Here is a 144179-nt window from a genome sequence, read left to right as displayed (position 1 = left end):
GTTGTTTGATAGATCTCAACTTTCCTAAAAGTTCATTGTGGAATGGACTGTGATCCCTGAGATCAAAATAACTAGGCATTGGTGCACTTTTGCCGTATCATAGCCTGCCTACTGAATCTTCAGAATGGGCAGAAAAAACAAGATTTGATGCATAATGGGGAAAACCTTCTTAGTTTCTCCAACTTTTCCCTAGCAGTGCAGGAGACAAGAAGGGCCTCCGGGAAGATAAAAATGAAGCTCCAACAACTGAATCTGTCATGATATATCCAGCGGGGTTGAAAGATTAAGTTGAAGATATGGTGCATATTTCAAAGACTCCCCCACTACCTAGGAAGCATGCGGACATTAATGGAGTCCATGGGCCTTGGCACAATATTGGGATACCACACCAGGAGTTAGTGACAAGAATTGTGTACTCTTTATGCAATATTTTCTTTCATGTAAGGCATCTGTTTCTGGAAGAGTAGGTTCTGTTATTCTAAGACTGGGGGAAGGAGTACAAGACACTTGGTCATAGAAGACAATGTTCCTTCCATTCAGTAGTGCTCTTTCTGTTGGATACTTTCTCTAACCACATATCCTTCACCTTTTGACTACTCTCCAGGCATCAGACTGGATCCAGAAATTATCAAGCAGCATCCCTTGTAGAGTCATGAGTTTCACACCAAAGTTGTTTTGCTCCAGAAGTCATGTGCGAGCCGCCTAAGCACCACCAACCCATACAGACATCAGCTGCCTTCTAGGCTGGCTATTCCCCTAGATGTAAAGGCCACCAGAAGATCGGACCACACCAGTGTGCATTTCTCTAGTTTGGGACCAGTTTATACAGAAAAGAATCTGACTCACAGAACAGGGCGGTGGAAGGGCCAGTGAAGAAGCTGCAGTTCGCTGGAGTATCCACCAGAGAGAGTGCTACTGAAGATAAGTAACTTGTTCTTCCGTTTGGTACTTTTAACTGCAGAATCCTCATCTTTTCAGTAGATACCAAGGCAGTACCTCCAAGGTGGTGGATTTGTGAACAGATTCAGGTCACAAAGTCTTGCATGACCAAGCAGGCAAAGTCACCTTCACACCAGACCTGGCTGTCCAGCCAGTACTGCTTCGTGAACATAAGAATTGATGCCCATGTAGCAGCCTGACAAATACCCAGGTCAGGTACCCTGCTTCTTAGAGCATACAAGATTTTAATGAGCAAAACAATCAAGTGAGAAATTGCCCTCTTATGCACGGCTCGGACCTGCCCTTTTTTGGTTGAGCAAATGTAACAAAGCTATTGTCTACACAATGTTCCCTGGTGCCATCAATTTAAGCGCTTTTTAGGAATCCATACAATGGAGTCACTCCTTCTCAGAGGGATGGGGTGGAGAGGAGGATCAGGTCCTCAAGACTAGCTTGCCTAGAAAGAATGTTGTGTACAGCTGGTTGAAAAAGCTTGTTGCTATTCACGTGCTGCACGTATGTTATGGCGAGAAGGAAAATCTTTAGTGAGAAGCCACAATGGACAGCTGTGCAGTCATTCATAGGGAATATACATTAGGAAAGTGAGTACATGTTCCACCAATGCATGATGAAAGATGTGGAAGGAAACAGATGCTGTAAAAAATAAAAAATAAAACACAAAAGTAAATGATTTATTTTTTTATTTTTTAAATAATGATTATTTTATTTGAGAGTCAATTGATGGTACGGAACTAGTTTGGCAACCATAAAAAGCTGAAAGAGCCAACAAATAACCTTTAACTGTGCCCAAAGCAAGTACTTGATTGGCCAGAGACAACACAGAGTAATATTTCAGATAGTTTGGCTTGAAGTGGGTCAATCTGCAGAGTACCGTACAAAACCACAAACTAGTTCAAACAGCAGGCCTATACAGATTTCTTGGATAGCTAGTAGGCATCATTTCTTTGGGAGGGAGGTCAAATGAAGTCTGCTGCTGCTGCTGCTAAACCTCCAATCATGGAGATGAAGATTGCGCAGGTCCACTGCTGCGACAGAAGATCCTTCTTGCCAGCCTGATCAGAGGACAGATGCTCGTGCCCAGGAGTTATGGGTACCACACTGTCCTTGCCAACTCTGAAAGCACTAAGGTGACTTGGGGCCGATCATTCAAGATCTTCTTCAGATCTTGGAACAGGAACACGGTGGAAAGGCGTTTAGGAGTCCCAGGCTCCAATCTAGGTGGAATGAGTCTTCGAGAGATAGAAGTCTAGGAAACACAAAAATGTTGACATTGTGCATTCTCGGCAAGGCAAAAAAGATTGAGCCAAGGTTCCCCCATTCACGGAAGATACCTTAAGCCACCTCCAGTGTCGCTGCCATTGATGATCTGCTAAGCATCCATGGCCAGGTTTGTCTGCCAAAAGTTCAAAGATCCTGCCAGGTGGTGTGCCACCAAGAAGATCCCCCTGCGTGATCCAGCCACTTCTGGAAATGTAGTGCCTCCTGGCAGAGCTCCCAACTACACCCCACCCAGTCTGTTGTAGTACTACATGGCAAAGGTGTTGTCCATGAGCACCTGCACCAGCCTCCCTTTAATGGGTGGCAGGCTTTCAACACACCCAAGTGGATGACTTGTAACTCCAGTAGATTTAGGTAGAGCCAAGCCTCCTTTGGAGGCAGATGCCTCTGATCACCTTACTTCCCCAGATGGCCTTCCCCAGCTTTAAAGCAATGCATCAGTCAATACCAGTAGCTCCAGTTGGGGAAAAGAGGCTGCCCCTCACAATTTCTATCCAACAGTCACCATTAGTGGTTGTATGCAGTGTCCTCCAAACTCTGGCCTTGGTCAGAGAGATCCAGTCGCGGCTCGCAATTCAATTCTCGCAGGTGGCGAGGGGCTTGGGGAGGGGGAGGGAAAGGGAAAGGGAGAGGGTGATGGGTTATTGCACGGGGGGTGTAGAATAAAAATAAAACTTACCTGAGCCTCTGCTCCTGGGCCGGGCCAGAACAGGAACAGGCATGCTCCCGCCCCTCTTGTAGCCAATCACAATGCTGCAATGGCAGCGTTGTGATTGGTGCGGAGTCCCGGACAGTGCCCAGCCGGGCAGCTGTAGGGAGGCCATTTTCATGGCGAAAATGTAGAGTGCGCATGACTTCTTTGGTCAGCCCCAGGGCCGACCAAAGCAGTCAGGGTACTCAGAGTGGTGCAAGCCACTCCTGCCCGACCCGCCCGCCCCCAACCAGGCATATCCCTGCCTTCTGCTTTCTCGCAGCGCAAGAAGCAGAAAATAAAAATGGTATTTAAAGGAAAATGCTACTTCCTTACTTATGCATCTGTTCTTGGCATGTAGATCTGCAGAGTTGTATACTTTTGCATAGATCACCATCTTGTTTTGGGCTTGGATGCTTGCAACTTGTGGTTTGTCTTAGAAGAAGTCTTTTGTAGTCACAAGATAGGAGACTCCTCCTTTGGACGATAGTGCGCATGGGCATCGACTCCATCTTCAGATTGTTTTGGCCATGAAGGGAAATGATGGAGTTAGAAAGAAATAGAAGAGATGTCCATGTAAGTTCATCTAATTAAGATAATACCGTAATTATCTGAACAGAGACAGGTCCCGGGGAGGCGGGTGGGCGTGTACAACTCTGTAGCTCTACATGCGAAGAACAGATGCATACTGGTAAGTTGCATTTTCCGTTTGAGGCATATGAGCTGCAGATTGTACACTTTTGCATAGACTGTATAGCAGTGTCTCTCCTAGCGGTGGTCACCTGGATCTGCTGCAGTGGTTTGAAAAAGCGTCTTAAGAACAGCCTGGCCTACAGAAGCCTGTTGCTTTGCCTGCATATCAACACAATAGTGTTTGGTGAAGGTGTGTGGTGTAGACCATGTTGCTACTTTACAGATGTCATCTAAGGGAATGATCCCCAAGAATGCCATGGAGACCCCTAGTTTGCGTGTTGAATGCGCTCTAGGGGGAATTATTAATGTGCGTTTAGCCTTTTGGTAGCATATTTAATGCATTTGACTATCCACCTAGCAATCCCAGCTTTAGAGATGGGGTTTCCTTTATGAGGTGGTGAGAAAGCTACAAACAGCTATTTTGCCTTTCTAAATGTTTTAGTCCAGTCAATATAATAAAGAAGGGCTCTTTTGACGTCAAGTGTGTGAAGAGCGCTTTCTGCTACCGAATCTGGGTTTTGGAAAAACACTGGTAACTCTGATTGGTTAAGATGGAAAGCAGAGATTACTTTGGGAAGGAATTTTGGGTTTGTTCTGAGAACTACCTTGTTACGATGTATTTGTAAGAATGGTTCTTGTATGGTTAACGCCTAGATCTCACTTACTCTCCTGAGAGGTGATTGCCACTAGGAAAGCTACTTTCCATGTAAGGAACTGCAATCCACATTTGTGCAGAGGTTCAAATGGTGGACCCATGAGCCAAGTAAGGACAATGTTTAAGTTCCACACCGGAGAGGGTGGTACTCTGAGAGGAATTACTCTTTTAAGGCCTTCCAAAAAATATTTAATTGAAGGTACTCTTAACAGGGACAAGTGTTGTCTGTTCTATAAGTAAGAGGCAAGAGCTGCTAGATGTAATCTTATGGATGAATATGATAGATTACATGTTTGTAAATGCAGCAAGTATCAAATGATGTCCTGGATTGAAGCATCCAGTGGGTCAATTTTGTTATTGTAGCAAATAACGAATCTTTTCCATTTTGCTGCGTAACAGGCTCTAGTAGTAGGGCATTTAGCTTCTTTAATGATGTTCATACAGTCCGGTGGAAGGTTAAGGTAACCAAACTCTAGGACTTCAGGAGCCAGATTACAAGATTCAGTTGACCTGGATGGGGGTGTCTTATGTCTCCATGGTTCTGCGTTAGTAGTTTCAGGGAGAGACGCAGTTTTTGGTGTGGAACCACAGAGTTCTAGAAGTGTGGTGAACCACAGTTCCCGTGCCCATGTGGGAGCAACAAGGATCATTTTGAGAGACTGTTGCTTGAGCTTGCGTATTACTAGCAGAATGATTGGGAGTGGTGGAAAAGCATACGCAAATCTGCCTGACCAGTTCATCCATATCGCATTGCCCTTTGACGATGGGTGTGGAAACCTGGCAGCGAAGGTTGGCATTTTGCGTTTGTGTGTGGCGAACAGATCTATGTCTGGGTGGCCCCACATTTGGAAAAATGGTTGAAGAACCTGTGGATGAAGTTCCCATTCGTGAATTTGTTCTGTCTGACAACTGAGTAGATCTGCAATCCGATTGTGCACTCCTGGAAGATGTTCCGCTAGGAGATGTACGTTTTGCGGGATGGCCCATCGCCATATGTGTTGCGCTAGTTGAGAAAGCTGCAACGAGTGTGTTCCTCCTTGTTTTTGTATGTAATACATTGCGGTCATGTTGTCCGTTCAGACTAGGACAGTTTTGTTGAGATGTGGTTGGAATGATTTTAGCGCCAGGAATATTGCTAGTAATTCTAGGTGATTGATGTGGAGCACTTTGTGTTGAGTGGTCCATCTGCCCTGGACTGTGTGGTTTAGGAGGTGAACTCCCCAGCTGGTGAGGGATGTGTCCGATGTTAGTACTATCTGCAGAACTGGCTCTAGGAACGGCCGCCCTTTGGATAGGTTTTGTGTGTTCTACCACTGCAGAGAGCGAGGTGTGCGGCTGTCCACCAACACTAGATCTGTAAGTTGACCTTGAGCCTGGTTCCACTGACGTGCTAAGCACTCTTGTAAAAGGCGCATCTGGAGTCTTGCTTGAAGGACACTGAGAACGCAAGAGATCATCATTCCTAGCTGCATAAACACTCAAGCTGGAAGGGAGTGGTGTGGTTGAAACCTTTTGATGAGGGTTTGTATACTGGCTATTATGGCTGGATTGGGGTATGCCAGAGCTTTGAAAGTGTTTGTGGCCCCTAGAAACTGATGTATGTAGGAGGGCTGCAGGTGGGATTTGGTGTAGTTTATTGTGAACCCCAAATTGTGTAGTAGCTAAATTGTTTGGTAGGTGTGCTGTACACACTGCCTGTGTGACTTGGCTTTTATTAGCCAGTCGTCCAGGTACAGGAACACATGAATGTGTTGTCTTCTCAAGTGCGCGGCTACTACCGCCAGACACTTTGTGAAGACCCTGGGTGCTGTAGTTACCCCCAAATGGCAGGATCTTGAACGGATAGGGTTGGCCGTCCACTGTGAACCTTAGATATTTTCTGGGAGCAGGGAATATGGAAGTAGGGATCCTTGAGATCTAATGGGGCAAGGAAGTCGCCTTGTTGAAGCAATGGAAGGACTTGCTGAAGAGTGATCATGTGAAAATGATCTGACTGAATGTAGAAATTTAGGGGTCTGAGGTCCAATATTGGTCTGAGGGAGCCGTCCTTTTTGGGGATTAGAAAGTATAGCGAGTACACCCCTGTTCCTTGATGCTCTAGGGGAACTGGTTCCATTGCGTGTTTTTGAAGCATGGAGAGAACCTCGCATTTGAGAAGCGTTAGATGTTCGGTGGACATGGGACACTGTGTGGATGGTATGTTGGGGGGTTGTAGCAGTAAGTTCCAGGCAGTAACCATACTGGATAATTTGTCTCACCCACCCGACTGTGGTGATTGAGTTCCACACAGGTAGAAACTGTGATAGTCTTCCCCCGACTAGAGTGGAATAGTCTGGGGGAAGTGGAAGGAAGTCACTGTTTTGTGGTGGGGGAGTTGCGAGTGTTAGACCCGCATCCTCTCCCTCGGTTGCTATTGCCTCTGTAATTTCCTCTAGAATAACCTCTGTTAGGGGAGGTGTGGGTGGGATTTTTCTAATTAGAAGAGGCGTTGTCAGTGCCAATGGATTTTGAGGCGCCCCTATAAAAGGAGCGATGAAAAGGAACCTCTGGTAGCGGTTGTCTGTAGAGCCCCCATGGATTCGGCGGTTTGTGTCCTTTTTCATCTTTTCTAAAGATGTGTCCACAGTGGGTCCAAACAAGTGTTCCTGATCTATGGGTTGATTGAGGATGGTAGACTGCACTTCCTGCTTAAAACCAGAGATGTGTAACCATGCATGTCTACGCAGTAACACTGGATGCTGTATCTGCTGCATCAGGTGCACACTGAGGTAGTAATTAACTTTCCCTCTAGTATAATGTCATTTGCCTAGGTTTTATGCACATCTGGCAGGTATTGAATGAATTTTTCGAGCTCATCATAGTGAGCCCTGTTGTAGCTTGCTAGTAACGCTTGTGAATTGGCAATACGCCAAAGATTTGCTGCTTGAGCTGCAACCCTTTTGCCTGATGTATCGAGTAACTTAAGACTCCTTGTCCGGTGGAGGGGCCTCCCCTGTGGTTTGCGGGCATTTGCTATAACCAAAGAATCCAGAGGGAGCTGGCCTTTAATGTAAGTTGGGTCACTTAGAGCTGGCTTATACTTTCTCTATTCTAGGGTTAATAACCTTAGCCCTAACTGGGCCTTTGAAAATGTCAGGTACATGTTTGATTATTCCTTTCAGCATAGGGAGTGTGTCTGTTGAATTTTGAGGCTGAGCAAAAGTCTACAGTAAAAAGTCCTCCTGGCGGTCTGAATGTAGTTGGACCCCATGGTATTGTGCAGCTCTATTATTTGCGCAAATCCTATACTATCATCTGGGAGGGGTATGAATCTGTCTGGAGCCCATCTGGGACATTGTAATCGTCCCAAGGGTCCCTAGGTGTGATATTGTGGACATCATCATCAGTATCAAGTGGTGCGTGTGTGTCGTCATCGTCACCTCCCATGTCATCATCGTCCCCTTGTGGTGAAAAAGCAGGCACTGGAGAGTGTGCTGGAGAAGGTACAGTGTTTAAAGGCTGTGAAAGTGGAGAGAAAGGCCTCCTAGTTGAGGTGGAAGAGTCTTTCTTCTTGGAGGGTATATCAGGTGTCCGACTTACTTTTCTTAGGTGGAATAGATGTGACCTATCCAGTAATGGGGTCAATTTGAAGTGTTCCTTGTTTAGGATCTGGTGTATCTAGATGAAAAAGTTCTTTGGATCCACTGTTTGTTTTCAGTGCCAAAGACTTCGGCTCCGAGTGGTGTTTGTATCTCCTTTAGCCACGGTGGAGTTTGACCCTGACGGCTTAGCCTGTATCTTGGGTTCTGAAGGTTTTTGCTTTGGCGCAGACGAGTGGACCTTGGGTTTCGGTGCCGAAGATTCTGTCGTGGGCGGGATTTAGGCTTATGCTTAGGTGCAGACGATGTTTGTGGGTACCATGTTGTGGCTGGCTCGATCCCGAGCTGCCTGAAGGCTTTGAATGCTTCGGAGCCGGGCCCGGAGGCGGGGCTTCTGAAGACTTCTCGGTGCGGACCTGAACCCGAAGGTGAGGGTGTGACCGAGCCTTTTGTTGTTTCGGGGCGTCGACGTCCGTACTCGCGCTCCGTTGACCTGGAGTAATCATCCTGTCATCTGATTCCGATTAGTCTGCTTCGGAGATGGTGGCATGTTCGTCTCCTGTGTCTGGATCATCAGAGCCTGCCTCGAAGATGTTCTCCGGCGCCGAAACGGTTGACCTGGACATTTTGTGTCGTTGGGCCCAGCGATCAGGTATAGTCTTCTTGGACCTCTAAAGAGTCACAGGCCTGGCAGTGTTGACACCTGTGTTCTAGCGAGAGACAAAGGTTGCAGACCTCATGGAGATCTGTGTGTGGGAATTTAGCCCCACACTTGCATTTTTTGAATGGAGTCCTTTCCATAAGCTGGTTGATGGTGCCGATTGGCCCAAAGGCCCACATCGCCGACCGGACTCGAGAGTGTCTTTGAAACCGGATGCACGTGGAGAGAGATTCGCGATCGAGACAATACAGTCGAGCGGTGGGAATTTTTTTGCGCATCGAAGGGGAATCGAACAACGTCGACCCGGAGCGCAGCAAATTACATCCGAACCCGATGGCGGAAAAAACAATCGGAGGATGGAGTTGATGCCCATGTGCACTATCATCCAAAGGAGGAGTCACCTATCTCGTGAGTACAAAAGACTTCTTCCAAGACAAACGAGGTGCAAGCACCCGAGCCCAACACTAGATGGCAATCTATGCAAAAGTGTACAATCTGCAGCTCATAAGCCTCGAACATACCATTTTATTTTCTGCTTCTCACACTGCGAGAAAGCAGTGAGGCGGCGCTCCTACGCCCTAATGGAAGAGCCACCCCTGGAGAGATCCCCCCCTAATGCTGTGCCCAATGAGACTTTAGATCCCACTGTAGAGCCTGCATATGCCACATGTCCTGCTTCAGCAGGATGCAGGTGGCTAGGAGCCCCAGTCATCCTCATGAGGAGGAGGACTCCAGGACAGAGGCTCAAACATCGACAAAATGGCCTGAATATCCTAGACTCTGCTCTGGGTGGAAGGCACAAAAGTGCACCATTTTCAAAGTAGCTCTGAAAAATGGGTGCACCTGTTAGGGAATAATTTGTGACTTTGGCACATTGATAGTAAACCCCAATGATGCTAGAAGGTTTGCATTGGTCTGGAGGTGGGTGACTACTGCCTGGAGCAAGCTTGCCTTCAGCAGCAATTTGTCTAGGTAGGGGAAAGGCTGTTACTCCCAACCCCTGAACTCCAAAGATGCACCAAAACCACCTCCATTCCTTTTGTGAAAACCCAAAGAGCAGTGGTAAGGTGAAGGGGAGCACAGCAAACGGAAAACGTTCCAGGCCCACTGTGAACCAGAGGTAACACCTGTAGGACGGATGTGGAAATAAGTGCCCTGCAGGTCGAATGCTACCGTCTAGACTCAAGGGTAGAGGGCAGAGAAGACTTGGGCCAGGGTGAACATCTTGAACTGGCCCTTCCAAGAAAAAGACCAGCGAAACCAGTGAATGAGATAAAGGCCTCCATCCTGCTTTGGCACCAGAAAGTAGCAGGGGTAACAGCCAGTGCACACTTCTGACACTGACCATCTCTACAGCTCCTTGGGCCAGAAGGGCCTGCACTTCCTGCTGGAACAAGGATAGATGGCACGCCATCAACATTACAGATGGTGAAGCAAGGTGTGTTGCAAATAAATGGGAGGGCATAACCCCGATGGTCGATTTGTAGATCCAACTTGGGGCACGCAATTGGTACGGACCTTGGGAGATTCCAAATAGCTTATGAGAGGGAAGGTCTGATGTCTTCAGGGACAGCAGGTACTACCAGGGCCACAGAGTCCTAGAGAGCATGGTAACAGTGGCCCAGTAGGTTAAGTTGCTAAGTAAAGGGCAATGAAAAAGGAAGAAAAAAATGCGATTACCAAAGCCCTCAATGCACTTATATTTCCGATCGGGCAGAGTAGCAGAGAATGCATTTAGGTTGACCCTACTGCTGGATGCCTGCACCAAAAGCTTTCTGCTAAATTTTAAAAAGCTAGATTGGCAATTTGCTAAACGTTCAGAGCAAGGCTTTACCAATGCCTCCCAGTAGCGTATCCACAAAGGGGGGAATCTTTCCTGACTTGCTGCTAATTGTGTGTGTGTGTGGGGGGGGGGGGCATGAGGGAAGTGAGTGGATTTTAGCGCTGTTTGAGGAAATATGGATGTTTTTAAAGTACTGCTTTCAAATACCCGATCGCACTTTTTGGAAATGCTGAGACGGTATTTAGCTTTTTTGCTTTCCTCTATAAAATTAGTGGTGGAAGCACCATTGGTGGCGTGCCAAAGGTAAGTCCATCTGCATCTGTTCACGCCCGAACGAAGCCATGGGCCAGGAGTCCTGCCTGGTCTTTCATTAGTAAGTTATTCTTCTACTCAATCAGCATTACAAGGAAACTTTAGAGAAAGTTTCCTTCATTCCATCAATGTTTACACAGGAGAAACAACCTATAAAAAACTGCTGTCAGGTATACAAGATGCAAAAAACCCCCCAAAAAAACAACAACAAAAAAAAAAACATTCCCGACTAAGTTTGTTGGTGAATGTTTTTAATTACTTGCAGATCACTCCTGGCTCACAAGCTAGAACTTTTTGCACTTATGGAGGACAAGAAACCAGATTCCGGTGTCCTGACAGAAACCGGACTCCATGGGGAGTATGGGCCGCACCATGTTCAGATTTTTGCCCCAGGAGATACTCCATTACACGCAAACACTGCGAGAAAAAAGTAAGACTAGCAATCACGAATTTAGCTGGTTTACCGAACCTGCACATATTTTAGATTGTGAAAGCGTGATCTTTGCAATTAGCTTCTCCTACACACACCGAAGTTCTCTGGGCTATTGTTGTATAGACAACGCCTATCCCCCCCTCAAACCCCCGCCTGGCCCATGTGGTAAATGTCATCACTTTCTCTCCGGTAGTAGCTGCACATATGGCTAGCACTAGAGAAAACTTCTCCATTCTAGGAGATTTCAATCTTCATCTGGAGGAGCTAGCAAACGCTCAGGCCTTTTACAGGATATGAAGGCAATTCCATTACTACGAAGGGTGTCAGGGCTCCCCGACGAGAAGGGTCACTTACTCAATCCGGGCTTCTCTACAGACAATATGCTAAAGGTTCTTGAACCTCTTCCCATTACTTGGTTGGATCACTTTTTGATCCTACTTATTTTGGACTCCTGGCAGTAATTTATAAATGCTAAACCAAACCGTCAGAAAAACAGTGTCTGGTCGAAACTGCCTATGGATGCCTGGAAACATGCACTTAAGTCCACTCGGCAATTTCTAGGGTCTGACCCCCAACCCAAGTAGACAATAGGATCTCCCATTGGTTAGAGTCCTCACTTGATTCAGTGATCCTGGGAAAAAATTCACATTAGAAAAGCTACAGACAAATCTGCACCCAGGAACACTCCACGCCTTCGGAAACTCAAGCAAGTGTGTAAAAAAGACAAAACGATCTAGAGAAGATTGTGGGGAGATATCTAAACAGAAATATCAGGACACCATCAGAATCTCAAGCCAAAATTATTTTTAAAGCTCAAGCTGGATACTTTGAGGAGAAAATTAATGGCGCCTCCAATTCTCCACACAAAAGGTTTTGAGTCGTGAAAACCCTTCTAGAGCCTTGCTCAAATGGCCCAGCTTTGGAAGCCTTTCCTGTAGAATGCAATGACCTGGTAAAAAAAAATGAGAAAAATTAAGACCATCTATGCCATGTTTCAATAAGTCACTCACTCTTGACATCGGTAACTCCAAGAGAAACAGGACAGTCACCAATCTATTCAAGCAGACAGCTTTTCCCTACTTGACTTTAGACAGCCCCTCAGATATTTTAAGCAAAATTAAAAATCGGACTATCCATAGGAGCTGGCTCACCCTTTTAGCCAGAGTAGCAGAGGAGATTCTTCCCTCCCTGCTTGAATTGGCTAATCTCTCCTTAACTAAAGGTTTGTGCACGGCAGTGCGGAAACATGCCCAAGGTAAAAGCACTTCTGAAAAAGCACAATCTTGATCCTCGTGAGTTACGGAATTATTGTCCTACTTCTCTCCTGCCCAGGATAAGTAAAATATTTGAAAGACAGGTCAAGCTTCAGCTCTCTGAATTGTTAGAGAAACACAACATTTTACATGCTGCGCTGACTGGATTTCATCCCTATTACGGGACAGAGGCTGCTCTCCTGGCAGTTGTAGAAGAAGTCAAAAGGTTTTTAAATCAGAGAGGTTTGGCATCAATCATCCTCAAAGATCTCAACTACGCTTTGACACTATAAGCTAGAACATTCTCACAGATAGAATACAGAATGCTGGAATTGCATGTACTGCATTGGCTCAAATCTTTTTTGAAAGACAGGACCTTTCAGATTCTGTACATCAGACAATCTCCCCCTTAAACGTGGAGTACCCAGGGCTCCTTGTTGAGCCCTGCTCTTTTCAATTTATATATTAAACTTCTGATGAGAATGTCCTCCCCATTGGGAACTCAATAATATATGTGAACGATACTACACTGGTCTTTTCACTAACTCAAATCCCTGTATCCCCTTCACTTGGCCCCTGCCTAGAGATAGTTCCCAAGTGGATGGAAAGCTTGTTTCAAACTAAAAGACAAAACAGAGCTTATGATCCTGGGCAACAATTTGAATCCCTCTTCTGACTTGGGTTGGCCAAGCAGCTTAGGTCCTCCTCCGTCCCCAAAATCAGCTATAAAAAGTTTAGGTATATGGTTGGAGAAACATCTAACTTGACTCAAGCTGTAAAATTAGCTGCCACTTGTTATGGCATGTTGACAGTGTTACGCAAAATGCTCCCCCTTCTTCCCTCCATCTCAAAAGGGTTGGTGGTCCAGGTACTAATCCTCACATATATGTATTGAGAGGGTAGCTGTTCCTAAAGAGGGTAGTGTGTGCTCTCAAAGTGTAGACAGATCGGGTAGAAAGTGGGGAATTTCTCCTTTTGTATATAGTGCCCTCACACACCCTTAGGAGTGTCTTGCTTCATCATAGGGCGTTGCTCCTCGTGGGGGTGGCGCTGCAGTCCCCCACGGGCCCCGCGAGAGGGCTCTTTGTCGGAGATCTTTTATTCGGAGACGCCGCAGTTGTGCATGGAGGTGTGTGGGCCTATCTACAAAGTGGTGTGTTTAAAAATTAATTGATAGAGTATTTGACCTTTATTCGCAACTCTACCTAGTAATGGTTAAAATGGTGATCCTGGAGCTCCTCTTGGAAAAGAAATAAAGAGGGCAGATGTGATGATAACTGCTGCTCTCAGGAGAGTGCATGTGAGTCCTAATAAAAGTTGGTCAACATGTTTCGCGCTTAAAAGTGGGTCCTTAAGGGATCCCGGTGCGCTTCGTCAGGACCGATCTATAGGTGAATAAAACAATAGTGAGTGAAGGGGACAGGTTTTGGGTTTGTGTGTTATAAAACCTGTGATACCTCAATAGTAGGTAAATGCAGCGTCCTCGCGCTGATAGGTAGTCCTTCTTGTATGGATAACCTTTACCCAACCTGAAAGAAAATACACAAAGAAAGGGGCACACATGGATAGGGAAGAGAGAAAAATATAAATAACAAGCTCTGGTAAACAGGATCTGTTGTGATCGCACTGTGACCCAGCACGAGCAGAAAAGTGAAAAAACATGCTTCAGAATTGATTGCATGCAGGTACAGGTAACTAGTGTTGGAGCCGTATTCAACAACATGCTTGAGACCGCTATGGTGGGATGTGAGTAATATTTGGATTATTAACACTACTCGTGTGCCACCGTTGAGTCTTCAACAACCTGTGTGAAAGGACTAAAAGTTCATGGCAAGAACTTGGAGTGTTAAAGATCGTGAGTTTCTTTTCCAAGTATAGAGCTACATGGTTAAGCCTACCCTGGAAGTATAGGGACTGGGCTCCATCAGCAGCGCGGAGTAGGCAAAAAGAGAAACTGGATAAGGAAAAGCAAGGAATGTCATCGGTGTCGATAAACTGTCATCGCAAACCGTGCGTTTAAGCTCACCTCGTTGGAATCGAGTAAATACTCACGGGTGCTCTTTCGCCAAGGGTGAAGTGACCTACCCCTCCTCCGAACAACGCTGGGATGGACGGAGGAAGTTGCGAAGCCCTGTTTTAAAGCCCCTTAATTGGTGGTTGTTAGTTCCGGGTGGGGGTGGTCCCGGGACTCTGAGTGGTGACGTCATGACGTAGCGTCATGCGTTGTCTGGGTGATTCTGGGTTCCGCCACACCTCATTGGTCGTTGTGTGATTTGTCAGTCCTGGTAACCATGGGGATTTATACGTAACGTGAGCTATTTGGTTGTTATAGAAACCGGGGGTGTGTGTCTGGCCGGGGGATATGGTTGAATACGTCACGGGACTTCAAAGTTCCCGGCCGATGAGAGAGACTAAGTAGATTTAGTACGGTGTCTTGTTAAGACACGGGAAAGTTCGTTATTACGCCATGTAAATATGGAAACAGAGTGGTGTGGAATCCTCTGATATGAGCCGTGATGCAGGTAATAACGGATTTGTTATCTGTTGTTCCCGGCAGATGGGAAAGACTAAGTAGATTATGTACGGTGTCTTCTTTAGACACGGGAAAGTTCGTTATTACGCCATGTAAATATGGAAACAGAGTGGTGTGGAATCCTCTGATATGAGCCGTGATGGAAGTGATAACGGACTTGTTATCTGTTGTTTCTAGAAAAGGTGCTGGGAGTGATCACACCATGATTAGTGTCTAGGAGGATCGTAAGTGTCTTTATAGTATGAACAGTTTCTTAGGGAATGGATCCTTCTAAGTAGAGCGGACTAAAAGTGTCATATGAGCTCAACCCATGGAATTTCATCATTCAAGCCCCTGGTGTCACATCCCAATCTGTGGACCCATCGTTGCTCCTGTCTGAACAAAGTTCGTTTCGTCCAGTTGGGATTGGAGACAATGATGGTCCATCTTAAGCTATTCGCTGTGTGTTCCTGTTCTGCAAAATGTGTCAACAGTTTGGTGTTGGTCTTACCTCGTCTAATGGTACTCTTGTGTTCCCCTATACGAATCTTAGCTGCTCTTGTGGTCATACCCACATATCTCATGTTGCAAGGACAGACGATGGTGTAGACACAGTTGGTTGTGTTGCAATTTGTGTGTTTTGTTTGGCGCCAAGGAGTCTCGAGGCCCAAATCGATTTCTTTCGAAACCATGGTCTCAGAACATGCGGAACAGGAGCCACACGGATAGTGGCCTGTTACCGGTGGTAAAGACCAGAGTGTATTTTGTGGTGTGGTTTGTGGTTTTGGCCTAGTGTGAACCAGGTGGTCTCTCAAGTTCTGCGTTCGTCTAAAAGCAAACAAAGGTGGTGGGCCAGGGTCAAATGATCCTGAATTCAGTATACACCAATGTTTCTTGATGGCCTTCCGTACACTGTTGGAACTCGGTGTGAAGGTTGTTACACACGTCATGGTGTCTAATGCGGGTTTGTCTTTTATTTCAAGAAGAGATTCCCTGGGGCTGTTCCTGGCTCGCTTATGGGCTTGGCGAATGATGTTTTTAGGATATTGTCGTTGAGCCAGATTGTTACTGAGAAGATCAGACTGTATTTCAAATTCCTTCTTGGTGTCACAATTCCTACGCAGACGTAAGAATTGGCCAACTGGGAGGTTATTTCTGAGTGCTCTAGGGTGATGACTGTCATAGACCAGGAGATTGTTCCTGTCTGTCGGCTTTTTGTAGTTGGTCGTGTGTAGGCAACCATCCTCCAATGATATAAGGAGATCTAGAAAGGGAATTTTCTGGCGTGATCTTGTGCTGGTAAATTTCAGGTAAGGATTGAGAGTGTTAACCCAATTGCAGAATTCCATGCATTGTTCTTCAGTCCCTCGCCAGAATAAAATGACATCGTCAATATAACGGCGCCATAAAAGAATGTGTTCTTTAAAGGGGTTATTCTCTCCTAGAATGTGTTGTCCCTCAAAATGAGCCATGTAAAGACATGCCAGACTCGGCGCGAATGTGCTTCCCATGCTCGTGCCTTGTATCTGGTGAAATAGTTGGGTTTTGAAGGCAAAGAAATTTTCTTTCAGAGCGAGGGAAGCACATTCGCAAATGAATGGAATGGGGGTAATGTAAGGCCAGGGGTTAATGTTCCTGAGGGTGTCCTCTAATACTTCCAACGTGGCATCCTGTGGTATGTTCGTGTAGAGGGCTTCAACGTCCATTGTTACTAGGAAGTCTATTTCGTCTGCATTTGGAAAGAGATCGATGAGATTGAGGACCTCTGTGGTGTCCCTTAAGTAGGTGGGGGTCTTACTCACAAGGGGACGTAGATAGAAGTCGCAGAATTTGCTTAGGGGTTCTAGAACAGAATTAATGCCAGAGACGATCGGGCGGCCCGGAGGGGGGGTAACCCCCTTGTGTATCTTGGGAAGGGTGTAGAAGTACGGGATCCGAGGGTCGTCTGTCATGAGAAAATTGGCTTCCTGTTGTGAGATCCAGCCTTCAGTGGAAGCTTCACAGACCATGCTCTTAATCCTGGTCAAAAGACGCCTCGTGGGATCCTCTGTGATTACTTCGTAGTATGTGGTATTGGCCAGTTGGCGGGTGCATTCTCTATCGTAGATCTCATGGTCTTGGATGACAATTGCTCCACCCTTGTCCGCCGGTTTTATTATGATATCTCGATCTTCGGTGATGGCTCGAAGTGTAGTCCTTTCTTCCTTTGAAAGATTATCGTACGGTCGCTTTGGATTCAGTGCTCCAATATCTTTTAGGACCGCTTGTTCGTAGGTGAGGACCTCAAGGGGTGTCATAGCGGTAGTGGGTGTAAACTTTGAAGGTTTTTTCAGACCGGTCTCCGTGGGAGGGTTGTCCGGTTTACCTTGGAAGAAGGCCTTTAGTCTAAGCTTTCTGAAGAACTGATGAAGTTCTTGATGGAGTCTAAAGGGATCTTCTCTAGGTGTGGGGACAAATCCCAACCCCTTTTCCAGGAGTGTGATCTCTTTGTCTGTTAGTAGTCTTGATGAAAGGTTCACCACTAAGGTCTCTGACCTCTGGTCTGGCTCCGTAGCGTCATTGGTTCCTGGTCTTGCCATTGTACCTTCTTGTAACTTCCTCTTCTTCTGCCTCTTCCTTTGCCCCTCCCTCTGTTGTGAAAAGGTGGGTTCGGGAATTGTTGGAAATGAGTCGGCAGAATATGATGATTAGGAGGTATATGCCACATGGGTGGTGGTCCCATCCATTGTCCTGGGTAGCCTGGTGGTTGGAAAGATGGATGAGAGAATTGAGGTGGTATCGGAGGATTCTGGAACAAGGGAGGGCGTGTTGGTTGTGATGTTCCTCTAGTATATTGATTATATCGTTGCCCATCATGGCTTGAGTCGCTGCCAAATGAACCGGTTCTACTAGATCGCGTGCTGCTCCCTTCATCAGAAGTTGTGTCATAGTTCTGAAAGATATACTCCTCGTTTGTATAGGGGTAAACCTTCTCTTTGTTGAACCTTTTCAGGTCTTTTTGGAACTTAGTGATCTTCTGCTTGGTTAGGAAGTCTTTATGTTCATTCATTTCTTCATTTATTTCCGCTAGTCTTGATTTGAATGAAGTGATAGAGACTCCTGTTTTTAGGCCATTCTCTGCTATGGTGATTTGAATAAGTAGTTCATCCGAGAGGCGTTTCGCCGTGTTAATTATTAACACGAGCCAGTCCCGTGTGCACTTCCATGCGATTTGGGACCATTCCCTGCGGAATGTTAAGTCTTCAAGGAAGATTCTCGGAGATAACGTAACTAGGAGGCCATTAGGTGCTACATTAGCCCTCAGATATTCTGTCATCATCAATCCATGTAGAGCTGTCTTAATTTGTAATTTCCTAAGTGATGTTAGTGATTTCCAGTCGTCTGCTTTACTGCCTGTTGCTGCGCTGCCATCTTCTCCTAGTAGTGAGGGTGCCCGCAGTATTTCTGCTACCGTGGCGTCATCAAAGCTGAGACCAACGGTATCCATCTTGATATGGATGTTGGTTATTTATATATGCAGGCTACCTAGGTGGTATGACTGAGGAGAGGTCAGAAATGGTTGTTTGGGATAGGAAAGAGGAGGTAAAGATAACTAGGTCCCACGGCTAACTGCCGTACTTTAAATTATGCTACAAGAAGAGGGGGGGACCGGGAGCGTAATTAGAGAAAGGTCCAGTACCCGTGCTCCCTCAGAATCACGTATATGTATTGAGAGGGTAGCTGTTCCTAAAGAGGGTAGTGTGTGCTCTCAAAGTGTAGACAGATCGGGTAGAAAGTGGGGAATTTCTCTTTTTGTATATAGTGCCCTCACACACCCTTTCGAGTGTCTTGCTTCATCATAGGGCGTTGCTCCTTGTGGGGGTGGCGCTGCAGTCCCCCACGGGCCCCGCGAGAGGGCTCTTTGTCGGAGATCTTTTATTCGGAGACGCCGCAGTTGTGCATGGAGGTGTGTGGGCCTATCTACAAAGTGGTGAGTGGTGTGTTTAAAAATTAATTGATAGAGTATTTGACCTTTATTCGCAACTCTACCTAGTAATGGTTAAAATGGTGATCCTGGAGCTCCTCTTGGAAAAGAAATAAAGAGGGCAGATGTGATGATAACTGCTGCTCTCAGGAGAGTGCATGTGAGTCCTAATAAAAGTTGGTCAACATGTTTCGCGCTTAAAAGTGGGTCCTTAAGGGATCCCGGTGCGCTTCGTCAGGACCGATCTATAGGTGAATAAAACAATAGTGAGTGAAGGGGACAGGTTTTGGGTTTGTGTGTTATAAAACCTGTGATACCTCAATAGTAGGTAAATGCAGCGTCCTCGCGCTGATAGGTAGTCCTTCTTGTATGGATAACCTTTACCCAACCTGAAAGAAAATACACAAAGAAAGGGGCACACATGGATAGGGAAGAGAGAAAAATATAAATAACAAGCTCTGGTAAACAGGATCTGTTGTGATCGCACTGTGACCCAGCACGAGCAGAAAAGTGAAAAAACATGCTTCAGAATTGATTGCATGCAGGTACAGGTAACTAGTGTTGGAGCCGTATTCAACAACATGCTTGAGACCGCTATGGTGGGATGTGAGTAATATTTGGATTATTAACACTACTCGTGTGCCACCGTTGAGTCTTCAACAACCTGTGTGAAAGGACTAAATAAAGTTCATGGCAAGAACTTGGAGTGTTAAAGATCGTGAGTTTCTTTTCCAAGTATAGAGCTACATGGTTAAGCCTACCCTGGAAGTATAGGGACTGGGCTCCATCAGCAGCGCGGAGTAGGCAAAAAGAGAAACTGGATAAGGAAAAGCAAGGAATGTCATCGGTGTCGATAAACTGTCATCGCAAACAGTGCGTTTAAGCTCACCTCGTTGGAATCGAGTAAATACTCACGGGTGCTCTTTCGCCAAGGGTGAAGTGACCTACCCCTCCTCCGAACAACGCTGGGATGGACGGAGGAAGTTGCGAAGCCCTGTTTTAAAGCCCCTTAATTGGTGGTTGTTAGTTCCGGGTGGGGGTGGTCCCGGGACTCTGAGTGGTGACGTCATGACGTAGCGTCATGCGTTGTCTGGGTGATTCTGGGTTCCGCCACACCTCATTGGTCGTTGTGTGATTTGTCAGTCCTGGTAACCATGGGGATTTATACGTAACGTGAGCTATTTGGTTGTTATAGAAACCGGGGGTGTGTGTCTGGCCGGGGGATATGGTTGCATACGTCACGGGACTTCAAAGTTCCCGGCCGACAGTGTTACGCAAAATGCTCCCCCTTCTTCCCTCCATCTCAAAAGGGTTGGTGGTCCAGGTACTAATCCTCACATGCCTGAACTGCAGCAACTCACTGTATCTGGAAGCACCCAAAGCCACATTAAAGAAATTGCAAGTAGTCCAAAACTCTGCTGCTCGGATATTGTACAACATATGGAGACACCAATCTGCCCGGCAAGCCTTAAATCTCCTTCTTTGGCTCCCTGTGGTTGAGAGGATTAGATTGAAGTTACTATGCATTTCCCATAGGGCTCCGAGTGACAAAGGGCTGGTAATATATTGCTCCTAGTTATCCTTTTACATACCAGGGAGATCGCTGCACTCATCTAATGCCTTTCTTCAAAGACCCATCATCAATTGCCTACCCCCATTCTCTTCGATCTCTCTGAAAGGAACTTCCTTTTCGTCAAGCATCAAAAACATGGCTTTTCCAAAATGAGTCACTACAATTCCCTCTCAATACTCTGTGGCACACGATCAGCATTGTGATGCCTCCAGGTAGCTATGCGCTATACAAGCTCTGTAGGGATAGAATTAAAAAGTGAGAAGAGGCGCTGTGAGCCCGGTCTGGCTGAAGGACCTCAGTCAATAACTTTGAGGGAACCAGTAGAGTGTCAAATATATGCAGCGTGGCTTAACAGAACTGTTCTTTAAAGACCGTGGCAGTTCTGAAAAGTCAGGTTGTGTCAAGACTAGTTCTAGAATCTGCTTAAGCAGATGCAGTTCAGAAGCAAGACTGGGAAGCAAGTTTAGCCAACACATCTTTTTGGGAGTTTGAGAGTGGCAGTAAGGGGCCAAATACCACTTGGATATAGTGTTTCCTTTACACTTACTGGAAGACATCAAGAGACAATGATATCCTGCAGATCCGATTCAGGAAAGGGAGCAGGAATGAAACCTTCCTTTGGACCTTGACCGACATGAAATCTTCTGGTGTTTGGTGACGTATGGCCTTATGGTTTTATCTGGGTACACTCATTGCAGGTGCTGGAGTAGTGTCCACGTCCCAAGCACGAACGAGATAACTGATGGGGATCTATCACAGACATCTGTTTGCGCCAGTCGTACAAGGGTTAAAACCCTGCAGTTTTGGGAGATACCATTTACCCTTGCACACTGAACTTAACCCCATTTTTGTAAGAAAAGAATCTCGTCAAAAACGAGGAGCAAATCCCGATTCACGTCTGGTAATGCAGAAAGAAAGGAACTGGAGTCAGAGCAGCGATGCTGGTGTGGAGCTGCATGAAGCCACCTTCGGTGAGTAGGGGCACTGCTTGAAATTCCCAAATCTGTTCTGACACTTAGGGAGCGTTCAAAGGAAAGGAATCTGCAGTTAGAAGTATCCATCAGAAGGATTAAGTTTACTGTCAGTAACCAAACCCTCCCGTCCATGCTCCTGTCTTCAAAAGATTGAATTAATGGCCTGCCTCCATTGACCCGAGGGCTGTTGGCTCAGCGGACTTCAAGAGACACCTTTACATTGCAGTCTTCTAGTCAATCCTTTCATATATCATGGGGGCAGGGTTGGAGGGTTGTGAAGTGGAAATTTAGGTGCACTGGTTTGGTTGCCACCATGCTGCTACAGCAGGTATGGCCAGTAGTGCTGGCTGCCCTGTGCATTATTCATTTTCTCATGGTTCTCTTTTACAAGGCTACTTTGGATTGTATATGAATGGTAATGACAAAAGTTTGTTTTGTGGATTGAGGATGTCCAAGTGTGCGGGTAGGAATGCCAGGATAGGGAATCTGGGTTGGTTATTTGCCTGTAGAACCCATTGCAGGGCAGCAGTTTGCCTGTGGAAATTTGTACAATCTAAGGCAAATATCCGGTATGACTATTCTATGACCCTAAACGATTCAAGCTCGCCGATTCAATTAATTACTTGAAACATTAGGGGTTGAATGATGGACGAAAGACAAGAGGATTGTTGGCGTACCTGAACAGTAACAGAGAAAACTCCTTTCACACAAAAAAAAAGTCCTGTCCCAGAATTTCAATTTTCATGAAAACGGAGTGCGCATAGCTACTTTGCTCCACATATAAAGCATTCATGTGGGAGGTGGGGAGAAATTCGCCATCCAAACCTGCAGGGGGATAACATTTCCCCATGTGCAGATGATCAGAGATGGGGAGAGGCAGTATAGTAGAATACAGTGCACTACAGGCAGGCTTCTGATTAACTTTGTTAACATCCACTCAACCCTCCGTTCCTCCAAGAAGTATTTATTGCATGATCATGCCTAAATTCACACATGCCTATAAAGGCAAGAGTCTTTTTACACCATGCTGTACCCAAGGCTCGATAGGCCTAATATAGTAGACTGGTGCAAAACCTGTAGTGCATATAATCGAACGACAAAGTCTTATTGATCTATTGTGCCAACATGACAAACACTAAAGACTTCACCTTTAGTACATTACGTGTCTCAAACTTACTACTGTTTTTTGTCAACTCATGATGTATGCACATCAATGAGGAAGGCAGCCCTCTTTTCACAGCACTGTCCAACCACTACCCAGCAATGATACCCATGACTACACCAGCCCAATCTAAGACGCATTGTACATGGTGACAAATATTTGAGGCCCTATTAAATGCTGTTTTTAAGATGGAGAATGGTTGAATATTCTTGGTATAATCAGTACACCTTTTCTAACCCAGTGAGGCAAAAAGGTGCACGTAAGAGGCATTTCTATTACCAAACGAACAATTTCTGAAGTCAACCTGGTCACATATCACTATGCTAGAGGGCTCTTCATAAGTTGGAAAACTAATATTGCCAAGGTCAGTTACATAAACTCAGCAAAACACTGTTAAGAGTTATGAGACAATACCGACTGGGAGGTTAAATATCTCAGGAAATATGCCTTAGTGAGAGTAGAAGGAAAGAGTGAACGTTTGACCTGAACGTTGGCCGGACTGTTGCAGCCAGCAGGAGCTTCAAAAGACAAAGTGAGTACCAGACCAGTGTGTGAACGCTCAATATGCCCAGTGTGTAGTGCAATTTTTTATACTTCTAAGCGGGCTACAATCAAGAGCTTCTACAGCTAGCAATTAACTACTGGAGTTATAGTGTAAATATAGTCTGGTTAAAGGACACACATATGGAGAAAGTATTAAGCGTCAGGAATGTCCCCCACTGCCCCTAGTTTTTGTGTTCACTCTGGAATACTCATTACGAGTGCCATTCCAGGAGGGAATTGCTGTGCCAAAGACAGAGGATTCTCCTCTCATTGTAAGCAAATGATTTGTAGAATTTCTGGGACCAGGTGTTAAGTCTCTCTACTGATACATAGGATGTGTATTCATACTGTGGTGATCTCTCAGGTGCCGAAGTGAATGGAAATAAGTGATTTTTTCACAGAATTTGAAGGCTGCGCAAGGTGCGCTTGATTTTACTTTTCACTGGAAGAAATAGCCTGTTTGATATTTTGTATGTGATATTTTGGCATGCTGCTTGGGTAATCATGGAGGAAAGCTATGGTGGAACAATTAGGGTGTTGGTGATGCAGGTACATTTTTGAAATTCTCCGACCAGGAACCTAACTCTTGAAGATAAGGGTCCTTTCTAAACTTTATTCTATTTTCGACTCTCCCTCTTTTTACTTTTTTTAAAGTAGGTCTTTATGATTCTGATAACATTTATGTTGACACTTGACTGGGCGAACAAACGCCTATATGTTAGTGAGTAGTGCTGATCATGTCTTATAGCTGGGGGAGGCGGGGGGGGGGGGGGGGGGTTCGCCATAACTTTGGGCTGTATTTTTATGCAGCTCAAGTGCACACCAGTACTTATTGGTACAACCTATTCTATGCCTACCACACTTTGTCGTGGAGACTCACATAGCGTATCCTTGAGATGTTAACCAATCAACAATACAAGTGTTCTGAAGATATCAATTTGGTGCATGTACTAACCAAGCATGGTATCAACTAGTGACCAACGTGTGCCAAGATTCCCTCCAGTCCAGAATGTGTCTATTAAATCTGAGCCCAACACTAGATAACGTCTAGGTTTGAACTTCAGCAAATGAAAGCTATCCATGTAGAGGGGTGTTTGCTAAATTTACAAGGAACATTTCTCACCTAAACATATTTCTATATTTCCACATGAACCCCAGATACTTCTACCCAGAGGACTGGCATTTAGTGTCTCACATTCATAAAACCTCATTGGGCATGAGGATAGTCTAGAGTGCAGGCTAGACTCACCACTGACAGAGGATCAGTGGCTTACTGCTGCACACAAGCACAGGAACGATTTTTAAACAGGAAACAAAGATAAATTCATAGAATATCCCTGAAAAGATTGTAGAACATATCAATCAACACATTATGTACACATTGTCATTCTGAGGTGGATCTTATGTACCTAGCTAGGTGGTGGCAAACCCTGCAGGAAATACTTTATGAAGGGTATTCAATTTCCAAAGCGAAGGCACACTACAGAGCAGTTGTTAGCCAAGACCAGCAACGTGGTGTGACAGACGCCTTCCCTCATCGGTCATTGTGTACAGTAGATTGCAATTACATTACTGCCACATAATATTCAGTTCTGTCCTCTCTACCACCCAGTTTATGAACCAGAGGTATTTGGAAGCCACAGAAGGCCTACTTGGCAATGAGAGAAAATCTAACTAAAGAATAACTTGTTAATCTGTTGATACGGAGAATGGGATGACTAGAATAGCAGCATACGATCAGATCATTCACAACTTCTCTCATCGGTTCTTTGTTCAGCATGTACGTTTAGATAGGGGCCACTCCATGCCAATCTGTAAGAATGATTACCAACTATAGAGCTATCGCTGTATTTATATAAGAGCCTGTGGCCCAGAGTTAGTCTGTAAAAACTTGCAGCATTGTTTAAAAGGCAAAAAAAACGCACCTCCCAGTTGAGAATTACTCACTCTTTATGCAGATTCCCATATTCGAAAAATACTTTTAAAACCATCTAGCGGCGCACCTGGTCACCTACTTTTTGGGGACATTTGGACAGTCGACCTAGGAATGCATTCCACCCATTGCTAAACATTGGCTTCGTTTGTAGCACTCGTTTGCTTACATTCTATTAGCTGGTTTTATTTATTTTAGGCTGTCCAGCTTGAGTTCGTCCATCCCGTGGAGCATAACCTGTTGACTGAATTCTTCCAAAGAGCTTGCTTTCTGTAAACAAGCCTTTTACATTTTTTTCTAATCTTTTCACATTTGCAGTGCATTCAAAGATGGCGGTCAAATGTCAGGCTCGGTCTTCTGAAGGAGCTCGGTGTTTACTTCTATGACTTCATAGTTAGGCGCTTTGACAATCTGGGGAGAGTGACGAGAGATGGCTTTTTTTCTCTTTTTCATTTGCCCTCCCTGCCTCGACGCTACTTCTAATGGTCTTCAAATTAATTTTTGTTCCTAAAGGCTTTTTTTCTATCACATAACAAAATGTAAATGTCTAAGTGAACTGTGCAAATATTTCAAAATATGTAAAGATTAGGTAAGCACAAATGAAACACTTTTCTAATTCTCAAGTGTGCTGGAAACAAATATTCGAAGCTTCTTTTTAATATGTCAAATTTATTAATTGTTATAGCTATATTACTATAAATGTTTGATCATTGTGTACTGTCAATCTTCCATTTTGCTATTTATTTTTTGTTAAGATGTTGTGCTTTTATGGGTATTAAGTTGCCCGAATAAAGTCTATGAACTGAATATTTGAATGTGAAAAATAAATCAATACACTAGGTGAAGACATTTCTACACATCGTTTGTGTGCTGTATAGTTTTATCAATAAACCTGTAGGTCTGTGCACATGCATAGATCATTTCAATTGAAAATGTGTTGTCTGTAATGGCACTACCACACCATGCATACTCAACTCTGACACCAAGTCCCTCCACTATATGCCCCTCCACACCACTCAACTCTACGACACTCCTTCACACTACTCTATGCCCCTCTATGCCATTCCACGTTACGACACTACTCCATGGCACTCTAAAACCCTCCGCTCTGTGACCCTTGCTCTACCACACTAATTTTTAGCCATGCTGAACAGCAGCCCATGCTGGTGCACAATATGTCTGAAACACATTGGCAAAGCCAATAGCTCTTGCATAGGTGAGACCCATCGGCTTGGCCAATTCTTGCTAGGTTGCTAATTGAGTCTAGGTGAACTCCAATAACCAGCTGGAATAGATTTGGCTTTGCATTCCAGAATAGGCTTCAAAATGGGTAGTAAACCTAGAAGCATTCCCTCCGACTGGAAGATGATCAGAGTTTTTAAAGAAAGTTGTGCTCTGGCTGGCCCAGACTTACCATAAAGGACTCCCTCCTCCCCCACGAAAATAAGATAAACACTTTAATCTTCTAACCAGGTGATTTAATTCAACTGGCCTAAGAAAAATGCACAGCAGGTCAGAGGCACTTAACAGTTAAAGGAGCCTGCCTCGGCTGGCTTTCAATGGCCTAGGAATATCTTTACACAACGCAAGAGCTATGCGACTGACGAACAGCAAAAGGCTATGCTGCCCAGCAGAGAAGCTGCCCCCCACTGTTTCCCAAACTGGCAGCATCCCACACCCAAAGGTAGTTTACATCTCAGGTTTTAAGACTCATTGAAGGAAAAAGTGTTTTTCCCATTTCACTTCAGCGTCGGGATAACGTCCCGCTGTTTGCCTTGATTCTGGAACACTATTAACTGTCTCCAAGCCTTGCAATCTAGATAATGTGTGTTTACAGCCACAGGTGGCTCCCGACCTTAAAAATACCTGATCACAGTCATTAGTAGTCAGGACGTTGGGTGAAGCGGATGCTACAGAAAATCAATAATTTTGGCTGCAAGTTCTCAAATATGAGCCATGAAGTGTGGTACTCTTGGCTGCACTTGCTGCAAGAGCCTTTTCCGCCCAGAATCCACCCTCCTTCAGTGATCAAGAGACCTGTTAGATGTTTAACAGACCACCTCTTCCTGGATGTAGTGCACCAGTCAGAAAACCTGGGATAAAGACTTTCCAAAGGAGTACTTCTCTGGCTCAACATTACTGAGATTTAATACACAAAATGAGTCAGGCAATTTAGCATCTGCTGAAATCAACAAAATCAGTTTCTGTGGCTTCAAATTAAGAAGGCGATAGGCGGAACGAGATCTTTGCAACTTAATGGAACTTAAACTTACTGAAAAATACAAATACATTAGCTGGAATCTGTATGCGTTCAAATCTTTTGTGCATGAAGTGCATTTCCAGGACTGCAGTTCTGAAAGAAAACAGCAAAGAAAAAAAAGCACCAATTCATGTAACGTTCTACTTGCGTAAGACTTCGGCTTTACATATGACAATATGAATAACTGAAACAAGAGCATAACTTAAATTGAGAACATTTTAATTAAGACATGTGCCTGGCTAATATACCATAATAAATGTTATTTGGAATCAACAATAAAGTGCTGCAATACACTCATTACCTGAATATTTCTCATTTCTATTCTTTCACTTACGTTTTATCAAGTCAAAAAGAGCCCTTTCTGTCACAACAGCAAAGCTATTGTGCATACACTGAAAATGATACCTATAAAGCAAGATGTACATGACAGAGCCTAGATTTTTTTCTGATTAGCGGACAGAAAAAATGGATATAATGCATGCAGATCTTCCAAATTAATTCAAAACTGAAAGGATGGCACGGTCACAATGTTTGATGTCATAGTTATGACCAGTTACTGCGATACACAATTAGATTAATTCTAGTCTGGCAAAGCACCAGGACACCGACATGCTCTGTTCTGCTCCTAGTAAAAATAATATTGGGTAATGGCTTTTGGATTTCTGTGTTTTTATTGTAAATTGTGCGACTACATTTCAAATTGAGCAAACTCTAGAACATCTCATCACACTCTGAACTGCGTCAGCACAAGCGGAAGGACTGGTTTTCAATAAAAGTACCCTTCGTTTTGCTGCAGAATGCATTCTAAGGACTCAAATTTCAGGAGGGTGAAAGTAGTATTGTAACCAATAACAGACACTTTTCCCAGATTTAGTGCGCCATGTCAAAAATTTCGTATAACTCAATACTGTGAAACTGAAGTCTTCCCAGAAAACAAAAGCTCCAACAAAAAAAACAACAAAAACAGTGTTTCAGTTGAAGTGGTCTAAGCTGCTGCATAGAAATATGTTGCCACACAACAGTCATGTCTGAGCCAGTGCATAGAGAAGTTAAAGCACTTATGGTAATTGCAACATCAACACTTCATAAAGCACGTACATTTGAGCAGTGGTCCATTTAAACAAAATTTGGGGTTAAAATATACGAGCGGGGGAAGAAAGAAACGGCCCAACTATACTTAAAAAAATATATATAAATCTACAGACCAGCGAGGTGTGTAGTTTGAACCGGAAAAAAAGAAAAAAACTCAAAAAAAAAAAAAAAAAACACACAACCACCCACAATTGTAGCATAAACGTGCCTTTGGCAAGACAAATTAAAGAGCTGGAATAGGGCATAACATTTCTGAGCAATACACATAACAAAATTTTGAATGTGGCATGGTCACATTAAATATTGGGCAGCAGAGTATGCAAACTGATGCAAAGTATGTCAGAGCCAATGTGTGCATGAGGCAAACTGAACAAACGCTGGTGTATCTGATCAATAGTGCTTGAGAAGGAAACAGTCAGCCACCAACTTATACTCTCCAGGCAGCCATCATCTATGAAGCAAAACAAAGTCCTCCAGTTTTTCGGGGATCTCTTCCTTATAAAATATATTGTGTTTGACTATCACACGGGCAGCAAGACACTGTAGTGTGGTATGATTAATGGGCTGAATTAAATTCTTTGCTATCTCCTTTTCGTCTAGCAAATCACTTGCAGTTTGATTTTGAGAGTTTGTGGAGTCAAAATGCGAACCAGACTTGATGAGGAGATTCATGATGTCTGGATGGTTGTTAAGGGCAGCAATATGAAGAGGGCTGTTATCATCGGCGTCTCTAACATTCACATCTGCCCCACATTCAACTAAAATAGCGGCCACTTGTAGAGAGGGGAATTTACAAACAGGATAGCGCCCCACGCATGTGGTGTTCTTGTCAACTGCAAGATGAAGGGGACTGAAGTCATTCTTTCCTCTTGGATGCAGCTTAAGAAACCTGTAGATGTTCTGTTTTTTTATATGGTCCTGTTCTGGGCTGCATGGGACTTTTTCCAGCAAACAGATTAAGTGCAAAATTATAGAGAGAGCTTTGTTTAACTGTATTTGGTCTGGGGGGCAATGAGTTTGCTTGACAGCCCGATCTATTTCGAGGACACTTTTACACAGTATTCCCATAAGGTCGTCAAACGTAACAGTAGTACCCAGTAGGCCCTTTGCCCTGTCCTGTAACATGAAAGAAAAGAGTTCAGCAAAAGACAGCAAACTACTGGCAGTCATGGGGCTCAAGGGATCCAAGTTATTTTGTTGCATATCCAAAGCGTATTTCCAAAGGTTAATACATCTCTTGAAATTCCCAGAGTCTGCGTAGACAGCACCTCTGTATCTTATGTAGTATGATGTATCTGGATGGGAGGGGCCAAGAATACGCTCTCTGATCAACAGGGCCTGCATCCGCATTTCATCAGGGTCTGCAATAAGGTTGTCCAACTCTTCCTCAGTATTTACTTCCTTTGCATAATCGTAAGCCATTACTAAGGTTTGTGGCGTAGGTTTACAGATGATGTTAGTCCTATCACTATACCTCATTTCCATTGCTCTTTTCCAATACTTTAAAGCCCCCAGGAGGTCACGTTTCTTGTCCACAAAGGTAGCCCCTAACAGCTCTAAGGCATTGATACGCTCGATAGTGCTGGTCTTTGGGTGTTGTGTCAGGAAATCCACAATGTTTGTATGACCAGTGACGCTAGCAGAGAGAAGTGGTGTCATGCTGTAACCATCTTTTTCCATTTTCGCTCCATATTTGAGAAGCATCTTCATGATGTCCAAACTTCCAGATTCCGCACAGTCATGCAGGGCAGTGTTACCTAAAAAAAAAAAAAAGCACAATTAGGATACTAAAGGTCAACTCGTGTGAATAAATCAGACAATCATGTTTTAAAAAAATACAAATTATGCAACACTTATTTTATTAGGTTTATTTTGTTTTAAGGATTGGGAGTATAGAACTAATATCAACATTAAGCTTACAGTGTGAAACAATACTTAGCTAAAATATTAGAAAGAGGTACGACAAAAACACAAATACAAGCCTTGCATGTACAAAGGTCATGGACAAAATCTCAGCACCACTCAAAAAAACACCCACAAAGGCCCGATCACTGGGTTCGCTTTACATTAACAGTGACAGACAATGCTGAAAGTAATCGGGACTAAATTAACTCCCCTCTCTAATTTACTACCAAGAGGCATTTCCTACAACAGCTACAACTTGCATTGCCAATTCAATGTGCCGCACCATTCATGAAAAATGTTTTACTTGCTAAACAGCACAAGTAAGTCAAAACGGTATAGACTTTGGTCTAACAAACCAGATTTGGCCTGTAAGACAGCCTTTGTGAAGTAGATCACTGGGAATGCTCAGCACGATTCAATGAAATCTGTTCCAAGGTACATACTGGTACAAGGAATACCCTGATAAAGCTGTGGGTGCACTGGTTAGACATATCAATTAATGATTTGGGTGGGGTGACTGCTTGCAGAATATTGTTGCCAATACAGCTTTTAGAGAGCCAGTAATAATAAGACAGAATATAAATTTCTAAGATACTTGCACAGATATTTAACTGTGATTTTTTTTTAAATCTAGCTTTAGAGGAAGTGCCAGAAAAGGACGTCAATAACTGACGGACTTCTATCAGTATCATTACTGTAATGTATTGTATGTTTAAAAAAAAATAATAATAATAATCTAAATTTAAAATACAATTGACATTTTTGGTCACCAACATTTAAAAAGTCTAGGACTTTGCTTTGAGCATTTCATTAATTTCAGCAGACTATATTATTTTTTCAAGCAAAAGTGAGCGTATCTTGATGTCAGACATAACCACTTAAACATATTTCACGCAAAATACTGCCCTTTTTAACATCAAGAGAATATAAGTAATTAGCCTAATATGACAAAAAGTGGTTAAGTGGGGTGGCCTGCATCATAAAGTCACCGTCAATATACCAAATTCAACTTAATGGATATTTGATGGATAAAAGGAAGAATACAAACTCTACAATGTGGGTCAGACTTGGCCAGAGGCAGCAACACATGCTTGTTTTTATTTTTATTTTTAAAGAAACCTTTATTTGACTTCAAGGAGTTACAGACATGGGCCTACAACCCTTTGGGCCGGCCGCTAATTAGCATGAGACGTATCATTCACCGTTCTACAGATTGGTCAATCCGAGGAGCCCGTCAGTCCATCATCGCTCCCAGTGAAGGCAAAAGCAATAGTTGAGTGACAATATTAAATACGGTTTCAGTTTTCAATTTTAAAACGAAGAAACATTACGCACAGCAAGGCAATAGGCATTGTAAATGTCAGGACGCGCTCCCCGGGGTAGGGAATCAACGACCAGCGGCAGAGAGGGGAGGGGGGGGGCCCGGGAACAGAGGAACAATCAAACTGTAACTCACTCGTAACCTAACAGACGAGGAATGTTCAGCTTCGGGGACATAGGGACATCTAATACAACAGCCAGAGGAGGGGCACAGATGTCTCCGCGATAAGCGTTCCACGGACCCCATACCCCAGTCCATTTTCTCGGCTTGCCTCTCGCTACATACACCGTCTTTTCTCTAAACATGCACCAATCCATATTCTCCTTCCACACCGAGACAGTGGGCGGCCTCTGGGAACCCCATAACTGGGCAATGTTACGGTTAGCCACCATATTTCCCAGAGTCGCCCACCGCGTCTGCGCCACATTATAATCGTTTGGCTCCCACACATTCAGCAGGCATCTCCTAGCTTCTGGAAGCAGAGCAATGTGAGTGACTTCTTCCATTACCGCATGCACTCGATGCCAAAAGAGCGCCACCTCAGGGCATTCCCATATAACGTGAAGGAAAGTACCCAGCGAACCACAGCCACGCTTATACATCCCATCCACGGAAAAACCCATGCGCATCAGGCGGGGACCAGTGACATACACTCTATGGAGTATCTTTAGTTGTACGAACCGAAGGCGGGCCGGAATTGCCACCTCCCGCAGGGAGGCTATTGCCGAGACCCAGTCCTCATCATCTAATTCCAAACCGTCAGCCACCCAGATCTCACTCAAGCGGGTCAACAGATCCGCCCGATCGTTGATAAGCTTCTTATAGATCAAGGAGATTGTGCTGTCAGGCACGTAGCCATCGAGCACCCTGTCCTCCAGCGGGGAATTTTCCGGGATAGCAGTACCATCAGGGAAAACCGAGCACAACGCATGACGGACCTGAGCATACCGGAAATACTCCCTGTCGCTTAGCTTATATTCCGCTTTCAGCATGTCAAACGTTTTAAACTCCCCTTTCACCCAAAGGTCACTCACCTTACATATGCTCTATTACAATCCCCCCCAGGCAATAACATTTTATCCATCTCGAACGCCGGGTTCAGGGCCGGTCCGTACATCCCGTGGTTCACCGCCGCCAATTGGGACGCCCAATAATATCGCTTGATATCGGGGAGTGCGATACCTCCATCATACCAAGGGAGTGTCAATTTTGTGAGAGCGATTCGGGATCGCCCGTCCCAAAACAACCGCCTCTGCAAGCTCTCCACCTCACGGAAATAGCGGGCCGGTATGACGTCGAGTGTATTTTGCAGTGCATACAGGAATCGTGGCAGCGACATCATTTTAAACAACGCCGCGCGTCCGAGCGGCGAAAGCGGAAGCAGTCGCCACCTCGAGACGTCGGCCCTCAGTCGTTGGAGTGGGGGGGAGTAGGTTCCGCTCATAACGGGCCACAGGGTCCAAAGTTATGAACACTCCCAGGTATTTAAAACCTGACTGCGAAATCTGGATAGGGCAGCCACGCGGAAGGAGAGGAGCGTCCCCAGAGAGAACATAGACGCATGACTTGGCCCAGTTAATGACCAAGCCGGAGTTGCGACCAAATGAGTTCAGAACATCGACCAGTACTATCAAAGACTGCCGGGGAGATGTGAGGTACAGGAGAATATCGTCCGCATAAAGAGAGATGCGGTCCTCAAATTCAGGCGTCCACCTAATGCCACGCAATGTTATGTTATTTTCATTTATACAGCGCACAGATACTCGGAAGTGTCCCGGCGCTATAGACCGCTGGGGAACCCGTCCTGGCTATCCCTGAGAGATGGTCCCTTTCTGGGTATCTCCAAGGTGAAACCAGGCATCCTCGGCGTCTGTGGGGGGCCGTTGTAAAGATGAGGCAAGCTTAATGCCCAGAGTTGCCGAGTGTGTTCCTGGTTAGAGTAGGTACCGAGGCGAGAATTATTGAGTCCGTTTTGACCCTGGTCCATGACCCTGCCACGTCGGGAATTGAACCCTGGTCCCTGGCCGATTCTCTGCTTACGGATCTGCCACCTCCAACCAGTGAGCTACACCTCTCCACAATGAGGGTTCCCATCGTAACCAGGCAGCCAGAGGTTCCAAGGCAAGTGCAAAGAGGAGGGGCGACAGCGGACAACCCTGCCGCGTGCCTCTTCCCAACCCGAAGGGTGCCGACACTGCCATTCACAACTACCTGAGCCAACGGTTCCTCATACAGCAACTTCACCCAACCGATAAACCCGGGGCCAAAACCAAATTTCGCGAGCGCCGCCCAAAGATACGGCCATTCTAGGGTATCAAACGCCATAGTGGCATCCAAGGACGCCAAAACGGCCGGTTCACGTATGTACTCCACTCTGGCGAGCACTCCATGAAGACGCCTCAGGTTCAGAGCCGTATTTCGGTGAGGTATGAAGCCGGACTGGTCCGGATGGATCAAGTCGCCAACGACCCTGACCAGACGATTAGCTAAAACCTTAGCAAGAATTTTAGGCTCAGCATTTAATAATGAGATGGGCCTGTAAGAAATACACCGATCCCGCGGCTTCCCCTCCTTGTGGATCACGACTATGGTAGCGAGACGCTGATCATAGGGGAGGGAGCCCACGTCACGTGCCTCAAGGAACATGTCGCAGAGATGGGGCGCCATCTTGTCCGGGCGCAGTTTATACAGTTCAATGGGAAGGCCATTGGGACCCGTGGCCTTGCCAGAAGCGACCGAGCGAATAGCCAAATCAATCTCATCAGGCGACAACGTCGCATCCATCAGTACCCTATCCGCCTCTGACAAAGACAGCAACACTATATCTCTCAGCAACAGATGAGAGTCCTCCTCAAGGCCATTCGAGACTGGAGAATATACGTCGCGGAAATAAGTCGCAAAACATTCAACAATTTCCACAGGATCAGTCACACGCACGCCATCCGCTCTCTCAATAACCGGCACCACTCGACTCGCTCTCTCCTTCTTGTCCAACCATGCAATCAATTTTTCAGCCTTATCCCCCACATCGTATAAGCGCCCCTGTTGCTCTCTACTCATCTCTTTGGCAGCATCAGTAACCAGCGCCCTATAGTCAAGCTGCTTGAGACTGAGAACATGCAACTTACCATTCGTGACACCCAGCTCCAGGTCCCCCTCCAACTTGGCAATGTCGTTCTCGAGGCGAACCACCTCTTCAATCTTGCTTTTCTTGGAGTGGGAAATTAGAGAAAGAGCCTTACCACGGAGCACTGTGTTGAAGGCTTCCCATAATGAGACAGCAGAGGATACTGACCCCACGTTCTCAGTGAAATAGCGCTCAATAGACTTGACCAGGTCCGCCCGGATTTTGGGATTACGCAAATACCAGGGGTTAATCGAGACCACCCTCCCTTCAGCCCCGGGGGTGACCTCAATGTGCAACAGTAGTGGGGAGTGATCGGAGATACCCCGGGCCAGATGTCGTACTTCCCTAATCATCACAGCTTGGGCCGCCGGCATAAGGACATAATCAAGTCTCGATAAACTCCCATGAGCCCCTGAGTGGAAAGTGTATTGCGCCTGCCCCGGGTGCTTTAGTCTCCAGCAGTCTATCAGTCCGAGGGTATCTATAAACCCACTCAGCCAGGCCTGTGCCCCCGGGAGATCCCTGGGAGGGTGATGATCCGCCCCGCCAGATACGACAGAGTTAAAATCGCCCCCCACCACCAGAACCCCCCCCGGGAGTCCCAAGACCATTCGCCCCAAATCAGCGAAAGTTACAGTCTGCAATCCTGGTGGGACATAAACTGAGACGAGCGATATGGTTCTGCCCTCCCATCGGCCTACAAGTGCAGCATACCGCCCTCTATCATCATGGATCACATCATCCACCTCCAACAGGAGAGAGGCTCTAATCAAGATGCCCACCCCACGCGAGCCAGAAGTGAAACCAGAATGCACAACAAGACGATATCCCCGCCTATTCATAGCATGGCAAGAATTCCCAATTAGATGCGTTTCCTGCAGAAAGACAATATCTGGCGACAGCCGTTTCAAAAACTGCAGCACTACTCCACGTTTAATCCTATCCCCCAGGCCATTCACATTCCACGAGAGTACTCTCAATCCCCTACCCCCCCATCCCAACCACGCGCACCACTCCCCCCCCCCCCCCCAGAGAACACGATCCCGACCACCAGTCGTATAGCGTGACGTTGCCTTGTAGAACATTCAAACATTCCCCAACTCCCCCCCTCCCCACCCACCTTCCCGTTACAACTCCCCCCACCCTGCATGAGCCCATGTAGCCCCCCCAACTTGCAGTGTGCCTGTCGCCCTAGCATTAACTACTCTACAAAAAGAAAACCCAGAGGAGGAAAGAGCCTCACTGAGCACCCCACAACCCCCGGGCATTGAAGGATAAGGCACTGAATAGAAACCTCAGACCAAAATATGGAAGGGTCATCACAATAGTCAGTCACCAGGAACCTAAAGTCTATTCCTGTCCGGCCAAGCCCACTCTGTTCCCTTCGGTCTGTCCCTCTCGACGTCGTTGCTGAGGCAGGGTATCAAGCCAATCTCCAACCTCCTCCGGCCGATCGAAGAAATGCGTCCGATCCTCGAACTCAACACACAACCTGGCCGGAAAGAGCATCGCATATTTCAGGTCCATGTCTCTCAGGCGCCGTTTAACACCCATGAACTCCTGTCGCTGCTTTTGGACCAATTGTGTGAAGTCCGGGTAGAAACTTATATGAGTGTTCTCGAACTTCGTTGGCCCACTCACCCGCGAGGCCTGCAGTATAGCATCCCTGTCCCTGAAATGAAAAATTCTGGCAATGATGGGCCGTGGGGGAGCGCCCGGTTTAGGCTTACCACCCGGAACTCTATGGGCCCGCTCAACCGCAAAGAATTTACTCAAGCCTTTGGGTGCGAGATGGTTGATCACGAGGTCCTCCACGAAGAGATCAGCCGCAGGGACCTCCGATTTCTCCGGCACCCCGATTATGCGCACATTATTCCGCCGAGCCCTACTTTCAAAATCCTCCAGTCGACGGACAGACAAATCAGAGGACGTCCGCAGATTACAGACCTCGGCTTGCAGGTCAGACACGTCCGTTACCAGACTCTACGTCGTCAGACCCAAGGATTTGACCTTTTCATTCGTTTTTGAAAGGTCCGCTCTGACTAGTTCAACGTCGATCAAAACTGTGTCCAATTTATGGGCCAACGTGTCGAATTGCTGGCCGACCGCCGCTTTCATCTCATCGATGGCACCCATGACGTCCTGCAATGTTAACTATGCGGACGATCCCAGGCCTTCCTTGGGTCTCTCCGGTGACTTATGCAGGCCACTAGGAGATCCTTTTGACTGAGTATAGCGGTTCATGTTGTTAGCTTGGGTATGAGCTCCCCGCCTGGTCATCTTGGATTTTTGTTTATCTCCGTCCAATCTAGCCGCCATTGTCTGATGGTCGCCAGGGGTGTCGGCCACCAACACGATGAGCGATCCCCGGAGAGCCAATCTAGGGAGCCTCGGCGATCACGAAGGGTAGTCCAGGCTAGTTTCCAAGAGCAGGCAGGATACCCAATCGTCCCACTATAAATGTGTGCAGACAATCCAGGGCCCCTCAGTCAGTTGCAGCGAGGAGACCCGAAACCGAAAGTGAAAGTATGGGGTGCGCACCGGCCCAAGCCCTGCATGCCGTTGTTGTTCACTTTCTGTCCGGGCACCATGCCAACTCGAGTCCGGGGCAAGGTCCGGAGTAGGCCGCCAACTTGGAGTCGATGCTATTCCGGTTCCTGATGTCCGATTTGAATTTGGACAACAGGTATCACCTCCACATAGGTTCGCCTGTAGAAGCCCGTCGAGAGAATCAGGATAAATTCAGGATAGACGTGGGAAGTTGTGGAGGCCCTCGGGAGCCCTGTGCCTACGCGGCCATCTTGGTTGCGCGCTAGGCTCCTCCTCAACAAGTGCTTGTTTGGCATGCAACTTAAACAAGCATATACACTGCAATAGGTCTCGCATTTACGAGAGTTTGAGCTATTGGCATTGTAAATGACATTAGCTTAAACTCTCGCAAATATGAGACTGTTAGACCTGTCAGCCCTTTGGGTGGTCCCTCCTCATCATTATTTATTTTGTCCCACTTTTGCCTCAAACCCTGTTAGAATTTTTTCCTTTTTGGGAACCACCAGACTTTTTAGTATTGATGCGGATTCAGGGAGCCATTTTATCTACCCCTGGAACTTCTGTCTGAGGGCCTGAAACACAAAATGGTGGCCACCCATTGTCACCTGTGACATCACTGGAACCTACCAGCACCTTCCAGAACATTCCAGAACCCTGTGACAGTGTGAGGCAGGTTTAGAATGTTGGGAAGGCATCTCCAGGTTGGCAGTTGGAGTTGGCACCTGACTGGTGAAGAGAGAGGAGCACAGAACTGAAGGAGGAAGGAGTGAGGCAACAGGGGTGGAAACTTGTGCCTGGAGTGGGGTCCAGAAACCCACCCTTGATACTAGTCCCTGCTGACTGAGCCCAGCCTGGAGCCCTGTGTGGGAGAAAGCAAGAGAAACCATCTTAAGGACCTGGACAGCAGGAACAGGCCTTAAAAGTAAAGAACAGCAAGTTCCTGACCTGGTTACTGGTAACTTCTTGAAGTCCGACGTCGAGAAGCCTGGAGACCTGGAGCCCGAGGTGGAGAAGCGGCGCTGACTGGAAAGCAGACGTCGTACCCGGAGCCGCCAGAGGTCGAGAGAGGGCGCCGACGGAGGTCGTGGAGAGTACCAGAGGTCGAGGAGGAAGTCACCTGAGGTCGAGTGTGCGGCGTCGACGGGGGAGTGAGGTCCGCCCTCCGGAGTCGCCGGAGACCGAGGTGAAGTGTGCCGGAGGTCGGGAGTGGAGATCGCACTCCGGAGTCGCCGGAACCTGAAGAGAATCGTGCCGGAGGTCGGGAGTGGAGGTCGCACTCCGGAGTCGCCGGAACCTGAGGAAAGGAGCACCGGAGGTCGGGAGTGGAGATCGCACTCCGGAGCTGCCGGAAGTCGACATCGAGCCAAGGCCGCCCGACGTCATCGAACCGGAGCCGCCCGAAGTCGACATCGAGCCAAGACTGCCCGACGTCATCGAACCGGAGGTCGACATCGAGCCGAGGCCGCCGACATCGAACCGGAACCACCTACCGGCGTCGTCAAGAACTGTCATCGAGCCGAGGCCACCGACATCGAACCGGAACCGCCTCACGGCGTCGACACGACTCCAGCGGCGTCGGAACTTCATAAAAAGGGCAGTAAGTGGAATAGAGGGCGCCTAAGGCCCTGTGAAGCCCTAAGAGACCATCCTAGAGGCTAGAGAGGTGCTGGAACCAGCTTGATAGTGCCAGGGGTGAGCTGAGACTAATACAGAGGGGTTGTGTAGTGTGGGAGAGCCAGATCTCTAGATTCCCCCTTGATCTATCTCAGTTTAGGCCTCAGCCTTGTCCAAGCCAGGGAGTATACCCCTCAGGCCATCCAAATCTCTACAAGCTGGGATTGGGTCAAATCATCCCATAGTACCTCAGGAATGTGAACTGATTTTCAAGTGTCACTGTTGGCTTTTATTATTTATTGAGAGCACTGTATTTATTGTATTCGTCCTATTTATTGCCTCACAGTATTTATTGCCTTACAGTATTTATTGTTTCACAGTATTTATTGTCGCACAGTATTTATTGTCGCACAGTATTTATTGCCTCGCAGTATTTAATTGCCTTTTATGTAATGCACTTATATTTATGCCTTGAGTATTTATGATCTACCTTATTTATTGAATCGTTGAAGTATTATTTATTTGACTCACCCTTCCACAGGAAAAGCCTTGTGTACTGTGATTGTATTATTATTTATTTAATCAGCAACTAAGAGAAAAGAAGATAGAGATATATTTTCAGTATAATTTTTAAAGGTGTAGTGTCGTTTTTGGAACGGATGCACGCATGGTTATTGTGTGGGTATGACGTATGCTTAGCACGGTGCCTGACCCCTGACCACTCGAGCCAAGCTACCACAGTGTATGTCTGGGAGAGCACCACCACCCTTCCGGTGTGGGAGTGTTTTTCTAACATAATTGGTGTTCAGTGGTGGGATAGAGCTGTGCCTACGTATACTCGACAATAACTGTGGGTAGTCCATAGGCCTACACCGGGAGTTCTCCAAGCGGCCTTCCTAATTGTGAGTTTTTGTTTTTCCAAATTTACTCTGGTGGTGGGAGGAGGTATTATAAAAGGTACCCCCCTGCATAGCTTCTGCAAATAACTGTCCTCTGACCTGAGTGGGCAAGATGGAGTTTGTACTGGAGAATTTAGAAACATACACAGTGGCCCAACTCAGGGAGTTTTGTCAGTGGGAGGGGGTGTATTGTCCCCCAGGAGCAAAGAAGGGTGCACTCCAAACCAGCTTGAGGGCTTGGGGGGGAGGCACGACAAGAAAGCAAGGCTGAGGAGGAGGACAGGGATAGAGAGCCCGACAGTGAGGGAGCTGGTTTGTACCAACCTGAGGTGGGGAACCTGTTAGCGGGCCCAGGACACTTTCTAGGAAGGGCAGCAGTGCCTCTAGCGGTGGCTTGTCTGAAGTGGAGTTAACAGACCGGAGGGAGAAAAGACAGCTCACATGGGACTTAGCAAGGCTGGAGAAAGAGAAGGAGGAACAGAGGATGGCTCATGAGCTGAGGTTAAGGGAGATAGATCTCCAGATCCTACGAGCCGGGGCACACCCTATTCCTAATGGTGGCAGCGAAGAAAGAGAGTTCACCAGGGAACCCAAACCCTATTTGCCGAAAGACATAGTGGCTAGCTATGGTGTGGGCGACGATATTGCCAAGTGGCTAGCGGCCTATGAGGTCTCATTAAGGGCCCATGGGGTTCCAGAGAAGTACTGGGGAGGGGGATTGTACAGGTACATGCCTCCAGCTGGTAGGGATGCATTATTGGCCCTAGAGCAGGATGAGCAGACCCACTACCCCACCATGAAAGTGGCGCTCATACGAAAGTTTGGACTAACACCCGAGAAATACAGACAGAAGTTCCGGGGTAGCCACAAACTGGGCACACAGAATTGGGTGGACTTCCTGGATTATGCAAAGAAGGCATTAGAGGGTTGGATTCAGGGCAGTGAAGTAAGGAACTACGAGGGGTGGTTTGATTTAGTATTGAAGGAACACCTGCTCGAAAAATGTTTCCCTGAACTGCGTCAGCACCTGGTGGATAGCAAGCTGACCAATCTCCGGAAGCTTGCTGAGGAGGCGGACATTTGGGCTAGTACCCGGGTGTCCACAAGGGGGACTGGAGGGGATACTCAAAAGGCCGGACAGGGCGCCCCCCAGAAGAAAGAGGGAGGGGAAAAGAAAAAGGAGTTCTCCAAAGGCCCCCAAAATAATTTCCAAGGTAAGGGAACAGGATTCACCCCTAGGGCTAACCCACCCCGAAACCCTAATCCTGGCCAGAGTCAGCAGCCAAGGGTTGTCCATTGCTTCGAGTGCGGTGGCGTTGGACACTATAAGGGAGATGCGAAGTGCCCAAAACGACCACCCCCTCCCATTGGAGGAAAGGCCCCCGGAGTAGCTAGTGTAGTGCTCGGGGAGGAGATGCCTTTAATTAAGGGAAGGGAGTGGGCGGGTGTCACTTTAGTGTCCCTGGGAGAACGGGAGATGGTTCCTAAGATCCAGGTGCCCGCAAATACTATAAAGTATGGGCAGTGGGTCACCATCAACGGCCAAAGGGGGGAGGCTCTGAGAGACACAGGAGCCAGTATGACTATGGTGCGTAGCCAACTGGTGTCTCCAGAGCAGGTGATTCCCGATGTACTCCACCCTGCCGCGATGGCTGACGGCAGAATGGGCCACTATCCGGTGGCCGAGGTTCCCTTTGAATGGGAAGGGGTTGCAGGTTCACTTCGAGTTGCCGTAAGCCCTGCCGTGCCAGTCGATTGTCTGCTGGGGAATGACATGGAGCACAATGCTTGGAAAGAGGTGGAATACCGGACTCATACTGAGATACTGGGTACACCTGACTGGGCCTGTGTGAGCAAAGGGTCCGCGACTACCCGGAGAGGGAGTTCGTTTCGGCTGGAGCCTGGAACAAAGGCCCAGCCAGCTGCCAGTCAAGGGAAGAACCGAGGACAGGAGGAGCCTGCCTCGGCGTCCGCCCCCCGTAGGACGGATAGGCCACCGGAGGTGGTGGACCAGGAGTCTGCGGTGGGGGATGTCACCGAACTGGAGGACCTACCCATCCCGGCCGAGTGGCACGTGGAGGGAGGCCCGTCCAGGGAGGAATTCTGCCAGGGCCAGAAGGAGTGCCCTACCCTTGAGGGACTGAGGAGACAGGCCGAAGCCCAGGCAGCAGGGAACGTTGAAGGGAACTACAGTGTTTACTGGGAGGATGGCCTCCTCTACAGTGAACCCAAGGCACCCCTACATGGATCGTCACGAGCCTTGGTAGTCCCTCAACGTTATCGAGCCTTCCTTCTGGAGTTGGCTCACGAGATCCCATTGGCAGGACACCTGGGGCAAGACAAGACCTTCGCCCGTCTTGTCCCACACTTTTATTGGCCTCAGATGAAAGTGTCGTCCGACACCTACTGCCGGACATGTGTGTCTTGCCAAGCCAGTGGGAAAACAGGGTTGAAGCTGAAAGCTCCCCTGGAACCACTTCCTGTCGTTAGCACCCCCTTTGAAAGGGTGGGCATCGACATTGTGGGTCCGTTAGATCCACCTACTACAGCTGGTCACAGGTTTATCCTGGTTCTGGTGGATCATGCCACACGGTACCCAGAGGCAATACCTCTGAGGACCATAACAGCACCTGTTGTGGCTAGGGCCCTGATGGGAATCTTTACCAGAGTGGGTTTTCCCAAGGAAGTTGTGTCCGACAGGGGGACCAACTTCATGTCAGCGTACATGCGGGCCATGTGGAAGGAGTGCGGAGTGACCTACCGGTTCACAACTCCTTACCACCCCCAGACCAATGGTCTGGTGGAGAGGTTTAACAAAACCTTGAAAGGCATGATCAGAAGTCTGCCTGAAAGCCTGCGGAGGAAATGGGACGTCCTCCTACCCTGTCTATTGTTTTCCTACAGGGAAGTGCCACAGAAGGGAGTGGGCTTCAGCCCCTTCGAGCTTTTGTATGGGCACCCTGTACGTGGACCTCTCAACCTGGTGAGAGACGGATGGGAAAGAACTCCCAGGAAGCTTCCCCAGGACGTGGTGAGCTACATGCTGGCCTTCCGAAGCCAAATGGCTAAGTTGTGGAAGCAAGCTTCTGACAACTTGGAAGCCAGCCAAGCAGTAATGAAGGCGTGGTATGACCACAACGCTCACCCGGTGGAGTTGGAGCCTGGCCAGAAGGTGTGGGTGATCGAACCAGGAGAGCTTAGCGCCCTCCAGGATCGCTGGTCAGGACCCTTTGAGGTATTGGAGAAGAAGGGTAAGGCTACCTACTTGGTGGATCTTAAGACCCCTCGTCAGCCGCTACGGGTGCTGCATGCCAACCGCCTCAAACCCCCACCACGAGAGGCCCGAAGTCATTTTGATGATTGTGACTGACGGAGCAGAGGACGCGGAAAGCGAGCGTCTCCCCGATTTGTTTGCGTCTCAAGAGAAGGATGGGTCGGTGGAGGGAGTGATTCTCTCCCCATCTCTAACTCCTGAACAGCAAGAGGACTGCCGCCAGGTCCTGGGACAGTACTCTTCGTTGTTCTCCCTTGTTCCGGGTAGGACTCACCTGTGCGTCCATGATGTGGACACAGGAGACAGCCCACCTGTGAAGTTCAAGATCTACCGGATGTCAGACAAGGTGAAGGCCAGCATTAACAGTGAAGTCACTAAGATGCTGGAGCTAGGAGTGATCGAACCTTCCAGCAGCCCCTGGTCCAGCCCGGTGGTGTTAGTACCAAAAGATGCACCACCGGGTGCCCAACCGGAACTGAGGTTCTGTGTGGACTACCGGGGACTGAATTCAGTAACCAAAACTGATGCTCATCCGATCCCAAGGGCGGATGAATTGATTGACCGGCTGGGAGCTGCCCAATATCTAAGTACCTTTGACCTTACTTCTGGGTACTGGCAGATCTCTTTGACTGATGGAGCTAGGGAAAGGTCAGCCTTCTCCACGCCCAATGGCCACTACCAGTTCTGTGTGATGCCCTTTGGGCTCAAGAACGCACCTGCCACGTTTCAGCGTCTGGTGAACCAGATCCTCACTGGAATGGAGAGTTTCTCTGCTGCTTATCTGGATGACATAGCCGTCTTCAGTAACAGCTGGAAGGATCACTTGCGTCACCTGCAAGCTGTTCTCCAGGCCCTGAGACAAGCTGGTTTAACGATCAAGGCCAGATCGGGCAGGGGTCGGTAGTGTACCTTGGACACTTGGTGGGTAGGGGAGCGGTGCAACCCCTCCAGGCGAAGATCGAGGCCATCATGGCCTGGGAACCCCCCAAGACTCAGACTCAGGTCCGAGCATTTTTGGGCCTCACCGGATACTACCGCCGCTTCGTGAAGGGATACGGTACCATCGTGGCCCCCCTCACGGAGCTTACGTCCAAGAAGCAACCTCGACGGGTAGTCTGGACGGAGGCTTGTCAGCAGGCCTTCGTAAAGCTGAAGCAAGCCATGTGCGAGGCCCCGGTCTTAAGGGCCCCAGACTTTTCCAAGAAGTTCATTGTCCAGACAGATGCATCAGAACATGGCATTGGGGCAGTGTTATCGCAACTCAATGAAGAGGGTCTGGATCAACCCGTGGTCTTCCTATCCCGGAGACTACTTCCCAGGGAACAGAAGTGGAGTGCAATAGAGCGAGAAGCCTTTGCAGTGGTATGGGCTCTGAAGAAGTTGCGGCCATACCTGTTTGGCTCGCACTTCCTAGTTCGTTAGCTGATGCAGATGAAGGGGGAGAATCCCAAGTTGTTGAGGTGGTCTATCTCCCTACAGGGAATGGACTTTCAGGTGGAACATCGGCCTGGAGTGGACCACGCCAATGCAGACGGTCTCTCAAGGTATTTCCGCCTTAGTGATGAGAACTCCCAAGGGGTTGGGTAGCTCTCCCCACTTTCAGCTGGGGGGGGGACGCGTGTTAGACCCGTCAGCCCTTTGGGTGGTCCCTCCTCATCATTATTTATTTTGTCCCACTTTTGCCTCAAACCCTGTTAGAATTTTTTCCTTTTTGGGAACCACCAGACTTTTTAGTATTGATGCGGAATAAGGGAGCCATTTTATCTACCCCTGGAACTTCTGTCTGAGGGCCTGAAACACAAAATGGTGGCCACCCATTGTCACCTGTGACATCACTGGAACCTACCAGCACCTTCCAGAACATTCCAGAACCCTGTGACAGTGTGAGGCAGGTTTAGAATGTTGGGAAGGCATCTCCAGGTTGGCAGTTGGCAGTTGGCACCTGACTGGTGAAGAGAGAGGAGCACAGAACTGAAGGAGGAAGGAGTGAGGCAACAGGGGTGGAAACATGTGCCTGGAGTGGGGTCCAGAAACCCACCCTTGATACTAGTCCCTGCTGACTGAGCCCAGCCTGGAGCCCTGTGTGGGAGAAAGCAAGAGAAACCATCTTAAGGACCTGGACAGCAGGAACAGGCCTTAAAAGTAAAGAACAGCAAGTTCCTGACCTGGTTACTGGTAACTTCTTGAAGTCCGACGTCGAGAAGCCTGGAGACCTGGAGCCCGAGGTGGAGAAGCGGCGCTGACTGGAAAGCAGACGTCGTACCCGGAGCCGCCAGAGGTCGAGAGAGGGCGCCGACGGAGGTCGTGGAGAGTACCAGAGGTCGAGGAGGAAGTCACCTGAGGTCGAGTGTGCGGCGTCGATGGGGGAGTGAGGTCCGCCCTCCGGAGTCGCCGGAGACCGAGGTGAAGTGTGCCGGAGGTCGGGAGTGGAGATCGCACTCCAGAGTCGCCGGAACCTGAAGAGAATCGTGCCGGAGGTCGGGAGTGGAGGTCGCACTCCGGAGTCGCCGGAACCTGAGGAAAGGAGCACCGGAGGTCGGGAGTGGAGATCGCACTCCGGAGCTGCCGGAAGTCGACATCGAGCCAAGGCCGCCCGATGTCATCGAACCGGAGCCGCCCGAAGTCGACATCGAGCCAAGGCCGCCCGACGTCATCGAACCGGAGCCGCCCGAAGTCGACATCGAGCCAAGACTGCCCGACGGAGGTCAACATCGAGCCGAGGCCGCCGACATCGAACCGGAACCGCCTACCGGCGTCGTCAAGAACTGTCATCGAGCCGAGGCCACCGACATCGAACCGGAACCGCCTCACGGCGTCGACACGACTCCAGCGGCGTCGGAACTTCATAAAAAGGGCAGTAAGTGGAATAGAGGGCGCCTAAGGCCCTGTGAAGCCCTAAGAGACCATCCTAGAGGCTAGAGAGGTGCTGGAACCAGCTTGATAGTGCCAGGGGTGAGCTGAGACTAATACAGAGGGGTTGTGTAGTGTGGGAGAGCCAGATCTCTAGATTCCCCCTTGATCTACCTCAGTTTAGGCCTCAGCCTTGTCCAAGCCAGGGAGTATACCCCTCAGGCCATCCAAATCTCTACAAGCTGGGATTGGGTCAAATCATCCCATAGTACCTCAGGAATGTGAACTGATTTTCAAGTGTCACTGTTGGCTTTTATTATTTATTGAGAGCACTGTATTTATTGTATTCGTCCTATTTATTGCCTCACAGTATTTATTGCCTTACAGTATTTATTGTTTCACAGTATTTATTGTTTCACAGTATTTATTGTCTCGCAGTATTTGTCTCGCAGTATTTAATTGCCTTTTATGTAATGCACTTATATTTATGCCTTGAGTATTTATGATCTACCTTATTTATTGAATCGTTGAAGTATTATTTATTTGACTCACCCTTCCACAGGAAAAGCCTTGTGTACTGTGATTGTATTATTATTTAATCAGCAACTAAGAGAAAAGAAGATAGAGATATATTTTCAGTATAATTTTTAAGGTGTAGTGTCGTTTTTGGAACGGATGCACGCATGGTTATTGTGTGGGTATGACGTATGCTTAGCACGGTGCCTGACCCCTCGAGCCAAGCTACCACAGTGTATGTCTGGGAGAGCACCACCACCCTTCCGGTGTGGGAGTGTTTTTCTAACAGAGACCTACTGCATTGCACAAGCGTTCGGCGCCTGTACTATAAAGGTTTTTAAATAGCGTTAGGAGAGAGGACATCTTCCTGCAACAGCAGGCAGGACGCAGCTATTTGAGAAAATAGTGCTCGGACTGCAATTAAAGCCTACCGAGTAACAGGTAACAGGGGTTGTCTTCATGGGAGGTTACAAAATGAGACAAGGCAGTACTAAGAAGGGACTACTAAGCCTATTGACCAATGAAAAGCCGCGGTTTACAGCGGGTAATGAGACAAGCCAATGAAAAATATGGATGGAGAGTGGGCGGAGTTTCATGTACATACTTGAAAAGAGCCTGCCTCTAAGAGCAGTGCATGCCCTGGCTCGACCTAATACACGAGCCTCACCATTACTAGCCATTCCATATGAACAATTCAGCCTTGGCAAAACAGGGAGTGACAATAGGACACGCAATAAAATACATAAATGTGGTTTTATGTAGTGCCAAATAAACAGCACCAAGCTGTTCAATGTCAAAACAAAGATAATAAACTAAGTCATATTCATACAACAGAAGGTCACCTCAATGTAACAGAAGCAGCCCTCTTTTCACCGATTTTATATGTGCGACGGCGGAGCGTAGATTACGATAAACAGTTTGTAATTAGTAGCTGCGTTCGATGACCCGAGGTTTTAAATTCAACTGTTTTCAGTCAGTAGAAGAAGCACCTAACAGTGAATCATTGTAGCCTCTTAATATGTGCTTCAGTCCCAATTCTGAACCGCTGCCTTTTGTTCCCGATGCCACATGTCCTCAAAATTCTCCTCGAGAGACGCGGGTAATAAGTGGTTGCATTTCGTAAAGGTCAAATGCAAACTTCTGTACTTAACCACAAATCGAACGTTAACTTACTCTACATACACCCAAGTTCAAGTAAAGTCCCTTCTGCTGCCACCCTAGGTATTAAAAGTCTGGCTTCACTTCCTTGCTTTACATAAATGCAAACCAACTAATAATAAACTGTTAGTCAAGATGCTCCAACGGCAACGCTAAGTTGTCAACCAGGAAAGCTTTCAAGTTAAGTAGTAAACACGGATTTGTGGAAAAAAATAAGCGGTCAGCCCCAAGCCATTTTAATGCGAGCAGAAAACCAAAAGAGAATTACCAAACTTGCACTACGCAGCCTAAAACCACTGACAGAGCAGAAACTCTGCATCATTAGGAATCAGTGGAAAGGGGAACTTTCTCCACACAGTTTATAATCGAGGCCTTCATAGTAAGTGAAACCTATAACTATTTAGGACTTAAACCTTTTTCTGTCAGCAGAGAAACACGTGAACGATGCGGGGGTTGAAGATTCACTGCAAGATTAATTTCACGCGTGTTTATTTACACACAACCCAACAGATTTGGGAGAACATCAATTCAATCCTAAGGAAGATGATATTGAGTAAGGGGTGAAATACTTCTTTCTAGTCTAAAAAAACATTTTCAGCTAGTATTCTCTTCGGACCATGGCTTAATTCCTTAAGAATTACACAGGGTGGTCCCTTCATCCACTGGTCATTAAATTGTCATTCATGTATTGCTTCCAACCACCAAAGAATACAGCTTGAAGCAATGGGTTAGCCCACTCGGCCTACTAGTACCTTCAATTTGACTGCTTGCACAATGCCTGTAAACGGTATTCACATTTTTCTACAAATAGCTCCGCTCTTTTTTTTTTTTTTTATTTTTACTAACAAAGCGGCTTCAAATTATTTAAATACCAACCATTTAATTTGCCTACGCTCCACGTATCCACCTTGATGGCAATTTATTTTCCAACTCTTCACACTCCCAAACCAGATAGCTCAAATGTCTGGTTGTGGAAGACCTATAGTGGGCTTACCCAGCCCATACAGTAGACTTCGAGCTCCTCCACTGCCGACCATTGGTTGGCTTTGTCGCTCATTTGCTCGCTTATAATTCAATGGCACACCTTGTCCCTCCCTTGGAGTACAGTCTCCAACATCCCTTTGACAGGCGACATTTATTTTATTTATTTTTTATTTATAAAGTTATATATAGCGCTAGCTAGACCCGTGGGTATCAGAGCGCTTTACATACACAAAGGAAAAGAAAAAAAAATAAATTACAAAACATCACTGTACATGAGTATGCATAAAAGACAAAAGCAAAGACATAGTACTTATGTATCCAGAGATGGGAAAAGGACTCAGGTGGTTGACAGTCAGAGAACCACCATCCCTGAAGGTCAAAGTGAGAAGGGAGTCTACTAGGTTAATGATGTTTGGGATGGTTGCCTTGGTCAGTAAAGTATTGGTTGAAAAGAAAGTTTCAGGTCCTTTTTGAAGCAAGAGAAGGAGGGATGGCATCGGAGGACAATCGGGAGTGCGTTCCACATCCTGGGTACGTTGTTAGAGAAGGACCGGCACTGGGTCGTTTTCTTTTTCAGTTTCAGAGGGATGAGAAAAAGAGAGTTGGTGCTTCTCAGAGTTCTGGATTTCCCTGCTTCTATTAGCTTGCTGTTTAGGTAGTTTGGGGATTGGGTGTGAAGGGTCTTGTGAGTGATGCAGGCCAGTTTGTAAATACATCTACCTTCCATGGGAAGCCAGTTGAGAGCGTTGAGGGTTGGTGAGATGTGTTCAAATCTTTTTACATCAATTATGAGTCGGGCTGCCATGTTAAGGACTGATCTTAGTGGGGCTAGGTGAGCTTTTGGTGTCCCCGTTAGGATGCCGTTCCCATAGTCCCGTTTAGAAAGGACTAGGGATTGTACAATTGTCTTGAGAACATCTTGAGGAATTAAAGGTTTAATTTTCTTGGTGTTTTAGGGAGTAGAGCGTGCTTTTTGCAGAGTTCTTTATGTGGTCCTTCATTGACAAGTTCTTGTCCGGGGTAATGCCTAGTGACTTTAATGAGTCGGATAGGTCAAGTGAGCAGTTTAAAGCATCCAGCTCCTTGAACCAGACTGGAGTTAGTTGGTGGTTACTTTTCGGAGAGAACAGTGTTAATTCCGTTTTATCCGGATTCAGTTTTAAGTGGTTTGCGTTAAACCAGGTTTGGATCTTGGTAGCGTGACGTTGAGGTGTCAGACGTCACTGGGCAATTTGATTTTGTAGTATATTTGTGTGTCATCGGCATATAGGTGGTAATGAACCCCTGCTTGTTTCAGAATAATTGCAAGGGGTTCCATGAAGATATTGAAGAGGGATGGTGAAAGGATCGATCCCTGCGGGATTCCAAGTTTGATTCGAGTTGGTACAGAGAGGCAGGAGTTGATTTTAATCTGTTGCAAACTGTGCTGAAGGAAGGAAGTGAACCATTCTAGTACTGTGCCATTAATGCCACATCGGCTCTTCAGAGTCTCAAGTAAAACCCGATGGTTTACTGTGTCAAATGGCGCTGATAAGTCAATAAGGATGAGGAGGCAGGCAGAACCTTCGTCTAAGGCTCTGTGATATCATCTGCAACATTGAGTATCGCTGTTTCGGTGCTACAACCTTTCCTGAAACCTGACTGAAAGGTGTCGAGGAGGTTGAAGTTGTCAATATGTTTGTTAAGTTGCTGGAGAATGCACTTCTCCAAAGTTTTAGCTAGGAACGGAAGGTTGGAGATAGGTCTGAGGTTGTTGAGCTCGTTGGGGGTCGGCCCATGGTTTGAGTAAAGGTGTGATTTGTCCTAGCTGAAGGGAGTCTGGGACACAACCTGATGTGAGAGGAGTTGATGATTTTTGTCCAGGCAATGATGTGGTTGAGTTTCTTTTACTATTGTTGATGGGAGAGTGTCCATAGTATGGGAAGAAGGATTTAAGCTTGTAATTATATTAAAGACTTTGGTTTCCGACATGGGTTCGAAGTTCGACCAATTAGCGTCATTTTTCAGTTGGAGGCGGGTCTCGTTGTCCGAGGTAAGATTTCGATCTGTGTGATCCGGTATGGTTAAAGGGGGGTAGGTTGCAAAGGAGGGAGGATTTGCGGTTTGGGTGAAGCATTGCTCAATTTTTGTGACCATCAGTGAAGAAGCAGGTGATTTCTTCGCAACGATCTTTGGTGGCGTTTATTTGAGAAGGTCTAGGATGGGGGTAGAGTGGTCATTGAGCCAGGATTCTGTGAGGAATGCGATATCCAAGTCTTCCGCAATTGTAACTTCAGCTACGTCTGTGGCATGTTGTACTGCTGATCTACAATTGAGGAGCATGCACAATAGATGCCGGAGAGCCTCAGAGGTGGTGTGTGTTGTGTGTATGGAAGTGTATTGAGCAGGGGGTCTGGGCGAGAGGACAGGTCTAGGGATTCTATTAGTGCGCACTAAAAATGGTATTGTCAACGCGGCCAAGTTCTGGCTAATTTCGAGGTAAGAGTCGTTAATATCATCTGCTTCACGTTCTGAAATGGGTTGGAGTGTTCGGCTGGGACGATGCCCCTGATTCCTCATAGAATTGGTGGGCCATGGGGTGCCAAGTGGGACCTTGGAGGAGGCAATCTGAGGGTGAAGGTGTGTAGTTACCCGCAGTGTGTGAGCAAGGAGGATTAACTCTGTTGGGGAGGCTTAGATGAAGGTGTAGGATATCTGCCGCTAGAGAGTCAATTTTCTGCTCCATTCGGGTCAGTATCTGGGAAATCGTGCGGAGAGGGCATGATGTCTTCGTCGGGGACAGTGTATGATAAGGGTCTGTGGAGGGAGAGGGTACTGGGTTGTGGGATTGGGTGGCATCCTTGGGGTTAGGAGTGGGGATGCTTGCGGTCAAGGTTAGGAGGAGGTGGTGTGGGTCTTGCGTCCAAAGGAGGGGAGTGAGCAGTGGTAAGAAGAAAGTCCGTGTCCGGGGGATTATCGGTGTGATCAGCAGTGGGGGCGGTTCGGGTATGTGGCAGTCGGGGAGGGGGGGGGGGGGGGGGTCAGTGCGCAGTGGCTAGCGGGTAGTCAGTGTCTGAGGTATTAACGGTGACGTTGGGTATGGGGATGGCTAGGGCAGGCGGAGTAGGGACAGTAGTGAAGTTGGGGATAGTTCACAAGGGTAGAGTAGGGTCACCAGAGGTCGGGGGTGCCTGTAGTAGGTTCAGTCATGGAAGGAAAGTCGTTAGAGTCCGAAACGGCTAGCTCCGAGTCAGTGGGGACAGTAGTGGAGTTGGGGATGGTTTGAGAGGGTAGAGTTGGGTATCCTGAGGACAAGACGGGGGTGCCTGTAGGAGGTTCGGTCACGGAAAGAAAGACGTTAAGAGTCCGAACTGGCTAGCTCCGGTTCAGCCTTGCGGTGTTTATTAACAGTGCGTTTGCTGTACCTGGTGGTATATATATATATATATATATACACACTTAGAAATATTTTGATCTACCTATTACCACCTCAATTAAGTGGTAATAGTTAGGAAAAATAGACCGCACCCAATATCCAACTCAGAAGGCGTAACGCAGAACACGGGCAAACTACCTAAAACATAGCTGCATTAAACTTTTAAGCCAATGATCAGTCAATCAGCTAATGACTTTTAATCACTAGCTACTGTTGTACTACTGTGAAATACCCCCATATTTCACAAAAACAGAGATCATCAACTTTAAATACCATAAAGCTTATAAATTAATTGCACTACTTACCTAAGATTACACCACATAATAATAATGTGGGTACTAAAATATGCAAATTCTGCCACATTGTAACAAAATGTGAATTACTTTTCGCGGAGCGGAAAATACAAAAGTGTATGTTAAATACATTGTAATTAAGCACGTTTTGGGACCCCCTTTGTTTCTTTGGATCCACCTGACTAAATTCCACAAAAGTTTTACTCCTTCCACAATGAAACCGGTGGAATAAGTATGCTAAATATCGCAAAGATTTAGCAAATGGGGCCAAAATTATTATGGGAGAAAATAGAAAAGAAATCCATAAGTTGATAATGTCTACACATTTATCAACAAAAATGTAACCTATTACCACTGAAGAAAAGTGGCAATAGGTTGTTAATACTTAATCATATGCAACACCCTAAGCCACAAGTCCGCAAAACGCGGACTGAACAATAATGGACATCCGTGATATTTACCTTTGGTAAACAGATCCAGGAACCAATCGCATACCCATCTGTGAGCCCCATGTACCCTGGTATATCGTGAACTTAGCACAATACACCATAGCACAATATTTACGTATGTTTTTAGATAATGTATACGTTTATTACTTAAACTATTTACATATACAACCAGAAAATACACACATTATAAAATATATTTTGCAGGTATAAAATTGCCATTTTGCCCCCCCACACACTTTGATCCCATGTTTCCATTTATTTACACACTCCTCTTTATGCCACTTTATGCTATTTAAAGTAAGCCACTCAACTTTACGAAACTCCTCTATACGCCAATATATAGTACGCTAATCTACTGTAAGTTAGTTCACTCGAAAACACCAAACTCCACTGTGGGCCACTCCAGTCTATAACACTATACTCTACGCTATTATACTGTTCCCCACTCTATTCTATTACACGCGTATGCTCGCGACCGCTCGCGATGAAAAACTACCAGTCCGCGTTGAGAAAGCTGCCGCTCGAGTAGAAATCTACTCAAGCGGCCGAGAAAACGACCGCTTGCACTGTGCAAGATGCAGTTTGCACCGATTGCACAGTGCGGACAAGCATTTGGCACTGTGCAATCAGTGCGAACAGCATCTTGCACAGTGCACTACACAGTTTGCGAAGCTACGTGTAGCTCGCGAAGTGCACTACGCGTAGGGCTACTTCGCAAACTACGCCCAGGGTTAATTAAAAGACACCACTGTATATTACTAGACTCTATGCTTCGATAATTAACCCTATTCAATTTTACAACACTCTAAACACTCTATGGTATGGTACTTCAGTATATGACATTCTTAATTTGAAGATTTCACGCCACTAAACAACGTTATTACACTGAAGACTACTAAATTCTATGCTTCTCCACTGTATGGCACAACACTTTATGCTACTCCAGTATACACCACAGCACTGTACCCTATTGCACTTATGCTATTCAACTCTACACCACTGCACAGCACTCTGCTGTACGTCACTGTGCTTTACGGAATTTTAATTTACAACACTACACTGTACCACACTCAATTTTACGTTAGCCCACTGCACACCATTGAACTGTACGTCACTCCATTGTACTCCACTTCAGTGTACCAGAGTCCACTGTATGCCACTAGACTATGCTATTTCAGTATACAATATTCTAATATATATGCTCCTACACTGTAGGGCACTCCAGTCTATAGCACTCCATCGTTCACCAGTACAGTGGACGCAAATACACGCTACAATATTTACAAAACATAACTACCACACCCCACTCAATGCTGTTCTACATCACTCCACTATGCTCTACTGTATTATTTGCTTTACGCTACATCACAGAATGCCATTCCACTGTGAGCCACCCCAATTCCACTTCACTCCACTATACCAAAATATACTGTACCATAGTACATTTTACAACACTATCCTCCAGTATACTGTACGATACTCCACAAAATTAAACTGGACGAAGAGTCCAGATTTGTTACTAAGATTAGAAAAACCATTAACGCAAAACGAACCATGCGATCTAACAGCTACACTAATCGGAGTCAATTATTCAGTTTCACAGCTTGTTGGGTTGCACTCATACATACAATGGCTCCAGAGAGGTCCAATGCCTTCGCTGGTTTTCATAGAAACACATTTACTTTACTTACTCTGGCATATTCACTGCACTGCCGGGGGTTATTCTGTGTCAGTATTCACAGATTTGTAAGTATTCATATTAAGGTTTTGTTCAACTGAGCAATAACATTTGTAAATTACTTCTTTAAAATTAATTAAGGGTCGTGATTAGAATAGAGTAAGTTACAAGTTGAATTATACATACTCTAAAACAATGCTATATCATTTACCATTCTAGTGAATATTAAAATAAATTAATGTAAATTATACTCCATGGCAAGGCCAACAGGTTTTGCCTTTAAAACTGCAAGCCATTAGCAGGGTTAGGGTTAGGGGAAGAGGCCCTCGCACTGTCCCTTTGGGTTCACAGCTCTGCTCTAGTGGGCTATGGTGGTTGCGGGCTCTTGGGAGTTCTGCCCTGGGCCCCCTCCGTTTTTGCTTTATGCCCTGCTTTAGCGGGCCCTAGGATTTGGGCCCTGCTGTCGCCGAGTACGGCTGGCGGGCTCTGGCAGGGTGTGCTTTCATCTCTCAGGTGGCTGCGGGCTTCCTTTTTTGACTCGCTGCTTCTCCGGGTGGGCGTTTGTGGCGCTGCTGGTTTTTCCCTACGCTTCTCTTGGGCCTTGTGGATCAGGCCTCTGACTCTTCCCTGAATTTCAGGTTTTCCCTTCCTGACTTTCTAATTGACACTGTTTGCTATCTCGACCTACCACCTTTACTGTGGTTGGGCACATGCTTGCATGTCTGAGGCCCCGGCCTGCCGGTCTGGGTTTCTCTCCCCGGCATCTATGGGTGTCTCGGCTCGGACTGCAGCGGCTTTTTCCGCCTCCTGTGGAAAGTCGCTCGCTTCCGCGTCTTATTCCCTGTGGCTGCTGTGGGGAATTCCCGACCCCTTATTTACTCTGGGGTAGGGGGGCTTTCCTCGATTACGGCCGGGCATCACCTGGGGCGGCCCACCTCCCAATTTCGCGGCTGCGCCCCCTTGTACCGGTCTCCACAGCTTACCTTCGGGTGCCGGGGCGGGTACAGTCGTCGGCGCTACCGGGGTCCACTCAGGAGTTTTGCAGGGGTCTTCGACGCGGCGGGTACTGTTTTTCTTCCCGCATGTCTTTCCCAAAGCCTTCGTGGGAGGGGGCCGGGCTGTTGGCTTCTCATCCTGGTTAGGCCATTGGCAGCGGGCGTTCCTCGCTGGTCAGCCTCCGAGGGGCGGGGCCTAACTCCCCCAGCTTCACTCAGGGCTGTGTCCATCCGGTACAGCGGATCCGGCAAGCCGGACTACCTTGTTTGCGGATGCAGTGGTGGTATGCAGAGGCTCCACGATTATGTTGTTTTGGTGGGCATATTGGCCCTGTGCTGGACAGCGGGAACTCTTCCTCTGGGGAGTGTTCAATGTTCGTTTATTGTGTGTTTTTTTTTACGTTTCCTAAAGGGTCTGCTAGGTCTCCATTCTCTCCTGGCTTTTCGTTCATTGTGATGGGATTTTTGCAGGGTTGAGCAGCATTGGACGACCTTGGCGCTGGGGGACTGGGTTCCAGTCTCGGTACCAGCGCTTGAAGTTCCGTGTCTGTGCACTTCACTTAATCTCCCTTTATGGTGGGTCATTGTTAGGGTATCCTCCCACTGCTTTCCGCTGTGGAGGCCTGTGTTCATAGGTCTCAGGCTCTTCTCTTGGCGCCACTCAGCTTTCTTTCGTCTGTGGGTGTGGTTTGTGGGCCTTTGGGTTGCAGTGGACTTCTGTTCTTCGGTGCCCAGATTGCTTTCTGGGTGTCCGTGCTCGTCAGGTTCCCAGGTTAGATACCCTATTACGTGCACTGCTTGACACGGTGTTGGGCCCTTCCAGGTGTTTTCTCGATCTATCTTTCTTCTGAGTTCCGTGGGGTGGTACTCGGTTCCTCTTGTTGTGCTGTGTGTTTTGCCATGTATGTGCTGGTTGTTTGCACATTCTTGGGCCTTTGGCCCGGAGGGGTGTGTGTTTCCCCTTCCCAGGCTTCACTTCCGGGTTATGGTCCGGCGGTCCTTCTTTCCTGTGTACCCCTGTCCCCGCCAGCTCTCCACTGTTGTGCAGTGTCTGTCCTGGTCGGTCCTGGTTGGGGTGGCCTTCGGGGATTCCGGGGGCAGTGGGCGCCTGCATGTCCGATGGGGCGGTCCTCTGTTTGCTCCGGTTCTTCCTTCTTGGGCTGCTTCTGTAGTCTCCGGGTAGGCTTTGGCTTCTGCTCCTGGAGTCTAGCTTTTCTTGCCATGGGCCGAGGCGGTGGTGTCCCCTCCTCCTCCTGCTCCATGGCTCAGCGGGCGTCCCTTGCGTCCTCCTCCTAGACGGGTTATCACAGATCTCAGTTGGTGCAAGAGGTGCATGTTCAGATCTACAGCCTCATTCTGAGGGCTCTGGTGATACAAGATTACCAGTAGTAAACAAATGTTGTATTCCCCACACGCTCCCGAGCACAAGTTGTGACAGGTAATACCTGGTGGTATTTTTCTGGGTCCAGACTGGAATGGCATGATGTGCGACAGAAAACAATGGATTTAAGCCCAGGTCTCTATACTGGGGTGAATGCATGTCATTGTTCTGCTTTCTGTCCATCAATTGTTCTTTTTGCATTGTCACCCCGAGTGGGACAGGTTTGCCCAGTCCTAGGTCCCGTGCTCTCCATGCCTCTGGTTTCAAGCTATCCTGGCTGAATGGGTCCGGTCCCACGTGCTGTGGCTCTGGTTGATCTCCTCCCTTGGGTGGCTGTCCCCCTTTGTCTGGTTTTGTGTGGCCCCCGGCTGTTCATGTCTGGGTTCTCTACCCTGATGTGGTCCTTCCGTAGGGTGGGTTTTGGGCTCCTTGTGCCTGGGTGACCGGCGGTGCTTGCCCGGTCTGTCCGCTGGGGGTTCTCCCAGTCTGGTTGGTCCCGGTGCTCTGTGGGTTTTCCCCGACTTCGCCTGTTCCCGTGGGTGTCCCTTCTCTTGCCCCGGTGGCTCCCTTCCTGCCCTGTCTGCCGGTACAGCCGGTGATCTTTGTGTTCTGGTCTCTCCTTTCCGGGTGTTGGCGGCATTTTCGGCCTGTAGGGCGTGCATGGGTTCCTGGTCTGTGCTGGGTCGGTTGGTAAGCCTTTTGGCAGGTTTCTCGTCTGCCTTCTGTTGACCGTTTCTTGGCTTGTTTTTGCCCCTGCTCCGCGGGGGCTTCTTGTTGCTCTCCTTGGCGGTTTGTACACTGCCTCGTTCTCCAGGGGGTTTGCGGGGTTTTTACCCCTTTGGTTTTTTTGGCGGGGTGGTGCTGTCCTTGCCTCCGTCACTTTCTTCCGGTTTGTGTCCCCGGTGCTGGCTTTTTTCTGCCTTCTCATCCGGGTTCATATCTTTGCGCCTGGGCTGGTTGGCCTGGCCGGGATATTTGTCCTGTTGGCAGTGCTCGCCTGGGTGCTTCCCGATTCTGCTCCTGCAGATGGTGGCTCTGGGTGATTTTGCTCAGTGGTCCGTGTTGTGCCTCTGTGGACGCTGGCTCACTCGGGTCTGGAGTTTCGTATCCTGCCACGGTTTTATATTTATCCCTTGGGGCTTTTTGTTCACACAGTGCTTGTCCGGGGGTGCTGGTTATCCCGGTTCTCTTCCCCGGTCAGGGCCCGGCGCTCCCTGTGCAGATTGGATCCTCTTCTTCTTTGTCCCTGGTTTTGGGGTACTGGGCCCTGCCGGCTCTGGTTTGCTCCCTGGGGTGTTGACATTTCTCGGGCTCGTTCCGCCCAGCTCTTCTGTCTCTCGCCTTTGGTGGGTTGCTGCCTGTGGCCTTGCCCCAGTGTTCGTTCCGGTTCCTGACGGATCTCCGTTATTCGGCTGGGTCGGTCCTGGGTGTTGGTTGTGTATTTGGCCTCCTGGGTGCTCGCCTCGGCGGCTCATTTGTTGCATGTGGAACATTGCGAGGGTGGTTTGCTTGTCCTCTACGCTGTTACAACAAACAAATGATGGACGGAATGCTGACAATGCAGACATTCACCCCCAGTCAAGAGATCTGGGTTAAATCCATCGTTCTTTTGCCCACTACGCCACCCCAGTTCAGACATGGCCATATGCAAATCAGTCTTGACCCTGTGCCTCATGGGAACAGTCCAGCCCGAACTGCCAAGCCATGTCTTCCCTGGACCGGAATCAAGCATCCTAGGACCGGTTTCTGGCTATCAGCCGTCATCAGCCAGGATAGCTTGACTCCAGTGGCGTAGTGAGCACGGGTCCCACGTCTGGGAATACCCATCCCACTTAGGGCGAAAAGCGTTACAACAAACAAATGATGGACGGAATGCTGACAATGCAGACAGGGTATTCCCAGACGTGGGACCCGTGCTCACTACGCCACTGGAGTCAAGCTATCCTGGCTGATGACGGCTGATAGCCAGAAACCGGTCCTAGGATGCTTGATTCCGGTCCAGGGAAGACATGGCTTGGCAGTTCGGGCTGGACTGTTCCCATTAGGCACAGGGTCAAGACTGATTTGCATATGGCCATGTCTAAACTGGGGTGGCGTAGTGGGCAAAAGAAAGATGGATTTAACCCAGATCTCTTGACTGGGGGAGAATGTCTGCATTGTCAGCATTCCGTCCATCATTTGTTTGTTGTAACGTGTCCTCTACGCTGGGCTGTCTTGCTCGTTCGTTCTGCATTCCCCTTCCTTCCGGGTTCGTTATGCTTTCTCGTGCATGAGGTCCCCTGGTGGGTGTTAGCCTTCCTGTTTGGGGCTTGGCCGTGGTCCTCTTCGGTGCCCTTGATGGAGGGGTTGCTTTGTTGTGGTTTCCTGCAGCCCCCCGGGTCTGTTTTGCCTTGCACCTGCCTGGGCTCTATCGTTGCTGTCACGCTCCCTTCCAGGGATCCTTTGGGCAGCTGTGGTCCGTGTCCCGCCAGTCTCTGCTTGCTGGTGGGGTTTGGATGACCTTCATTTTTGTTGTTCGGGCGAGGTGCTGGTTTCCTTTTCTGCACCTCCGTCCGTTCTTGCGGCTCCTACCGGTCTGGGTTGGTTTCATCTGGTTCCTTTGTTTCTGCCCTAGATTGCCACCGGGCCTGGTGGATTTTGTTTTCCTCTCCCCTCCGGTCTTTGGTTTAGGGTTGGTTCGACTCTCGCGGTTGGTGGTCCACCGTGCGGTGTGGATGGGCTTTGGTCGGACCGTGTCTCTTGCTGCAGTGGCTTTTTTGTTGCGTCTCTGGGGTGGGGTTGCCCTCTATTTCTTCAGTTCCTATGGAGCCCCAGTAACTCCTTGACTGTTTGGGTTTTTGCCCCCTTCTCGCTTTGGGCTGTCCATTGGGTGGTCTTGGTGTGTTTGGAGCGGCTTGCTGCTTTCTGTTCGAGGGCCTGTTTGTGGTTGCTTTTGGCTCCATGCGGTCTGGTGCCATGCCTTCTCTGTCCTCCTTTGAACTTTGGTTGGGGTACATTTTCTGCCGGCACTTCGTGTCTCGGGGATCCGGGTTTTCGGCCCTCCCATGTCTTTCTGTCCCGGGCTGGTTCTACCTGCTCATGGTTGCCTCTCTCTTGGGTGGGTCTTCCGCTCATCTGGTCTGTTTGGTTTGCCCTCTTCCGTGGGGGTTCCATTCTGGTCCATTGGTTTCTTGTGAGTTTCCATGAAGCCGCTTGGCTTTGGTATGTGCTCACTTTGTTAGTCATGTGGCGAGGAAGACTAACGAGGAGGTAATGCCCCGGTTACTTACCAGTAATCTTCATTACTCAGATTATAGTCTTCCTCGCCACAAAAGTTCCCATCCCTCCCTCCCTGTCTGGCTATCGGCTTCATTTTTATGCTTGGTAGTTTCAGGCTGATGGGTTGGGCCGGCCCGCCTCAGAGGTCAGGGTGTAATGGGTCGGCCATATTGGGAAGGGATGGGAGGCTAACTTTTTTGATTTGGAGGGTTCTGGTGTGGAGCTGAAGCTCACTTTGTTAGTCATGTGGCGAAGAAGACTATACTCGGAGTAATGAAGACTACCCGCAAGTAACCGGAGCAACACTGTAAGCCAAGAGTTCCTTTTACTGTTGATCCAAGGAGGTAATATGCTTGCAGAATAATTCGTATAGCATTTTTAAGATATGCAATGCACATTTAGATTTACACTTATTAGATGAAAATTTGTTTTCATCTGCTTTGAGCGGTAAACATTTCCTTTTACTCAGACTATATATGAAAAGTATGCAATTCCAGGTACTGAAGCAGACCTTTCCTATATTTCCGGACCACTCAAAAAATATTTTTCTTCACGTAATTTAAAGAAAAACTTCCCTACACATACAGAAACAGTCCGCTTTGAAGCACTACCCTCAACTCAACTGCACCAAGCTTTTAATGTTCACAGCATACAAAACCGCAAGAAAAAGCCATCTCGAGTCCCCTGTCAGAATGACTGCCGCCTGGCCATTCTTTGCTCTGCCTGGGTTGGAGGCACAACCCTGCAGCAACAATATAACCACAAAGACCTAATCTGCCATCACGGCAATTCTTTATATTTACTTTGTGAGTGGGAATGGAAGTTTATTTTCTTCCTCAACAATCTCCCTTCACACACTTAGGAGAATTGTCCCTCCTCACAATAGCCGTACACTTTACTCTAAAAGAACCAAACAAAAAGTCAACAGTCACTGAGTTCAAAGAGGAATACTCCATACCTTGACAGGTGATGGGCTTGGCTTCCTCAAGCCCATCTCACGCTCACCTCCACCCAATGCTGTGTCAGTGGCAAGCTATTTCTTTTATAGATTTTTAAAAAAATCATTCTAAACTTGCTAACTCTGTATATACGTGTGTGAGCAAAGGCTCTACTGAAATGGATTTTCTTTTGCTTCAAGGAAACGTTCATTGGTGGCTTCCACATGCGTGCACAAATGCACGGTAGCCACCGTGGGTGTTTTTTTCCCTACCCCGTACACAAAGTCAAGAGGTGTCATGGGCAAGAAATACGGACTTTACCAATGCTTATTCTGAATGCAGATCAGACAGACTTGGTTCAATCACCGACGTTAAACAAAACGCAGCACTGTATTGTGCCGAGAACTAAAGCAAACATTACGCGTACTTTTCGCTACGGTAAAAATACTAATTCTAAACACTTCTGGTAGCAAAATATGCGGATTATTTTTACTATCAAAAGTGGAAATGATAAACGTGAAAAGTTACAAAACATCTCCCTTTGAACATTGTATTTGTACAACCCAGTCTTGCACTACAAAGGGAGTAGCTATTTTGATTTAAAAAAATGCTTTTGCCATGTTGGGCGAGTGCATAGTGCATAGTGGACCCATTGGGGAGGTGGGCAATTGCTAATTTGAAAATCAATGGAGCCTGGATGACGTTTGTAAGTTATTACGGACCGAATCTAGACGATCCAACTTCAATATATACTAAATATATACTCTACTTCTTCATCTAACGGTTGTTAATGGCTCCATAGTGTTAGGAGGTGATTTTAATTTGGTTTTGGATCCAAGTCAGGATTCCACCTCACGTAGAGTAGTTTGTAATACACAAAAAAGGAGAGCAGCTGTAAGACAACTAATGTCAGATATAGGGTTAATAGATATCTGGAGAGAGATGGCTAGTAAGTCCAGAATAACTGGTGGGAAATTTACGTTTCATAATTAAAAATGTGGACACCGTTCAAGAATGGATTGCTTTTTAGTGAGTGCAGTGATGAGTAGAAACTCTATCCAAGTGAGTCATGTTCCGGAACATGTGTCAGACCACTCAGCTGCTATCTTAAAAATAGCTACGTATAATGCAGAAACATCACGGAGGTGGACGATTAATCGAGCATTATTATTGGAAGGCAATATAATAAAAAAATTAAAAATAGAAATTCAAGAGTTTAATATCAACATTAAATCTGCCACAATCGAAATAGTGTGAGACACTTTTAAGGCCTTCTTGAGGGGTGCATTAATAGCTATTTCATGTTCACAGGCAAGGAGAACACATGAAGAGACAAAAAAGCTAGAAAATGAGATAGGTAGATTGCAGGAAAGTCTTGAAAGGGAACAAGGAAATCTAAATATCTTAGGAAGCTTAACTACTGCAAAACAAACTCAATGATTACTTAGAAATCATAATAAAAAATAAAAAAAATGGGATGCCAGTAAATTGGCGCACCATGAATACGGAGAGGGGTGTGGCAAGCTTCTCGCTTGGAAAACAAAAATCGATCAAACAAGAAATTGGATGAGGGATCTTAGATGTGTAGATACCGGAAAGATAATTTCAGACGAAGTTGAAATCGAGGAAGCTTTAGTCCAATTTAAAAAAGAATTATATACAGAAGAGAAAATAAAATCTATGAATATCTCATGGATGAGTTTCTATCAGATGTGGCCCTCCCCTGGCTTCAATTAAAAGAAAAAGAACAAATAAATTGCCCCATTACTATGGAAGAAATAACTCAGGTTATTGGATCTGTATGCAGTATTTACCGTACTTATGTGATTGAAAGCATAAAACCTGGCCATTTAGAAAAGGGAAAAGCAGCAGGTCCAGACTCCATTCCGAATGAAATCTATAGTATATTTAAAGAAGAATTGACACCTATTCTTCTGCAATTATTTAACTCTTCTTTTGTAGAAGGCCACAACCCCCCTGCATCTTGGGAAGAAGCAACTATTTAAATTCAATAAAAACCAAAACAAAATCCTAGACAATGCGAGTCGTATAGGCCTATCTCTTTATTAAATTGCGATCACAAGATTTATACACAGATCATCACTAAACGTTTGGATAATGTGATGGGGCCGCTTATACACCTGGATCAAAAAGGGTTCATGAAAGGGAGACAGCTAAATTAATTAATTCAAGATCTTATTGGAGCTATAGATATGGCCCAGATAAATAGGTCCCCCTTGGCAGTGATGACATTTGATGCTGCCAAGGCCTTTGATTGGGTTAATTGGGTGTTTCTGTTTAAAGTTATACAAAGTTTTGATTTGGGTGAAACATGTTTGTCAGCAATAAAAGCTATTTATAATAATCCCTCAGCAAGAATTCTGGTTAACGGGAAATTAACTAGACGGATACAAATTAGAAGAGGGACCAGACAAGGCTGCCCCCTCTCCCCGTTGATTTTTAATATCTATATTGAACCGTTGGTCTGCAGATTAAGAGCTAGCCAGAATGTTATTCCCTTTGAGTGTAATGGATGGGTAAAAAAAACATCTCCCTGTCCAATCGCGAAGGCGCTTGCCATTGCGGTCAGCTTTTCCGTCGCACCATACACCAAGATAGAAGTGAGATTAAGTAAGATGCAGTAACTTCTGTCCTCCTCAGCCAAATGCCTGCAGCAGTGAAGCAAGCTTATAAAACAAGGTAAGAAAGAGGGCCATCTATGTAGTGTCTGCAGGTACAGGAATCTAACGAGTTCCTGGTCAGGTTGAACATTACATTACACACCTTTACGGAGCAGAGAGCAAACTACCACTGACATTGCTTCTGCGTGCCAAGGTGCTACCACTAAATGCCAAGCAATAGGCACTTAAAATTGGAGCGCTGCACTTACATTCTGGGTCCTGTAAAGAATGACAAGGTGTTGCTCAGGTTTCCGTCAGAGGACACATTGTCGTGCTATTTTCCACATCGCCCCTGTGAACCATGCATTACTTTTGACTTTTCACACAGCCAACTTACATACCACATACGCAGACATGTATTTCTACTCTATGCCAGCCGTTTGTCGTACATCTCGGTACAGACCCCACCTTACACAAACAGGACCCTACTGGCGAAGGCAACCAGCTAGCTCCAAACTGGGAGGGCGAATTTCGCCCAGAGGGGAAGCAGAATGCGATACATAGGGACAGCAAGTTAGCTCTTGCGTGGTAGAGAAGCAGAAATAATATCAAGATCTTTCCTGGAGCAAGAGCGCGAGAGCTCAAGTGTAGGGGAAAGTAGTAATCGTCTTGGAGCACAAAGAAGCCTTATACAGATTAAATGTAGGTGCTATACATGGAGGGCACATGTTTGCAATATAAAAAGTAAAACACTAAACATAGCAGCAGGTGGCCATCTTGAACTGCAATGTACATCGAATATACTTACTGTACTAGCGATCCACTCTCACAGGCCTTTGTCTAACATATGCTTTCACAGTAAGTCTGCAAGTACTGACGTTGCTGTAACTTTTGATAATAATCAAATCAGGCCTATGGCAGGCAATATAATCTTTCCAAATGAAACAATCAGGCCCATAGCTTTCATCATTAGATTGTCACACTAACTCAGGACTACTATACTGAGCATAAGCTTCGACTATAGAATCACTAAATTATAAAAATTATACAATATTCCAGATGGCAAAACATAGAGCTTGTCCTAAGAGGGTGTAACAAGGATCATTATAATGCAAATCCCCTAACTCCAAGTTTGACAGGGGGTGATAAACAACACCAAAACCCTTGTACTTCCATTGTAATATGGGAGACTCCATAAAAAATAAAAAAAAATAAAAAGGTTTTTTTACAACACTTAAACAGTGTAAAAACAACCAGACCTTAAATTCTTACTATGTTTAATATAAACACATCAACCCTACTGCTTTTTGTTATAACTTCTCATTACAAAATCAGACCTTCTGCATTGACCTAACTTCCTAATTAGCTAATAAGGCGTATAGTCTTTATCCTGGGCTTGTCACTGTAACCAACTGAAGCCTACTGTATTGAGCACAAGCTTTCCCATAAGACAACCATCAAGCATGCAGCCATAACATTACTAGCAGGCAAAATAATACACTAAAGATTAACAGTGCATAACTACTCCTAGGATTTGTCTGCGGAGCTAAACACCAAAACCATTCCAGATGCCAGTAATCTGTGAATTGATGTACTGGTCTATAGACTTTAGCACTGTGCAATAACATCCACCCTTAAAGGACCATTGCTAGTAATACTATGCCATGACTCAAGGTGATGCTTGGCCTTCTAGATGTCAAATCATGAGGGTGTGCCACTGCTCTAGACAAACTTTTTGCCCACTAGCATCGCAGAAAGTATGGCAGACACTGTACTATAATGACTGACCTCTCTGGCACCAAACCAGTGTTTTACTGGATTCCTCCAGATTCCTACCACACCCACACCTGTGACAAAATCCTCTAGGATCAATAATTACAGCTATCTTTGGGCTTATTACACCTGCACTACACAATTAAACTCATCAGGCTGCAACATCCACAAGTTTCTGATTATGACTAAGACTCTATGTTTTTACAGATTTTTACAGATAAGTACAGACAGAAAACAATGCGTTTTCTGTCTGCATTTATTTTTAAAAGTGGATAAATACAGAAAATGGTGCTGCTTTTAAGTGACTCTGTGCTGTCTTTCATGAATTATAGCCCAGCAGCTGAGCAGATGGACAGCATGGGAAATCCAATAACAGCATGACATTTCTTTAAATAAAGTGGGGTGACAATAAAAATGTGTGATATAATGCTAGTATTTACCAGTGGATGTATTGTCATGTAATATTGGGCAGCTTAAATAGCTAAAACACGAAGACAAAGTATGAGTGCGCGTCTATCAGTTAAATACATATGGAAATGTACAGTTTTTCAACTTCATTTATATGCAAATTAAATATGGATAAATACAGATAAAATGGCCCAAAAATAAATATTGAAAAAAACAGACGGAAATGTCAAAAAAAAGAAATACCTTAAAACCGGGAGCCCTAATTATGACAGGTCACCACCCATCCAAATTGAACAAAATCAAAGCTGATAGTGGCATCATGCTGAGACTCTTACCTCTCGTCTATGTACATCTCAATAGTTATGAACCTGGATGACTACAGCCTGTATCTCACGGTCTGCAATTAAGGGGTTTAGGATATTTTCTAGAATGTCCTTCAAGGACATAATTAGAAGGAAATAGTGTGGCTTGCGTAAAGAGCTGCCACATGCAACAGCTGCTCCATAACTTAGGTCCTTGTTCTCATAGATGGAGCAATGACTTCTTGAATGTAATAAAGATGGCCACCTGCCAGCAGGGTTGAGGAATGACTCCCAGACATATTGTTTGGGGTCAAGGACAGGTTTTCATGTGTATTTTGTCCCTGGGACAAGTAGGCCCAACCCACTGTAGCACAAACCTTTTGGCTGCCAGTTTACAGTGCAACATTATGTATCAGGGAAGAGCATGGTCTGCAGTTAAGGTAATATTTGAGTTCATATGTTCATGCTGTTCAGGCTTGTATATAGTTCATTAATGCAAATCCTTTATTATTAAGGTGAGCGTTCTAACAAAATGTTGTATGCTCGGACTGCACTACTGACAGCGGTTCCAGTATAAACATGTTTTCATAGTTTAGCAATATGAGGCTATGAATAATGCTTGCAGAATGCTCTCAGATTAGATGCAAATATTTGCAGAAGCCTGAAAGCAAGATGGAGGATTCTTTGGTTTCAATATAAAATAATCACACAAAAATGCAATTAGGAAAAAAAGAATTTTTGCTAAACTACTGTAAAAGTTAAGGTACCGTTTCTTTGCAGTATCATTTATAAACTGTGCATGCTAGTATTTCCCCAAAATATTCCTAAAGGAAAAATCAGTGTGAACAAGATTATCGGAAACAAAAATAAACAGGCAATGGTAGTCAGTGGGTCTAAACTTGGTGGTCAGCCTTTCGGTTCAGTCAAAGCAGGTCTAGTTTAGGCATTGTTTTTGTAAAACCTTATTGCGTAGGAGCTGCTGGGCCAGCACCATTATAACAAGAATTAGCAACGACACATTGCCATATTAGCTCCTGGCACTGAACAAAACGGTGTGCGCCAATTTGCTCCTTGTGAAAGAGCAGAAAGCAGTCACTTATAGTGAAGCCGATAGACAGACAGACAGACACATAATTTTAATAAACACAAAAGGTCTTGGTTAACACCAGACCTAATTAGGGGCCCAATTATTAAAAAAATATCATTAAAGTACACCCATGGTAAATGTCATTGCATTAGTGCAGATTTACAGCTTTTATGAAATCACAAGAATTTACAGAGGTAGGTGAAGAAATCGTAGTCCTGGAAAATATTTGTGAACTGCATTTTAGCACGAGCTAAGCTGGAACAAGGCCCCAATGCTTAGTTACTCCCAGTATAGAGTTCCACAGTGAGCAGAAACGGATGGACTGGACACAAGAGAGCAAGAAACCTGTTCATTCTCCTGCTTAATGATAAAGAAAAAAAAGCAATTCCTTAAATGCGAGCAATGTAAGGATACAAGCCAGCCACTCTAAAAGATGGTAAAGATGCTATGCTCCAGGGGGACAAAAAAAGTTATCCAATGGGAGGGGATGGACACGCTCGAGTTTTAGTAGGTCTTCCGTGGAAAATACCAGTCTCGTTGGCAATAGAGACCAAAAAAAGAAAGCATAGCTGTGCTTCTGGCATCAAAAGATCACTGGACAGGGGTGCTATGTGGAGGTGCCCGAGTAGTGATAAAGCCTAATCAGGGCTTTACGTGGGATGGGTGTCGCCAGGGCCAAAACCCAGCAGTAATTAAGAATAGTCTTTGAAACAAGTCCCTATATTAATGTCCTAAACTTCACCAGCACAAAGCGTGATTGATTTCCCAAGAGTCATTACAACCCTAAAGGTAATCCATTTCAGAGATGTAGTAACAGTTTACATTTCACTTAATCTTCAATTCTCGAAGAGCATTTGCTTCATCCAGATGTTAGGTTCCTGTAGTTTTGCTCAAGCAACATAACAGCGACTCTTGTATTGTGCATTCTGCTAATTAAAATTCATCTAGGGGGAGAGATCAGAAAGAAGTAAATACAGAAGAGCAGATAGAAAGAAGACCGTGATGAAGAGGAAGGCGATGATGCGCAAGATTAGCAGATGACGGATTTCAGAAAGATGACAAAAATGTAAATATAACAGGAAGACTGCAAAGGAAAGAGGTGTTAAGAAAACGATTGTGACGGATATACTATGAAGACCAGTTCCACAGACCATAGTAATGTTTAATTCAGTCTCTTATTTTAAACGCCAATTCTAATTGTTCACAAAAGAAAATAATAGTCGTTACTCATTGATCTCATACTGCTGACAAGCACTAGCAAAGCCAACACATCTGGCCTGTTTTAGCCGTATTTCATTGTTGCGTCATATGTCTGGATGCAATACCCGAAAGAAAACTTTGAAGGATCCAAATGTTTGTCATGAGGCATGCTATGTGAAGCAGAGAATTCCAACTCATCTTTTAGTTACATAGGGCATAGCCATTGAGAGGAATTTCCAGTTATGCTTTTGTGCCGCACCCCTTTTGGAGATCCTCGCCGGCTCAACCTTTTCATCCCCTTTAAGCGTTGAGCCAAATCAATGTCATTCACCTTTAATGTGCCCAGCTTTACATGCAACCCCTCCCCAAAAATTAAGTTATAAACATGCATTGGCAATGCTAATAGGCCTAACAGTTACTAGTGAGTTTAGATACTCAATGCGTAATCCATATATATTTTTAGTTTTAAGCAAATTTTATTAGCATTTCATTATTTCACAATAAGTAGGCAGACAGATACAACATTTAATCAAGACTTAACAGTCGTGTGTCACAGTAGGTTAGCCTGGGTGAGAACCTGGGCACACAAGTATGAACGGGTAATAAATGTAATTGAATCGGACACATCTTGCGGCAGTGTGTGGGTCTTACTAAGTTGCAGTGCCTGCTTAACAGTATGCTACATCATGAGATATCAGGCCAGTTCATTGAAGGAAAGAATGTGTGCCTAACTGGGGGTTTAAACTTAGGGAATTTGGTTGGGCGACCTGGCTTGTCTGCTTTATTCGTTTGGTACAAAGGAAACTACGTTGTCGTATGTCTCCATCAGCTGCGGGGAGGGAGTGGTTTTGTCGCAGGTACTTTAGCTGTTGGGAGATGCTGTTTAGCCGTGGGGTTGTGTACTTTCTAAGGGCTCAGTTCTGTGGGGTACTGTCTGATCATGACTAATGACTCTTAAGGGCGTTGGTGCTCTACTTCTCCTGTGCCTGGAGGGGACCTGGGTTGTGTGGCTTGGTTAGGTTTCTCAGGTGCATCCGGGGGCAGCGCTGGTTGCTGCACACCTGCCCTATGCTGGCAGAACTGGTGCAGCAGCATGGACCATTCCATAGAGATGTATTTTTTAGTGTGCCTCCTCCCTCCTAATTGTGTCCTCCTTCGCTGAGCCCCATTTCTTAACTGCTCCCACCCAAGTGGGTACCGCTTGGGATCTCCAGTGCATAGCGATCCCCCTTTTCGCCAATAGAAGAGCTAGGGAGAATGCCTAAACCATATGTGCATTCTCACTCATCACTGCATTCATTCTTTTATTCAGCAACCCGTCAACTCATTGTTACATTTATCCACAGCAAACCACATACACTCAAGAAGCAAATGAGAGATAAAATAAAAGTAGAAAAATACTACTACATAAACTTGGCAGGCATGTTTTTAATTAGGAATAATTTAACTAAAAGAAACATAACAGTGAGTGGCCATCTCGGAATTTATTGTGAAAAGTGATTCATTGCTGTAGCAATCCAAGATGACTTGAATGTTGCTTCTAAATAGGACAAAATAGGACAGTCATCTTAGCACGGTAAAAAATGACAGACTGCATAAAATTACAAACATGTATTACATTTCAACAGGGAAAACAATATACAACCCCTCCTCAGAGGCCCTACAAGGATTCGCAAATGCAATCTTCTACCCCCCACATTCGGTGGGGGTGGGGTAGGGGGTGGCAAACACCAAAACTGTTGCCTATTGCTGTAATCTGTCAAATTCCAGTTACAAAATTCCTGTTTATAGGTCTTACATGGTGTAACAATTCACGCTTAAAGGCTTATTGTCTTAAACATGGTTGCCACTATAGATTAGTCAGCCCTGCTACTTTTTAGGTCGAGTCTAGCGCAGCGTGTAAGCGCTGCCCTAGGAGATTATCTTTTGAAATCGGTTTGTGCTTTTTCGTCAACTCATGCATGTACTGCATTGTTTCCAATGAGTACTCGTGCATGTACGGCATCCACCTTGCAGGAGCGAGCAGCGGTGCCATCTGTTTCCAATTATCGTGCCTGAGCTTGGGTACATTTGCCTGACTCGCGGTTGCGTTAATTAGAAACAGATGGCAGCCTTGTTCACTTTTGTGGGCGTGCGTTTCTTTGGAGAAAAAAAAAACAAAAAACAAAAAAAACAAAAATCGCACTCCAGCTGCTGATACGGACAATTCACTGGCTGTCAATTAAGGTCCGTCCGGAATGCGGTTTACCCAATTCAGATTGTGAAAAATGCAAAACGCCGTTCTCATCTGATTTATTACAATTCTTTCTAATGCCGTTTGCAGCAAATTTGAGAGGTAAGGAGAGCACGAGCAGTTGCTTTTCTGGTTAGGAGATTTTCTAACTTATCGCAGCTGCAAAGGACCTTGAAAGAACAAGCATTGGCATAGCCAATAGGTCTCGCTTTTGGGACCTTATAATTATTTAATTAGGCAACTGTTGCATGGCTAAACACTTGCCAATGCTTGTTATATATAAGTATTTACATACATGTATATCTTTCTCAGTTTTGTGGGTTAAAGTTTCAGAGTTATTTTGTGAAATACTGAAATGTCACCGTTTTCATTTCATCAGACATTAATTCTTCTCCGGTTTTAATATTCTGACTTAATCGGAAGGTTCATAATTTTAAAAGCGCAGTTCTGTTTCGAAAGCATAAAAGTTCTCATCGTTTTCGGAGAGGCGTGTGATATTTCAAAATCTAGAGCGAAGGATGCGGCATGTGAGTTATTAAGAGCTTTCCTCGTGGGTTGATTTGTAACCTAATCAGACGGGAGCTTGCATCGTGATCTATGCTCGCTGAAGACATCTTTAATGTCATCTGTCTCTCGCGCACCCGGAGGAAGAAACCACAGCCCATCTTCCAGTGGCACCGAGGGCTGCCTCCTGCCCCGCTCTCGCCCCTCAGAGTGCTGAGATGGGTGGAGGGCTCCTGCATCCCTGGGGGCACGTGTCGCCATATGGTCCGTCTGGCTGCCCGGCGCACATCTGCTGCTGTCCCGGAGAGGAGGAAGTGAGGGGTGGAACGGGATCTGACATCTAGACAAGTGCACTTTGACTCTGCTAAGTGCATGGACATCACAGGCTCCCAGTGGGGGGGGGAGAATCCATGCAAAAAGCGCCGTGAAGTCAAAGGATTGGACCTGAGAGGCTTTCTGTCGCTGTATGACTTGAATCATTATTATTTTTATCTTTTTGTAGTTTTATATAGCGTGAACTCGACTCGAAGGTATTGGAGAGCTTTACATAAGCACCAGTTACCTTACACAAGGAGACATGCTTCTGTGCGCGGCAGCATTCTTGCCTGTATGCAGAGGGTCGGGTCCTGCCCGTGCTCATCACCCACAGGTCTAACAAGTGCTCACCAGTCAGCCACGGCAGAACAACGAAAGAACGCACGCAAAGTGAAAGTAATCATTTCGCAGCCGCTTTGATGTTCTCAGTGGCCGCGCGGCTCACTGAGAACTTCAAAGCGGCCGCGAAATGATCACGCAGGCTGCCAAATGGTGGCCTGAAAGCACTGGTTTGCACTTCCAGATCCCCCTTTTACAAAAGCTCTCGCGAGAGCAGCGCTAAAGCGCTGGCTCAGGGGGGACCTAAAAATGACAGAAAAGCATACGTTTTCATTTCTGCTCTGTGGACTAGTACTAAGGCAAACATGTACGCAAGCAGCCTTATGTAAAAACATGTATTTACACATTTAAAGCCGGTCCGATGGTTTGGCGAAATAAGCACATATTTTCTTACTTGCCTGTTGGCAGGCCCAACTGAGCCTTTCATCTTTCGGCGTTCAAAAAAGCTGAGGAACGCAAAACTGGGCAATAACGTGTTCAGTAGAGGGCTTAGAAACCACAAAATAGCAGTTTCTCCTGATGCCACCAGGTTCTAAGCCTGTGGCTGTAAACCGTATTTTATTTTATAGTGCTTCTTATCCGATGAAGCCTGCTTCTAAGTGCCCCGACTGTGGACCACTAGAGACAAGCAGTGCCACCAGATTTAAGGCTACTGTAGGCAGGATCAACAGATGATAGAGTTTGCCGAGCAGGGACGGTGCATGGGATCCGATCTCTACTGATATAGCACCTACACAGCTAGTGTACTGCTGTGAGCTAGTTGCCTCATGAACAACGGAACTGGTGACCAGTATGTTCCACACCAACGTCAGCTGCTTGAACCCACTGAGCTTTCTGGCATAATCTGTGTCCTGCAGGAGTCGCACAGATTTCTACAGTAGGTGAACTGACCCACTGAGTTGTGTGACTCGGTTTAGAACCAGTGACCAGCAGGCTACACCTGTCACTAGATTAACCAACTGCGTGCAAAAGTGTGAACCAGTGACCTGCAGATTATACCCCTGATACTTACCCGGAGCATTACCCCTTCACCCACGTGGTGCTCGCTGATCCTACCATCTTAGTCTTTTTCTTGCATTCTTTCCACTCGGTTTTCTTTCATCTTAACCTTTGTATTTATTTCCGCATTCATCTTTCTCATAGTGCCCTTTCCCCATTCCTCTTCTGCCCCCCTTTCTTATTTATTCTTCCTCTTGAACTCTTTTAATCTCCTTCCCGTTTTCCTGCCATTACTGGCTCGTCAGTTTATTTTTTTGATTTTCTCATCCTCTGTTCTTTTCTTGCTCGGTTCTTATTTATCTTAGCGTTCTATCCTTCTTTCTTTCCCCCACTCTTTATTTTCCCTTTTCGTGTTCAATGGTGATGACGGTGCTTTAAGTTGTATATAAAGAGGAGGGCGTGGTGTATAAAAGAGTAAAGAAGGGGGTAAAAGTGCACTGCTGGCTACGTTACTCACTTTTTGTGTAACACTTCTGTGACTTTCATGGCATCGTAGCGCTAGTAAGGGCTGCCTCTTGCTATAGCTCCATAGTACCCTCAAAATCTGCCATGTTCATTCTCCCCCAATATCCATCTGTTACTCAAATTATAATTCACCTACCCTGTCCCAATCTCTACCCTCCCGTTATTTATACCCCCCCCCACTCAAAACAACAACAAAAAAACTATACAACATTAGGACAGGAAAAAGTTGCCAACACTAAACATTTTTTTATATACATTTTTTTTTAAATAAGGTCATTCAATTAGACATAATCTCGTCTTATAGATAAGGTAACGAACAATGATTATAACACTTTAATTACAACTTTCCAACATGCTGCACAGCAGCAACGATGCTTCACACTATAGCTTAAACACATTAGCAAAGCCAATAGCTCCGACTAAACACTTATAAGGTCCCAAAGGCGAGATCTATTGACTTTGCCAATGCTCGTTTCATAGGTTTTTGTAATGAAGTCATAAGGCATACGATGTAACGTAATCAGGTCTGCAGGAATGGTTGTGTCACCATAATCAACAAATGGCCTACATACTGAGCATAAGCTTTGCCATAAGGCAAATACTAGGCATACATGCATAAAAAAAGCAAATAAAAACAAAATGACAGTTAGCAAAATATACAACCACTCCTAAGCGGGTTTACCAAGGATTGTCACAATGCAAATCTTCTAGCATGAGGGTTAACTTGAGGGGTTGATCAACACCAAAAACCTTGCCTACTACAATAATCTGATATTCTATGTTCAAAATAAACAACTGTCTTTAACGGGCTTTAACACTAATAATAATCCACCCTCAAAGGCCTACTGACTTCAACGTATAAATCTCACAATAAAAGTGAGGCCTGTCAAATCTTTCATAGCTTTTCATAACAAAGAGAATTAGTCTAGAATATCCCCACACTTAACATCTCGCAGTTAACTGATCTGGCCTATACCCTTCATCAATGGCTTGCAACTAGGCCGGGGCTAAAATTCCATTCCGCTCGCGGATATTGCGATAATTTGACATTTGCGCTTTCCACGGAGAGCGCGAAAATGTCAAAATTTCCACAATCCGCGCTGTAAAAAAAAATACATGATCGCGTGCGCGCAATCGCCTTACCTGAATCCCCGCGTTCGCCGACAAGTTTTCCCGATCCAGTCGCGTTCTCCACGAGATGTTGGATTGTTGGTAGCCATTTGCGTTGTCTTGCGACAGTTCGTGCCCGCATTAACGTCATTCATCGCGCGATCACGCACCACAAGAGTAGGTGATGATTGAGATCTCACGCCCGTGAGCAACCGCATGGGTAAGTTGGCAAGCCGTGATCACGCAGAAAATACCGCGAACGGGCGGGAAAAAAATGTCTGCGTCTTCGCGATATTGCCGCGTTTGCGGAGATTTAACATTTTCGCGATAGTTTGCGAAAGCGAATTTCGCAAATTCCGCCCACCCCTACTTGCAACAATGAAAGAAAAAGAGAAAAAAACAAAAAAAACTTAGTCCTACTGTATGGAGCTTAAGCTTGCCCACAAAGCAACCATCAGCCTAGTGTAAAGAAACTATAAAGATGTACAAAATGTAAGTTGGCAAAAACAAAATATGCAACCCCTGCCAAAAAGGGCCTAAAGCACTAGCAGATGAAAACATTCTACCCAAACATTTGTCATTCAGGGAAAACAAGAGAACATTTCTTACATATTACAGTAAGCGCTAAGATGCTTTGTGACAATAGCAGAGTCTACAGGCTTTACCAAATGCAATATAAACCCACCCTTAAAGCCTAATGGTTTGAACACTGATCAGGCATATAGCATTGGGCATAACTTTTCCCAGTGAACTAACCATGCCTATAGCCTTCAACGCTGGCTTGTGAGAAAGACCAGCTCAGGCCCACTGCATGGAGTATAAAAAATAAAAATTCACATGGCAATAGTTCTACAATTGCAAATATGTGCAAATTTACAGTTGTTAACATAATTTACACCCACTCCTAGGCGAGCCTAACTGGGATTGTCTCAATGCAAATATTCTTCCCTAGGGGTTTGTCAGAGAGGGTAACGAACACCAAAATCCTTGCCTGCTACGGTAACCCGAAAGATTGTGTAACAAACAAGCATATTTGCTTTGAAATGTGTTTTTCTACTATTAATACAAGAGTTCTTTTGCCTTTGTTGTAACTTTTCTTAAACTGATCAGATCTATGGCATCGGCTATAAATGTTCCCAATGCAAATCAGTCCTAAAGAATTTATCATAACCTTGTCATCATAATCAACTCCGGCCTACTGAACTGTACATAGGTTTTCCTTCAAGGAAACCACGGACAGTCATAAGATTACAAATATGTACTAAATTATAATGGGCAAAACTATGTACACCATTCTTATGTGCACATAAGAGATTCTCAAATGTCAAATCGTCAACCCCTAGGGCTTGTTAGAGATGTTAAGCAACATCAAAACTCTTGCCCACTATGGTGATCCACGAGAGTCCATGTCACAAAATAGCTGTTAAAAGGCTTTCCCAAAGTGTAATAACATTCTACCGTTACAGGCCTATTGACTTTAATATAGAATTTTCACAATTATTTAGGACTACTGCCTTGGTTGTAACTTTTCAGAATAAGACGAGACCTATGGCATAAACAATGAGGTCCAACAAGGCAAAAACTGAATTCTATGCACTCTTTCGGCGGGAGTTTACAACTTCTGAACTATGAAAGGCTTTAGTTAAGGGAAACAAGTACGAGTAGCCAAAACCCATCCCGTAATACTTCTTAAAGCTCTTTTTCACGGTCAACCCAGATCTAAAATGTATTGGGTATAACCTTTATCGATTTACTGACTACAAATGCATTTATTCAGCGAGAACAGTATCACTACACTGCAGTGTTTGGAGCCAAATTAATGCAAAAAAAACAAAAAAAACATACAAAATCCGAAATTAAGGCGGTCTTTTAATTTGTTTGCAGATGGTGTGGTTAGATATTCGGTTGGGCTATCATTTGCAAACATCCTTCTAAGCGGCCAAAATGGTTGCCTTCCTTAACAAGCATTGGCATAGCCAATAGGTCTCGCTTTGAGTCCTTGTGTGTTTAGCCAGGACTTTTGGCTATGTTGTAGAGCATTCTGGCTGCTGTGCATCATGTTGAAAAGTTACAATAAAAAGTGTTAAGCATTTTTGTTACCTTTATACAAACCAAGACGACATTATATACATCTGAACAACCGGATTAAAAAAACATTTTAACATAAAAAATGTCTAGTTTTTTTGTACTTGCACTGCTGGCAACTTCTTCCTGCCTGTTCTCATGCTTGTTTGTTATAATTTTTTTTGTTATGGGGGAGCGGGACATAAATAACGGGGGAGTGGAGGTTTGGAAAACAGTAATTTAATTAGAACACGAGCACCGGACTGACACTAGGGGAGAATCAACAGATGCCAGATTCCGAGGGCAGACGGACGTGATGCTTAGGTGATGTTTAGATGATGCTTAGGTGGTGCGCTGATGCAAAAAAGGTGGTGGCGAGTGATGTTTGGTGCTCAGGAGGTGCCACTATATGGTGTGCATTGGAGGTACGTTGTGGAGTTGTGGACTTGAAATATGTTGTTTGGTATGTAATTATGTGTTGTGTATTGGAAATGTTTGGAGTTGAATTGTGTTGCCTGGAACTGTGGTGTTGAGTGAAATTATGCTTAGTGAAATTGTGTCATGGTGTGGAGTGCATTCATGTTGATTGGTGGTATGTGGCATAGAGTGCATTTATGTGGAGTATATTTATGTTGCATTGAGTAGCGTGTAATTATGTGGCGTGTAATTATGTGTCACAGTGGTATTATGATTCGGGTCTAGTTAGTGCTATATAAAACTCAGCAAAAAAAAAAAAAAAAAAAAGCGAGTGGCCTTGACAATGCTTGTTTTACATGGCACTTTTGCCATTTTACAAGTGTTCTCGTTGTAGGGGAAACGGAAGTCCTAATCATCACGGATATCTACTAATTTGAGCAAGGTCACTATTTCATAAGTGAGGGAAGCCGGGATCAGAGGTGGCCCCAGAGCTAGCCTCATGTCTAGTACTTATGATGCCTTTGGTGGCCACCAGCCCGGAGGTGCTGCAGGGGCAGAGAGGCCACTTGAGCTCACAGTGGGCACAGGAACTGGAAGTAGCAGTCTTAAACTAGATTGCTGTCTGAGAGCCTGGAGGCAGCCGCTGACAGAGGCTTCCCGTTACTGACCATTAATCCCCCCGAGCCCAGGGACTATATATCGGAAGGAGCTCCATTTTTGGAGATATTGGCTCCCAATACCCCTGACAATGCGCTGAATTATTGAAAAGTCGCTCAGAATCTTCTGCAGAGACACTTTCTACTGAGAGAGAAAGAAAGAACCTCTTTTTATCTTTCAGCCTTTATTGTTGATGCACAGCTGTCATACAAATATTGGAATTCAGACACTGGGGGGTTAGTGCTGAATGAGGTGTCAGCTTGTTGGCTCCTCTGCTAATACTTAGGGCCCCATTCACGCTATGTGCACGTTAGTGTAACCTGGGCTAGTAACCAGCACCAGTGATTGTACCCTTTTAAATGGATTTACTGCCGCATATAGTTTTGTCAGAATGACGTAAACGTGAGTGAATGTAGCTTCTTGCAACAGCAGTTGGATAAGGGGACGTTTGGGAGAGGGGACTGGGTGGACAAACTCGTAAATTCCAGAACTTTTGCAAGGAATGTCTCACCCTAGAAAAACTGCAGATTGAATCCGGTGACAGGCAGGAGTAAACGGATTTTGAGGAGTTGTTGACGGGTGTATTCCACGAGGAAAACAAAATAAAAGTAAGTGAGTGGAAATATACTGATGTGTTCGATTTACACATGCAGTAGAAATGTTAACTTGGTCTGGTTCCAAGTCGTAAACATGCATGCGCGGGCCCCTCTCCTTTTGACCCACTTACCCCCTCATCCTGCTGGGGTTTTGTACGTGTTGGTCGGGTCGGTTAAAATTTGAATACTAAATCCAGTGATGAAACAAAAGTACATTGAGCGCAGCACCAGCGGAGACAGAAATAACAAAACACAAGCATTGCAAAAGTGCTTGTCCTATATATAAAACTAGTGGGTGGCACAGCAACCAAACGGCGACTCGGGATAGGGGATCCATGTTCGAGCCAAGGCCTGGGGTCAACATTCTGTGAATCTGGGCAAATCATTTACTCTCCCCCTGCCCAGCTAAAGCCTACTGATTTAAATTAAACAAAAAAAAAAACAAAAACAAAAAAAAAAAGACGGCACAGGGAGACACGCTAATTTAAATTAAACAAAAGATAAGCAGAATGCGCGTAGCTTCACAAGGCCTATCACTTATAAAATGTATGTAGATCCCATTTCACTTAATTTTTCCAGTATGCCCCCTTCAGTTAGATTCACATAATCTACTTCTACATGGAAAAATTGGAACCAATATAACTTTCAACTACACTGGCAGCGGTGTTCTAGGGTGGCGGATAGGAACATGACTGACATGCCATTGAAGCCGTTGGGGATCGTGCTGAGCAGGAAGAAGATGGTGAGCTGGAAGGGCCCCCACTCTCTCAGGAAGGCGATCGATTGGTCATAGTCTCTCATTGCGGTGCAGCGGGCAGTGGCACGGAGGGGCACCATCCAGGGAGCAGCTCGCTGTGCTGGGCAGAAGGGTCTCGTTCTTGCCTTGGTCACCCGCTCCACTGCTCTAGGACAGTCCCTGTACACGGCACTCAGCCGACATGACTGTCAGCTGAGGCAGCCTTGGAGGAAGCGGGCAAACTGTCATTGGCGCTTCACTACACTTTACACAAAAACACTCCTCGCAGCGACACGCCCCCAAGAAATATTATGGAGATGGCTCTTTAAAGTGATCGCATATCATCGTTTCTCTGGGGCCGTCCCTGGTTCCTTCCCGCCCATCCTGTTGGGCTGCATAACTCAATCAGCCATATAACGCTGCTCGCAGCACCTCCAGAGCAGGTATTGAACCCGTCGATGGCTGCGGAGGGAATGACACTCATCCCACTTGACGTTCCGTAACGGCACAGCGATATTTATGTCAGTTTACGTATGTATGATATGTATTCCTTAAATGTAATGAGAGAGCTGTTAGTGCGTGATGTATATGAACGGCCCAGAGCAGCTTCTGATTAAGGCATGGATTGTAGCACTGTGCGCTGCTTCACTGGAGAATATGACAACCTTCATCACCCCAGGCTCGCAGATCAGCCCTGCTGTCTGTACGCACACACGCACTGTACAAACTTGTGTTTAATCGTCCGGCAAGGCGGACTGTAATCGGAGGTTATTAAATTAACTGCAGGACGTTAGGACAGACAGGACTGGAAGCTAGAACAAGGGGTTTCCAAAAAAGTGCTTCTTAAGACCGTCTAGGGGAGCACATGGTCCAGTATGTTTTTCAGTTGCAGAGAAATGCTAGAGAGGGTTCACATCAAAACAAGCCCGCGAGTGGTGTGCGTGCGCCACAGCGAGCGATCCGTTTTCAATTATCCCCGCCAGTGTCTGGGCGCGATAATTGAAAACAGATGTGGCCTGTGCGGGTAACCGCAAGCAATAGGCTGTGGGCGGAGCAAAGGCGGGACATGCACCCGCCTTTGCCCAATTGCGTGCTGTCTTTACTTGAAAGACGCACGCAAAGCCCATTAGCCACGAGCGTGTGGTGAGCTTGGGGAGCTTTCTGAAGCCCCTTACTAAAGGTCGAGCAAGCAGCACACGCTCGCTGCTCTAGGCTCGACCTAAAAACGGCACAGAATCAATCGGTCATCAAAATCCAAGCCCCACTTCATTTATTTAGTTGTGGATTGTCAAAACCCTTTACCGTCAATATTCTGCACACCCACATGGTCACACGTTTGTTCACGCTGATACAGCCAACACTGCGTCATCCTAAACTGACTTGAGAAATACACCATTTGTAAACCGGTATTAGCTGGTACTCATGCTTCTTGGACCTCGACTCTTATGCAAAGCTGTCCCTCAGAAATTGGAGGGTGAGGAATGAATGGAATCAGAGTACAAATATCACGTAACTGCTGCAATTTTAGTAGCTTTAATAAGGCGATTTCTCTTCTTAAGATTTACTACTCCCTTTATCATCTCGAACATTTACACCTCTCCTGGGTGTACATTAGCACACATTTTGCTTGGTCAAATCTGGAATACAGGAGACTGGGAGAACTATCTTCCTGAATTAGAGACATATCCTTTGTAATTCTGGTTGTTGTTGGGGGATAAGGGGGTGGGTGCAACAGACACCTCAGTAAACCCTTATGCTTGTTGGTATATTGACAGTTAAAGGGTTAAGTGTAGGGCGCGTGAGGTGTGGGGTGGGAGCACAGGTTGGGGAATGGAGGGGAGTTTTGGGGTTCTCGATTGCAAGATTTTTCGTTTTCTTTAGCAACGGCAGGTTGTCTTAAACCACGGAGCCGGAAGTTATTAGGCGGGGACTGGCAGGTTAGGAGCCATTTCCTGTACAACCCACATGAGCTACAAACATAATGAGTGATCCGCCATATACTGTGTTGATGTGGAACGTTATCAGATTGGGTAGCAAGATTAAGAGGGGCTTGGTGAACAGATATATCAAACAGATTAAGCAGGATATAGTCCTCCTACAAGAAACCCACCTCAGAGGTACCCAATGCGCATTTATTGGGAGAGGGGCGTACACCACGCTGGGTTTTCCCCTGGAGCCTGAGGGGTGGCTGTTCTTATTAGGAAAACCCAACCCTTCCAAGTAGCTAAGACCTGGGGGCACGTATGCAGCAGTCAGGGGGCTATGGGGCCGGAAGGATGTTACCCTGGCTAGGGTATATGCCCCGCCGCGACTGCAATCCCAGGCGCTGCTGGCAGTGGCTAAGATACTACTAGATTCAAACTCCTCAATTCACATAGGGGGGTGACTTTAATTATGTGATGGACCCACGCCTGGATAGATCACGCACCGCCACTAGCACTCATACACCTACCCCATTATCAGACTTTAAAATTCCCTAGGACTGACCGATCTTTGGTGCCGACACCACCCACTCGACCGTAGCTACTCCTACTTCCCGGGGGCCCATAAGACCTTCTCCCGGATTGACTACCTTTTCGCCCCGGTCATTGAGGACACAGACGATCTGGCAAGGGGTATCTCCGATCACTCACCTCTACAGTAAAAGGTAAGGGGGGGGGGAACACAGACCCAAATCAGACTGAACCCCTGGGAGCTGCGTGACAAACGGTAGCTGACACTTGACAATGAGACTAAATTATTTTTCCAAGATAACGAAGGCTCCGTGTCCCCAGAAGCCACCTTTTGGGAGGCATACAAAGCAGTCCTTAAGGGGAGGCTACAGGACGTAATCTCTCGAAAGCATAGAGAGGAATCGTCGCACATACGGGATCTCGAAGGCAAATTGTTAGAACTGGAACAGAATATATCCCCGTAGAATGAAGCTAGGACGCTTCGACAGATGGAGATTACGCGGAGAGAGCTCCGTGCTTTGGTAGAGGGGGAGGCCCGTGCCCAAGTTCAGGAGACAGGGCGGGGAAGCTACTAGCCTGGTTAAGCCGAAAAGAAAGCGAAGCAAATTAGATAAACCAAATAGAAGAGGAGGGAACATGGCATAAGACGGCACCCACAATTGCAGCAGCATTTGCAAGCTGCTATACTGCTTTATACGTGGCCCATTCGGCGATACCAGAAGATGGCAGCGATGACTATCTCGCTTCCATAGATATGCCAGTTTTGCGCATTGATGACACAGCGGCTTTGGACAAGGAGATTACTCTAGAAGTGCAGGCTGAAATTGCCAAACAGAAGTCAGGGGAAAACCCCAGGGCCAAATGGACTTCCCGGGGAAAACTATAAGCAAAACATTAATATCCTAGCCCCACGCTTATTAAATATGTTCTTAGTGGCAAGAGATGAGAGAACACTTCCCCCGGATCTCTGTCAGGCCACAGTTGTGGTCATTCCAAAGCCGGGCAAGCCGCCAGAAAAGTGCGGCTCATATCGCCCAATTTCGCTCCTTAATGTAAAGACTAAGATATTGGCCTCTATATTGGCCACACGGCTATTGAAGGTCATTACTTCACTAGTGCATAAAGACCAGTCAGGCTTCATGCCTAGGCGTGCCACACGCCTCAACCCACGTAGGTTAGCAAACTGGCTGGACACGACTAAAGAGAGGGAGGCTCCACATATGCTCCTATCACTGGATGCCGAAAAGGCATCTGACACGGTGCACTGGCCTTTCCTGAAGCGGGTCCTGGTAAAATTAGGTTTTGGGCATAACTTTCGGACATGGCTCAATCTTCTATATACGAATCCCGGAGCAAGAGTGCGAGTTAATGGAGTCAAATCAGCTGAGTTCCTCATTCAGCGGGGGTCAGGGTTGCCCGCAATCCCCCTTACTCTTCGCGCTTGTCCTGGAGCCGTTGGCGTGCCTGGTTAGACCACGCCCAGATCTAACAGGGTTCCAAGACATTGAAGGTCGGTTGCTCGATGAGTGGATCTCGCTTTACGCAGACAACATGCATTTATACATAACCAACCCGGACAAGATCCACCCTATTGTTTTTCGCGTAGTTGAAGACTACGGAAAACAGGCGGGATATAAGTTTAAGTGGGGGAAGTCGACCATATACCCAAAAGGGGGCTGCCTTGACATGCAGTCCGTACCGATGAGTCTCCTTATTGCCAAAGAAGGTTTTAAATATCTGGTACTCTACATTTCAGAAAGTGTGGCAACCTGTCTAACCTGTAACTTTCAGCGCGTCCTGGCGGACTTCCGGGAAGATGTGATCAGATGGAGGCGTCTTCCCCCGACATTACTGGGGAGGGTGGCTATGTTTAAAATCATTACACTACCCAAGCTACTATATATTTTTCAAAGTACGTACTGTAAAATACCGGAAGCTATCTTCGGAGCGATAAATGCTGAACTGCGAATTTTGCTATGGGAAGGAGGTCACCCTAGAGTGGCGCTGCAAACGCTGTAATGAAGCCACTATAATGGGGGAATCTCACTGTCAGACGTTAGAGCGTACTATAGAGCAGCACACCTTGTAGTTATCAACGAATGGGTACATATCCCTCAAGATCACCCCACATACGCTCTAGAGACTCCAATTTCCCACACGCTTGCACCTTCACTACATATATGGGGGCCACGGGATGAGAAGACTTGTCAGCAACTCAGAGGGCAATTGAGGCTTGGTGAGAAGCCGAAAAAGTAATGAAATGGGAACAAAGACTGGCCAAGGCTACGCCCCTATAGAAAGGTACACACCTACCTGAATTTGCAAAACTAAAGGGTTTAAATGGGTGGGATGCCATTGGGATTACTACTTTAGGTGACATAACGAGACAGGGCTCCCTGATGACGTTTGCAGATTTACAAAGGGACCATCACCTGGCGGACACGCAGCGTTATAAGTATATCCAACTCCGACATGCCTGGCAGGCCCAAAGACATGACTTTACTAACCTCCCGGAATATGCCCCGCTAGAAGGGAGGATGCGTCAGGAAGAGATATTAGAGAAAGCTGTCTCCTGGACGTATAAAACCCTGATAAACAATGCACCAGATAATCTACTAACATTTCTGGGTAAGTGGGAGGACCTTGTAGGCACATTAATTGGGAGACGGCACTAATGCACCCTAGGGAGGTGGCGATCAAGCTTAGACTAGGACTGGTCCAGTTTAAAATTCTTCATAGGGTATACTATGATAGGGCAAAATTACATGCGATGGGCAGGGCGGAGACGCCAGAGTGTCTGCGCTGCAGAACAGAGAGCGGCTCCTTCGTCCACACTCTATGGGACTGCAAGCAAATTGGTGGCTACTGGACAAGGATCGTGCAAGAACTAAATAATATACTTCACGCATATATCCCGATAGACCCCAAGTACATCCTGCTAGGCATCCACACGGAGGTCGATATTACAAGATATCAACTCCTGCTCTGTAACTTAGGCCTCATAGTGGCTAAACGCGACATAGCAAAATATTGGGGGGGGGGGGGGGGGGGGGGGGGGGGGACCACAAATTCCCACCTTGAAAGAGTGGCGCACTGGCATGGACATGTACATGGGTGCCAAAAAGACTGTATATAAAGCACGGGGATGTCCACAAAAAAAGTTGAAGAAAATCTGGCAGCCATGGCTGAATTACTATCGCCTAGAGATGGAGGAGGAAGACACTATAGTGTTGCACTCCATATGAACCGCCAGGGGGGCAGGGGGGACACTACGCCAGACACATACCTAGCTGAGTGACTCAGGAGATCATTAATACGGGGGTGGATGACACTAAGGGGGTAGGAAGGACGAACAGGACACTGTTTGCTTTGTACCATTGCTTCTTTTAACTCTTGTTGGACATAATCGATGTACTCTGACTGAAAAGCACCTGCTGAGTGGTTTGTGGTTTTATTTTATTTTTTAAATGTACAATTTTTTTTAAAATCTGGAATTCAAGACACCTATGCTTCAACACCATGGATACCAACGTGCACATAATACAAATATTTTATTGCATAGTTTATAAGATTTAATATTATTGTAACAATACAATTGTACCTCTATGGATGCTGCTGTTAATAGATGTTTATCTAATATGAAACACAAACATTAACAATATGAAACTAACAGACGTAATGCAAGCAAATCTTGATAATAGTGGATTTAGAAACGAGTTCGAAATGAAATCATACTAATTGGGTAAAAAATGTCCACCTATGGTAAAAGGAAAGGGTCTTTGCTCTGCTGCCCTGATACAGGATTACATATCACCTCACCTTGCTCAACATAATAAATACCAGTCTTGCCCACAGACAGAAGCCGCATTAAGAACAAGACTCCTCCAAATATGCCACGAAGGAGGGGAAACTAGAACATGCAGCAACAAGTTCGCCATACAATAGTGAGGCTCTGCAGGCCAAGGCAACAATCCTTCAATAGACTGAATTCATCCAGCTATGGAAACACCTGGACACCTACATCAGCCGTGGCTGTTGTGGCCATGAGCTCTGTTTGCGCTCCCAGTAAGACTGGGAAAGGGGTGGGGGGTGGGGGGGGTGGGGGACGACAAAGTGTGGGGGACAGAGACCGCACAGCAAGCCGCTATCTTGTACTTCGGCTAGGAGATTAAACAGCTAGCAGATCTGCCAGACAAGGGCTGCAGCGAAGATCTACATCAAAAAACTTAAATGAGGTGATACTTTCCAGGCCAACCAAGTGGCAGTTGAGGGAAGCCAGCAATGCAAGCGTACTGACTGTCTGCTAGGCACCAGCAGGTGTGGGGCAAACACACAGGCAGCAAAGGGAGGAATGTGCACTGGGGCACATTCCAACTCTCACTAGTCCATGCAACAGAGCGCAAGGTGGGTGTACAGAGAAGTAAAAAAATGCAATACAATTCAAGGGCAACTACAAACCTGCCGTTGGTGTGCTGACAGCCAGCTGTGGGAGTATAATTTAGAGTGCCATCGCCAGATAAAGCAAGCAGGGTGAGGGATAGAGCAACTAAGATCAACATCCCCCACACATAAAATTATCCACCATCTTAATACAACCCAATACAGACACTGGGGACAGTGACCGAGTATTTGAAGAGGGTGCACGGCATCGCACCCTGGTATACAGCAGGGAACAATAGACAGCCACAATCTGCTTGTGCCCCCTATGAACAAAAGCTACAGACTGGGGGAGAAGCGAGATTAGTTGAGGGACAAAGGGCCCAAAGTCAGCCCGTGGGACTAGACACGGAGGAAGTAGCACTATCAGCTAGTGATACCCACTTGGACACTATGAAACAGACAAGCTCCTGGCAATTCGTGGGTCGTGGACTAATGTCACTAAGGGAATAAGTTTCTGCAATGAACTTTGCACAGCCACCCAACACCACCTAAGCGAAATGGGCAAGCATGATGGTAAACAAGGGAAGATTGCCTTTGAGACCAGATACACCAGGGAACTGGCCATGTATGAATAGGCTGCTGACAGCAGAATATACAAACCCCAACAAACTGCAGAGAAAAGAACCTAGATTTCCAGTTGATCTCACTCAAAATGAAACAAAGCCTAAAACAAATTGATTCAAAGATATACATTAACGGACTGACTAGACTGCATGAAAGAGCATGTGGGAACACATGAAAACAGACTGGGGCAAATGTAAAACACACAAATCGGACACTGAAGACACAGCAAAGAGGCCCACGAAAGGTTGCTCTGGGTGAAAGATGCTGGAAGTTATATGGGCCAAAAATGAAGCTGTAGAAGCTACATTGTGTCACAACAACCTCTGAATTTTAGGGATCCCAGAAACCACAAGCAGGGGAATAATACATGGAGAAACTGATCAGGCAGTCCTTCAACGAGGCACCCCTCAAGAGCGTTTCTCGATAGTGAGGGTCCACAGACTATCTCCCCCAGGAGTGCTGGCCCACCCAATTATAGCAAGCCTCTAACTTAAAAGATCAGGCCACTGTGCTGCGGATGGCAAAAGAGCGCAAAGAACACAGATATGCAAGCTAGTCAAAAGAGTCTTACTGAAAGTAGGAATATAGTACAGGCTACTGAATCAAGAGAAGTTTTGCATACAAATAAAGTGAAAGCCATAGACGTTCAATCGATTACAAGCTACCAAATTCATAAAGAAAACTACTATGCTAGTCGGTGCGCAAAGAAATGGCTCAAAGTACCAAACATAGCAGCATGAGCGACATCAACCTGAATTGGTGAGAAAATTAACATTTAATGTCCCCAATAAAGTACTGGCTAGAAAAGATGTTGAACAATGGTCAAATAAGCAGCGAAAATCACCCATGAGGGCGAGTAGCACAGATATCCTGAAACCTGCTACCAAAACTTTGAAATCATGCCGAACTGTGCTGTGTTGGTAACATACGGCGTAAAAGCTAGATGCTTAAACCTGTGGACATCGGCAACCAACTGAGTTGGGAGCCAGTCTCAGGTCTCAACCCCCTACCCAATTGGGAACCCACCCCCTCACGGATTTATAGTTAACTGATAAGATTACAATATAGAGACAAACAAGATGGGATGGCACATTAAGACCCACATCAAATGTAAGACCATTAAGTTGTACAGTTTTGTTAGTACTGCATTGCACCGGGGGTTTAATGTTTTGAGGGTGTGTGGAGGGAATCAGACACAGGCCGTGGTACAAGTACACAGACAATGCGCTGCAACATTTCATTAAAGAAAACACACACAAAAATAAAAAAATAAAACATTTAACTATCCAGTTATTGTTTTTTTGTTTTTTTTAAACGAGTTTCAAAAGACATGGCATGGAGGATTATTGACATTACCGCAATCATGCCAAACAGGAACATATACAGTAGAATTAGTTTCTAACATGCTATTCCCGTCTATGCGTACATCATAAGTGTAAGATAAAGAAACGAACATTGTGTTTGGCGATAACCAATATTCAAATATACCAGTCCCCTCCCCCTCAACATGACATCCATCCATTCAAACACTGCAGCGCATTAGGTAGCAAGTAGGTCGGTTAGCGAACATACCATGTTGTTCAGCAGTTAACAGGAACAGTTTCGGGCAATATGGCTCCTCAGTCAGTCCCCACACTCGTGCAGCCATAGGTGACGCACAGCCGTTGCTGCCCATCCGAGAATTGATGGGCCAAAACTGCTGCATATCTAGGGTATCATATTGGGCCTCTCATTAGCAAGTATCAGTATTCAGGAATCGGGCAACTCTAGAGCCTTAAACTATTCCAGCAGTACATATTCCATTCCATTCCATCACGATCGGTCACTTCCACAACCCACGATATTCTTCCAGGCGAACAGCATCACTCTCTGCTAAACCTGGCCTCTCTGCCTACTCCCTCCACTGGTAAAGCGTTACGGATTTCCACCTCCTTATCAGAAGGCTCTTTACCAGAAAGAGTACCAAGCCCACAAACCGTGCCCCCACCCTGTTGCCTTTGGGGCGTGGATAGGGACCCAGAATACAACTCTCGGCTGAATGCTAGCCGATCCCACCAGTTACATCCTCCAGTGTGATTTTAATTTGTGCCCAGTGCGAAGATATTGTGGGGCACGGCCAAAGCATATGCATCAGGTCAGCATCCTGTTCAGGGCATGTTGAGGAAATACTGGGGAATATGGCATGGAGTCTATGTGGTGCAAGAGCATTGCATTAAAAAAACAGAGCACTGCATACATTTGAATCTAGAGAAGCAGGATATTTTCTTGGGGAATTCAAGGAGGAATGCCCATTCCTTATCCCGGAACTATCAACCCATATTCACCTCCCACCGGGCCTTCAAAAGGAGCCAGAGAGGTTCATAGGTGTGTGCAAAGTCCTTGGTAAAGCCACTATCTCAAACGTCTGCCCTGACCCATATTATGTAGTGACTGTATGAATGTGTGTGTGGGTGGTTCTATCCCATCTGGGGCCCAGGGTTGTCTAACTAATCGTACGATACTCGCACGTGTTAGGAACAGCGAGTCCAGCAGACCCTGCACATTAATAGAGTCTGCATGGCCCAACAGTGCCCCTACTGTTGTCACTCCTTCATGTTCCCACACTTGTAGTTGGCACCGTGTTAGTGTACCAGCAGTTGTGGGAAAGCCTAGCAGAGGTATATTAGGGGGTGTGGGGGACAGCTGGGTCAGTGTGTCTCATAGCTGTTTTCCAGTATGCGAGAGCAACTCTCAGCAGTTACGGGGCCCTTGGGGGGCAGGTGGTGAGACAGGGCAGTGTAATTAGTGTAATTTTCCCTGTCGTGTGATCATGCGTTGCACATAATCTTTCTCATGAAGGTTGCAGCCAATAACAGAGCAACTGCAGCTGGCCCACAAGGCAATAAGATTTAAAGTTGGGGGCTCCCACCACCCTGCCGTCCGACCGCAGTTGCAGCTTAGCAAGACTAATGCGCCTTCTGCTATGACCGCAAACCAAGTCTATCAGGAGAGTATTCAGAGTCTTAACATATCGAGCTGGTAGCACTACTGGTAAATTTACGAACAAGAAGAGAAAGCATGGAGGCATCACCATTTCGGAGATGGCTAGGCAGACATCCACAGAGAGCAAAAGCAAGGCCCAAAAGGCAACCAACGAGCAGAGGGAGGTGATCGCTTTCTGGAGACTCCCCTTTAGTATAGCCTGCATTTCTCTGTATACGTGAACCCCCAGGTATCTGAATGTAATGGGTGCCACCTGGATTAGTTTATCACCAATGGAGACAGTCAGGGCAAGGGGCATATCAGCAAAGAGAAAGAGTAGGACTTGCCCTGGACCCTGCTGCTAGCCTTTGCTGAAGGGAGTCCTAACCCCCAAGTGGTGCCCCCCAGTAGCGTTGACAGCAAACACTGAGATAGACTCAAAGTGATAAACATCTGGGCTACTGTTCGTAGGTTCTCGCACAGAACCTTGGAATACAATATTATGCAGAACTGTAGGCCCAATAGAGATTCCTGAGTCAAGAGCGTCTTGTCGAGGCCTCTGTGCTAGGGTTTCTAGCGCAATTACAAATAACATTGGGGAGAGTGGGCAGCTCTGTCTAGTGCCTCAGAGAACGGGGTAAGAGTCGCATATGTGCACCCCTGTTTGTGCCCTCGCCATGGGAGAAGTGTCTAGAAATTCAACTCAATGTATAGAATTAGCGGGGACACCAAAACGTCTAAGGACGACCAACATGTAATCCCAGTTCAAGGAGTTGAACGATTTACAGCGATCCAATGAAGGGCAACCTGCCCATGGGGAAAGACCAGAGACCTCATCCATGACATGGTAGGTTCGGAGTAGATTTAGAGCGGTGCTGTAGCCAAGCACAAATCTGCACTGGTCCACATGAATAAGTTTAGGAAATAGGGGGTGAAGCCTATGAGCAAATACCTTACTCTGTATTTAGTAGCGATTGGGACCTTTATGACGTCATGTCAGCAGGCACCCTTGCGGGCTTCAGCAGAGAGTTCACTAGGGCCTGACCCATGGTGGGGGGGGGGGGGGGGGGGCAACACACCGCTCACCAAGGAGGCGGCATATAAACACTCCAGCTGTGGCACCAATTGATTATGAATTGTGGCATACAATTCCACCAGGGTAATAACCAGTGGTTAATTTGTATATAATAAAAATTTAAAAACCCTAAAAACTGCCAGTGTTTTCCTCGGGAGGCAGCACTAACAGGAGAAATGTGCTGGTACAAACTGCCTCCTGACTAGAGCCCAGGCACATATTATTCTGGAGAGGACTTGGCCTAATGGTTAGAGTTACTGATTTCGGAGTCTCAGCGTGGCTCAACATCCTGCGATTCTGGGGAAAATCCCGTTCCTTCCAAATGAGCGAGTCCTTAAATGGCGCTATAAGCGCCGGTACTGAGGATTAGGTGGCGAGCACCTTAAAGCACCGCCACACATTAAGCACTGGTAATAACTATCCAGTGATAGTGGGAGTCAGCCCTACAAAGTAAACATACCCCAGAGGGCTGCCACATTGCTCGCATCTAGGGTGGGCGTACCAGAGATAAGTACTATGACCAACTAAGCTGATTATATGAAGCATCCATGAGCTTAATGATAGTGAAATTGCGACTAGTCTTTATGTACCTACAAAGAAAATTGATACCAGCATCCTGCAGGAGATGCACTTCACACTAAAAACAGATGGTCGCCTTCATGCCAAGTGGGTTGAAGCCAGCTACACAAGATCTTATTAGTCACACACCAGTAATGCTCCCATTCTAATTAGCCATGGCACCCCCAATCCATCCCTTACACTAAATCCTTTAATCAGAGGATCACTACATTATACCCCGACACACATAATAAGAAGCACTTTTGGCCACAACATTGACAGTCCAGCCTTCTTTCTGGAGGTGTGGCTAAAGGGGACACAGTGGAACTGGAGGAAGGCGATTTTAATGTAATACTAGACCAGAGTGTAGCTAGATCAAGCAAGAGAAGATGCTCACATCCCCTTGCTACAAAACATTTGCTTGAGATCATAGAAGAGAACAACAATTGATGTATGGCATGTTAGAAACCCAGAGATACCAGAGGGAACATGCATGTCCAACTTCCGCTGCAGCTGGTCCAGATGATATTATTGGCTGCTCCTCTAAGACATCTGTCTGTGGGCCACCTGTGCTGATCATGTTCAGAGAATAATTTCTGACTTAGTGCGACTGATGAGAAGCATACACGGGAAGACGCTCTGGGCATTTTTCTTGGAGACTCCCAAATCGAGCCCTTAGGACATTGTATTAGGCAAGAGACGGAGGCATTTTTTTCTACCAATGAAGTCAGTGGACAGCCCCTCAGTATAGCGGGAGAAATGTAGAGCAGTCCTACAGGGTGCGGGGGTTCTGAACTGCCAAACTGGATGGAATGCTAAGGGTGGAACCCTAACTCAGAACATTGGAGAGACACCACCTTGAAAAGGAGACACAAGACTTCTGCCTAGGTGAAGACTAAGCTAGATGAATATGAGGCTCCACAAAGCAAATTAAATTTAGGTGAAGCAGATCGCTAGATCGTACAGAGTGCGAGATAGTCCAAGTGAAATGATAGCTGAGTTCCTGGGAAAAAAAATAATCAAAAAGCTCAATGAACTACAAGAGAGCTAGAGAAGGAGGTATAATTAAAAACAGAGGCCAAACATTTCAGCAGAGTTCCAAGAGTACTAGGAGAGCCTACACACCTCCAACGTTAACCTGAACGCATAGCTCTAAATTTCTAGATACCAGAGAACTAGCCAGATTAGGGGCTTCACAAAAGGAACATATCTAGATGTGCACAATTAGAAAAAACCTGTGGACTCAATGTACTCCAATTTATAAATAGTTTATCAAAATTCCACTGGTTAGTGTGATCGTGGGTATCACCCTTCACTCATTGGTGATGCAAAAGTCAAACACCATATGCATGTATAGAAAACGACACGCATCCCCTTAAGCACTCCTTCTGGTACTGTGAGGAGTCTCCATTCTTAATCAATATTATTGTAGTTTCATTCCATCGATCTTTACCTAAAAGTTCCAATGTTCATGAATCATTCATTTTATTAGTATTTTGTTTCCAAGGTGTGACACAGATCCCGGTGTGTAACCTCTTCATTCCTCAAATGCCATCATTAACTAATGGCTTTACAACCCTCCAGTGCCCAATGCATTTCAGTACTGGAAGGTGTTTCATCAGGGGGAAAGTGTACCCTACAAATGAGCTTCAAGTTATCTCCTCAAACTCCTGTGTCCAAATGCACTTTAGAGATACCAATTAGACAATAGTTCCTGCAAGGGAACTGCACTTGTGCCTGCTGGTTTAGTTGTTAAATATAGCAATATTTGGTGTTTAGAGGAGTTCCGACAATTTTTGGCTCCGGTGCTAATGCACCTGCAGCACCATTGGAATCATGACCCTAGTACCTGCTAGATAACTGCACTTGTGGCTGTGTGTAGTAATAAGATTTAACAATATTCTGCTTTTAGTGGGGTCCCTAGAGCTTTTGGGCCTGTGTCACTGCACCTGCTGCACCATTCAAATCATGACCCTGTTGTCAGCAAGATAACCGTACTTGTGAGTGTTTAGTTGCAAAATATAGCAATAATCGGTACTTAGAGGGGTGCCTGGAGCTTTTGGTTGGAGTGTCGCTGCACTTGCTGCACGGATATAATGGCCCTGATGCCGGCTAGATAACTGCACTTATGACTGCCTGTTTAGTAGCTAAATTTAGCAATATTTGGTGTTTAGAAGAGTTCTGACAAAGTTTGGCCACTGTGCCACTGCATCTGCTGTACCATTTAAATCAAACCCCGTTTAACGGCAATTGTGACTGCCTGTATCGTAGTAAAATCGATCCAATAATGCTTACAAAGTGCAAGGAAAGACAGTGTTACAAGAAAAGAAAATGCCGCAAACATTCTAAGGCTAAAACATCTGCTTTACACAACAAAGTAAAAAAAAAAAAAGCAAGCATTTCTGCATAGCGTTCAAAGCGGTCTGATTTTTCCCTGGGAAGAGATCTTGACTTACAGTTTAACAGTCCCTGAAGTCTCGACAGTGAATGGGGCTTAAACAGTGTTTACAGCTTTAGCAGAAGACAAGTATCGTAAATGAGCGCAGCCAGGGGGAAGATAAGTATCTGTAAACAGTAAATGCTGCGCAGCCTTGATGTATGAAAAAAAGTTCCATTCTCTAAAGCGGATTAGGATGAGTACTTTGGCCTCGGGAACTGATACAAGAAGCCCCTATTAAGATATGTTAAAAACAATAGATTTCACAAGCAGTGCAGGTGAAACCTACAAATAAGTACATACGTCAAAACAGACTGTACGTGCGTTTAGCAGGGGGGATGGTGGGGTGGCACAAGGCCAGAGCAGCAAGTGTACGGGAGCCATGTAGTACCGAGCGAACCTGCCGGAGGAAAAGAGGCTGCGACTGCGTTGTGCTGAATGGGCTGAAAGAGCAGAGGGTATGGCATTAGTGCGTGTTAAGACAAGGGAGTTAGTGAAAACACAAGCGCTCATGAAAAGTGCTGCTAAAGAAAAAAGTCCTGAAAACATTTCCTAAATGGGATACATGCAAGGCTACAAGTAAGGGAGCAGTGCTCCATGGAAGAGACCAACCGACAGAAACAAGGAACAAATAGGAAAAATTAGCCACTTGGAAGCCAGGCTTATTAAAGGGCCCTCAAAAACAAGGGGAAAGCAATGGGCAGGCTTTAAGCCCACAAAGTATGTACAACATGTCTCGAAGAGACAGCGCAAGAGCTACCTAGGCTCGACCTAAACATGATAATATAGAATACTAACCAGAAGAGGGAGTAGACAATTTACAGAGGAGACTATGCAATACACAACAGGGACCATATAGTAAATTAAGCCAGTGCTGGGGATGTTTAGGGTAATTAATTGTGCTTGGTGGGGAGCACAGTGACCATAATAGAATGCACATGAAAGGAAAGAGGATAAAGCAACATCATAAAAACTGAGTAGCGTATGATATGCATCCTAGTGAACTGAAAGAAAATAAATCATATTACAGATATGACTATCGCCTACTACCATTGCTTTAAGAGCATTAACCAGAAAATGTAGTGCGGTTTAACACTTATTTAGGAATTTAACACTTAACCCTCGCGCCACTGGTACACAGGAAACCAGGGGCAGTGAGAGCCTGGCCCTCAATTGGTCCCCTCAGGCTACTCAGTAGTACATGTGGACAGGGCTGAGACGAAAGGAGAAGGGATTGCTATTATACATAGATCCGGTTTCTCTGTCCGGATGCTGCCGCAACCCTCGGTACAGGCTGAGGCTCTATTCTTTAGTATTAAGTATAAAAATATGGAACTCTTCCAGGGGCCATTAATATATCATCCACCAGGGGGAAGAGCTTCATTTATAAGCTCACTCCAGTCATTTTTAGAATCATGTCTGGATACTCCCACTTTTACTGTTTTGGGAGATTTTAATTTTCACTTAGAGGCTAACAACAACTCCGATACATCCAACTTGTTGGATAATTTGGCAAGCTATGGCCCGAGACAACTTGTAGTAGAGCCAACACATATAGCCGGCCATACATTGGACTGCATTTTTACTAACAATGAACAGCTCCATATTGAGAGTGTACAACCCACCTCATGGTCAAAGCACTCCACAATACGTTTTAGCATAAAGCTTCCACCAATAACTAGAGGTCGTAGCCTCAGGTCAGATCTACCTAAATCTCACTCCTGGAAATCTATTAAGAAGTGTGACCTGATGACAACCTTGGAGACTAAGCCCCCTAAGGTGACTTTTGATATTAACTCCTCAGCCGCAAATTTTGAAGGCTGGTTAAGATCGGCAGTTAATTTGCACACCCCGGAAACTATACAACCACTTCACATTAAACCGGTGAGCTCACCTTGATACACGCAGGAGCTGCGGTAAATAAAAATAATTTGTAGACACCAGGAGCGCATCTGGAGGTCAGACTATAGTGCTGAGCATAAAAAAAGGTTACAACAGTGCGTTGGAAGACTATAAGGCAGCTATAAAACAGGCGAAATCTGTTTATTTTATCACGAAGATTCTGGAGGCAACAAACTCCTCTAAGGAGTTATTTAAAACAGTAGCAGCGTTAGCAAAATGTCCGGGCGAGGGTGGATTTCAGCCGGATCAAAATTTTGTGGAACAAATGTCCCTGTTTTTCCAGAACAAAGTTCGGATGGTATATAATACGTTAATACTACCGCAGGTGGCCAACAACCCAATAGTGCGGTATCCCCTGATCACCGGGCAACCCCACATAGGCTGTCTCGCTTCTGGAGGAGGATCAAGTGGTTAACCTTGTTACAAACTAAATCGGGTTCTCCACTTGATCCCGGTCCGCCTTACATATTACATCTAATACCTCGTGAGATTAGTTCTACACTGACACCTCTAATGAACGCTATTATTATTTCAGGGGTTTTTCCCACGTTGTGGAAAAAAGCATGTATCAGGCCCATCTTGAAGAAGCCCTCCTTAGATCCGTCGGACTCAAAACATTACAGTCCAATTTCCTGTCTCCCATTACCATCTAAGATCCTGGAAAAAGCCATGAACTTACAATTGACAGAGTATTTGGACAGCAGTAACTTGTTGGACTCCACACAACATGGTTTCCGTTCATGTCACTCCACTGAATCAGCGTTAATTACGGCCACAAAACAGATCTGGAAGGTGATGGACGGGGGAGGCAGGGCCACACTTATCCTAATAGATCTGACCGCAGCCTTCGACACCGTAAATCATGCGGTATTGGTGCAGCGGCTGAAGGATGCGGGCATTGAAGATGTGGCCCTGACCCTACTCACTTCCTTTCTGACATCTCGTGAACAACTGATTCACTGGAATGGCCAACAATCTGGATCATTCCATCTTCCTTGTGGAGTCCCACAGGGTTCAGCATTGTCTCCAACTCTCTTCAATCGATATGTTAGACCTTTGGCACAGGTAATCAAAGATCATGGCATAATGCTGGTGTCTTACGCTGACGACACTCAATTAGTGGTCTCTTTGTCCCAAAGTGTCGGGTTAACAGCGGAGCGGTTCCGCAATTGCCTTAAAGATGTAATGGGTTGGATGACTAGGAACTTTCTAAAAATAAATACAGAAAAGACTGAGGTACTAGAGTTTGGTCAACTCCCCTCAATCTGGAGCCAAACATGGTGGCCCCCAGAGGCAGGCACCTGTCCAGTTCCTGTAACTAGGGCTAGGAATCTGGGAGTTGTGCTTGATAAAGATCTTAAATATGCCTCCCAAGTTAAACAAGTTACCTCACCTGCTTCTTCACATTAAAAATCCGGAGGAAGATTTTAACCTTTATTCCGCTGTCACTCCGGAAAACAGTGGTCGGAACCCTTGTGTTATCTAAAATTGATTATTGTAATACTCTATATCTGGGAATATGCATGGGGAAGATCAAAAATCTTCAATCACTCCAGAATGCAGCAGCCCGTATACTCTATGACCAACCCAAACACCACCCGACGTCGGCAGTGATTAAAGAACTACATTGGCTTCCAGTTCGTCAGAGAGTGAATTTTAAAGCTCTCTGCCTACTGCAAAAGGCAATCTATGGAGGTGGAGCGTTGGATATTCAAACCCTGTTTGCCGTTTACCAGCCCCGACATGCGCTTAGGTCAGCTAACACAGGGCTGATATGTGTCCCCAGAATCAAGAGTTAGATGGGGAGAAACCGGGTTCACTTATCAAACTTCTACTTTGTGGAACTCCCTCCCTGAGTCAATCAGGCAAGAACCAAACAGGGCCCTATTCAGGAAAAAGATAAAGACCTGGCTTTTTCCAAGGATTTAAGATCTGTTGTTGCCTGCTTCATAATTCATCCAAAGCCAAGACGCCACGGCATAAGTGCGCTTTATAAATGTCTCAGTCAGTCAGTCAATCTTCACACAGTCATATCTCAAGTAAATTAATTGGGAAAGCAGGGCCATCTATGTTCTATTACTGTGGAATGTGGCAAAGTATCCAATATGTGCCTTCTTTATAACCAGCACCTGCTTAAGGCTCAGCCAACATATGCAGAATTAGTCATTGGTTCTCATATTCCATCAGACATGGACAAGATAATTGATTTGACAGCGGACGACTTCTTACTTTATTACCAGAGCCAGATCAAGAACTCACCACCAGACCCTGTGAATGTCCGTGAGGTAAGAACAGGTATAAGAGGTCATACTACATTTTGTCCAGCTTCATTTTGCTGACAAATTATACATGTTTTAAACAACAAGATGATGGACGGAGTGCTGAATCTTTTCAACCACTCACCCCCGTCTCAATCATTGACTTGTGATGTTGTTTGTATTTGCAACTGACTGAGGTAGGCATGTTTAGGTTTAAAGTTTGGTTTCTAAAAATGCCCACGCTCCACATTTAGGCTGATCAATCAATTTCCTCAAAAGGACTGCTTATCTTCCCTCAAGGACATATCTTGATTTAACCAGCAGCATCTGGAGCATATGGCAACTCTTACCAGCGATCTAAGTTGGAGTTACCCATTACCCTTGAGGAGGTCAATGAAGCCATTAGCTCTCTGGCCAGAGGGAAGGCAACTGGTCCCGACCAGATACCATTGAAGTTTAATGCTACTTTCTCACAGTACCTTGTGCCAGTTTTGAGGGGGCCCGTTTAATTCTCTCGATTTGTTGGATAGGGTTCCTGAGTCGGAGGGAGACAAACATTGTTAGCTTCCCTAAAAAAGGGGAAGATCCTACACTTTGTGTTTCATACTGCCCTATCTCGCTAATCAATACTGATTCAAAGATCTATACGAATCTCCTTGCTAAATCGGTTGTCTGGTATTATTGCGGATCTGGTGGACCCAAACCACCATGGTTTTAACTCTGGATGGGACACAGGATCTCCTGTCAATACAGCTATTACATCTCTGGAGGTAGTCTCGGTCGGGGATGGGTCAATTGGTATGATATGTTTGAATACGGGGAAGGCCTTCGATAGGGTCTTCTGGGCCTTCCTATGGAGGGGGGGGGGGGGGGGGGAGGGGGTTATGGAGACCATAGGCTTAGGCACAGGTTTTATCTCAAGAGTTAGATGTCCCTATTTGGGTCTCAAGGCTAGAATATGTAGTGGGGGGTGGATGGGGGAAAAATAAAATCCCTTTTCCATACTTTGTGGGACCAGGCAGGGGTGTCCTCTTTCCCCTTAGTTATTAGCTCTTTATATTGAACCATTTATTTAGTCCCTCAAACGAACATTAGAGATACAACCCCTGAGACTCCATTTTGAAGTAAATATTTCAGCTTATTCGGATGACATTGCCGTTTTGACCCTCTCTCAGATTAGTGGTCTACAAGATCTAGTGAAGGCGGCTCAGTCATTTGGGGAAGTTGCTGGCTACAAGTTAATATTAGAAGACTCAGCTTTTATCCAATTTGGTCTCTCCTGACCAGGACAGGCGGTGGTTCAGTCTCTGGTAAACCTTAGGGTTACATTAACTGTTAGCACCCCATAGATCTTAGAAAATAACTATGGTAAGCTGTTTCAACACTCAGCAGAGGTGTTTCTTAAGTGGAACAGCTTGCATGGGGGGGGGGGGGGGAATCATCGCCACTGTAATCTTATTAGAATGATTATACTTTGATATCTTTTGCTGTATCCCACTTTTTCTACGGATTGTCTTTCTTATGAAAGTCGAGTAATAATGGCATTTGTTATATCGGAAGCCGCGATGCAAGATCCAATTTTTACAGCAGTCTAAGGAAAGGGGGAAAGGGGGAAATGGGGGGGGGGTTGGACTCCCAGTCCTTATGCTTTATTATCTGGCATCTTTCCTCACAACTTTGGTTGGTACTAGGGTGGGGGGGTCCAGATGTTTAGTAAGTTTGTTCAGTTGGGTGGGGTAGAACGATCACCGCCAGCACGGGCATAGTAGATAAAATATTATTTCAAACAAACCCGGTTTGAGACGTTAAACCTCCCCCCCCCCCCCCCCCCCATCTTATTTGGGGTTCCTTCAAGAGAATATTTCTTGGCATTTCCCCTTTTAACCAGCTCACATATGTGAGCTATAGTCCCAACTTTCTGGATTGTATTCGGGAGGGTTTCAGTGAGACTTGGGTAAAGGTCAATCTCCTGACCTTAGGCCAACTATTCAACAGCGTGGTCTTTTCCTACTTTGGTAATCTACAGAAAAAGGTTCCTCTCCCATCAACAGTCTTTTTTAGATATTTGCAAATGCATTGTTTTCTTTTAAGCCTTAAAGAAGCCGTTTTGAGCTGTGTGGACAAGCCCTGTCTTGACCTTGTTAGGAATGCTTCGTCCAAGAGAAATATTGGGCTGGTTTATAAGGTAAACTCTCTCTCATCTCATAACCAGATGGACGACATGTTTCTAGAGAGGGCTCATAAGTGGAGTGTTCGGCTCAAGGAAGTCACATGTGCTGATCTTAGCTATAGCAATATGTTTCATTCAGCTTTGAATGTTTACCGTATCAAGGTACACCATCTTAAAATGTATTAATGACTAGCATTACACTCCTCACCGTCTCCATACTATGAAGCTTCAGTCGGATGGCCACCGTTTCCGTTGTAGATGCACTGGTGCCGACGTGGTCCAAGTCTTTGCATCTTGTCCAGCATTAAATCTTTTCTGGGAATTAGTCTTTGGTAAACTAAGGGGCATCTCTAAGTTGAGGAACATTGCGGATCCAAAGTTGAGCCTGTTGGGACATTCACCAGCTATTCCGGTTTGTCTAGCTGGGTTTTATTTTTTCCTCGATCACGTTAGCTAGACTGGTTTTGGCAAGATTCTTGCTTTCCAGTGCCCTGCCCCCCCCCCCCGGTTTTGTGGCGGGAATTTTTGAATATGTCAGCTGAAGATGGCGCTAATCGAAAACAACCATTGCAGGAAACAGCTAGGTGGATCTGGCTGCTCCTCAGGATCAGTCCGCTCAGTCTGTAGTGTTTTAGGGTTCCCACGATGCTTGCCTCCATTTATTTTTCATCTTCTGTCTTACATTTGTGGCCTTTGTTGGGTTTGTTAATTTTACCATAACATGCAAATTTTGATTTGACAATTTTTGTCTACTTAGACTGCTCTTTTTCTATTCTGCCTGATAGGTCTTTCACTTGTCCCATGGCTTGCGTTATGAAAAGCCTATTTTTTTTTTTTTTTTTTAAGATAAGGATCAAACACATAGATGGCTACACATGGAGGATTTGAATACTTATGCTAAACCCTGATGAAGCTCATGGTGTATGAGTGAAACGCGTTGGCTGTTTCTTCTAATGAAGATAATTTGTAAGAACAAAGGAAAATTGGTTTTCAACTGGGGCTGGAAGTGGTAGCTCCAGGGTTGGAATATCCTTTTGAGTCTGTGCACACCTACAAACATTCATATATAAGGGTTTTCACCAACTTTTCAGTAATCTCTTCACGTGCTGGAAAGTGTTGAAAATGTACTCCTGACAAGAGAAAGTTCCAGACCTGCTTCTGTAAATTCATGATCATAAATCTGCACCAACGCAAGGACATATACCAAGGGTGCACTTTTGTGACTTTCTTTAATAATTGAGCCCCTAATTACGTCCAGCATTAGACAATTCACTTTTCTTAGAACTAATATATATATATATATATATATATATATATATATAATCTCTTCATATATGGCCAACTTCACTGTAAGGCAGTGACTGCGTTTACTTAGCTCTTTCACAAAGCACCCATCGGCATACAAAGCAGTTTTCTTCAGTACCAAGTACTCCAATGGCAATGTGTGCTTTATGAAACAAAAAAAACTTTTCCTTTAGCCAATGTTTTTTGTTATATCAGTGAAGAGCCATCAGCTCCCACAACAATAAAGTTCTACAAAAACTGCCAAAATAAAACGTGCATTAAGAAAACCAAGGGACTGCTAACCACCAAACCTAGTGTTTTTGCCGATGCTTGTTTATTTTCATGTTTTCCTTAATCTTGCTGAAACTGAATACCTGACATTGCAACCTAAAAGCACTGAGGGAAAAAAAGGCCAACAACTAATCTGTTTTTACATCCATCACTACATATCAAACATAACTAAAATGTTGAAGTACTACAAAATGCACTTGAGGGGAAAAAAAACATTGGCAATACCAATAGGTCTGGCTTTAAAGGAATGTTGTATGGTAAAGTGAAGATTACAAGTAAATAGTATAGGAATTAATATGTATTTGGGTGGAAGCAAAGAACTGTAGAATAATATTGGTGTAGGTTAAAGGCAAAGTGACAGGTGAACTGTCAAGCCAGACCTAAAAATCCATCCATGTTAAGGACTCCCCCATCTGTGCTTCTGCCAGAGAAAGACAAACACTATAAAGTATCTAGTTATCCAAGACACTTTTACAGCATGACGATGCCATGTGTCGCCCCCCCCCCCCCCTCGAAAATTCAGGTAAGCTAGGTGGATACAATAAATAATCACAGCTGGTGGAAGGCAAGCACTTTTTTTTGTAGAAGCACACAACTTCTGCCCAATCAAAACATGTACTCATGGCTCCCAACATGTGGGCGGGGGCAGAGCTCCTCTAGTATTGCTCACATGATTGTATGGTAACAGCTGATCTGTCAATCCAGACCATAAAACTGATATATTTTCTCAAAAGTGTAATGTTCGCAAAATGGTACCAGGTCATTCATGTAGTTAGCAATATTCAATGTACACTTTCTAGCTACATCAAAATGCGTGTTTGCTTTTATTCCAATATTTGAAAGTGTTTTTCCTTCTACTATTTTTTGTAACAATGCATTAGAAACAAGCTTTATCAAAGCCAATACCTTGGCACTCGTATTGCAAAAGGAGTGCTGCTTACTTTGCCAATGCTCTTTTCCTTAGCAATCTGGGACTTAATAGCATGATAATCAGTTATAAACTAAAACGCCTATTGGGATAAATTAATGCCCCTAAATCAGACTCAATGAGGAAGAGAAATATCTAGCTAGACTTTGAGAACTCTGCAAAGTCTTGTAAACGCTTAAAAATAATTGTTTTCTTTATGAAATCAGCGAATAAAAGTAGACAACGATTTAGGTTGATAAACTGTTAAATACATGTACTAAGCCAATACAATAGAATCGATATAAAGCCACTAAATGCATGACAACCTATATCCGAAATAGGACCTACATTGCACTGAGGATGTGATGGCCCATTACTTGAAAATTGCAGTAGGACACTGGTTTAGGAGTGCACTGTACCTACTTCATTGGGGTAAACGACGATTGCCCAATATCGTGACTACAAACTTCTCTCAAATGAAGACATGAGGCTCATAACTTAAGGGACCTGTGATCTTGAATTTCAAGTTTGCTCTTGTTTTCATACCTTTCACGCTCTTCCTGTTCACATCTGCCCCCTTTTCTAGAAGGTACTGCGCAATATCCTTGTGGCCCTTGTAGCAGGAGATCATGAGGCAGGTGTGTCCGTGCCGGTTGGCCACCTCCAAGTCCGCCTTGTGCTCCACCAGGTACTTTACGATCTCTAGGTGTCCATCGAAGCAGGCGGCCCGCAGAGGGGTGGAGTTGGTCAAGGTGGTGTTGTTGACCGAGGCCCCGTGCTCCAGCAGCGCCTGCACCACTGGCAGGTGGCCCGCGGCCGAGGCAGCCCAGAGCGGTGGTGCACCCTCGATGGTCTCCCCGTCGAAACTGACGGCACCGCCGGCCTCCACGGGAGCCCTGCACTGGGTCAGCAGGTAACGCACCATGTCAAGGTGGCCATACCGTGCCGCCATCAGCAGCGGGGTGGCGCCGCCCGTGCGCTCCGATACTAGTGCCACCACCTCGGGAGAAGTCTTGCTGCCCAGCAGCTTGGCCAGGAGCCGCAGTTTACCATCGCGGGCTGCGTTGAATACGGCCGTCCTCAGATCCATGGCTGCGGCGCAGGCTCAGCGGTGGCGGGTGGCATCCGTCCCAAAGATCCCTGGGTCACACCTGTGGGGAGAAAAAAGCATAGCTGTCATACACCACATCACCAAACCTGGCACACTTGTTCTGAGAGTCGCCCGACACCGATGTAATACACTTCACCATCCCTTTTGAAATCCATTCGGGCAGGTAAAAATGTCGGATCATAACAGAAGGCATAAGCGCCTGTATGTAGACTGCCTCCCCGGGACACCCAGGAACCAGTCTTTTAGCGTGAGCTGAGACCAGGCTTCTGTAGCCGCCTGTGACTCACTCGCCCCCACCAACAGCAGGGATTCTGAGACTCCAGTAACTATTACCACCACCCGTAGGCCCACCCACCACATTCAGAAAAGGAGCAACCTCACAGTCAGGTAAAACGGCCAACAGTGCCATCTCCAGGGAAGAAATACCATCTGTCGCGCGGAAATTCCGTCATTTCTAAGGGCCCGAATGGCAGAATTCAAGTAAAATATCAAATATGAATCTGTCACTGACCGATCAATTCGATGCCGTGAATGCATTTACCCCAACAAGTAGTTCAAGCCCTCTTTCCAGCCAAGAACGTCACATTTGACAATCAACGTACCCAGAATTACAAGAACACTGACCCTCCCCCCCCCCACACACACACAGCTGTTTGTTGACTCCAACAAGTACTGGGAACCCCACCCCTAACACTATCCCTCTTCTCTAATAAAGATCCCTTAAGCACTGCAACCCCACATCAGTATTCCCTCATCTACACTAAAATCAGGACCCATTGAACCCAAAACAAGACCACGATAACTATAACAACCATTGGAACAAGCTCCCTGAACCCCAAAAGAGGGATCCAGATAGCTCCGCCCCTTTTTAAAGCCCCGCCTTCCGACCTTCCTGACAGTCCGTTTACGTTCCGGACTAAGGCTACCTTCACAGAGCTCTGCAGCCACCGTTCCAATGGCGTCGGAAGTCCCGCTCCTCCATAGCCAACACCCTCGACTCATAAAACAACGCGAACGAGCCGGCACCTCGCTCGATGCCTTCTGCGGGCGCCCCCGGAACAGGAAGCGGACAGGGGACTTAAGCAGCACGACTGACTGCTAGAAGAGGAAGAGCAGCCAACCTAACTTACCTCCGATGACTCAACCCAACTGTCACCTTCGCACCAACCAATGAACGGTGAAAGAACCCGCATTCCAACTCAACAGCCGCTGAATTAGGGCGCAAGAAGGCGGGGCTCCGCTTGTGACGTAAACAGAGAATAGGCTGAGAGCGCACATAAAAGGTGTTGTTCAAGTTCGATGTTCCACCTTGTTGATAGATATCAGGAGGGCGTCAGTTAGGGGAAATATTAATAAACGAGCTACGATACACCGATCTCATGTTAAGTTCACGGAAGGCAGAACCATTAAATAGAAAGTGAAAAAGGACGAATGCGTCGGACGGCCACCCTTTGTAAATGCAAGTTTAGAACGTTCCAGGTGGTCATTGAAGTGTTTTTTATTTTCAAAATAACTAGCTTAGCAGAGGGCAATCGTGTTCTTACTGTGGAAGAGCCGGGGTCATGCACAGACTTGTACTAATGCTGGAATGTCGCCTGACCCTGCCATGGCCGCTGCCTGATCCCGATCATGTCACTTTAGCGTTTTGGAGTTGGTCTTTGTTTACACCAAAGCAGAAGTTTCTCGATTGAAGTAGAGTGCTCCCATGCGCCCACCGATTACATTTTGGAACAGGCTTAAGTCGTGGAACTCGAAAGAATGGCTATCATTTTAAAATAATCAATGGAATGTTTTGTTTGTAGGCGTTTCCTAGTAACGTGCAAGTCTACGAGAATAGCACACACAAACGCTTTCCACACCCCCTAGCATTTTCTACCTCCTACAGACTGTGGTTGCCACCTGGTCCCTTCTTCCACCACTTTGGCCCTTGTTTTTAAGCCCATGTTAGTAATTCCGAAAATTAGTGAAATCCGCAGATATTTATTTTCCTTCCGAAACTTGACTCTAAAATAGAAAATATAATAAGAAATCAGTTATGTTTAATACATGTTTCAGTAGTTTTGGAATGATTATTAGAACAAATAGATGAATAATTTCCATGAATCAAAATTATCCTGACAGTTTTACACTAATTCTTTTTCGCCTTTAACATAGCTGCCAAGGTTTCAGATTGTTCAAGTGTGACATTTTCATAATTTCAGTGTAGTTATGAGTTACATTTCAATGACTATGAGTGACACTTTGGTGCAAGAAAAATCAAGCAATGACGACGAGGGAAGCATATTAATATAGGAAATTGCACCCATTTGAGCAACAAGAGACTCTAAGAAGATCTTAAAAATGCTGCAATTGACCTATGGCGTTGCTGTTACTCAATATTGGTGACTGCTGTAATTTCTACTGTAATGATCTTTGTCTATCATATATGGCCCAACGCCATCGTCTAGTATCAATCATTTATATGCCTTATATCATCTATTTAATTTCTAAAGCACTCTAACATCTTTCGGTCCATTTCTCACAAACAGTTCATTTGTTTTATATGCTGCTCATACCAGTGTAGGGTGTCAGGGCACTTTATATCATATATACCAACACAATGACTTTCGTGGGTACTCCAGTCTAGAAAATGTTATTTGTAGCACTTCTCCCCTGATAACAGCTGATGTGTTTAATAGGTAGTTCATCCATTAAACAAGCAATAGTGTGGGATGAGATTGAAGTGCTTGCAGTTGAGAAAGCCGGATTCTCGTTTCTACCCAATTATCTACAAGAACCCACTCAGGTCGCCAGGATCTTTTTACTTGCTTAATAGCGTAGAGGGAAGAAACACAATTATCAGAGTGTATTTACCGCAATTTGACATTCTTCGTTAAGGATGACTCAAAGTCTGGGAAGTTGACCATTTATTATCAGCAAAAACATCTGAATATAAAGGCACCTCAATACAAGGCACAAAAGATAAATGGGAACTAACACAAATGCTACTCTACGAAGTATCCGCATTCGGCTAAAAATAAAAAGGATTACAGCTTCTAAAAGCATCAGGTACAAAATGGCTATCGTGATGTCAAATTTCAAAGTCATTAATCAAAGCATTTCTGTCCCTCCTCTATTCTAAAGTGACATCCCTACACAACATTCCCTTTCAGGTGAGAAAAGCATAAAAAGGTGTCAGCAGTGAAACTTCCTAAGAAGTCTTCACTTAATGAGAGCTCGATCTATGGTGCTCCTTCTAGCCTCCCTCCTAAGTCTCGTCTGCTCAACCCACTGGGCACTGTCCCTAATACAAAACCCCAAAATCCTTGTACACGCCCTTCAGCACACCCCTTCAGGCAGATCTTCCTTCTGTAAATTTCCATCCAGACTTTTTCAGTCAGTCAGTCAAAGGCTTTATTTCGATAAATCAAATCATTTCATCTTCCTTTGTTCATTAATTCGACCTTGGGTCCCAGGCTCCTTCCGTACTAGGAGTTGCGATTTCACATTCCAATTCACTCCCCTCCAGTCTGCTCCTTCTGTCTCGACACCTACAACAAAGACTTATTCTAACTAACAAGCTAAATGTCCTTGCACCTGCAACAGAAACAGGGAACGGAAAAACCCACACATCATGAAGTTTTACATTTCACTGCAATTTAAGCTTTACAAAAGCCCTGTCAGCCTAATAAACATAGCTAAAATAAGAAACGAAGAGGCCTTCTCTTTTACATAAACAATTAGGCCTTGCAAACTAAAACGCATTACACTCATTATTTCAACATACCTATACGTGAGCAACCTACATTCTAACTTTTAACATGACCTATAATTACTTAATACATCACATCATTGCAGAGCTTAAAACATTAAACGTAATACAAATACATTTCATAATAACTGATGGCCTTTATTTCTTTCAAGGCCTGATTACATTTCTAAATCTCTATATCGACGAATATATTTCTATGATAATTCTAAACACTCTTGGATTATATACGGGTGCTGACTAACGGTGAATATGGTGCACCCCTACAAATCTTAACACCAGTGACGCTCTCTCACAGTGTTCACAAGCATTCTGTCTGGTGTATTGAAAGAAATCGAGCACAAATATTAAATTAGCAACTGGGGGCCCAGGCCATCAGGATATTCGAAATTGAAAATATCCCGCAGTGTTACCTGTGACCTTAGTACTAATGATGGAGCGGGTAAAACAACATTTGTATACCCCCCATTCTGCATGTTCATACTAATTAGAATAATCTATTAATTATAATAAGTATTAATGTGTTTGTTTGCTATCTAATCAACCCTACTAATGTGTGAATTACACGTGGGATTTGCATTTGCATGGCTAAAATATTTTGTCAACTAATATACATATGCATGCTAACACTAGAAAAATAGAATATTACATGGTATATATTGCTTTTGTGATGTAATTGTAAGTTGCACCAGATGACATCATTGGGTGAGTATAAAACGCTTTAAATGTCACCAATATGCTAGATAATTACACACACATAAGGGAATTAGTGAGGGTTAAACATTTTATTCGTTATTTCCATGTTTTAATTACTTTTGTGTTTGTTTTGCTTAAGTTGACCAATTTGGCCTATGACAAAATGGCCGACTCATGGACGCGACGAAACAGCTACCATTCCACAAGATTTCCGACTCAGTGCGCATGCTCCAGGCTCCTGATCAAGTGGCCTCAAGATGACCCACACAGACTGTACCAGAACAACGTCGTGACTGGACTACTGCCAAGAGCTTTAACAATGGACAATTTTAAGAAAACCGGATGGATCATGTCTGACAGTGTGACATCATAGACTATGGGAAACCGAAACAGATGATCTGAACCATCCAATCAGAAGTGCCTAAAACTGACTTTTGCTACATTTTGTCATTAATTTCATTATAAAAGAAGGTAGACTAGTGAGTTAGTGGCTGATTTTTTCTTTTTCCTGACGTTATGCTGATGGAGAGGACGGTGACACTGCAGGACAGCTGTTTCCCTGAATCTTTGACAGACTAAATTACTGCCCATTTTCCTGATGAACTGAGCACTCTTAGACTGATGGGCATTTATTGATGCGGACACGTTTATGGTCCAGACCCAATCTTTGGGACTGTAGCGTGTTGCATGACAAATTGATTGACTTAAGAGGACGACTAATAGCTAGATTAGGTAACTATGATGTTCTGTGGATTGATTAAAAAATTCTTACAAAAAATTTGCATTTATTAGATAAAAATATTATTGATTAACAAGCAAATGTGTTGGGTTATTTATTATCATCTGAATATAATTGAAAAGGATTAGAATCACTTTTCCAAATTCAACCAAATTGATCCATTGACTAAGTGGAAGGAATATCTTGAGATTCAGGATCAAGATGTGTTGGATTAAGGATATTTAGTGTATGTTTATGTAAATAGAATTTCATTAGATTATAAGATATTCTTTTCACGCCAGCGTTTGGAACATCTATCTCTCCTGTAAAAACAGAACAAATGAGAGTGTGTGAGTGTTGGTGTTATGGGCCCCACCAATGAATGTATTGAGTGAAAGCGTTAGTATGGTATCTGGTTTGTGACGAAGGGAGGATAGGAAATTCCACGCTGGAGCAGTTTTTCTTGGTAGCAGGATGATGGTTTTTATTGTTTTGGTGATTATTGCTTGTAAATAGCTTATTGATTATTGATTGTGGATAGGTATTGGTTATGTATTAACACTCTATGTTGAGTCGCGTCAGGTTCTATGTTGTTTGCACGACTTCTGGGATGTAGGAAGTCGGAAGTTTGTAACGGTTCCGTAGTAGAGCAGAGGTAAGCGCTGCTCTCGGGAAAGACGGAATTGTTGTTGCCCCGTAGGTACACAGGGAAAACATGTGACGATTGAAGTTGCACGACGCATTGTCTGGGTTCGATTCGGTAACATCGTCGTGTGTTGCCATTAGAGATATCTCCTGTATGAAAGAAGTGTATGATAGTGAAGGTCACCTGTGAAATTTTGGTCTTAGGTACCAGGGGTCCAGAAGGCACTCCGATAACGCCTATCACTCGAAAGGTAATAGGTGCTCCCTAAGCTTCATAGAAGGATAAAGTAGAGGGAAGTGCTACTTTATTAACGAGTGTCATAATTCTGTAGTAGGATAGACTGTTCGCTGTTCTCGGGAAAGACAGAATTCTGTGTGAATGAACTACATTTTCCGTATGAAAGTGCGTGAATGAAATAGCATTCGGGTTAATTGTGAAACTCTGGTTTTATTTCTCAGGAGCATTGGGTCTCCAACTAGGTGTCTTAATTCTGGTGAAACGGTTAGCTAATGCTTGTTAGAAGGGTAAGGTAGAGGGATGTGCTACTTTATCAACGGAAGTAACGGTTCCATAGTAGGGCAGAGTTAAGCGCTGCTCTCTGGAAAGACAGAATTCTTGTGAAAAAGGTCATTAACTATCCTTGGTTAGCGAAGCGGACAATGGTGGCATTTTTATGTCGTTACTAACAGATTTGTAAGTTAGAAAAAGCGAAAAGAACTTACAGAGAATTTTTTTTGTAAATGAGGGGTCAGTAGAAGCTGGAGTAAGAGCAGCGGCTGCAGACGTCAGAAAGACCGCGCTGGGATTGGCCAGTCAGCTAGAAACATAAACGCTCCGGATTGGTGCGTTAGTGTGAGTCGCGCTAGGAGTGGAGAATTACAGGGTGACGTAGACGCTCCGGATTGGTGCGTTAGTGTGAGTCGTGCTACAATTGGTTAAAAATAACAGAATAGTCGTAGGGAAATTCTAGCGATTTACGGAAGACAAAATGATGTATTACGATCCACATGAAAAAGAGAAAAAGTCCTGGTTTGGAAAGATCAAGAAGTGGTTTAAAAAGGACAAACCAATTGTGACAAGGGAAGGACAGTTGCTTCCCCCACCGAAATCCCCCGCATCCTTTATGGTTGCGAAATACGGATATCACACTTGTATTTGGTTAGACAATTGGGTAAAATATACCAAGAATGACGGAGTTTTAGCATTTCCAGAGCATGGTTCGTTTAATTTAGCGGTTTTGAGAAATTTAAGAGAAAGAATGATGAATCTAGAACCGAGACCTAGACCAACACAGTTTGAAGCACTAACAGAATGGGAAGATGAGATGCATGACAGAGAAAGACAGAGGAGTGGCGGAAGGTATAAATACATGTTTGGCAGATACGGGCATGATACTCATGATGAGTAAATGAGAAGGTGGCAGAATGCGAGTATGACCGATGGGTTGTTTCCTGTAAGAATGGTTGAAGGAGTTGGAGGGAAAAAATTTACAGAAAAAAGACATAATTTAGAACCAAAGGGGTATGGAGTGAATGAACTAGAGGATGATGTTCTTGATGATATGTTTTATAAAAATCCACCTCCGGATCAACCAGAATCTGAAATGTTGACACCAAGTGCCCCAATGAGAGAAACTTTGCGAGTCATTAAGACAGAACAAGTACCTCAAGAATTAGGGAACAGTAAAACAATGGGAGAAATAGAGCAAAAATCAGATGAAAAAACGATTAGTGAAAATTCAGCAGAGTTAGCAAAAACAACCTTAGAATTAACTGAAAAGATAAGAGAATTGACCAAAATTTTAGAAGCTGTAACTGTTCCGGTGACTATAGGCCCTGTGATGCCTATTTTTGACAAACAGAAGGATAGTGAACATTGTTTAATGGTTCCTTATAACAGTAATAAACAAATTGAAAAATCAAGGCAGAGCTCAAATGAGAATCAATGGAGACAGACAATGGGTATGATGGAGCCAAATGCCGCAAATAACCCATTTCTAGGCCCAAAAGTAGCAGAAAGCCCTACTGTGAAGATGTAATCAGTATTTGGAACCCAAAGGGACTTAGAACAAACTAATGTAGAAAAACCAGTAGGCCCATCTTCAGAAGAACTGAGCGAATGGTTGAGAAGTCTGCAGAGAAAAGACAAAGAATCCCAATCAATAGATGTAGCCAAATTACAAATGGTATTGGAAGAGTTAATAGTAGGAACTATTCCCAAAGAGAAGTAAAAAAAACTTACCAGGATGAGGAGTTGCTGTTTCTGTGTAAAAGCATAACTTGGAGAGCAAAAAGTCTCCATGAAAGATTAGAAGAAGTAGCAAATGAAATGGGTATATACATTGAAAAGGAAAAGGCCCTACAGAAACCGTATCGAATAGATTTCACTGAAAAGGACATTGAAAATTTGAATACCACAGGACGAATGAGTCAGATTAAGGAAATAATTATCCTGCTGAGGAAATGGGGAGATGTGGACAAATGGAGAAGCAGATGGTATCGAAAACGAGATGATGCCTTAGACAAAACTTTTGCAGATTTCCCTGTTAGAGAAAAGGAGAAGGTAGTAACAGAATGCCTAAAGAGAGAAATTCCAGGAGGAGGATATGTACATGTCCCATGGACTAGACAAGATATTTTGTCATTTACAAATGATTTCCCTCGACTACGTGAAAAACCCGTCGAGTCGTATAGGCAGGTAGACAGATTTGTAAAATTATCCAAAGTATTATGGATTGATCTGAATAGTCTATTTGACATAATAGTACCAGAAGATTTATGGATGGAATGCAAATTTATGATAAATTGGCCCACACAAGAATACCCTAGGGATCCAAAGACAGGAGCCCCAGACCCTGAGGTAATGAAGAAATACGAGCAGGTCATTGTCTTTTTGAAAAACAAAGTACCTCCTAAAGAAACAGATTGGGTAAAGATTGACAGAACTCATCAGGAAAGTAAGGAGTCGGTACATGCCTACTATGAGAGGTTGATTTTAGCCTTTAAACAATTTAGTGGTGATGAAAATTTGAGCGAAAAGGACTTGAGTCATTTTGTATATAGATTTGTATATGGTCTACGTCCAGAAATTAGTGAGATGATCAAACAACATACCGTAGATTGGCAAAACAAGAAAATAGATGAAGTATTGAGACATGCAAAATATTTCAGTGATGAGATTGAGGCCAAACAACGAAAGTTAAAGAAAAAGCAATGTGGGCACAAGTAAAAGTGGCAGATTGACAGGAAGCCCAGTTAGTGGAACAAGCGAATAATATAGGTCCCAAAAAGTTCATTCCTGGGAAAGGTAAGGGTAATTTAAACATAGAAGAAGCCAAAAAGAAATTCCCATGTCATAATTGTGGTAGGATAGGGCATTGGAAATCTGAGTGTAAATTTCCTCCTTGTACTAACAATGAAAATACATCATTGAATCCACAGGTGCAGAATGAGGTGAGTGGTCAACTGCAGCGACAGCAGCAGGTTGTAACCCAACAGAATCAGGTGCCAAAACCGCCTTTTCCACAGAACAAAAACTCCCAGAAATATAGTAATGAAACAGGATGCTACAACGAAGAACAGGTAACTAAGCTGCCGTGCGCTAACGCTGTTTCGCAGTATTGGCTACAACGCGATGCAAGCGATTCGGAAGAAGGTTATTGACGGTGCCGAAGGGAGGGAGAGGAGTGCGTACTTGGCGCAACTCTAGAAGTAGACCAGACAGGCCCATTTGTGGATAGAATGATAAATAATGAAAATGTTACTTTCCTGGTTGATACTGGTGCTACTAGATCAACTGTTAGGTCAGCTGATGTTAAAAATCTTGAAACGATCCAAGTAGTTGGTGTATCCAATAGACAGATTAAAACTTATCTGACAGAACCTGTAAAGGTTAGCATAGGGAAATTTTCTGAAATGCACCGCTTTGTTGTGTGCGATACCAGTCTTGTGAATTTGTTAGGAAGGGATTTATTGTGCAAAATGAATTGCACTATATTCTGTACTACTGATGGGATAGCATTTGAGACCCCTGATGAAGATGTGTTGTATAAGATGACCATGGCAAATAGAGAAACTGAGGTTACTGAAGCCTATGCTGTATTTAACCCTGACGACCTACCAAAAGAATTTAAACAAACTGTAAAGGCAGAAGTCTGGGACTTCACGGGAGAAGATGTGGGACTAATGAGAAATGTAGACCCAGTAAAAATAACAGTAAAAGAGGGAATAAATTATCCGAATATTCCACAATATAAATTGACACCTGAGATAATTGAAGGAGTTACCCCTATAATTGAGAAAATGATAAAACAAGGTATTTTAAGGGAAATAATGAGTAGTCCATGTAATTCCCCAATTATGGGACTGAAAAAACCAAATGGAAAGTTCAGGATAGTACAGGATTTCAGAAAAATAAACAAAATTGTTGTGCCATGTTGTCACATTGTACCGAATCCATCTGTGATTCTGTATCAGATTCCCCATGAAGCAGAATGGTATACAGTAATTGATTTATGCCATGCTTTCTTTTGCATTCCATTGCACCATGACAGCCAGCAGATTTTTGCGTTTCGTTTTGGCGAGCGTATTTTGGCATGGTGCCGAATTCCACAGAGGTATACAGAAAGCCCCTCAATCTTTAATCAGATACTGAAGAAATCTTTACAAAGCCTAGAGATGCCCGAGAATTCAGTTTTAGTACAATATATCGACGACCTACTTGTGGTGTCAAAGACTCGCGAGGCCTGTGTAACGGACACTATAACATTGTTGAATCATCTGGCTGATGAAGGACTTAAGGTGTCAACATCAAAATTAAAATTTTGTAAGAAAGAAGTACATTACTTAGGCCATAACCTCGAAAAGGGTCTGAGGAAAATAACAATAGACAGAATCAGGATAATAAAAGGAATGAGAGCCCCTATGACACAAAGAGAGGTAAGGATGTTTCTTGGAATGGTTGGATATTGTCGTCAATGGATAAGTAATTTTTCCCTAATCGCAAAGCCATTGGTACGTTTGACAAAAAGTGATGTGAGAGATCCCATTGATTTGAGCAAAGAAGAATTGGCAGCTTTTAAACAATTGAGAGATAGTCTGTCTGAAGCGTCAGCATTGGGAATGCCGGACTATGAGAAGGAGTTTGAGTTGTATTGCAGTGAGAGGAATGGATGTGCACTTTCTGTATTAATTCAGAAACATGGAAAACTGAGAAGACCAATTGCATATTTTTCATTGATGCTAGACCCAGTAGCGGTAGCTTTACATGGGTTCTTGAAAGCAGTAGCTGCTACCTGTCGAAGCCTGGAACAAAGTGAAGGGATTGCGATGGGATATCCTGTGAAAGTGTTTGTACTTCATGATGTGGCAATCCTTTTAACAAGGAGTCACACTCAATACATGACACATAGTCGGCTGACTAAATATGAGAAAGTCATATTAGGTGCAACGAATGTGAGCCTTGAGAGGTGCTTGAATGTGAATCCTTCAACATTATTGCCTGATGCTGAGAAAGTGGAAGTCAGAGATGAAGCAGATCATGATTGTCTGGATGTACTAGACTTCTGTACCAAGCCACGTCCAGATATAAAAGATGTACCATTGTCAGAAAGTGATTTTGTGATGTTTGTAGATGGTTCTTGCTTGAGAACAGATGATGGAATGTTGAGTGCAGCATATGCAGTATGCACGGTTGCAGCAGTAATGGAAGCATCCTATCTGAAAGGAGTGAAATCAGCCCAAGTAGCTGAACTTGTTGCTTTGACTAGAGCATGTAAGATTGGGAAAGGTGTGAGAGTGACTGTGATCACTGACAGCCAGTATGGTTTTGGTGTTGTGCATGACTTTGGCCAAATATGGCTACAGAGAGGATTTCTGACATCAAGTGGAACGCACATTAAGAATTCTGAAGTGGTTGGAAAATTGCTCGAGGCGATACAGCTGCCTAAGGAATTGGCTGTTGTGAAGTGTGCTGCACATAATCAGTCTGGCGATTACATCGCTGTGGGCAATACATACTCCAACGATATGGCTCAATACTGTGCACGAAATCAGAATTCAATCAATAGGAGAAAAGAAAAGGAAGTGACTTATTACTCCATACTGTTTATTAACATTGTGGGTACCTGGGAGGAAGTGAGACAAGTGCAGGAAGAAGCAGGAGAAGAGGAAATGAAACAGTGGGTAAAAGCAGGATGTGCACCAAGAGAGAAGTATCATGTATGGGTCTATCGGGATGGAAGACCAGTTATGCCTGATAGCATGATGTCTGCCATGGCATGGATGTATCATAGACCGGGACACACAGGGAGAAATGCCATGATAAGGTCGTTTAAACAGACCTGGTACAATGCAAAATTTAGACTTGTAGCAGAAAGTCTATGTCAGAGATGTCTCATATGTCAGTAATATAACCCAGGAAGAAAGACAGTGGTGAGTCTAGGAACAATAGGTCGAGAAGGAGGACCTTTTTACCAGAATGCAAGTAGACTTCATTGAAATGCCTCCTTGTAACAGGTTGTGGTATGTTCTAGTTATGGTCTGTTTGTTTTCAAGATGGGTAGAAGCTTACCCAACGAGAAGAAATGATGGAATCACAGTGGTAAAATTGCTTTTGAGGGAATTTATTCCCAGATTCGGGTTCCCAGTAACAATTGAATCAGATCGAGGGGGACATTTCCAGAATGAGATCATAAAACTGATTTGTGAAGCATTAAGTGTACAGCAAAAACTACATTGTGCCTATCGCCCAGAAGCTTCTGGTGTGGTGGAACAAATGAATGGTACTATCAAAAACAGGATAGGGAAAATGTGTTTAGTCACGGGTATGAAATGGCCTGATGTCTTGCCTCTGGTACTCTTGACAATTAGATCAATTCCAGACAGAATCACAGGGCTGAGCCCCCATGAAATTATCATGGGAAGAGCAATGCGCCATGTGTTCATACCAGTCAACAAGCTGTTGCTTATAACTGATGACATGGTGTTGGATTACTGTAAAAGCCTGGCTGACGCAGTTCATTCTGTGTTTCATCAGGTTGGAGCGGATGCCACCACCCTTGAAAAGAAGCAAGCTCATGACCTGAGCCCAGGGGACTGGGTAAGAATCAAAGTACACAGAAGAAACTGTTTGGTTCCAAGGAGGGGAAAACCCCGACAAGTGATTTTGACTACAACAACAGCTGTAAAGTGTGCTGGAATCAAAAACTGGATTCATGCAAGTCACACGTTGAGAATCCCAAATCCAGTGGATAGCACAAAAAAGGAATATTTTGATGAGACAGAATCAAGTACTGAATCAGACAAAGAAGAGACAAGAACAAAAGAAAACCCTGAAAGGGGGGAATTGGAGATAGATCAAACAGTTGTCCCGAGAAGTGTTTCCTTGAAAAGAAGATTGCAAATTTCTGATACCAGCTCAGACTCATAGACTGAACAAGCAACTTTACATTCGAGAAAAGAAAAAGACAGCGAAAAAACAATTAAAGAAACTGTTGATAGAGAAATTCCAGATGAAAAATTGAGAGAAATTCCACCTGAAGTAACAAAATTAGATGGACAGGTACTAGATACAGAGAGAGAGGGAAAGATTCTTGCGGAAGACCCCCGAGGAGGTGTAGGGAATTCCAACATCCAGTTAGAGAAAGGGACAAGTAGCCAGCAGGAAGATTGTGCGCAAGAAACCCGAGGAGGGACAGAAGTAGGGAAAACGAAAGAAGCAAAAGAAAGAAAAGAGGTTGGAAGGAAAAGCAAGTTGAAACAGAGTCGGAAGAAAGTGAAGACGAAATACCAGAAGGTAGAGTCTTAAGAAAGAGAGCTTGGAAGACTGAAAAGAATGATAAAGGAAATAAACTGAAAAGATTAACAAAAGATGAAGTTTGGCCGAATAAGATAAAGAAGTTGAGATACCGACTGACAAAAGTAAAATCACCAAGAGCTAAACAGGTGAATGAAATAACGAGTCAAGAAAAATCAAAAGACGAAGAAACAGTTGTAATTGAGGAAAGCAAAAGAATGAGGAAGCCTAACCAGAAGTATAAGTCACCAGAATGGACATATGTAGCCCTGCTTGAAATTAAAGAAGAGGCAGATAGCCAAGAAAATCCAGAGGTGAGGAAGACGAAGAATCGGAAATCCTGAGAGTTATCTTATCCGATATTGGAGAAGAGACGGATGTTCAGGAAATCCTATATCTAGACAATGAAGGAAAGGTGAAGAATGATGAGATGCCAAACTGAATAAGACAAGAATGCTGCTGATGGAAAGACAATAAATAAGGAAAAAGATAAAAACTGGTAGAACCAAGTAGGTGCTTAGAGCCTTGGGTTAGATAAACTAGTTGTGAAGTAGAAGAAGCTAAGTCAAAAGTCACTGTTCATTTCATGAAAATGGCTGACACAGATGGTAGAAAAAGTAGATGTGTATTTTTGAAACAATGGTGTAAAATTTGTTGTTGTTGTACAGGATTACTAATGCTTCTATGGAGTATATTAGCATTGATGATTACATTGAAGGTTAGCTTTGACACAGTAGTAGAACATAGTGAAAACAAGACTAATATAGAGCAGATTCAAAAGATAGATCACACTAGAATAGATACAATTTATATGCATAAAGACAGATCAATAACTGATTTTTCTAACAATGTATTTTCGAAATTACTGTATGAATATGTAAAGACAATGGACGTGAGGGACTGCTACGTCTATATGCCGTTACCTGCATCTGTTTCGGAGGGAGTGACTTATCACCACCTTCCTGTAACTTATGGAATAACATGTAGTGTAATAGCTAGTTTATTTTATCAAACAGGGAAGTTAGAATATTATTTTTCAGATGTAGATAACATATTTTCACAAGTACCGTCAATTAACAAACTAAATAGGGTAAAACCTGCAAAGGTATTAGGTGAAGTTTTCTTAGAAACTAAAGAATTAACATTAGAATATATATATAGAAATAATTTGAATTGCAGTTTAAAGAAAGAAGAAAGGACTTTGGTTGAAGAAAGAAGACTGAAAATGCAAAGGAAGGTCTCTGAAGGAAAGACAGAAAAGACAGTTTGGGATGTAGATATGGAAAAACACTTGAAGGAAGAAACTAGTCCAACTATGGCTTTAGATTGGCCTCAGAAAGGACATTTGTGTATTAGGAGGAATAAGACTGCATATGACAATTACTTTGTAGGTGACAGTGAGTGCCATGATACATACCGAATCATGGGTGGATGGGGATTTAAAGGTGGAAAACATCCAGTTTTTCCTGGACTATATTTTATTTGAGGGAACAGGGCATATTATCGTTTGCCAGACCATTGGTTTGGCACATGTTACGTAGGCCTGGTTTTTCCGAAAATCTTTCATATGGATAGAGGAGAAGATGGTGTACATAATTTAGGTAATCATTTAGTACGTAGTAAAAGAGTATCTTGGACAAAACTTGTAGGTGACATTTTTGAAGTATTGATACCAGCAGTGGGAATATCTCTGAATGCAAATAAAATTAGAAAACTGTCAACAGTAGTGGATCGCTTGTCAAGTAAAGTCAAGTCAAAATGTACTTTATTCGGTTAGCAAACAGTAACCATAAAAGCAACAAAAATACAAATACAATCAAAAATGACTCAATACATAGTTGCTATTACAGGGGAGAAGTGAACATTTTCTATATGGACGGTTAAGAATTATCCATCCATCGATTTACGCAGTTTAAAAACATATTTCAAAAAATTCTGTCAAAGAAGCAATAATAAATACAGTGTCCATTCTTTGCAATTCTAAAAACGCTGGGCGGCATCTTTTTACCATCATCTCTTTAAGAATTGGGACAATAAATTTCCTACGGGGCAAGGTATAAAATCTGCAGAAAAACAGCACATGAATGTCAGATTGCGAAGATAGTTCATCACATGGGCATAAACACAGTTCGTTGGACCAAGAGTTCGTTTCTGGGAAAGTTAATAATCTAAAAACAATATTAAATCTAAAACGTGTAAGGCAAAATCTATCATAGTTTGACATATAGAGGCATAAGTATGGTTGTAATTTAGCACCACTCAGTATCATCTGATGAGAACATACTGTCTTTTTCTTTATTTCTTCTAACAATCTTTTTTCCCTGAGGTGTTCCATGCATAGTTTTTTCAGTAATTTTCTAGAGATGTGTGCCATTGAAAGTGGATCCTCAAAATATTGTTGACAGTGAATTTCTGTCAGAAAGGTCTTCACATACTTTAACCATTTGAAAACATTTACGTTTTCAAGTTGTAGCACATCCTGAAGTATAGCACGATTTACAACACACTCATTGACAGTCCAAACTCTATGCCATAGTAAAATGGGCTGAATTCTTATTATATCTGAGATATACGGCTGCCCCAGCTCTTCATGACAATTAAGGGTTGCAATACTATCGGGTACAGACAGCATGTACCGCATAAACTTATTTTCAATTCATTGGATAGCGTTTATATTGGCATACCCCCAGAGTCCTGCTCCATACACAGCCACCGATATACACGTTGCATTATACACAGTTAAAATTTCCCTAAAGGGCTTCTTTCCCAGTTTCTGTATAAAGCTTTTTAAAGACATTATTGTCTTTGAGAACAAAAGTGTTCTTGCCCTAATCGCGCTTGTCCATGAGCCAGTCTCATGAAACAAGATGCCTAAGTAAGAAAAGGTGGGCGTGTTTTCTAAGGAAGCATTATTTATTTGCATAGTTTTCATCTTCTTCTTGGATCGTGTTCCACAGTTCATGGTAAAAGTTTTGGTACAGTTGATTTTTAAATCCAAACTGTGCATGAACTTATTGAAGGATACTATTAAATTTTGTAGGGCAATTGGTGTTCTCGCCGTTAAGACAGCATCGTCCGCATACAGGAGCGCAGGGATACGCCGAGTACCAGCAACAGGCACATCTCTGCCCTCCTGCAGTAGATGCTGCTCCAATCCATTTATGTAGATCAGGAAAAGGACAGGGGCCAGGACACAGCCCTGGCGTACTCCACGCCCTATCCCAAAAGATCTACTACATTCCCCCCCTTTTCCATAGCGAACAGTAGCTGTAGCCCCAGAATACAGCTCCCTCAAGAAGCAAATAATCGAATCATCCACACCCATCCTTTGCATCAGTTTCCATAATTTATCATGGGACACACAATCAAAAGCAGAAGTAAGATCGACAAATGTAAGATATAGGCGCTCCTTCTTTATCGATATATACTTCTGCTGTACAAGAAATAGATTTAAGCACTGCTCAATAGTTCCTATGCCCCTTTGAAAACCAAACTGTAGGTCACTTATTACCCCATTTTCCTCCGCCCAGTTTTGTAATTTTACTAAAATAACTCTACCGAGGATTTTTATAGATGAATCGAGTAGGGATATTGGCCTATAACATGCACAATTTTGTCTATCTCCCTTTTTATAAATGGGAACAATAATAGATGTAAACCATGACGGACTTAAGCCCCTCGCTAAAGCTGCATTAAAGAGCTGTTCCAGAATGGGGCCCCAGAAATCGCTGTTTGCTTTGTACAGATCAGCTGGGATCCCATCTGGACCTGCTGCCTTTCCGCTCTTTGTAGCTTTCAGGCTCAGTAAGACCTCAGGCAGGGTAACCACTATTTTTTCAGCAACCCCCCCTTTCTCCCATAGGACCTCCAATGGAGTAACCGCTACTTTTTGTACATCCATCCCTTTCTCACATAGTGAGGTAGAAACTTTATGTGAGCTCTGTTCTAAGCACATATAGAGTGTGGAAAAATGTGTGACCCAGTCATCCTCACTAATTGCAATTTCTAAACGAGCCTTAGTATTATCAACAAGCATTTACAATGCAATGGTCTCGGCAATATTATAGGTAGAGCTATTGGTATTGCTCATTATTTTTGTTTCATTATTGTATCCCTAAATAAATGGCATTGTCCTTTTTCTTTCCATGAGCATTTTTTTGCATATGTGATACATATTGCATTAGCAGAGAGAGAGTGAGGTATTGAAAGTGATTGAGGTAGTGAGAGAGAGCGAGGTAGATAGAGTGAGGTAGTGCGAGAGAGCGAGGTAGATAGACTGAGGGAGTGAGATAGATAGTGAGGTAGTAGTGTGGAAATATGGATTTTTATGATCAGTTATGTCCCCTATCTTGGACCCCAACGGTTCTATGTGCATGTTACAAGTACATGTATGTTCCCTCCAGTTCCAGTTATGAAGACGCAAATACATGTGCGTCCACCGTTAACATGTCCTCTTTCAGATCCGCCATGAATGGGCCGGATATTCCATTCCTAAGTACGAAAGGCCACCGCCTTTATATGGTTCACTTATGCCATTTTACAGTCCAGGCAAGTAGGCCCTGATTCTGTCATCAAGCTTTTCTTGCTTTCTGTCTCTGAAGCTCCAGTCCGAGCCTGCATCTGTGACCATGAACTTTGTCTCATTCCCTGCGCGGCTCACGATGCCTGACATCAGCTTGCTGCCTGCCAAGAACTGTATTTCACCTTCGAAAATTATCTGCTCCGCTCCCTGCCCAATGCATTCCTGTCTAGTAGCTTAAGTAAACATTCTGCCAGCTACCGAGCAAAGGCCCGGCTTCTCTGTCTTTATGCAAGTAATTCATAGCCCTGTTACTATGGAAGATTCCTGCCCTCGCATCTAGTGTAGACACTTAGACGCTTGTACACGCACTAACAGTCAGTATAGTCAGTATAGAATAAGATTCTACTCCAAGAAGGCCTCTCTTTTGGATAACATAGTTCTTTAAACATAGGATGTTAGATATGATTTGGGATTAGGTTGACTTGACCCTCCAGACATCTGTCGCCACATGTAGAGTTAAATGTCAAGTCCCCTTCACCCCCTAGCTGCACGTCAATCACACGTCATGCTGCTGCGCGCGCATCTCTGCAAAGTATTTCTGCTGACATTGCGAAATTATTTCATAGGTCCACCCATATGTAACATCACAACCAATGACGTTTCCTTGTTACTCCCAATTACGCCTCCTTCAGCTACGCATGTGAAATGTTATCTTTGCTATCAATTGTTACGCCTCTTGCATTTGCTTCGCTGTAATGCCTATTGTATAAAAGTTATTAATTATCAATAATGTATGTACTTCACTTCCTGAGCCTCCGTGGTGATGGAACCTGGAGTCCACGATTTCGAAATCGTTTATTGGAATAAAGCCCGTTCTTAACCTCTAATACCACGGATTCTGCCTCTTATTTATTGAGCTATTTTTATTATGTTCTGTATCAAATTAAGTCCCGGTAATTAAATTATTTACCACATAAATGGCGCCCGAACAGGGACACTTTCTCATCTCACGCGCCGGCGGTGCGTTGCAGGCCCGGTCTCCTGCCACAACTGGACGGACAACAACGCGTACCAGCAGGATTTCCTGTATCTCCCTCCGGTCAAGCGGGGGCGACTGAGGCTGCGATCAACACCCAGACGAGGCGGTGAGAAGTGCGAAGTGTCCCGACCAGAGCCTAGCTGAGAGAGCAAGATCCGAGGTATACAGAGGCCCACCAGGTTTCCGATGTCCTGAAGTGTCCGAAGTTGTCGAGTCGAGTCCAGTCCGGTCCAGTTCAGTTCAGTTCCGTTCCGAGGCCTTCCGTTCCGAGCTACCCGGTGAGTACCATTACTGGGGAGGCGTTCTGGCGTGCACATAAGTTGTGCCGGTCCAGACGGGTTTGGGTACACAAATCCGGTCCGCACTGTTTTAGCAGTGTATCTGTACTGTTTAGCAGTATATCTAGTATATCAAGTATATAAATTCAGAATAATTCAGTTAAATGCCGAGTATTATGTTTAGTGATTAAGTTTTCTTAGATCATCGTCATCATCATCGTTGCTCATGTAAATGTTAAATGTTAAATGTATTGATATGTCCTGCATGTGGTATGAATGACTGTTCATTATTGTGTTTTATTGTATTAAGTTTGTTCAAAACCAAGTATCAGATCAGTTTTCAATATGCCGCTCTTTTCAAAACTAAGACAGATCACAACTAGAAAAGGGGTACTCGAAGAAGCTGTTCCTATTCCTCCTAGGGACACTCCAGGGTACTTCATGTATCATAAACACGGCCTAGACGCTATATTATTTCTTGATCTATGGGTAGACTACACTAAGGAATTACCAGAAAGTCAGAGGTGGCCCGCAGCTGGGACCTGGGATGCAGAGTGCATCGTGAAAGTAGAGGAAGAATTATGGAAAAAGAAAGCTAGACAATCACAGAAGGACGCCATTGAATTATGGCGTAAAGAATCGTATAGACGCACAGAAAAAGCACGTAGACAGGAAGAGAAGAGTAAAGAGAATTCAAATAAAGTTCAAGAAAATCTATTAATTGAAGAAGGTACACGAGTAAAATCAGAACAAGTAGACAGACAAAGACATGCCCTTATGAAGGGTATGTATCCCCTTCTGGCCGAGGGATTACCTAAGGCTACTGCGGGGATACCAAAAGACTTGCCACCCCCATTATTTCCAATAAAAGTACATCCTAAGGGGCATCCTAGAACCGCAGAAGATGTTTTTCTTTCCTCATATTTAGATGACGCAGCTCCCGAGTATGCTAACCCCGCCCCACACAGACCGTTGGCCGGGGAGGTTCAACGCCAAGATCCTGTACCTGTATCCTTACAGCATCAAATCCTGACACAAGTTCCGGCAAGCACGTCCGTTTCCACATCTGTTCCTACAGCTACTTCTATAGCTGTGTCCACACCTATAGTTGCTGTATCGCGTTCTACGAATCCTTTCACGCCCGATACTCCAGACGGGGCTACCGGAGGTGCTACCAATATTTTTTCTACGCCACCCAGAATAAATAAACTTACCTTTCAAGAGTCAGCACATCCGCGTACCCCCAAACTCATAAATGCCCGCACGCTTAAAGAACTTCTGGTAGATTGTAGATATGACCCTGTGCCCGGCAAAGAGGACGAAATGATCATGGCATCATTACGTATCAGACGAGCCGCGGTGTATTTAGGGAAGTTACCAGGAATGACTGTGCATCTAGATAATATATATCATTTTGTCCAAACAGGGCGAGATTCTGAAAGTATTAACAGAGCTATGGAATACCAGAAAGTGGAGATACAGGGGGAACTGTTACGTTTCCTCATAAATTGTGTGATCAGAAATCAAGACCGACCGGGGGTAGATCCGGAAATAATGCAAACTCTTACCAGATGGAGCCAGAATATATCAGAAGGGAAACATGACAGGCAAAAATGTATAATAGCCATGTGCAGAAAGATCCGTAAAGAAATAGAACGCCTACACGAAGAGAGATTAGCGGTAGACCAGTTTGAACAAAACGAGGAGGAGGAAGGATCAGGACTGCCCACAGGACAGTCAGACACCATAGCCTACGTAGGTAGAGGAAGATCTTGTAATAGTACCAGATGTTTTACTGATCCGATACGTCCGATATGTCCAGATAATAACAGGAATTTCCAAACACCTATAATAAATATGCATGAAAGACACGAAAATGAAAATGCTAGTCTCTCAGACAGTTCCAGCTGAAGGTCATAAAAAGGGTACGACACATTCCGGTGATTCAGCGGGATCTGTAAAAGGGACATGCAACTATTGTAAACAGCCAGGACATTACATACACGATTGCCCAGTCCTGAAGCGTAATATCGCCACAGGTATTACAAAAGAAAGACCACGGCCACCTAGACAGGATCGGAATGAACAAGGAGCACCGCAGCATGCACAGGCCATGCCAGCTCCACAACAGTCTATACAGTTTGTGCCAGCCGCACCAGCGCTGCCTGCTGCTGCCACACAAACCACGACACGACAGCTGTACCAGACCGCACAGTATGACTATCCTGATTATCAACGATATGCATGAACTAGCCTAGAGAGGGAAGTTGACTTACCCCTTATCGAGGTCCCTGTAGACCAAGAAGGACCTTATGTACATAGTGAATTATTAGGCCTAGATAGAAAATGTTTACTTGATACAGGGGCAAGTCGAACAACTATAAAACGTAGTGAAGTTCCAGGGGCACCCCTCTCAGGCTCACAGAATATTTCCCTTGGTTTTTCAGGAAAACCTATTGTTAATGAAGTATCACAGCCTCTTCCACTTACGATAGGACCCTTGACCAGAACTACAGATTTATTGCTTACTAAATCATGTCCAGAAAACTTGTTAGGTATAAAAACACTGAAAGCTCTAGGAGCTATAATATGTTGTTCTCCGGAAGGAGTAAGATTGTTTTTACGTGATTTCAAAGGTCATTATGTGTCTCGAGACATGGATTCCCGACTGCAGACTTTACCCACACATTTATGGGCACAAGGCCCTACAGATGTTGGTTGCATGAACATTACACCATATCGAGTCACACTAAAGGCAGGAGTGGTACTACCACGAATGCGACAATACAAGTTACCCCCAGATGCTGTAATGGCTTTACTGCAAATCATTGACGAGCTTATTGGCCAAGGAGTGGTTGTGGAGACCGACTCCAATATATGTAATTCACCGATAATTCCGATTCTTAAACGAACTGATCCAAAGGCTTCCCCAGTATATCGATTGGTTATTGATCTGCGCGAATTAAATAAATGTATTGTACCACAATACCCCGTAGTTCCAGACATCTCTTCATTACTGACAGCTATTGATTCCGAAGCAACATTCTTTACTGTAATTGATCTCAAGAATGCCTTTTTCAGCGTCCCAATAGATCCGGAAAGCCAATACTTGTTCGGATTTAGTTTAAATGGACGTAGCTTTAAATTCACACGCGCACCTCAAGGATTTACAGAAAGCCCCAGCATCTATAGCCAAGCACTGAAACGAGAACTTGACAGTATCCACATGCCAGTCAACACTGCTCTGCTTCAATATGTCGATGATCTGCTGATCACCGCCCGAAGCGAACCTGAATGTGAAAAAGCATCACTGACGGTTTTACAATTTCTAGCCGAAAAGGGGCACAAGGTGTCCCCTTCTAAGCTGCAATTCTGTGTCCAGCGAGTTATTTACCGTGGTCACTCGCTGTCCAAGGAGGGAAGGCAGCTTACACCAGATCGTATCCAGCTAATTGCAAATATGCCAATACCCAAGACACAAAAGGAGGTGCGGGCTTTCATAGGCCTCACTTCATATTGTAGGCAGTGGATCCCTCAGTATGCATTTCTAGCAAAACCACTCATTCAATTAACAACACAGGAGGCAGCCACATCGACTGTCCTCCCTTGGACTCAGGAACACACACTAGCTTTTGAAAGTTTAAAGAAAGCTCTATGCCAAGCACCTGTTTTAGCAACACCATGTTACAGAAAACATTTTACACTCTTTGTTACAGAACGAGAAGGTACTGCCTTGTCAGTACTCACACAGGAACAAGCAGGATCACACAAACCGTGTGCTTATTTTTCTAGTACATTAGATCCCGTAGCTCAGGCTCTGCCTGCGTGCCTGAAATCAGTGGCAGCGACAGCTTTAGCAATCAGACAAAGCGATGCTATAGTGTTAGGACATCCATTGACAGTTCAAGTACCACATGCAGTAGAGGTTCTTGTGAATCGAACGCAAACACAACACTTGACTATAGCACGACTTACAGGGTATGAACTAACATTGTTTCAGCCACATATAGAAATCAGACGTTGTAACACATTGAATCCTGCCACACTTTTACCTGTAATCGGAACAGACCCACTAGCCCATGACTGTATTGATGTTATTACAATAACGACGAAACCCAGACAAGACTTGACAGATGTCCCATTGTCAGATCCAGACCTGACGTTGTATGTAGATGGTTCATGTATGAGAATAGGTACAGGAGAGTTAGTGGCCGCTTACGCAGTCACAACAGACACTGAAATTATTGAAACCAAGTGTATAAATACCTTGTCCGCTCAAGCAGCAGAGCTCGTCGCTCTGACACAAGCCTGTATTCAAGCCACAAATAAAAAAGTCAACATATACACTGATTCACGTTATGCATTCGGAGTTGTACATGACTTCGGCGTGCTGTGGCGAGAGAGAGGTTATTTAACTTCTCACGGTGCCCACATTCAGCACGGACCCCTCATTCATGCCTTATTAGATGCAATACATTTACCCATTGCAATATCGATTATGAAATGTAAAGCTCATACGAAAATTACTGATATCATTTCTCAAGGCAATGATCTAGCTGACAGAACAGCTAAACAGACTGCTCAAACTCAAACATCCGAGATGACAAAGACAATAGTCCAGACACCAACACATTGCATGATGGTTAAGGATCCCGCTCTTGATGTAATTGACATACAGACACATGCTACTCCAGACGAAATAGGGAAATGGACTGAATTAGGAGGGATCCAAACGGATCAAGGATGGATGACGAAGGAAAAATCTGTGTGGTTCCTTCCTGATTCAATGGTCCAAGTCATTATTAACACTGTCCATAGTCCAGCGCATCTAGGAGAGAAAGCTATGCTAGACAGCATTCAACATATTTGGTTCAACAAACATTTACGAGCAGCAGCAAAACAAAAAGTTCGTACCTGTATGATCTGTTGTCAGTTCAACCCAGGAAAAAGCATTCCCGTAGAGCAGGGTGGATTTCAGCCTCCTGATCACCCTTTTGAAATCCTCCAGATGGATTATATCCAGATGGAACGATGTCGAGGATTCAAATATGTTCTCGTAGTTGTCTGTGCTCTTTCCCGTTGGACAGAGGCGTACCCGGTTTCAGATTACACTGCCCCGACTACTGCCAAACAGTTAGTTCGAGAATTCTTCCCACGATACGGTTTACCACGTGCTGTCTACTCAGATAACGGCCAGCCGTTCTCATCCGAACTAATGAAACACGTTTCACTTTTGTTAGGTTATCAGTGGAAATTCCACTGTGTCCGACACCCCGAGGCAGCAGGTCTCGTGGAAAGACATAATCAGACCCTGAAAATTAGATTGTCTAAAATATGCAGGGAGAAAGGTGTCGACTGGGTAGTAGCATTACCAGTTGCACTCTTTTACATGAGAATGGTAGCACACTCTCGAACAGGGCTATCCCCGTATGAGGTGATCTTTGGCAGACCACCAAATATGTGGGGGACGCCTATACCACGTAAAATAACTGATATTGACTGTAATATGCTGACAGATTATTTGGCTTCCTTGATGTCTGCACTACAATCTTGTCGTTCACAGGTAGCTGCAGCTTTTCCTGACAACACTGAAGTGAAACCCCATGACGTAATTCCGGGGGATCTCGTTTTAGTGAGGAACTTTGATCGAAAGACTCAGCTGGATCCTAGGTGGAGGTCGCCTCAACTGGTCTTACTCACCACAAGGACAGCCGTGAAGATCGAAGGCAGAAAAGGCTGGGTACATTCAAGTCATATCAAGAAATTTTATGGACTACCATCAGATATAAAAACCACACCTCGTGTGTCTTCACCCATTGACTCAAAACTTCCTTTGGTTGACTCAGGTAGTCACGAACCTTATAAACTAAAACTCCGATCTAATCAGTCAGGAAATTTGATTGTTTAAGTCCTCTCCAAGGTGAAGCGGTTGAATTTGTCTCTGACATGTATCCCTTAGATCTGAATAGAGAAAGAACCCGAAAAATGTTGAAACGATATACATACTGTAAATCACTGCGTAGTCATTGCACAGTGACGTTATTAATTTTGTTTTTCTTAAGTTTTTTTATAATTACTGCAAGTATATTGTTGCACATATGTTATCCTATTTCTAGACATGTTTATAATATTACTGCTGAACATTCTTTTAGCGAATTACCTCCGCATGAATTGTCATACAGATTTGCGCTGCGCAATAACACTTTTATTAGTATGTTACATCATTCCCATCAGGTTAGCAATGCTACAAATTGTTGGATATGTGGCCGACTCCCTCCCTATCAGAACTATAAAGGAATTCTACCTCTTTTTCCATACCCGTTCACACACAACGGCTCCTGTGGAGCATGGTTTAGTTTAATTAATTCCTTAGATTCGAACTCTGCAGTTTATCAAGACAATGGGGTATGGGGAAATCTGAACTTAGTTTTACTTAAAGTCTGCCACCCCAACAAGGAGGGACTTCCCAAAAGAACAGGAACTGATCTAGAAAATGAAGTATATGGATTAGGTAATTTTACGCTTAATCTCCTGATCTTGAATGTCGAATCCGAAGCTAATCCAAGTTTGCCCGCCATGTCAGTATTTCCAGCAAAAGGTGAATTATGTGTGAGAAAGAATGGTTCCATACATATGGGCCATAGTAGATGCACCACTGTAATAGAATTCAGTGATCAAGACAAGTCGACATTTAGAGCTTCCCGCCATTCCTATTTTATATGTGGTCAGACGGCATATGTACGTTTGCCTCTAGATTGGGATGGTACCTGCTACATTGGATTCCTTTTGCCACCTGTTTTTCTAGCTCCTCCTGATTATCACAGAAATACTCATTTAGTACACAATAGAGAAAGGAGAGATCTCCCAATAGTCGACTACACTGAAACAGCATGGGAAAAATACACAGATTTCAATAAAGGTCTCTTTCCCTATATAGGTACCGTTACTAATAGTAAGCTGATACGTAGATTGACTAGAACCCTTGAAGCAGTAGTGAACGAAACTATTTCCGCCTTAGGCAATTTAACAGAAGAGCAGTCTGCTATGCGGATTGTTGTGCTTCAAAATCGTCTTGTCCTTGACGTCATCCTGGCCGATAGGGGCGGAGCTTGTAGGGTCATCGGATCAAGCTGCTGCGTATTCATACCAGAAAATTCGCCATCTGTATATAAAGCTATAACACGCCTTCATAAGATTGTAAGCCAGATACACCAGAATCCAGGCACCTGGACTTGGTCCGGTTGGATTTTGGAGCATATTATCAGCCTGGGGATGGAGAGTTCTATCCTTCCTAGGTATTGGCCTTCTCATACTATTCAGTTGCTGCTTATGCCTGCAATGTGGACCAGCGATTTGTGGTCTGTGTGCCACATCGTGCATTCCACATCAAGATTTTCATTCAAGATCCCGGAAGAAGAAAGAAGAACAAATGATGCTATATGAACAGATCAATGGATTAATGAAGATTGATATCTCTTGACGGGCAAGTAGGGGACAAGGAGGGAATGTGGAAATATGGATTTTTATGATCAGTTATGTCCCCTATCTTGGACCCCAACGGTTCTATGTGCATGTTACAAGTACATGTATGTTCCCTCCAGTTCCAGTTATGAAGACGCAAATACATGTGCGTCCACCGTTAACATGTCCTCTTTCAGATCCGCCATGAATGGGCCGGATATTCCATTCCTAAGTACGAAAGGCCACCGCCTTTATATGGTTCACTTATGCCATTTTACAGTCCAGGCAAGTAGGCCCTGATTCTGTCATCAAGCTTTTCTTGCTTTCTGTCTCTGAAGCTCCAGTCCGAGCCTGCATCTGTGACCATGAACTTTGTCTCATTCCCTGCGCGGCTCACGATGCCTGACATCAGCTTGCTGCCTGCCAAGAACTGTATTTCACCTTCGAAAATTATCTGCTCCGCTCCCTGCCCAATGCATTCCTGTCTAGTAGCTTAAGTAAACATTCTGCCAGCTACCGAGCAAAGGCCCGGCTTCTCTGTCTTTATGCAAGTAATTCATAGCCCTGTTACTATGGAAGATTCCTGCCCTCGCATCTAGTGTAGACACTTAGACGCTTGTACACGCACTAACAGTCAGTATAGTCAGTATAGAATAAGATTCTACTCCAAGAAGGCCTCTCTTTTGGATAACATAGTTCTTTAAACATAGGATGTTAGATATGATTTGGGATTAGGTTGACTTGACCCTCCAGACATCTGTCGCCACATGTAGAGTTAAATGTCAAGTCCCCTTCACCCCCTAGCTGCACGTCAATCACACGTCATGCTGCTGCGCGCGCATCTCTGCAAAGTATTTCTGCTGACATTGCGAAATTATTTCATAGGTCCACCCATATGTAACATCACAACCAATGACGTTTCCTTGTTACTCCCAATTACGCCTCCTTCAGCTACGCATGTGAAATGTTATCTTTGCTATCAATTGTTACGCCTCTTGCATTTGCTTCGCTGTAATGCCTATTGTATAAAAGTTATTAATTATCAATAATGTATGTACTTCACTTCCTGAGCCTCCGTGGTGATGGAACCTGGAGTCCACGATTTCGAAATCGTTTATTGGAATAAAGCCCGTTCTTAACCTCTAATACCACGGATTCTGCCTCTTATTTATTGAGCTATTTTTATTATGTTCTGTATCAAATTAAGTCCCGGTAATTAAATTATTTACCACAGTAGAGTGAGGTATTGAGAGAGTGAGTTAGTGAAAGAGTGAGGTAGAGGGAGAGAGATGTTGTGTGGTAGTGATATATAAGCATAGAGTGATCTTGTGATGTAGTGAGATAGTGAGAGAGGTAGTGACATAGATAGTGAAAGTGAGTTAGTGAGATAGAAAGAGTGATGTAGTGAGTGAGAGAGAGTGAAGTTGTGATATAGAGAGTGAGAGAGTGAGCTAGTTTTTTTTGGAGAGCAAAGTAGTGAGAAAGTGATGTAGTTAAATAGAGGGGAGTAGTGATGTATAGAGTTATGTAGTGAGAGAGAGTGAGGTTGTGAAAGAGTGATTTAGTAATAGTGAGAGCTATTTTCAGACGTAGTGAGATAGAAACAGTGAGTATTGTTTTGAGCTTGAGAAAGATTGAGGTAGTGAGAGATTGAGGTAGTGAGGGATGTTGTGGGGTATTAATATAGAAACAGAGTGTGATGTAGTGAAGCAGTGAGATAGTGATGTATTTAAAGAGTCAGTGTAATGTAGTTAGTGTATTTGAGAGAGAGAGAGTGAGGTAGTGAGATAGAGAGAGAGTGAATTATTTAGTTAGAGAGAGTGAAGTTGTGAGGTAGTGAGAGAGTGATGTAGTGAAGTTTTGAGGGTGTGTTGTGATATAGTGAGGTAGTGAGATAGAAATAGATAGTGATGTAGTGACAGAGAGTCAGTTAGTGAGCTAGAGAGAGCGAAGTGTTTAAGTAGTGTTTTCCAATTAAGCAATATACTTGTACACAAAGATGTATATACATTCACACAGTGCAATATAGAGTGACAAATCTATAGCTACAAATTTAAACACACACATAGAGCTATAGACTCATATACTGATCTATTCATACATCCATAGCTAAGCAGTAGATAGTTAGCAGTAGTGTGTGTAATATTTCTCCGAGTGTTGCGAAGGGCAGTTTTTTGCACGTAATGTATACATATTTGGTAATATGTATGTATACTTCTTCAATGTATGCCTACATATGTATATATGCATTTATAGTTGAAGCCAAATTTATTTGTTGCCTGTAATTAATGAGTAATGAAGAGTGTTCATCAGCTTTTATTATAGACATTTATTATATACATTGTTAAAAATTATTTAAAGTTTACATTTGTGCTTTGTTCTAATGATACGTTGGTAAGATTAATCGACTATTTCTAGAATGCATCCATTTCTAAATATAACATTTAAAGTTGTTGGGAAGTGCTGCATGAGAGTTTCTGAAAAATCTTCTACGTTTGTTGGTATATTGAGGTAGTCCATTAAAATAGTATTTTCGATGTCCATGGATTTAAAAAGTTCATTGTCTTGTATTTGTACCGTTATGGTACTTTTTTCCTGCGTAGTATTTTCAATTCCATATATTGTAATTGTAATTTTTTCCAAAGGTGGTTCTATTATCTGCAAAGTAAAACAGAATTTTTAATAGAGGCATATAGTGTGCATTATTTTTATATTTAGTTAATGGAGTAGTATTGATGTTAAGTGATATAGAAAGTGATAGATATAAAGAGAGAGAGTGAGGTAGTAAGATTGAGAGTGAGTGAGGTACTTTTTTGAGGGAGATAGTGAAGTTGTGAGGAATTGAGATAGAGAGTGAGTTAGTGATAGAGTGATGTAGTGATGTTTTGAGAGAGAAATGTTGTAAGATAGTGAGGTAGTGAGATAGAGTGCAGTATTGAGATAGCGCTATATATTGAGTGAGACAGTGAGTTAGAGAGAGTGAGTGCTGTATATTTTGAGTGAGGCATTGAAAGTGAGAGAGTGAAGGAGTGAGATAGAAAGAAATAGAGTGAGGTAGTGATATAGAGTGAGAGTGAAGTTATGATGTAGTGACATGGAGGCATTCATATATACATAGAGAGTTATCCATACAGATATAGAGACACCTAAAGACATACACAGATGCACATACACTGAGCTACACACATATCGAGCCAGACAGGTACACAAATAAAAAACATTTTTGCACTTACTTCTATATGTGTATTGTGAGTAGTATTTAACATTTTTTCATTATTAAATTCGTGGACGGTCAAGTGTGTCATTTTCACATAATTTCCAAGTGAGATTGGGAATTGCGTTGCATTTCTCCACAATGTTATTTTAACAGAGTCTGTCGTGTCAATAACTGTAATGGATTTTAATTTTGTTTCTTGTCCTGCGATAAACATGTTTGTAGTTTCTTCTTCCTGTGAAATAAAGCAAATATTATTATTTGTTTTTGTATATATAGTTTAGTATACCAGACAGAGTGCGGTGCAGACAGAGTGCGGTGCAGACAGAGTGCGGTGCAGACAGAGTGCGGTGCAGACAGATTGCCGTGCAGACAGATTGCGGTGCAGACAGATTGCGGTGCAGACAGAGTGCGGTGCATATAGAGTGCAGTGCAGACAGAGTGCGGTGCAGACATAGTGCGTTGTAAAGAGTGAGTTGTAAAGAGTGTGTTGGAGAGAGAATGTGTTGAAGACAGTGTGGTGTATAGAGAGTGTGAGGAATAGAGATTTGTGACGAAAGAGGGTGGTGCAGATAGTGTTTGAAGAGAGTGTGTTTAAGAGAGTTTTGTGATGCGAGTGTAGTTCATAGAGTCTGTTTGTAAGATTGTTTTGGAGAGCGGGTGTGGGGAAGAGAGGGGGTGTGGGAAAGAGAGCGGGTGTGGGGAAGAGTGCGGGTGTGGGGAAGAGAGCGGGTGTGGGGAAGAGAGCGGGTGTGGGGTAGAGAGCGGGTGTGGGGAAAAGAGCGGGTGTGGGGAAGAGAGCGGGTGTGGGGAAAAGAGTGGGTGTGGGGAAGAGAGCGGGTGTGGGGAAGAGAGCGGGTGTGGGGAAAAGAACGGGTGTGGGGAAGAGAGCGGGTGTGGGCAAGAGAGCGGTGTGGGGAAGAGAGCAGGTTTGGGGAAGAGAGCGGCTGTGGGGTATAGTTTTGGAAGAGAGTGTTGTGCATAGAGAGTGCAGCTCTGATTTTTTTTTTTGCTGAGTGTGTGTTCTGAAGACTGTGCGAGTATAGAATATTGTAAGCAACAAATTTAATAATTTGTTTAGTCTATATTGTACTTATAAACTTACCTCTGATATTGTCCCCGATATGGTCATTAATGTTCGTAACTTTGCTTCTCTGATTGTTTTAATAGGTGATATTGGTGGAGCTGGTGGCGCTAGGATGTTTTGTGCTTCTTGTAGGATTTCACTTGGAAGCGTTAAAGGTAGCATCCTAGATATTTTTGTATGTTTGGTTAATAGAATAACATTGTTTTTGGCCAGGAAATTCCTTATAATAATTCCATTTCCTTGTTTTGTTTGATTGTAAAAATCGTCGTTATAGCATGTGGCTTTAATAGAACCACTTTCATCTGCTAGTGCTAGGTGGTACAAGATTTTGTTTTCTTGCTTTGCATTGCGGTAGTGTGTTTTTTGTGAACATGTTACAATATTTGCTCTTATAGCCTTTTGAAAAGGTTTGCTCTCCTGTTGTTTTCCCATCTTAATTTCTTGTATAGAAGTCATCTGAAATGAGAATAAATTGTGAGTATACATTTCCGATTTAACTGTTGAAATTTTTACTGTATCACAAACTAATATATTAAATTATAAAACATGCTTATTAAATAGAGAGAGCTATTTAATAAGAGAGAGTGAAGTAGATACGAGAGTGAGGTAGTGAGAGAAATAGAGATTGAGGTATTGAAAGACTGATGTAGTGTGGGTGAGTAATGTTGTGAGGTCGTGAGATAGAAACAGAGAGTGATGTTGTGAGGTAGTAAGAGAGTGAGTTATTGAAAGTGAGATTGTAATTTTTTTACTGCGATAGAGAGATTGAGATAGTGAGGTAGTGAGATATAGAGAGAGTGATGTAGTGTGTTAGAGAGAGTGAAGTTGTAAGGTAGCGAGATAGATAGTGTGTTAAAGAGTGAGTGATGTAGTTTACGTTTTAGAGAGTGACTCGTGATATAGTGAGGTAGTGAGAGTGAGATAGTGAGATATAAATAGCTAGAGTGATGTTGTGAGATAGTGAGGTATTGAGTGAGAAAGTGAAGTTGTGAGATATTATGTTAGAGAGTGCTGTAGTGAGAGAGTGAGGTATTTTAAGATATTGTAATATTGAGTGATATAGTTAGTGATGTAGAGTTATTGTGATGCTGTGCAATATGGAGAGTTGAGCAGTGAGGTAGAGAGTGAGGTAGAGAGAGGGATTGAGCTAGTGAGAGAGAGTGAAGTAGTGTGAGAGAGAGAGTGAGGTAGTGAGAGAGTCAGGTAGTGAGAGAGATTTTTGGTGAGAGAGAGTGAGGTAGTGATAGAGAGAGAGCCAACTACACACACATACAGACCCACACAGACAGAGCCACACACATACACACAAAGTGTATCACTCAGACACACATACAGAGCAGCCCATAATGACACAGCCATACACACAGAGAGCTACCAACACACATACAGAGCTACAGACATACACATACAGAGCCACAGACTTACATACATACAGACTCACCTAACATACATAGTAAGCCAGCCACATAAAGATACTGAGCCGACAAGACACACATATATACACAACAAGCATTTTAAATTGCTACCCATAAGGCTTTGTGATCACTATAATATGACTCTTATATGCCATAGTTTGTTATGTGTACATTAGTGTAGATATGATCTAATGTAGATTTGTAGTCTGTTGTATATTGTGTTATTTTTTGTTGACATTGAAATTTGTTTAGCATATATTGTAATAGTAGTGCTGTGTTTTGAGTTTCTTGTGTTAAATCTATGTTGAAGTCACCCATTATTATGTAGTTATAATCAGGGTAAAAGTTTAATATGCTACTTAAAACTGGGAAAAGTGTTTGTATATGTACATGTGGAGGCTTGTATAGCATTACAAATAAGTAGTTGCAATTGTTAAGATGTAGAGTAAAATGTAGAATATCAATTTCATGTTGTGTTTCATATATTGGCAGTAAGTTAATATTTTTTCGGTAGTAAATTGCTATTCCATGCTTAGTTTGGTGATGGTGGAATTTATCAAATATTAAAAGATGGTACTGTTCTATCAAGAAAGTATTGCTATCTGATGTTCTAGTTGTGTTTATTTCAGTGAAGCATAGAATATCAGCATTCATTATATTGGTGTCTGATTTCAGTGCTGTGTAATTTTTTTGCAGTGATCGTATATTATGTACAATGATATTACACATTTTGTTATAGGTACATAATTGAGGAACAGATATTTGCAATTGCATATCTGTTCTTAATCTGCACATTTCTTCATGTACTTTTGAATGTACAACAATTTTCTCCTGCTGAAAGTTTTTAATATAGATGTTATCTAATGATCTGGCTCTGCTTAAAGCTACATAATGCATATGATGTATTCTGCTATTGTTAAAATGTATGTAAAGTGGTTCAATTGTTTCTCCTTGTGTTCTGTGTATAGTACGTGCAGATGATTGGCGTAGGGGAAATTGTTTGCGTATAATTGTGATACATTTTTGTGTAAATTGAAAGTGCCGTGTTATAGCATGTATTGGTGTCCAATGAGGCAAAATGTTAGTTGTATACATGTGTTTATTTTCTAGCCTTGTACTTTTACCAACATTTTCTTTATCAAAATTAATCCAGACTACAGTAGGGCTGTTATTTATTGTTTCTACAAATTCAACTATACCTGTAGCACCATTTGTTAAACCATCATTTACATTAATATTGGAAGTTATATCATATCGTAATTTTAAGGCAATGTGTACTATAAATGGCAGTCCCGTGGTTTTAGTTGCATTTGTAGGTAACTGAGCTAGTATTTTCTTTTTCACTATTTCACTCAAGTCAGCTGCTACTGTATCTATGGCTGTTGCTGTGTAGACTGGATAGTTTATTATGTGTTGTAATAAAACTTCACTATTAATGTTATCAACCTCTTTGTTTGTTGGCATAATATAAGGTATAGTTTTGCTAATGGTTATTGGTGGTTCTAATTCTCGTGTTTGTATCTGTATTATATCTGCATCATTTTGTTTCCCCTCTCTTAATCTGTTTAGTAGTTCAGCAAATGGCAAGTCATTTAGCTGTCTCATAATTTTTGTTAACTCAAATAACTTAAAATTTTCTTGCCATAGATTAGTACTTACTGGTCTGTATGAATGCCTGGGGTTTTCAAATATGTACGTGTCAAAAACTGGTTTCAATTGATAAAAATCTCCAATTGCTAATATAGATATTCCACCAAAAGGGAGATTGGACATTTTTATTTCTTGTAATCTATTATGTATGAAATTAAATAAATTAGCCCCTACCATTGATATCTCATCAATTATTAGCAATTTAAGATGCATTAACTCGTTTTGTAGTGTACTCCTGCTCTCATGAGTTAGTGGTTTATGAGTTAGTGTTTGTGAAACTGGTATTTTAAACGTACTATGTAGTGTTTTACCATGAATATTATGTGCTGCTTTGCCTGTAGGAGCTGTAAGCAGTACATATTTGTTGTCTGGATTTTCCCCTGCTCTAGTATTGTAGTATCGTAGTAATGTTTGGTAAAGCGCTGTAATAAGGAAACTTTTACCTACTCCTGCACCACCTGTACAAAATGTGTAGCACGGTTCTTCTTTTGTTTTTATCCAATTTAATTGATGATATATAAAGTTAAGTTGCTCATTTGTCAGATTTTGCATTATGTTGTCATACTGTTCATTTGGCATTAAATTATTGGTTAGTGCTTCTTCAATACTTGTACTTCTAATGCCTAAATCGAATGATAAGTCATATAGTAATTGTTCATTAACTGGATTTTGAGGATATATGTTGTCATCTGTATTTATATCTGTTTGGGGTAGAATCAATGGTTCAACTGTAATCTTTTCTGTCTCAATGTTTTCTAGTGTTTTATTATATCTATTATGGCGAAAGTCAACAGTGCTTTTAATTTCTAAATAGCGTTCATAATATGTTTTTTTGTGGCCAATTATTAGATGTTCTTCTCTCCATGGATAATAAAGCATTATCAATTCGCGATAGTAATTTTCAGAGTCCTTTTGTTTGTTAAATCTACAATAGCGAATTATTTTAGGGTTTTTTCGTTTTATATAGTCATTTTCTATTATTTCTTCTTGTATATTAATTGTAAGTTCTTCCTCATCTGAGCTATAAAAGTTATTTTCTGCGAGAAAATTGTCATGGTCTGTTTCTTGTTTTCCCTTCTTTTTTTTTTTTTCTCATCATACCTAGATGCATAGTCAGCTAATGTACAGGTTTCTAAATTTTCTGGGCGTTTGCTGTACTTTACCATAATATTTTCAAATTGTATGTTATGAGAAGTATCGGGCAATAAATTAATAGTCTCTATATCTTTTAATAAGTATGTACGCTTTTCTGGTGGGCTTGTATTAATGAATACAAAAGAGCGAGAACTTTTCCGTAATGGAATTTGAAGTATAAGATAAGCTGCCTCTTGTGCACTTATTTCAATACAGTTTAAGAATTTGTTACCTATATGCTTAAGTTGATCTTTTATGCTAGGATTGTGATATACTTCTTTTGCAGCTTGTGCAATTATTCTGCTCATCCCACGTTGAGATTTACTAATATATGAAACTATATATACAGCACATGCATATGCATCTAAGATGTATTGGATATCTATATTTGCTTGCCATGCTTGTAAAATTGTAGTATTGTAGTTATTTATAAAGCATTCAGCTGGTGTTCTTTTGAGAAAAATTGTTTTTTTCCCTATCATTGACTGTATCCACAAAAGATACTGTTTTAAATCTAGTTGCATTGTATTTAAGAACTCATCAAAAGTATAACTTTGGAAGTCTTGTGTGTTCATAGTTAGATGTATTAGTTCAATTTGTTGAAGGAGTTCTTGATTAGTTTTGTCTAGTTCTAATTGTTCTAATATATAAGTTTCAGGCATGGGATATTTTGGGTATTGATATTTGCATGTTCTTTTATGCTTGATCCTGCAATTTTGTGTATGCCCATGCCTTTGGAGGGGTATGAAAGGCTCTATGTTTGGATCTTGTGTCTTTGCACATGTTATATACTTATTTATAAAAGTAATAACTTCACTGAGCTCAGAATTTTCATATTGTGGTGCATTCTCTATCCATATTATAGCATGTATATGTGGTGATCCCCGTTGTTGGAATTCTACTCTATAAAAGAAATCTAAAATTTTGCCAATTGGGTTACTTTCATGTAATAAAATACAATTAAATAGCTTTCTAACTTGAAAATCAAAATGCCTTGCACATGTAATTGGATTTTGTTGGATTAATGTGCATTTGGTTTCCCATGACATACTTGCAAATTCTTCTTTTGTACATTCTTTTTTTTTCTCAGTACGTAATAAAATATTGATTAAATGATACCATTTTGTTTCTGCAGCTGATAAAGTTAAAAAAAAGTTGGTATTCCCAATTGTCTTATCATAGCAAATAGGTCTTTTTTGCATTGCTCCTAATATGGCGGTGAACTACGTATAGTTTTTAGTATTTTGTACCCCTCATTATATTGGAGAATACTGTTTAATTTTTCTTTTATGTCTTTTGCAGTTATAATCTTCCCATTATTAAAGTATTTTCGAAGTGAGATGTATATTTTGCTATGTATTTGTTTTATACGTAATTTAGCCAATTTAAAGAAAACATTTGTTATAGACTTTGCTACTCTTTGATCATGACTTCTTAATTCCCATTGACATATTGTGCTATAATGTATTGGTACATGCCTTTCTTTATTAGTTGGTCTTCGCTTTCCGCAAAATATTGTAGGGAAAGCTAAATATTCTGAATCTATATCTTCATATAGACCTCTTGGTGTGTTATGCTCTGCAGGTGCTAAATTTAAAATATTTATGTTTTCTGTAGTTATTGTTTCATTAGTTAGCATAGTATCTAAATTTCCTGTGCCAATGTTGTCTTCAGAATCTGATGTATTATTTGTATCTGAAGTGTCATTACAAGGTGGTATATTTGGCGCTGTATATTCCCAATCAGGATTAATGGTAACTCCATATTCTTTGAACATACTGCTATTAGTTGCTAGATATAGAGCTGCATGTTTTACTTTATTTGGGCGAACATTTTCAAAATGGGTATAAGATTTATAACTTAATTTTCTTTTCAATTTAATGGGAATGGTCATGTTATCGTTTATTTGCCTTGGTAAAACAGTAACAGTTCTCATAACATCTGCAGGTACATTAACTACTGCACCTGAGAGACATTTTTGGAAGCCATGTGGTAGTGTTCTAATTTGTACAAAAGGGATTCTTGGTGCTACTAATCTTTCTTCTAAATTATGCAAGTGTAAGGCTGCTGGGATATCTGGAAAATACATTTTATTATAAATAGAACAAGGTGGTATTTTTTTTTTAGTAATATAGCTATAACATGTTTTACATATCTCATCTGTTTGTAGTTCACTAATGTTACATGTTATGAATTTTTCGTTACTTCTAATATCGTTTGTTTTTTGCAAATTTTGCTTATGCCACAATTGATTGCAAATAGTGCAAGCATACTCTGGACCATAGGTTATTTGGGCCTGAAAGTTAGTAATTATGCTGTTTGTTATTTGTAACCTTTGATCAATATCTGTGCTATGTGTATTATCTGGTTTTTGCGTACGCTTTCTTTTTCTTGTATTTAGCTGAACTTCTATTGTACTACTTTGTACAGCATCATTATGTGTAAATGTGTCTGTTCCCACATTGGTATTGCTATTTTGTACATTAGAATGTAAAATTGTTTTTTTTTGGATGGTAACTGTGTTCAAACTTGCATCTTCTACTTGTATGTTTGTTGTTGGCATATGGGTTAATGCAGTAGAAGCTATGTTTGTTTTATGAACGTATAATTTTTTTTGAAACTTCATTTTACCTTTGCTGTGGTTTTTTTGCGTTGCCTTAAGTGAAGCTTGCATAATTGTGTTTATTTTCACTGGTGTTAATTGTAAAGTAACAGTTTGTGAATGTGTTAGTATTTCTTTATCAACTACCTTTCTAATGTAATCTATCAGTCCATCAATACTTTCAATTCGTATAGCAAAACATGTTCCATTTGGATGAGGTATTGCATTTTTGTCTTGGCTATGCGAATGAAATGTAAAATATGCATCAAGAGTTTTAAATACAGAAATCGCATAGTTTCCTATCCCTATTAATCCACCAGTGTCATCATTAATAGTTGAAGCTATTGTTGTTAAAAATTTGTCATTCATAAGTAGTTCTTTTTCAGTTATTTTGCTTTGAAATCCTTTTTTGAGCTTTATAGAATATATTATGCTATTGTGCCATATGTAATTTGGTAAATTATGTTGCTCACAATCATCTGTATTTAGCACGTGCATTTCTGTATTTAAAGCATCTGCAAGATCCATAATGGTACGCAAATCTAAAGTATTCCAAGTAGATGCTGGTTTACAGTAGTTATGGATAATAGCAAATACAGTATTTGTTAGAGATTGTGAATTTGGTGATATGTTATTAATATTGATCTCCTCTGGCTGTTTTTGTGTTATATTGAAAGTATGTGTTTGTTGTGTCGCTTGTGTTAAAATATTAGCATTGATGTTGATATTGCCAGTGTTTATTACTGTTTTTGGCAATATGCTATTGGGCATACTTTCTGGGACTAATAATGTATTACTTTCAGTAATACGGATATCTGTATGATGGCTATTATCTGTATATGTGTTTGTATGTAAATTAGTTTCTGATGTTGTATGTTGTTTGGAATGTATGTTTATACATGTGAGTGTTTTCTTAACGATATCTGCATATGTATTTGCAGTAGTACTCTTCTGTGGTGTACTATTACATTGAGGTATACTCATGTTACTGCTATTAGTTGTAGACAGTGTTTTAGGTGTTGTGGTAAGAGTAAAAAGTGTACCTGGATATGTTGTAGTACTAATCGTATTTAACCCCTTCCCCACTCATGACGGAACCACTCCGTCATGAGCCACGGTCGCCGTGTGCTCATGACGGAGTGGTTCCGTCATGCTGCGGCCGTTGTCGGCCGCGCCGCCCACGCGGCGCTAATTCCCCGCCTGTGCGGGCGATTAGCGCAGTGGGCGGAGTCATGACGGAACCACTCCGTCATGAGCACAGCTCAACCGTGGCTCATGACGGAGTGGCTCCGTCATGAGCACCGCGCCACCGCGCTGCCCCCAAACCCCCCCAGCGCTGCGGCGGAATTCCCGCCGCTGCGAAAGGGTTAATGATGTTGATGGCTGTTCTAAATTTGGCAAAAGGCTGTTGTTATGTATTTTAATGTTGTTTTTGGCTGCTTGTATACGTGTTTGAAATGCGTGTGTAAAAAAATTGCTACATGCCTCAGTAGAATGCACATAAATATTTTAAGTGGGACTGTAGTCATATTTTTTTCTTTAGTGAGTATTTGTTTTTGTAGCGATTCTTTTTTAATTGTACTTATATGTATAGGAGTTAATTCATATGCTACACAATTACTATTGGGGGACTTAAGACTTTGTGCAAGTTTTGTAATGTAGTCTATAAGTTCATAAAATGCCATTTGTATAGTAATACATGTGCCATTTGGGTGAGGCATTCCTGTGTTGTCGCGGCTATGTGAATCAAATACATAATATGTATTGTTATTATTTACAATGGATATAACATAAATATCCATCCAAAGTAAAACACCAGAATGCAAATCTAGTGTAGCTTTTAATACTGTTTGCATATTTGGGGAAGATGGCTCAAAATGTGTCAATATGTCTCCATAAGAAGGTTCTTTAAGTTTAAGTACATATATTAATTTGTTGTGTTGTATAAAATTAGGTAAATCGTCAGGGTGCATAAGCTGTTGTTTATTAATCGAATGCATATCTTTATATAAAGCATCACCTAAGTCCATAATGTAATGTATATCTTCTACGGTCCATGTATTTGCAACTTTGCAATAGTTGTGTATAATTGCAAATGTGCTATTTGGCAAACATTGGTTGCCTCTTGAATTACCAGAAAATCGAACATTACCCTGATGATAATCAGCCTGCAGTACCCTTTTCATATTTATTATTACAGTAAGTTTGCTATAAAATGGTTGGACAAAAACTATAGTGTGCAGGTTCGAATTGTACACTATGTATTCCCTCGGTGTGTAGAGAAAACAAATATTAAGTAACTGGTTTTAATATGGTACCTTGAATAGGAATTATCAATCTATGCTGTTATGCTAAAATATGTGCCTGTGTTACGCTACAGTTTTTAAAAGAGAATAAATGTACATTACATCTATGTATTTCGCCTTTGTTTATCTCTACTTCTATATTATATATATATCTATATATATAATTCCAATTGCACGTAAACAAAGCACGCTCAGAGTCACGGGTATTCCAAAGTGGCAGTAGTTTATTCTTCGCTACGCGTTTCGACACGCAGAGTGTCTTGATCACACGAATCTACGAACGTTTTGAATAGATTTAAATAAAGTTCATTGAAGTGATTTCACCCAGAGCATGATAATAGAAGTGGGACTAACCCCTCAATTGGTCTTTACAGATGTTCTAGTGCGGCAGACATATTGGAAAGTCCAAAACAACGTTTTTAAACTTAAAAAATATAGTCATACTTCATTTGTTTAGCAATTTGCTAAATAGACACCCTATTTGTTTGTGGTTAATGGGAACATACATTCAATATGCATATAATTACACATTTACAATATTTACATTGCCGAATACATTGCTGTATATCATTTTCATTCAATTTCATTCTTGTCATATTTCAAGGCTAAATAGCCAATGTCGATTTAGTAATCTTTCTATTTGCCAATATATAATCGACACATTTCATTGCGAGTGTAAGTTGGCCCCAGTGTGTCTTTGACACGCATTTGTATCCA

The 144179-nt window shown here is 44.0% G+C and overlaps 1 protein-coding gene across 3 annotated transcripts; it reads right to left on the bottom strand.

Moving 5' to 3' along the window:
- Window positions 1-27420: 27420 nt before the first annotated feature.
- FEM1C (fem-1 homolog C) lies at window positions 27421-104394 on the bottom strand. 3 transcript variants are annotated; one of them, XM_085632620.1, is made up of 3 exons: window positions 104283-104394; window positions 102588-103192; window positions 27421-30067 (listed from the first exon to the last, which is right to left on the bottom strand). In XM_085632620.1, the coding sequence occupies exons 2-3, from the start codon at window positions 103129-103131 to the stop codon at window positions 28758-28760; spliced, it is 1854 nt and encodes a 617-aa protein (XP_085488746.1). In that variant the 5' UTR covers window positions 103132-103192; window positions 104283-104394; the 3' UTR covers window positions 27421-28757. The 3 variants fall into 3 exon arrangements, with proteins under 3 accessions (XP_085488746.1, XP_085488745.1, XP_085488747.1); XM_085632619.1 differs by having other exon boundaries at window positions 104079-104302; XM_085632621.1 differs by lacking the exon at window positions 104283-104394 and adding an exon at window positions 103965-103989.
- Window positions 104395-144179: the final 39785 nt, after the last annotated feature.

This window comes from Triturus cristatus, chromosome 2_1 (assembly GCF_964204655.1).
Source record: "Triturus cristatus chromosome 2_1, aTriCri1.1, whole genome shotgun sequence".
In the NCBI taxonomy this organism is placed as follows: domain Eukaryota; kingdom Metazoa; phylum Chordata; class Amphibia; order Caudata; family Salamandridae; genus Triturus; species Triturus cristatus.
Note: the sequence above shows the minus strand (reverse complement) of the source record. Positions and strands in the feature narration are given on the sequence as shown.

Excerpts from the sequence above, each read along its gene's own strand:
- FEM1C (XM_085632620.1), bottom strand. The coding sequence starts at position 103,131 with ATGGATCTGAGGACGGCCGTATTCAACGCAGCCCGCGATGGTAAACTG. Across the intron at positions 30,068-102,587 it reads GAACAGGAAGAGCGTGAAAG|GTAACACTGCCCTGCATGAC; the intron begins GTATGAAAACAA and ends TTTTTTTTTTAG.